The sequence below is a fragment of the Engystomops pustulosus genome, chromosome 9 (assembly GCF_040894005.1).
Source record: "Engystomops pustulosus chromosome 9, aEngPut4.maternal, whole genome shotgun sequence".
Taxonomy (NCBI): Eukaryota; Metazoa; Chordata; class Amphibia; order Anura; family Leptodactylidae; genus Engystomops; species Engystomops pustulosus.
In genome coordinates this window covers 78698067-78842245 of record NC_092419.1, presented here as the reverse complement: position 1 = coordinate 78842245, position 144179 = coordinate 78698067, and the positions used below count along the sequence as shown (strand labels likewise).

Below are 144179 nucleotides of genomic sequence, written 5' to 3'. Positions count from 1 at the left end.
CCCTGCAAATTCCTCACAATATGGTACTAGCTGCACTACTAGTGCCAGCAAGCCCAGCCACAAGCAAATAAAAAAAAAAAGTATAACGTTATTGTAGCCCTAAGAAGGGCTGTTGGGTTGTTGTAGAATCACTCCTGCCTAACAGTAAGCTAATAGAACACCCTAACGCTTTCCCTGACCAGCAGCAGCTTTCTCCCTAGCGGCATCCAGACAGAGAATGATCCGAGCAGCGCGGGCAGCGGCTAGTCTATCCCAGGGTCACCTGATCTGGCCAGCCAACCACTGCTATCGACGTGTAAGGGTACCACGTCATGCTGGGTGGAGTGCAGAGTCTCCTGGCTTGTGATTGGCTCTGTTTCTGGCCGCCAAAAAGCAAAACGGCGGGAGCTGCCATTTTCTCGAGCGGGCGAAATACTCGTCCGAGCAACGAGCAGTTACGAGTACGCTAATGCTCGATCGAGCATCAAGCTCGGACGAGTATGTTCGCTCATCTCTAATTATTATTATTACTGTGGTTGCTGACTGAGGTGTTCAGACTGCTGAGAATAAACTGTTCAAAGAGACTGTGGACCATGTGCTTATCTATCTGGGCCTAATATCCCCTAAACTACACACCCTCAGAATCCTAAAAGAACTCGCCCCTGCTAGCCCATCGTGGTCTGGCGTGTGTGGCTGTTACATTGGTGGCCCGTACGCGGATTTTGAGTGGATTTGGGATGCCCCAGAGTCTCTTAAAGAGACAGTACACCGCTAGTGAATCTCAGAACTGTGTATAAAGAGAAAGTGCCTTGCTGTACTAACAATAGCCATGGATATACAGCAACAGTTAGATGCCATTAGTGGGTCTCTCCTGCCATTAACCCATGCAGAACTGGTGTCAGTGGCCAAACAAGCCAAGGTGCCAGGACAGAATTAATCAAGCCCGCACCCGCAGACATCTTATCACAGCCATTAATAGGACCCTAGATGAAGCTGAGGAGAGTGAAGAATCAGAGACTGTGATTGTGTTCTTGCAAAGACTAGCCCAATTTATTGCAAGCCTGGGAACTAGTAACTCAAATGAGGGTTTGGTGTCTGAAGAGAACCTGTCATCCCCACAAAAGGTGCTGCAAGGATTAAAAGAACAGGTTCAAGCCTTACAACAGACTGTGTTAGAGTCAGCTACTACACTGGAAGGAGTATTTAGCACTGGTCCATCTCCAAGCAAGTCTAAGCCAGTAAAGAGAACCAGTCCTACTCCTGAGATCACCATCAGGAAAGAGTTTAAAATAAATGGCAAGATTGGGGAGAGAGAGGAAAGAGAAAGACTGTCCTATACTAATCTCATTCATCAGATAGATTTGGGAGTCCAGAAAGGATACCGTGATGAAGAAATTATTGAGGCAGTAGTGAAAGCCATCAGTCCAGGACTGCACCTCAGAAATATGTTGGAAATGAAAATTAATCTGACTTTACTCCAACTCAGAATTATCTTAAAGGGACATTACAAAGAAAAAAGCACATCTGACCTTTACCATAAACTGATCAATATCTCTCAAGAAATCAGAGAATCCCCTCAAAACTTCTTGTTCAGAGCTATTGTGCTTAAAGAGAGGCTTTTGTTTGCATCCAGAGAAGATGAAGCAGAAGAAAGATTTGATCCAGGTTTAATCCAGAAGAAGTTTCTCAGATCTGTTTGTACAGGTTTATTAAGTGAAAACATCAAGTTCCAGTTGAAGCGGTATCTGGAAGTGCCCCACATAACAGATGAGGAATTAATTGAGAAACTGAATGATGCTGTCAGCCTTGAATCAGAAAGAGAACAAAAGTTAAAGAAGCACTCTGCAAGCAAAATCACCAAGGTGACTCCTCCTAAAACAGAAATGGTGGGTGTGCCACAAGGAGAAGTCAGAGAAACTGATCTTGTGCCTAACCAAGCACCAATCACCCCCAAACCACTACTTAAAGCGACAGTAACACCAACTGATTGGGAAGCAGTAGTGAGTGATCTTCGAGCAGAAATGGCTGAAGTGAAAAGAGCCTTAAGAGCAGAACCAGAACAGAGATTCAGGAGAACACGTCGAGTCTTTCAACACAGACCACCCCCAGTGGACAGACCACCTCCAGCTTGTGAAGATTGCATAAACTCCAATCAAGCTAGAGCCTGTTGCCATTGCCTTAAATGTGGTGAAGAAGGACATTTTTCTAAAGACTTCAGAGTACCTCATTTCAAGCAGTTAAAAGGCAGAGGGTTGCTGGTGAAGGACAACCAGTAACCTCAACCCCAAAGAGGTCCCAAAATAATCACACAAACCATGCTATGTCTTTTGAAGCTACTCAGAATGGAGAGAGGTTGCGCCAATATTATCCCCAAGTGTGTGACCGTCTTCAACAACTCCAAGCAAGAAGAAACTACTCAGTCACCAGTATTGATAGTGACACTTCTTTAAGCTATGCACCATCAGAGGAAAGCATGTCAGGAGACCAGCCTAAACTAATTAACCTGGTTGGAGAAAAATGCATGATCAAGTGCACACTAGATGGATTTCCTTTTAAAGCTCTGTGGGACACAGGAGCTCAAGTCAGTAGCCTGAATGAAGAGTGGAGGCGACAATACCTACCTCACACCAGACTCCGGTCAGTACAAGAACTGGTAGGTTCTGGCCCATTCAGTGGAAGAGCTGCAAATCAGACTGTAATACCTTTCTTAGGATGGGTTGAAGTTACCTTTCAATTGTGTGCCAAGCAGAACAATTCTTGTGAACTGTCAGTACCTTTCCTGGTTACTAGTGACCAGCGAGTCGCAGAAGAACCTATTATTGGTTACAATGTGATTGCTGAAGTGGTTCACCAAACCAAGAGTCACACTCCACTAGTGGACTCAGTGTCTACATCCTTTGCATTACCTAACAGGGCAGCCGAGAGAGTGGTGCAAGCTCTCAAGAAGGCCGAAACAACTGTGTCAGTCCGAGAGGTAAGGATAGGCCTACGCTCAACTACCATTCCTGCTCATACAGCGGTTGGAGTGAAGTGTGGTGTCAGAGTGGGACCAAGACCAAAGCCACAGAAGATGCTGTTTGTTCCTCAAGATCCTGCTCAGCTGCCTGAAGGAGTCATCACAGGTGAGACTGTGGTAAGCGTTCCTTATAGTGGTTTTGCCAAAGTGACTGTGCTAGTTATGAATTCCACCAAGCATGAAGTGAAATTGGATCCTAGAACTTCATTGGGACATCTTGAAGATATCAAGACTGTTTACCCAGCTAATGTGAGACCAATCCATTCACCACCTGAGAGTGGATCATGGTCTCCTAGAGTGAACACCTGTCAACAAGAGAAACAGACACCTTCCTCGGGAGAACATTGGGATCCACCGGTTTCCCTAGAGCATTTGGGAGCAGAAGAACAACAGATGGTAAGACGGATGTTGAGAGAAGAATGTCATGCCTTTGCTAAAGATGACTTTGATGTTGGATGTATTCCTTCACTGAAAATGAGGATCAACCTTAAAGATAATACACCAGTGACTAAGGGGTATACAGGAGTACCAAAACCGCTACACAAAGAAGTCAAAGAATACCTACAAGACCTCATCAACAGAGGATGGGTCCAGAAGTCAAAATCATCTTATTCCTCTCCCATTGTGTGTGTGTTAGGAAGAAGGATGGAACTCTTAGACTTTGCTGTGACTACAGAGAGTTGAATTCAAAGACTATACCAGATCGTCATCCTCTACCCAGAATACAAGATATGCTAAACAGCTTGTCCGGAAGCACTTGGTTTTCTGTCCTAGACCAAGGCAAGGCCTATCATCAAGGTTTTATTGAAGAAGCCAGTAGACCATTGACTGCCTTCATTACTCCTTGGGGTCTCTATGAGTGGATTCGCATTCCCTTTGGACTCAGCAATGCACCCGCCGAGTTTCAAAGAAGCATGGAAGCCTGTATGGAAGGATTGAGAGATGATATCTGCCAGCCATACCTGGATGATAATCTCATCCACAGCAAGACCTTCGCTGATCATGTGGAACACATAAGAACTGTTCTACAACGTTATCAACAACATGGAGTGAAGCTGACCCCCAAAAAATGTGAGCTCTTCAAGAGAAAGGTCAGATATCTTGGAAAGATTGTATCCAGAGAAGGTTATACAATGGATCCAAAAGAAATTGCTCCAGTGAAAGCATTGAAAGACAAACCTCCATCTACAGTAGGAGAACTAAGAAAAGTTCTAGGTTTCCTTTCCTACTACCGAACTTACATTCAGAACTTTTCCAAGATTGCATCTCCTTTATATGCTCTCTTGTCAGGAAACTCCACCTCTAGTGCTGTGACACCAGAGGACAAAAAGAAGAAACAAAGCAGACCTAAAACCAAAGGAAGAGTATCAGCTTCTGCCCAACAACCTATCAACTGGACTTCTCATCACCAAGAAGTGCTAGAGGAACTAGTTGACTGTTTGATCCAACCACCAGTTATGGGATACCCTGACTTTAACACTTCATTCATCCTACATTATGATGCTTCTCAAGTAGGACTTGGAGCCGTCCTGTACCAAAGACAAGATGGAAAACTAAGAGTTATTGGTTATGGGTCAAGATTTTTAACACCAGCTGAGAAAAACTACCATTTACATTCTGGGAAGTTAGAATTCCTAGCTATGAAGTGGGCCATCTGTGAAAGATTCAGAGACTACTTATACTACAGTCCAGAATTTGTGGTCTACACAGACAACAATCCTTTGACTTATGTCCTAACCACAGCAAAACTAAATGCAACTGGTCAAAGATGGGTCGCGGAACTAGCAGACTTTCATTTCAGTATTAAATATCGTCCAGGCAAGTCTAACACAGATGCAGACGTCTTGTCAAGAATGCCACTTGAACCAGATGACTACATGAAACAATGTTCAGAAGAAGTGGGAATGGAAGACATTGTGAGTACTGTCCAAGCCATTCAAATACAACAAGAGGAATACATGCCCACCTGGTGTCCTCTTGCCGTGGAAATAACTGTAAAGGATCAGGAATTGGACTCTACTGTTTCTATTCGCCAGTTGTCCAAAGAGACAATCAGAAAGGCTCAGAAAGAAGACAGAGTTATTGGAAGAGTACTTCATTATCTAAGTCAAGATAGACTTCCAAGCAAAAGAGAGAGAGAAGCTGAGTCACCTGCTATCAATACTTTACTGAAGGAGTGGCCTAAGCTCTATTTGACTTCAGATGGGATTCTACATCGAAAGAGAGGACCCAATTCACAACTTGTGTTACCAAGAGTCTACCACCATACAGTGTTTAGAGAACTCCATGAAGACATGGGTCATTTAGGAGTTGAAAGAACAACTAACCTAATTCGAGAAAGATTCTTTTGGCCTTATATGCAGAAAGACATTGAAAGATATGTGACCAAGGAATGTGGTTGTTTAAAAGACAAACGCCCTCATAAACCTATCAGAGCACCCATGGGAAACATCACAACAACTTACCCGTTTGAGATGGTGTCCATTGACTTCTTACATCTAGAACAATGTAAAGGAGGTTATGAATATATCCTTGTTGTCATGGATCATTTCACTAAGTTTGCACAGGCTTATGCAGCTACTAATAAGTCTGGGAGAACAGCTGCTGAGAAAATCTTCAATGATTTTGCCCTCAAGTTTGGCTTTCCAACCAAGCTCCACCATGATCAAGGTAGAGAGTTTGAAAACCAGCTCTTTCATCACCTTGAAAGATACTGTAGAATTCAGAAATCACATACCACCCCATATCATCCAGAAGGAAATGGCCAAGTGGAAAGATTCAACAGAACTCTACTATCCATGTTGAGAACTCTTACCTCAGAAGAGAAAAGAGATTGGAAAAATTCACTGTCTAAGATGGTGCATGCCTACAATTGTACCAAAAGTGAAGCCACAGGATATTCACCCTTTTATCTTCTATTTGGCAGATCACCACGTCTTCCGATAGACATTATGTTTGATACACCAGTTTCAGACACTTACAAAACTTACCCTGACTATGTTCGTGCTTGGAAACAACGCATGACTGAAGCCTATAAAATAGCTTCTAAAGTTGCCACTGAAGGACAACACAAAAACAAAGACCACTATGACAGGAAATGTCATGGAGCTGAATTGTTACCTGGAAACAGAGTGTTGGTGAGAAATCTACTTGAAAAAGGTGGACCTGGTAAACTTCGTTCTTACTGGGAAGACAAAATCTACGTTGTTGTCAGAAGAAGGAGTAAAGATAGTCCTGTATATGAAGTGAAGCAAGAAACAACAATAAAACAAGAATCCTACACCGAAACTTGTTATTGCCTTGTGACTACCTACCACCAGATAAATTCAATCTTGAATTAAGGAATCAACCTAAACCTTCTAAACCTTCAAGAAGACCTCAACTTGAAGAACCACTTGAAGAACCTGAAGAAAATTACTTAGACAGCTCAGATGAAGAAGATAATACTTACATCTTGAGAATGCCTACTAGGAGCAGTAATCCTCAAAACAGAAATACATTAAACCCTGAAGCCTCAGAGTTTACACCACAAACATCTTGTGAAGAAACTCATGAAAGTACTGAAATCGTACCAGAGCCAACTACAGTTGAACCAGAAGCTGAAACAGATCAGGAGCCTGAATTTGAACCGATTCTAGAAGTTGATGCTGATGATCCAATACCTGAGACTGTAATCAGATCTTCTACAAGAGAAAGAAGAAGACCTCTTACATTAACCTATGACACATTGGGTGAGCCAAGTGCCGTGCCAAGAACTGTTCAATTGAAACAAGTTTCATTACCTGTTACCCAGGAATTACTACCTGAGTGGTACCTACCAAGAACTTGTTTTTCCGCACCTTTTTGAACACTGATTTTTGAATCCTTTCTCTCATATTTTTTTTGATGGACTAAGGACATACAAATGTTTTATCAGTTAGTTAGTGTTAGCTTAGGTTTCAAGCTTCAAGGAACAACAGATCAACCCAACAAGATATCAAGAAACTGTTATATATATTCATGCAATGTTTAATTCATCTTTAACATTCTTTTTCTCCTTTAAGCAGGAAATTCTTCGAGAATGTTAGTTAGAATTTATAGAACAGGATGTTATTGATTTTTGCTGTAATCTGTTTAAACCTACATCTGTTAATATGTCGGGTCATCACCTCCCTTGTCACCTCACAAAAAGGACAGGTCAAGCAATATACACCTATCACGGTGGAAACCTGGTTCACATGCCTTAAACCAGTTTACCAACTGGACCACTGGAAGTGTAGACGTCCACTACCCAGAGGGAACCTTACCAGGGGTAACAACCCTATACCAGGAACAAAACTGGGAGGACTAGTTCCAACCAACCCTGTCTTCACCAGTGTAACTCACTGATATCGAGGACGACATTAAATTCAGAGGGGAAGAGTGTAGCCCAGTGAAAACAGAGGTATCATCATCTCTAGATCCCTGCCTCACAAACACAGCTAAACTGTGCACATACACATGTGGATCACACTACTAACACAGCAACTATAGAGTTAAGTAAACAAAGCTGTAGTGACATCACACAATATTGTTACATTTTGCAGAGACCAGTGCAGACCAGGCCGAGTGTCTGAGTTGTTGTAGTGCAGAGCAGGTGCAGTGTCTGGGTTGTAGTGCAAGAACCTGCAGCAGAAACACCTCAGTAAAGCTGGGAAGAGATTGTACATTAGATGCACATTAGAAAGAGCTGGAAGCACAAGATATTTCTGTACAGGACGGAGAGAAAGAACATATGTAAGTGCAGAAGCTACAGAGGATCCAGAGACATGTGCAGAGGGAGGACACTGGAGCACAGAGACACCTCAGCCTCACACATCAGGTACTGAAGTCACTGCCCATAGAACTTGTCTTGGATTATTATTATTACTGTGGTTGCTGACTGAAGTGTTCAGACTGCTGAGAATAAACTGTTCAAAGAGACTGTGGGACATGTGCTTATCTATCTGGGCCTTATATCCCCTAAACTACACACCCTCAGAATCCTAGAAGAACTCGCCCCTGCTAGCCCATCGTGGTCTGGCGTGTGTGGCTGTTACAAAATGTTAATATATTTTGATAGACCGGGCATTTTCAGACGTGTCAATATCTAATGTGTTTATGATTTTTACTGTTTATTTATATTTATTTCAGTTCTAGGTAAAGGGGGGCGATTTGAATTTTTTGGTTTTTTTATTATAATTTTTTTTTACTTTTTTTTTTTTATTATTTTTCAGACTCCCTAGGGTACTTTAACCCTAGGTTGTCTGATCGATCCTATCATATACTGTAGTATGGCAGTATATGGGGATTTTCCTCCTCATTCATTACAATGTGCTATCAGCACATTGTAATGAAGGGTTAAAACGAAATAGCCTCGGGTCTTCGGAAGACTCGAGGCTACCATGGAGATGGATCGCCGCTCCCCGATGACCTCACAGGGAGCGACGATCCTAGGCAAGATGGCGGCGCCCATGCAATATGCAGCAAAGACTTACCGGCTATGGAGAGGGCTCAGCCCGTGAGCCCTCTCCATGCAGCGGGACCCGACCACCGCCGTGAATACACGGCGGGCGGTCGTGAACCAGTTAAAGTCAGTAGTCACATGGGAATTTTATACTGTATATTACAAACACCATTATCTTTATCAAATATCCAGCAAGTGAACATAGCCTAATATGGCGCTCATACTAAACACCACAATCTTTAACTATATTTACACCAAACTATTTTTCGGACTATAAGGCGCACAAAATATTCTTTGATTTTCTCATAAATCAAAGCTGCGCCTTATAGTCCAGTGCGCCTTATATATGAACCGTACTTACAGACAATAGCTGCCTTGAACTGTGCACATGTCTGCCACCTGCTGGTCATTCATCCTTATAATCAGGTGCGCCGTATACTCCGGTGCGCCTTATAGTCCGAAAAATATTGTAATGGCAATATGTGACAGCAAAATACAGGGTGAACTTGGCACAGAGAAGGTTCGTAAGCCAAACTACAGAGATTTGTAGTAAATGTTTAACTATACACAAAAGGAAAGGTTTATAAACCCGGTCTAAATGAAACAATAATCTTAGAGAATCCATTTGCCTCTCTTTGCACATCTCTTCTAGTGGATTTCATCAGACACATAACCCACATCCAGATTTTCACTTGCTTCCATAGTGAAAGCAGACATATAAGGCCTGTGTCAGGGGTTTCCATTGCACACTACATTTTTGTCACAGAAACTAACAACGGAAGTGAATTGAAAGTCTCCGTTCACCTTATGTTCCCTGTTGACTTCAATGTAGAGAGGTTGCTTTACATCATAGTAGCGGAAAAAAATAAACTTTCTGCTTTTTTTGGAAGTTTTATGCTATTTACTTTGGCAATTTTCTTAGAACGCCTTCACATATCTTGCAGAAGTTATGAAATCTACCACTAGATTGCATGCATTATCAACCAAACATACATTGAGAATGCTATAGCGACACTGATAACATATGTTATTTAATCCCTGAACTCAGTGGTTTTTCTTAAAAAACAATTATAAAATTATGATAATGGAGATCTGTTGCTCCTGTGGCTGCCCCGGCACTTCTCCTCTTCAAAACACAAACAAGGAGAGCCGCAAAGACCATCAATAAAAATTCATAATATACTTTATTGAAGTGATAATACATACAATTCAACGTTATATACCATATAATAAGAAAAGAAAAAAAGGGGAAAAAAGTGGCCCCTGATGTAAATTGGGGCAACCATGGAATACACAAGTGCCCTCAGAAAGCCCCGGAACCAAAAATGAATAAGTAACAATTCAGAATCAAAGGTCTGATCAATAATTAGTAATGCAGACAGGAGTTTAAAAGAGATTGCTATCCTCAGTCAATCCTATGTGGAGTGGAGAGTGGAGGTACCTTCCGGCTCCCACAATACACGTAAATGGTTAATGCTTCCCCGAAAGCATGATAGTAGGTTCAATGGGGAATCCTGAGGGGGCCAATAAACTACACCCCTCCTCTTACTCTAATTATGCACTACTTGAGAAAACGCTCTTTTCCCTGTGTTGTCCCTGTTCCCTGTGTTGTCCCTGACAGGCAGAAGTAATCAATCGCCGAGCTTTCCCCTAGCTGTTGTATATGAGTCATCAAGCTCAGATTGATTAGTCCTGTCTAGACAGTTCAGGAAGCTCCATGTAATGTGTTTATGAACGGCAGCCAGCATGAACCCAGCTTTCCCAAGGTCCTTAATTTTATAATTGTTTTCTGAGCAAAACCACTTGGATCAAATATTAAATAAGATATGTTTCTGCATCAGTGTTGCTACAGCATTCTCAAGGTATGTTTGGTTCACAATACATAGAAGAAATGGTAGATTTCCTTAACCCTTTCAGGACCTGGGCCTTTTTTGTTTTTTCATTTTCATTTTTTACTCCCCATGATCAAAAATCCATAACTTTTTTATTTTTCCATGTACAGAGCTGTGTGACGGCTTATTTTCTGCGTAACAAATTGCACTTCATAGAGATGGTATTGAATATTCCATGTCGTGTAATAGGAAGCGGGAAAAAAATTCCAAATGCAGTGAAATTGGTAAAAAACCGCATTTGTGCCGTCTTCTTGTGGGCTTGGATCTTACAGATTTCACTGTGCGCCCAAAATGACATGTCTAGTTTATTCTTTGGGTCTGTGCGATTACGGGGATACCAAATTTATATAGGTTTTATAATGTTTTCATACATTTAAAAAAATTAAAACCTCCTGTACAAAAATTTTTGGGGGGATTTTGCCATCTTCTGGCGCTAATAACTTTTTTATACTTTGGTGTACGGAGCTGTGGGTGGTGTCGTTTTTTGCAGATTTTGATGACGTTTACAATGTTATCAATTTTTGTAAGACCTTGTGATCACTTTTTATAGAATTTTTTTATTTTTTTAAATGACAAAAAAAGTGCCATTTTCGACTTTGGGCACGATTTTCCGTTACAGGATTAAACGCAGTAAAAAACCGTTATCATATTTGGATAGATTGGGCATTTTCGGACGCGGCGATACCTAATATGTTTATGATTTTCACTGTTTATTTATATTTATATCAGTTCTAGGGAAAGGGGGTGATTTGAGTTTTTAGGGTTTTTTATTATGCCCATGCGCCGCAATCCTTTTGAAGCCGCCGGCAGCTTTGCCGGCAGCGATCAGCGGGTGTTACCGGTAAGCCTTTGCTGCAATATGCAGCAAAGTCAAATCCAACAGATGGGGGAGCTAAGGATATGGGCACCAAATCCAAATGCCACTGCAAAATCCTGTGCCCCAAAATGTATCAAAAAATACAAATTGGTACTATGCTCACAAACAGTTGTAAATATTAAATAAATTTTATTAGTTATGCTAAAAATTATTAATAACAGCAAATTTACATAGCATGGTAGTTATACAATGGGAATACATGATTAAAAACAGCGCATAGCCACATATAGAACAAGCAAAGTGCCATAGGGAATGAATCCATATGGAGTAGGAGACCTAGTAACTAGAGGTAGAAAACAGCTATATACAAGCCTTAGCTTGCTAACATGAACGGCTCTAAAACAATACTAGAAAGTCATTACCATACCAGGATACCGGGTGTGCACTGTGTAGCCCCAACACGTGTTTCGCCCACTGGCTTTCTCAAGGGGAGTGTCAGATTCAGGTGAGTCATGGGTTATATATCACTCTGAACCAATAGGAAGATAGAGAGCAATTAGGATACAGGTGTCCTGCAGACATGACGACACACAAAGGGAAGTGAAGATAAAATAGCTGGCGACTGATTAGCCCCCAGAAATGTCTATCAGTCGCACTGGCATATAAAATATGCGCGCATGCGTCAAACGGTAAATGAGAACTGCCTAAAGATCGCGGGAGCTCGAAATAGAGCTTCACCGCGTATGCGCAGATCAAAGCCACAAAAAACTGGCGCACGCGCCTGATGCCCAAAAAGAAAGAGTCGCGGCTATCGCGTGTTAAGATTTGTGATGAATTCCTGCAGTTCGCTTTCTTGCCCCTGCCAGATCATAATGATGTCATCTATGTATCTGGCATAGAGGTGCACCTTCTCTACATATTTGTTGGGATTGGAGATAAAAATCTCTCTTTCCCACAGCCCCAGGAAAAGGTTCGCATATGAGGGAGCGAAAATCACTCTATAAACGACGTGGATTTGACACGTATTTCTTGCTCTCAACTTTAGCAGCAAAAAAGTATGGGAATTTGTGTTATATGGACACCCTGTAATTGGAGCGAAAATCACTCTATAAACTACGTGGATTTGACACAACTTTAGCAGCAAAAAAGTATGGGAATTTGTGTTATATAGATACCCCACAATGGACACCCTGTAATTGGAGTGAAAATCACTCTATAAACTACGTGGATTTGACACGTATTTCTTGCTCTCAACTTAAGCAACAAAAAAAATTGTAATTTGTGTTATACAGATGCCCCAAAACGCACATGCTGGGAGAAGAGCGGAAATCACTACAGCAGCTGTGTGGATATGACATAGATTTCCTCCTATTCCCTTCAGTAACAAAAAAGAACTGCTATTTGGAATATACAGATCCCTCTTAAACGCACACCCTGGAAGAGGTCCAGAAATCACTACAGCAGCTGTGTGTATATGAAACAGATTTCTTCCTAGTCGCTTCAGTAACAAAAAAGAATTGCTATTTGGGGGTATACAATCCCCTTGGGATTGGAGCAGAAATCGCAACAGCACAGTACAGTAGAAGCAGCTGGACGCTACAGACAGCACATGCAGTGTGAAATGCTGAGATTGCAAATGGCTGACAGTATTTATAGGGCTGTGTGACATCACATAAGCTTGCCGGTCGCTGATTGGCTTACAGGTTTGCAGATGTCATCGAGGGTGTTCCTTTCTCCTTCACAGAGTTCCCTGCCCCATGTAACTCGTTGTGCTGACGCCCATTTAGCTAAAAATGAGGGGAAAAAAAACTTTGTGATGGATCGAATTTTCATTGAAATTCATATCAAATTCCACTTAGTTCGAATCCATTCACCCATCTCCAGCTGTGAGCTGACAATGGGGGATATTTATCATACGCTTCTGCCTCTTCATGTATCGGGCCGCCAGTTGCGCAGCGTTTATCCTACGCCAGGCAGGGCCTGGCGTAGAAAAAGACGCAACGGGCGACTTTTCACGCATGAAAAGTCGCCGACAGCAGCGAGTGCGCAGGCGCGGGGACAGTAACGCCCCGCGCCGGCCGGCCGCGCCCCCCTTCACGCCCCTTCACGCCCCACTGGCGTGAAGGTGGCGGATTGGGGAAAATAATCGCAAAAGCTAGCAATAAGCTAGCATTTGCGATTATTTCAGGGCCTCTGCGCCACTGGCGGTGCGCAGAGGTCCTGATAAATATCCCCCAATGTGCTTAGATTATCAGCATCACGGTTTATATACACTTTCATTTACCTTCTGAACTTTGTACTAGTATTTGACATAATAGAAAGAGAGATCAGAGATAAGAGATCAATGAGATTCATATTACACATGACATTCTCAGCACTGCTATAACAGCCATAACAAACACTATCAGGTCTCCTATAGGCCTCCCTCCCTCATCCCTGAAAATGCTGTATTTTTGTTAATAATAGTGAATTAGAGAATGTGTTATTTTGTTATCCTGAATATGTTTAAGAATCTTGTCATTGTGGGAATACCCCTTTACAGAGGGTTAGGATTTGAGAATGGTAGAGGATGTACCAATATTTAGGAAATATGGAACTACTTTCTGGTAAGCTTTAAGGAAATCTACCATTTGCTTTTATGTATTGTGAGCCAAACATACCTTGAGAATGCTGTAGCAACACTGATGCAGAAACATATCTTATTTAATCTTTGATCCAAGTGGTTTTGCTCAGAAAACAATTATAAAATTAAGGACCTTGGGAAAGCTGGGTTCATGCTGGCTGCCATTCATAAACACATTACATGGAGCTTCCTGAACTGTCTAGACAGGACTAATCAATCTGAGCTTGATGACTCATATCCAACAGCTAGGGGAAGGCTCGGCGATTGATTACTTCTTCCTGTCAGGGATAACACAGGGAAAACAGCGTTTTCTGAAGTAGTGCATAATTAGAGTAAGAGGAGGGGTGTAGTTTATTGGCCCCCTCAGGATTCCCCATTGAACCTACCATCGTGCTTTCGGGTAAGCATTAACCATTTACGTGTATTGTGGGATCCGGAAGGTACCTCCGCTCTCCACTCCACATAGGATTGACTGAGGATAGCAATCTTTTTTATACTCCTGTCTGCTTTACTAATTATCGATCAGACCTGAGTCTAAATTGTTACTTATTCATTTTTGGTTCCTGGGCTTTCTGATGGGCGCTTGTGTATTCCATGGTTGCCCCAATTTACATCAGGGGACACTTGTTTTCCCCTTTTTTTTCTTATTATATGGTATATATCTTTGAATTGTATGTATTATCACTTCAATAAAGTATATAATGAATTTTTATTGATGGTCTTTGCGGCTCTCCTTGTTTGGGTTTTGAAGAGGAGAAGTGCCGGGGCAGCCACATGAGCAACAGATCCTCATTATCATAATTTTATAATTGTTTTTCCAGAAAAACCACTGAGTTCAGGGATTAAATAACATATGTTTCTGCATCCATGTCTCTACAGCATTTTCAAGGTATGTTTGGTTCATAATGCATGCAATCTAGTGGTTGATTTCATAACTCCTGCAAGATATGTAAAGGCATTCTAAGAAAATTGCCAAAGTAAATAGCATAAAACTTCCAAAAAAAGCAGAAAGTTTATTTTTTGCCGCTACTATGATGGAAAGCAACCTCTCTACATTGAAGTCAACAGGGAACATAAGGTGAACGGAGACTTTCAATTCACTTCCGTTGTTAGTTTCTGTGACAAAAATGTAGTGTGCAATGGAAACCCCTGACACAGGCCTTATATGTCTGCTTTCACTATGGAAGCAAGTGAAAATCTGGATGTGGGTTATGTGTCTGATGAAATCCACTAGAAGAGATTTGCAAAGAGAGGCAAATGGATTCTCCAAGATTGTTGTTTCATTTAGACCGGGTTTATAAACCTTTCTTTTTGTGTATGGTTAAACATTTACTACAAATTTCTGTAGTTTGGCTTACAAACCTTCTCTGTGCCAAGTTCACCCTGTAGTTTACTGTCACATATTGCCATTACAGTATGGACTATAAGGTGCACCGGAGTATAAGGCGCACCTGATTATAAGGATGGATGACCAGCAGGTGCAGACATGTGCACAGTTTAAGGCAGCTATTGTCTGTAAGTACGTTTCATATATAAGGCGCACTGGACTATAAGGCGCAGCTTTGATTTATGAGAAAATCAAAGAATATTTTGTGCGCCTTATAGTCCGAAAAATTGTTTGGTGTAAATACAGTGAAAGAATGTGGTGTTTAGTATGAGCGCCATATTAGGCTATGTTCACTTGCTGGATATTTGATCAAGATAATGGTGTTTGTAATATACAGTATAAAATTCTCACGTGCCAACTAACTTTAATCTATCCATAAAAATAAAAAAAAAACCTGAACTCCAGATCCAAACAGATATAAGTGAAGAGTGTCAAATCCACATTGTTTATAGAGTGATTTTTGCTCCAATTACAGGGTGTCCATTGTGGGGTATCTGTATAAAGCAAACTCCAATAGTAGTGCAGCTAGTACCATATTGTGAATAATTTGCAGGGAGACTTGCTACCGTTGTGTTTAGCTCTTAATGACACGCATATCCACCTTAAACACCGAAGTGGGACAATTTATTAGGGGTTTGATTTGAATTAGGCAGAGTCTGCTGATTTTTTTTTTTTTACGTTTATTTCTTTTTATAACTCAAAGTCATCAGGCACAGCACAAAATACAGTTGTGTGCTGTCAGTGTAGGTTAGAAACTAGCCATAGCAATAGGATAGCATCGTTTTGTTTAAAACAAAAAACTAAAAATTTAAAGTTTACACTTTAATTTGGAAAATGTTTAACCCGAGGGCTAGGGGTAGAGGACGAGGGCGTGGACGTCCAACTACTGCAGGGGTCAGAGGCCGTGGTCCTTGGCGGGGTGAGACACCACCTGCTGATGAGGGAGCAGGGGAACGCCGCAGAGCTACACTCCCTAGGTTCATCATGTCTCAAGTTACTGGGACTCGTGGTAGAGCACTGTTGAGGCCAGAACAGTGCGAAGAGGTGATGTCGTGGATTGTGGACAATGCTTCTAGCCATTTGTCCACCAGTCAGTCTTCCACGCAGTCCACCCATGTCACCGAAATCGGCACTCCTCCAGCTCCTCCACCTCAGCCTCCTTCCCCCCAGTCTGCCCCCTCCCACCAAAATTTGGCATTTGAACCGGCATACTCTGAGGAACTGTTTTCTGGACCCTTCCCACAGTCACAAACCACTTGTCCTGCTGCTGCTGAGCTATTTTCCGATGCCCAGGTTTTCCACCAGTCGCAGTCTGTGGGTGATGATGACATTATTCACGTAGTGGAAGAAGTGTGTAAAGAGGTGTCGGACGATGAGGAGACACAGTTGTCAGACAGTGGTGAAGTTGTTGTCAGGGCAGGAAGTCCGAGGGGGGAGCAGACTGAGGGATCGGAGGATGATAAGGTGACAGACCCAAGCTGGGTTGATAGGTCGGGTGAACACAGTGCTTCTGAGACGGAGGCGAGTTTTATAGCAGAACAGGTTGGAAGAGGCAGTGGTAGGGCCAGACGGAGAGGCAGGGCCAGAGCTGGTGCATCAGCGCCAAATGTTTCACGTAGTCAAGTTCCCGTGGCGAGGGCTAGATTTTCAGAAGTCTGGAGGTTCTTTAAAGAAACACCAGATGACCGACGGACTGTGGTGTGCAACCTGTGCCAAACCAGGATCAGCAGGGGTTCCACCACTACCAGCTTAACTACCACCAGTATGCGCAGGCATATGAATGCTAAACACCCCACTCAATGGCACCAAGCCACACCACTGCTCTTTCCCCTGTGTCATCTGCTAGTCAGCCCCCTGCCCAGGACCCCGGCCCAAACACCTCCCGTGCGAAAACCCCATCTTTGCTTCCACGATCCTTCACAGCATCCACCAGCGTTCAGCTCTCCATACCCCAGACGCTGGAGCGCAAAATGAAGTATAGTGCAACCCACCCACACGCCCAAGCCCTCAACGTCCACATCTCCAAACTGCTTAGCCTGGAGATACTGCCCTATAGGCTGGTAGAGACCGAGGCCTTTCGAAACCTCATGGCGGCGGCTGCCCCTCGGTATTCGGTCCCCAGCCACCACTACTTTTCCCGATGTGCAGTCCCAGCCCTGCACAAGCACATGTCAGACAACATCATCCGTGCCCTGACCAACGCCGTTTCTGACAAGGTCCACCTGACCACGGACACGTGGACGAGTGCTGCCGGGCAGGGCCACTATATGTCGCTGACGGCACATTGGGTTAACTTGGTGGAGGCTGGGACCGAGTCTGACCATGGGGCTGGTCATATACTGCCGACGCCGAGGATTGCGGGGACTACCTCGGTCCAGGTCTCAAAGGCCTACTATGCCTCCTCCTCCTCCCACCCCTCCTCCACCTCCTCCTCCGAATTACCATCCGTGGGCATGGCGCCATGAGTCGGTAGCTCTAAAGACAGCAGCAGTGCCATCGCTAAGCGACAGCAGGCACACCGCCCAAGAGCTATTACAGGGCATCACGGCGCTGACTGGCACCGCTGAACCTGAAGCCAGGCATGGTTGTGTGTGACAACGGCCTTAACCTGGTGGCGGCTCTGCAACTCGGCAGACTGACACATGTGCCATGCCTGGCCCATGTGTTAAATCTCATAGTTCAGCGTTTCCTCAAGACATACCCCAATCTGTCCGATTTGCTCACGAAGGTGCGCCTTCAACTGCCCGCTCACCGACTGTTGTGCGACGTGCCCACGAGGTGGAATTCAACATTAACCATGTTATCCAGAGTTTACCAGCAGCGCAGAGCAATTATAGACTGCCAGATGTCAACTTCCACCAGAACTGGTAGTCAGGTCAGTCAGCTTCTTCAAGTCTACAATGAGGAGTGGACGTGGATGTCTGATATCTGTCAGGTGCTGAGTAACTTTGAGGAGTCAACACAGATGGTCAGTGGCAATACCGCCATCATCAGCCTCACCATTCCGCTGCTTGGCCTGTTGAAAAACTCTCTGGTCAGCATGAAGTCGGAAGCTTTGCGCTCGTCACAAGAGACGGGGGAAGAAGATTCCCTTGTTGATAGCCAAAGCACCCTCAGGTCTGTTTCTCAGCGCATATCGGAGGAGGTGGAGGAGGATGAGGAGGAAGAGGAGGAGAATGTTGGCGAGACAGAAGAGGGGACCATTGTTCAGTGTGTATGGGCAGAAGAAGGGGAGTTGGAGTAGTTGGAGGAGGAGGAAATGGAGAGTCAGGCCAGTGAGGGGAGTGAATTCTTGCGCGTTGGTACTCTGGCGCATATGGCAGATTTCTTGCTAGGCTGCCTATCCCGTGACCCTTGCGTTCAAAGAATTTATTCCAGCACCGATTACTGGGTATTCACTCTCCTGGACCCACGGTACAAGCAAAATCTTTCCACTCTCATCCCTGGAGAGGAAAGGAGTGTGAGAATGCATGAATACCAGCAGGCCCTGGTGCACAAGCTGAAACAGTATTTCCCTTCTGACAGCGCTAGCGGCAGAGTGCGTAGTTCTGCGGGACAAGTAGCGAGGGAGAGTAGGCGAGCAGGCAGCTTGTCCAGCACTGGCAGGGGTACGCTTTACAAGGCCTTTGCCAGTTTTATGTCACCCCAGCAAGACACTGTCACCTGTCCCCAGTCTCGGCAGAGTAGGGCTGATCTTTACAGAAAGATGGTGACGGAGTTCGTAGCTGACCATACCATCGTCCTAAATGATAACACAGGTCCCTACAACTACTGGGTTTCAAAGCTGGACATGTGGCACGACCTGGCGCTGTACGCCTTGGAGGTTCTTGCCTGCCCTGCCGCTAGCGTGTTGTCCCAGCGGGTTTTCAGTGCAGCTGGTGGCATCATCACCGATAAGCGTACACGCTTATCAAGATGAATAAAGCCTGGATTTCTCCTAATTTCCAATCTCCACCAGGTGAAGGAAGCTCAACCTGAATAATTTATCCACTCCTTCTCCTCCTCTTTGTACAGTAAAGCAGAGGAAACTGGCTATTTTTTTACAGGGCCCACTGGCTCTAGCTATAGTACTTTATGCATTTAATTTTTATGGAGGGCCACCGACCCGGTCCGCTGTTTTAAACAATTTTTGGGAGTGCCACATACAGGCACTCAATCTATTCCATTTTTATGGAGGGCCACCTACCTGCTCCTCTGGTTTGAAAACTTTTTTGGACTGCCACATACAGGCACTATCCAAATTGAATTGTCTCCATAGCAGCCTCCACACGTTGTCTCCATTGCTACCTCCAAAAGTCGTCCATATAGCTGCCTCCATACATCGTCCCTTTATCAAACGAGGTGTGTCAGGCCGAAATTTGGGTTGTTTTCATGGATTCCACATCAAAGTTGTTAACTTTGTCGCCACCCTGCTGTGTTATCCACAAAATACACTGGCAAACTTTTACCATTTACGGATATTATTTCAGCGCTTCTTGCGCATCTGTTTACATTCCCCTCACCCGCCATATCCTAAACTTATAAGAACGCTACTACACTTGATCTTATACAAAAGGTTCTTAGAAGTGCTGTTTGGGGAGTAGCCTAGAGACAGGGGCTTGGATTGGCGAAAGCTCGCCTGGCAGCGGGGCGCCAGCTCCATGCCAAGAACCAACTAACATAGTTTTAACTGCAGCACCTTTAATCTACTACTAGTTCACTGCCTCCATACATGGCCGCCTTATCAAACGTGCTGTGTCAGGCAGAATTTTGGGTTGTTTTCATGGCTTCCACAACAAACTTGTTAACTTTGTCGCCACCCTGCTGTGTAATCCTCAAAATATACTGGCAAACTTTTACCATTTACGGATATTATTTCAGCGCTTCTTGCGCATCTGTTTACATTCCCCTCACCCGCCATATTCCAAACTTATAAGAACGCTACTACACTTAACTTGGTGCAGGCTGGGACCGAGTCTGACCCTGGGGCTGGTCATATACTGCCGACGCCGAGGATTGCGGGGCCTACCTCGGTCCAGGTCTCAAAGGCCTACTATGCCTCCTCCTCCTCCCACCCCTCCTCCACCTCCTCCTCTGAATTACCATCCGTGGGCATGGCGCCATCAGTCGGTAGCTCTAGGCACAGCAGCAGTGCCGTCGCCAAGCGACAGCAGGCGGTGCTCAAACTGCTGAGCCTAGGTGATAAAAGGCACACCGCCCAAGAGCTATTACAGGGCATTCCGCATCAAACTTGTTAACTTTGTCGCCACCGTGCTGTGTAAGCCACAAAATATACTGGAAAACTTTTTTCATTTACGGATATTTCAGCGCTTCTTGCGCAGATGTTTACATTCCCCTCACCCGCCATATCCCAAACTTATAAGAACGCTACTACACTTGATCTTATACAAAAGGTTCTTAGAAGTGCTGTTTGGGGAGTAGCCTAGAGACAGGGGCTTGGATTGGCAAAAGCTCGCCTGGCAGCGGAGCGCCAGCTCCATGCCAAGATCCAACTAACATAGTTTTAACTGCAGCACCTTTAATCTACTACTAGTTCACTGCCTCCATACATGGTCCCCTTATCAAACGAGCTGTGTCAGGCAGAATTTTGGATTGTTTTCATGGCTTCCATGTTAACTTTGTCGCCACCTTGCTGTGTAATCCACAAAATATACTGGCAAACTTTTATCATGTACCGATATTATTTGAGCGCTTCTTGCTCACCTCCTTTGGTTCCTCTCTGCCACCCATTGGTTTGAAGCCTGAGTCCATTTAGGGTATGTTGCCATGCCACTCTCTAGCCTGCCGCTGCTGCCGCTGCCTCTGCATGCCGTCCCCTATAGTGTCAGGGTCAATTATTGGATGTTTTAGATGCTATCTAGCCTCATTCGGTCACTCTGTCATGGCCATGCTGTTGCCCATAATTTTGGCATAATGGTGCGATTAAGCAGCCTCAGAGGCATCCATGCATGCTGCCCCTGCTGTTTCCTGTCCATTTCCGTGGTGTTTCCATCCTTTTCTGAGGTTCCCAGGTGTTTGGCCAAGCTTCCCTGTGCAGAGCCTTGGTCCCCTTGAAAAATGCTCGAGTCTCCCATTGACTACAATGGGGCTCGTTACTCGAAACGAGCACTCGAGCATCGGGAAAAGTTCGTCTCGAATAACGAGTACCCGAGCATTTTAGTGCTCGCTCATCTCTACTCCCTATGCATATTTAAGAATGGCAAAATGTTCTACAACACCCTACGGGCTCTCTGCAGCCAGGAAGTACCTGTTTTTTAACATGATTCGTCATGATTCGATTTGGGTGGAATCAAATTTTTTTTTTTTAAATTTGGCGAATGGGGTCGAATCGAATTTCAACAAATTTCAATAAATTCGCCCATCTCTACTCACATCATATTATAGGAATCATGAAGTGTCTGCTTAGAGAGTCCCCACCTACATCCTGGTATATTACACTGACCATCACTGAGTGATAGGAGCTAAAACAGCAAGAAAATTGGGTAAAATTGTATATCACTAGGGGATTGAAATTTGAGAATTATTATAAAACCTGCTTTCTATTAGCATAATATTAGAAAAGGATTTATGCTAGAATTGGGATCCTGTGTTGATTCCTGAGCCACATTTCCTTTTCCCATTCTTTTAAGTTGTTGTATGTGAGAAAGCAGAGTAGCACAGTGATGGAAACCAGTTACATAATATCCCCACTAACATGACATGATATAATAGTCTCTCTGCTATGACTGCAGAGGTTACCACATGCTACTAGTAGCTTCCAATGACGGAGGACTCAGACTTATTGATTTTATGATGAAATGGTAACAGATTTGTGATAAGATTGTCTGGATTACAGATGAATGTCTAACAACCCAAAGGTCAAGGTGGGAGGATTTTCTCTCCTATATTGATAATCAGATCTGAATTGACTTTATAAAACATCCTCCTACACACTATTAAGGCCCCTTGCTGACAGCTGTTTGCTCAGCTGGAACACACCTGAGTGTAGCATACGGCTGATTGCAGGAAGGAGGGGAAGTGAGCACTCCTCACCCCTTCCCCTCTCCATAGGAAACTGGGCAAACTGGCTCGCACACTGTGGTGAGCAATACGACCATTGAAGCGGCTGTGGCCATATTAAAACGGGTAGCAAAAGGCTGTACAAACACGGTCATGTGTAAGGGGCCTAACATTATAAATACATTAGGGTAGATTTATCAGAAGTGCAGAGCACATCTTTAATTTAATAACCATCTGTGGGAATAATAATAATAATTCTTTATATAGTGCCTACAGATTACGTAGCGCTGCACAGAACTTGCCAAATCAGTCCCTGTCGCAAAAGGGCTCACAAACTAATCAACCTTACCAGTATGTTTTGGACTGTGGAAGGAAACCGGAGGATCTGGAGGAAACCCATACAAACATGGAGAGAACATACAAACTCTTTGCAAATGTTGACCTGGATGGGACTTGAACCTAGGACCCAAGCGCTGCCAGCGCAGTAGTGCTAGCCACAAATTAAAGCTGAGCTCTGATGGGCAACTAGGACAGTTCTCATCTCAGACTATTTTGATAAATCTCCCCCTTTGTATTTTATGATTGACAGTGTTACTTAACCCCTTCCCGACATTTGACGTAATAGTACTGCATCGCGGGAGGTGCGTTCCCGCAAAATGCAGTACTATTACGTCAAGCTTCTGGCGCCGGCTCCTGAACGGAGCCGGCGCCAGAAGCTGCGGGTGTCGGCTATATATTATAGCTGACACCCGCCTCTAACACCCGCGATCAGAGATTTCTCCGATCGCGGGTGTTAACCCCTAACACGCCGCGGTCATGCTGACCGCGGCGTGTTAGAGGCATTTAAAAGCAATTAAAGCTGAATCAGACCCCCCCCCCCCCCGCGCCCCGCGGCGCTTACCGGGGGGGTCCGCTGCTCCGATCGCAGCCCCGGGACTGCCGGTGCCCGGGGCTGCGAGATCTTGATACGGAAGCCGGGTCCGTGCCTTCTGGCAGGACCCGGCTGTAAGACACTGGGCATGCGTAGCATGCTCAGTGTCTTACATTACACAGTGCAATACATCTGTATTGCACTGTGTAACCTGTAAAAAAGCTTGAACAAGTGATCAGAAGATCACTTGTTCAAGCTTAGATGTCAGTTACTGTAAAAAAAAGTAAAAATAAATAAATAAAGGTTTTTTACAATAAAAATAAATAATAAAAGAAAGTGAAAGTCCCCCCAAACACCACATTTCCCTTTACACAAGTAATAAAGTATAAAAAACACTAAATCACGAAAAAAAACCACTTATTTGGTATCGCTGCGTCCGTAACAATCTGTACAATAAATCCTAATCATAATTGGACCCGCTCGGTGAACGTGCAATTTTTTCTATTCTAGTTTTCCTTCAATAAAATTGGACAAATAAAAATAAAACTATATAAATGAGGTATCACCGTAATCGTAGTGATCCGTAGAATAAAGATAATATATTATTGTTATGCTACAGTGAACACCCCCCCCCCCAAAAAAAAAAAAAAATGCTAAAAATCCAAAACAAGAATTGATGATTTTATTTTCCTCCACACGTAAAAAGTTAATAAAATTGCTTCAATAAGCTAAAAACCCACTAAAATAAAGTTTCTTTTTACAGTGCATCTCGTCTCGCAAAAAATAAGCCCTTATTTGTCTAAATTGCTTAAAAAATAAATAAAGATTGTATAGCCTATTCCCAACGAGCGTTGTTATAGAACGGTGCGGCGGGTAGTGACTTTCCAACACCGGTCAGGGTAAGACGGCGGCTGTTCACTGATCGGGGTAAGACGGCGGCTATTCCTGACAGCCATCCATCCTGCCCCATGGACCAGAAGGGTTACGTTCCCCCCACACACCCCCAGTTTATTATCGCTGCTATTGGCTCATCAATTCAGACGAGCCAATAGCAGCGAATTTACTTATGACGTCAGTAATACCGGTCACCATGTCTGTAGACACGGTGATCGGGGCAGGGTGGCGGCTGTTCCTGACAGCCACCAATTTTGCCTTGCGGTCCAGAGGGGTTTTGTTGCCCCCCTCTGTCCATGTTCCGCTATTGGCTGGTCGATTTGGTCCAGCCAAAAGCAGCAATATTCGTCACCATGGGCATCGCTAGGGTGAATAATAGCAACACTTGGCAATAATTTCCCTACTAAAACGAAGAAAAGTGCTGGCCGTGCACATTGTTCAGATGATGCTGTACAACTCTTACGTGCTGTTCCAATGTGCAGGTCCTGCCGTATCATTTCTCCGTTTTCAATAGGAAGATATTAGGAAACTAATATTGGGACAAGAAGGACGGGGCCCCAGTACCTCTGGTTTAGATGTTCCTGTGTTTTGCCAGGGCAGCATTTTCCCGGTGAATTCTGCTGCTTCTAATGATAGGACTCAATAAAGAGTCTGTTCCAAAAGAGGAGTTAGGATGGACACTATATACTACTAAGAGACCTGCGACAACTCCAGAGTGACAAAAGTTTAGTTGGTCCCTTGATATATACTACCTCCTTATACACTAGACATTCACAATTCACGCCCAACCTATTGTGAATTAATTTCGGTAAAATGAATAATTGTAACAACTGTTATGTCCCGTTGCTCCCTATACCCCTCCATTATTTCATAAGGGGCGCCACATAACGGGCACTGAACTTTCCAAAAATAATTGAAATTTCCATCTTGGACTCCATTGCACATCATATTTGGAAACCACCTATATGTTCAAAATGCTCATTTCACCACGTGTATTACACTACACCACATATTACACCTTGCTAAATTCCCCAAGGGGTGTACATTCAACAATTAGGGTCACTTTTCGGGTTTTCCTCTGTTTTGGTACCACTACGGCTCTCCAAATGTATCCTGACACATATGAAGGATTTCTGTCAAATTTGGCCTCTAAAAGACAAACATCCCTCTTTTCCTCTACTGTGCGCCCATAAAGCATTTTATATGCACATGTGGGGTACTTCTACACTCGGGAGAAATAGTTTTACACCTTTTTTGGGCTTATTTAATATATTATCCTTTGTGGCTTACATAAATTAGGGGTAAAGTGACATTTATAGGAAAATTTTCACCTTTTTAATGATTAGGGCCTAATTGGATCATTCACCTGTAGGGGCAAATACATATATTACACATTGCAAAATTCTCTAAGGGGTGTGCATTCAAAGATTAGGGTCACTTTTCAGATTCTAATCTGTTTTATACCACTAGGGTTCTCCAAATGCATGTCAAACATTTCTGTCAAATTTGGCTTCTAAAAGGCAAACATTCCCCTTTCCTTTTACTGTGCGCCCATACAACATTTTATATACACATGTGGGGTACTTCTACACTTGAGAGAAATAGGTTTACACATTTTTGGGGGTTATTACATTTTTTATCCCTTGTGGCTATATAAAATTAGGAGTAAAATGAGCTTTATAAGAAAAATGTTCACCTTTTATCTATTTAAGTCCTAATTAAATCAAACACCTTTACGGACAAATACACATATTACACCTTGCTAAATTCTCTAAGGGGTGTGCTTTCCAAAATGGTGACACTTGTTGGGGTTGCCCTCTGTTTTGGTACCACTACGGCTCTCTAAATGCATGCTGACACATGTAAAGGATGTCTGTCAAATTTGGCTTCTAAAAGGCCAACGCCCCTCTTTCCCTTCCGAGCTTCACTGCGTACCCATACAACATTTTATTTGCATGTGTGGGGCAATTTTATACTCGGGAGAAATGCTAGTACAGATTTTTTGGGGTTGTTTCATCTTTAATGCCTTATGGCAGTGGTGGCGAACCTATGGCACGGGTGCCAGAGGTGGCACTCAGAGCCCTTTCTTTGGGCACCCAGGGCATCGCCCAGCGCACCAGACAGGACTCAAAGAATCTTCCTGCAGTTCCAAGCAGCTTAAAAGATGCTGCTTTCAGTCATATTTTGATACTTACTTCGCTACATGGGACTGTAGGAAGAGGGAGAATGTGTAGACAGGGCCGAATTATTTTTGGAGGACCTCCTGCTCGCCCCACGATTTTCTCTGTACAGAGGGACACAAGAAAGAAGCTAAAATGATGAAAATTTTCCATCTTTCTACAGTGTTGCTGTCCTCAGGAGGCCAATATGATTGAAAGTTGTTGAACAGGAAGCAATAAGTTACTGCTTTAATTTTTGGTTGGCACCTCGCGATAAATAAGCAGGGTTTTGGGTTGCAGTTTGGGCACTGACGCTAAAAGGTTCGTCATCACTGCCTTATGGGATACAAAAATTAGCCGTAAAAGTGACTTTTTTGGGAAAATGTTCACCTTTTTCCTTTTAGGGACCTAATTGAAGAAAACACCTGTAGGGGAAAATACACATATCACACCTTGCTGAATTCTCCAAAGGGTGCACTTTCCAAAATGGTGACACTTGTTGGGGTTCCCCTCTGTTTTGGTACCACTAGGGCTCTCCAAATGCATCCTGACACATGTAAAGGATGATTGTCAAATCTGGCTTCTAAAAGGCCAAAGCCCCTCTTTCCCTTCTGAGCCCTACTGTGTACCCATACAACACTTTATATGCAAAAGTGGTGCAGTTCTGTGCTTAGGAGAAATAGTTTTACACATTTATGGGGTTGTTTCATCTTTTATCCCTTGTGGCTTACAAAAATTTGGGGTAAAAGTGACTTTTTTGAGAAAATTTTCACATTTTTTCACTTTTGGGGCCTAATTGAATCAAACACCTGTTGGGGAAAATACACAAATTACACCTTGCTAAACTCTCCAAGGGGTGTACTTTCCAGAATGGTGTCTCATGTTGGGGCTTTTCTCTGTTTTGGTACCATTATGGCTCTCCAAATGCATCCTGACACATGAAAACTTTTTCAGCCATATTTGCCCTGCAAAAACGAAACAACGCTCTTTCCATTCCAAGTGCCCCCATGTGCCCGTACAGCAGGGTACAGTGACAAAATGGGTATTGGCATACTCAGAAGGAATTGCCCTCAACATTGTAAAATGCATTTTCCTTTTTAACCCATTGTGAAGGTGCAAATTTTAGTGTTCAATGAATCTATAGTGAGATAAAATTACATTTCTCTAATTTCACTTTCATTTATCTTTCACCCTCATGAAACGCTCAAAGGGTTAACAAAATTCCCAAAGGTTGTTTTGAATATTTTGAGGGGTGTAGTTTCTAAAATGGTGTAATTTGTGGGGGTTTTCTGTCATGTAGGCCTTATAAAGTCACTTCTAACTAAATTGACCCTCCAAAAGTAGGTTTTGATGATTTTCGTGAAAATCTGAAAAATTGCACCTAAAGTTATAAGCCTCCTAACATCCTAAATAAAGGAAACGATGTTTGAAAAATGATGCCAAGTTAAAGCAGACATATGGAAAATGTTAGTTATCAATTTATTTTAGTGATATGACCAACTTTCCAAAAAGTAGAAAATTTTGAATTTGGAAAACATTGTTTTTCTCAAAATTTTTGCCAAATTTCCATTTATTTCATAAATAAATACTAAATATATTGATTAAATTTCTCAACCAGCATGAAGTACAATGTGTCACGAAAAAACAATCTCAAAATCAACTGGATATGTTAAAGCGTTCCAGAGTTATAACCACTTAAATAGACACATGTCAGATTTTAAAAAATGGGCCGTGTCAGGAAGGTGAAAAGTGGCTTCAGCGTTAAGGGGTTAAAGTGAACCTGTCCCCAGGAAGATAGGTTGCAGAAGCCCATCACACCTGCAGTGCAAATATGCCTTTTTGCCTTCTCTAAGCATTTGCATTACAATATAATTGTGTGTTTCAACTTACCTGGCTTCCTGACAAAATCCTCCGTTTAGTCTCAGGAGTAGGCTTTGGTTTGCATGCATTTAAAAAAACAACACGTGCCCTGTCTGTGCTGCTCACTCTTCAGCTCTCAGCCCCCACCTTTGTGGTCCTGTACAGCTCTTTCCTCCCCCACTGATGTAATCTCACCTGGCTGTGAGCTCTGATCCTGAGAAGGAGCAAAAAGGTGGGGGCTGAGAGCTGAGGAGGGAGCAGCACAGACCAATCACATGTTGTTTTTTTGAAATGCATACAAACCAAAGTCAACCCCTAGGACTAATTAGAATATTTTGTTAGGAAGCCAGGGAAGTTAAAACACACAATGGTAGTGTAATAAAAATGCTTAGACAAAGCAGAAATGAATATTTGCAATACAGGTGTGATGGGTTTCTGCAACCTGTCTTTAGTGAAAATGAGGTCCCTGGTGACAGGTTCCCTATAATTGCAGTCAAGAGCTGCTTTCAGTATTCTGCAGGCTTTAGAGTTGAAATCCGCATTATTCCTTGTCTCAGTTTTTAGCACTGCATTTATCTAATATGAGAAAAAAACTGTACAAAAGAAGTGCAGATAAACTGTTATGTGCCTCACAACAAACTTGTTGCTTGTTGGGCCATAGTAGAGGTTGAAGATCAGTACAAAATCAGTGGTGGGATCTTGCCAATTCTCCCCGATTCTGGTGAGCTATTTGGTAAAATCATGGCCGGCTCACTGAGCCGAGGAGAAACCAGGTAGAGAGAGACGGCTCCTGGGGCCTTCTACCAGTCTCTTTCCCTAATAATCCTAATAAGAACTGGAGTCTAGAAACCCTTCCTCCATACAGATCATTTATTATGAATGAAAGACCTTAAGAATCAGCCAATCAAGTGACTGCAGAATGTCAAATGACCTTCTGAGGTCAGAATTAAGATCGTTGCTGCATAGTAGTGATGGGAAGTCGGATCTTCTTAGTGAGATCAATCATTAGGTCTACTTAGAGCCGGCTCTTCTGGCCCCTGAACGGCTCCCTATTAAATGTATAATAGGGAGCCTCAGTCCAGCCAGTCCAACCCGATTTTATCAGGTCAAAGGAGGCGTAGTGAGCTGATTAAGGGCAGGGTTAGGTGAGCTCACTGAGGAGAGCTGATCCCCATTGTTTACATGAAGGAGCTGGCTCTTAGAGCTGGTTTGTTCATGAACAACCCATCACTACTACATAGTTCATGGAATCTGCTTTTGCTCGGCATGTTAATAGTATTGATAGTGAGATATCAGGAGCAAGGCAGGGCAAGTGGGGGAAAAAAGCTGCCATATTTACTTTATATATCAAGCAAAGAAAAAGTCTGTACATTACCCAGCTTGGCCTCATGCAGCTATCCAATTAAAGAGTGCTCGCCCGCAGCTGACAGTTGCAAGACAAGACATTGCTGGGGCACATTCAAAGTTTATAACATTATGACTTTTATTCATTCCTGCAGACATGTGATAGGAACACGTTTCAAACTATTTGGTATAAAAAATTCTGACAAGCAAAAACATTATAAAAAACATAGCCTAACCAATCATGTTGCAGTATCCAGTCACATGAAATCTACCATCTGGAGCCAGTGAGGAGAGGGCCAGACTTTTATGACGTCCTGAGAGGGGAAGCGACATGGGGAGGCGATATGGGGGACATGGGAGGTTTCTTTTATTTGAAATCAATGCAAGATGGAGTGGTTTCCCGAGGAAGAGGGGGGGGGGGGGGGGGGGGAACGACTCCTCACTGGCCACTCCCAGGGGACTAGTCACGCAGCTCAGCGTAAATTAGGTAAACTTTGATCTAAATTATCTTTTTTTTTGGAAAAAGCCAATTTTACTAGAAAAACTCAATTTTTTCTATGGAGACATGGGGGAACCAGATAAAAGGACTCCTGATAACAGGTTCCGTTTAGGGGCTCTAACACAAGATGTTACAAGGGGAAGAAAGTATTACATAAGCGTTATATACATTCAACAGCAGCCAACTATAGTAGACTAATAATGATGCATGATATCCAAACTGTCTCCCATATGAGTAAGAGCTTTCTCCAGTCTCCTCCCTGTGCTGGTAAATTAACCCTTTCTATTCCCTTGATCTGAAACATACTCACGCTCCCTCCATGTTATTCTACAAAATGAGCTACTGCACCAAATACAAATACTTTGTAGGCGTTCAGCAATTCTTATCTTACTTTTCATCATTACATATTGCACTTTTATTCTCCAGTGCAATTGTTAAATTATAACAGTACAATGTCAAAATGTCAATGTGACCATTGGCCACTGTAGGGAGCGCTGTGACTTTGGCTACTGTGGGGGGCACCGTGACTATTGCCTACAGTTGGGTTGATATTACCCATGAGCTCACAAGCCGCGGCCGGGGATCGGAAGCATTAAGTATTAAGCGGTGAGTATTAAATTTAGTTTTTTTTTCTATTGACTCTTGTGTAAGCCGAGGTCAGGTTTTTCAGCACATTTTTTGTGCTGAAAAACTTGGCTTATACACAAATATATACGGTATATAGTAATCTTGGTTCTGAACCTGGTAGTCATTTTAGTTCTTGTCCTGTATATGTCTAGTAAGCTTGGTTTCAGTGCTGTTTCTATGTAGTTATCTGGTCCTGTATCTAGTTATCTGATCCTGTTTAGGGTAGGATTTAAGATATCCTCTTTTAGTGTGCATTGGCTGTGTTTCTAATCAATAAGCATGCAAAGAGTAACTCAGACAAATTGCTGATGCAAGATTTGCTAATGCTGTTGCCGAGGGCAAAAATCAGCACAGCGCAGGTTTATTTGTGGTATCACAAGAAGGGGAGGAGAGTTCCCAGCTTATGAAGTCTCTTAATTGGAGAACTTCCCTGCTGTCACACATTGACGTCAGCTCAGCATTGCTGAGCTTCAAAACTTTGAGGTGTGGTCTAAGATTTCGGCACCATCTTGAGTTCGTTGTTTCTATTACAGTACTTTTTAGGAAAATAAGACAAGTAGAAATTACAGGATTTGATCTATCAGCTAGGTTTACCTTAACAGTCCCCCTTAAATCCTGGAATTTCTCTCAGCTACTCTTTGTCTAGAAGGACCTACAAATCTGCCCATATGTGCATTGCTCTCCTCTTCACCAGTTGAATGACAGAATACCCTGTTGGATGTGCCCCCATTTAGTGGACTTTCACATCTGGGAATCAAATCTTTACTCTACATCTCCCTACTCCAAGGGGGCTGTTTAATATATACCATCATTATGCAAATTTAGGTAACCTGAGTGATACACATGATACTTGGTGGACTTGATGAGGGGAACCACACAACATGCAATAAGTGACAAGAGCAAAATCACAATCCCCAATATCACCCCCACTTAAAGGAAACCCTTCCAATCCCCCAACCACAAAGTGAAGGATATAGCGTCCACTTCTGAGTTTCTCTTGAGTTCCCTGAACAGTCCTCCAATATTTTCAAGGAATCCACAGGGGTGATATCATCTGGGATGTACATGCAACAAGCTGCTCCCACCATCTTACAGACTCCTCCCTTCTCAGCAAGGATCATGTCCAAAGCCATGCGGGTCTGGAAAGCATCTCGGATATAATTCACAAATCTCTGTTTATCTCTGCTCTGGGCAGGCACACCCTCTCTTCCAGCATCCAGGACCCATCGGCATCTGGGCTCCAGCTTTCCTCCACAATCCCTTCACTTCTGATGGCACTCGGGCCACCAGGGACTGGCACCTGTGGATCAAACTTTTAGCTCAGAACTCACCGCTGAGACTTCAGAACAGTCTCTGGGTTCCATCTGTGCAGCTGCCTTCGACACCCTGTCAGTCCTATCCTTGCCCGTGGCTTGTGGAGTTACCAAATTGTGTGTGCTTTTACTTTTACTCTTGTGGAAGTAAGAGAGCATCCATGAGCTCTTTAATCAGTGTGCCATGCTTAAAGGGGGTCCCTGCAGAGGTGAGGAAATCTCTAGCCTTCCATATGGGTTCATAGTCGTGTTTAGACCTCAAAACTATTCCTTGAGTACAGATGTTTGCCCTTTTACCTTCCACCAGCTGTAGCGCTTCCCTGAGTGCCGTCCCTTCACCTCCTGTGCTGACCCGTGTGGAGGGAGTGGTTCTGCTTGTACTACCTCATCTGCGCCACTAACCACTGCATATCCAGCATAGAACCCTCTGTCTTCTCCTGCAGACCTGGAGCCATCTACAAGAAAAAAACTCAACATCTGGGTTAAATACCCTCCCCCTCTCCTGTAAGACTGGTGACAGAACGGCAGGATTCAGGGCTGTGCACCTTTTCAGTGTGACGGGGCATCAGGAGTATACACTACAGTCTGAGCTGTCTGGCCTTTGCTCAGATGCTTGGGCTGTACTGTGCAAGTCATGTGGGGTTTACACAGTAACTGAGTGATCTAGGATCAACTCACTGGCCTTGCTGAGCAAATTGCTGGCTGCAGCTACTAACACATGAAATTTTTTCAATAAAGTATATTTTGTATGGGCCGTTTTTGTGCATCCCCTTTCTTTTGTTTTGCATACAGTGTCTAAATTGGATGCACTTGGCCTTAGTACATACTTTCATACTCTTTGTGCTGTGCCGTTCCTTCTTTGTGGGTATAACATGAGGCTCCCCTCATGACTGAGTCTAACTGGGCTTAATAGTGAGCCACCGGGGAGGCCACCAGGTTCCTGCGCTAGAACACCTGTGGCATGACCTAGATACTCAGTGCAAAATAAAATAAAAGGTCTGGTTCAGTGGATTGTGCCTAGGGCCGGGGCAGACAGGATTTGCCAGCTTAAGGCTGTGGAATGCATCAATTGCCTCCTGACTAAGGGCAAATGGGGAAAAGGCAATTCAGTCACTAAGGGGCAGCATCAGGCTGGAGGCAGCATACCTTATCTCAGGCCTGCAGTAGCTGGCCAGTCCTAGAAACGTGTGAAGAGGCTTAGGGCCTCAGGACAGGGGCATATTCTGGACTGCCAGCTTTCTTCCCTTTGTCAGATATCAGCCTGTGGCCTATGAAGACCACCTTCTCCTGGCAGTACTGGAGTTTGTCTCTGAGAAGCTTTACAACCCTTCTGGAACAGAAAACACATAAGGTCAATAAATGCATTCTGGCAAACCTGCAAAATGGAGCCACAAAAACAGCAGGTCATCCACATACTGTAAAAGGACATCTTCCAGTAAGGGGCTAGTCTGCCAGTCTACTCCCTGTAGGGCCGTGGAGTACTGGCTGGGGGAATTTTCCCCCTCCCCTCTTGAGGGAATCTGCATCAGGTATACTGGAATACTGAACTGGTAAGGGCAAATAGGTACTGACTTCATATAGGGGCACAGAGAGGAGAACACTTGCTAAATCAATAAAAAGTGAATAATATGGTCACTCCCGGAGACTGCTACCAGTTTGGGCTAGGGACCACTTCAGTACACTCATTGGCAGCTTGGAGGTCATGGACCATCCTACATTTATCCGGCTTTTCTTTCTGGGTCTTTTTCTTGACTGGGAATGAGTTAAAATCATCATCAGGCTAGCAGGGGAGGAGTCAAACTTCAGCAGGGGCGGACTGGGAATTTGAAATGGCCCTGGAAAAAAATATAAAAGTGGCCCCATTTTATGGGCGGAGTTAAAACAAGTGGGTGTGGTCAGATAATGTGGGTGGGGTTATAACTGACAAATTGTTGGTAGATGGCCTTAATGTAAAACAAGAACATCTTTTACTAGTAAGTGAATCTAATGTGCAAAGAATGTGACCTGTCGATCAGTAAATGATGCAAACACACGACCCGGTAAGCCTTAAATACCTTTGCCCTGTGCCATGCATGTACAATTCAAAGAAAGAATATATTGATACTGCCTCCTATGTACAGAAATAATGCTACAATAACACATTTAGAATAATACATTCAATCCTGCCTTCTATATACAAAATAAAACTACTACAATACCTTCTCCCATATACAAGCCAACTACTTTAATACTGCCCCCTATGTACAGGAATATAACTACTATAATACTGCCCCCTATGTACAAGAATATAACTACTATAATACTGCCCCCTATGTACAAGAATATAACTACTATAATACTGCCTCCTATGTACAGGAATATAACTACTATAATACTGCCCCCTACGTACAAGAATATAACTACTATAATACAGCCCCCTACGTACAAGAATATAACTACTATAATACAGCCCCCTACGTACAAGAATATAACTACTATAATACAGCCCCCAATGTACAGGAATATAACTACTATAGTACTGCCCCCTATGTACAAGAATATAACTACTATAATACTGCCCCCTATGTACAAGAATATAACTACTATAATACTGCCCCCTATGTACAGGAATATAACTACTATAATACAACATATATACACAAAAGCGAACATGAAAAAAAATCTGTATTTATCATATACAGCTACAGAAAACACATGAGATCCTCACCTGTTGCATCCAGTGACGTCTCCCCGGATTGTTCTCGTTCCTCTTCTCCATTAGTTCCACCATCACCTTGTCTCTTCCTCCAGGTACACAGCATTCCTGCAGAGTTTACCACACAGACGTCTTATGTTCTGCACTTTCCCATTGTCCCTTCTTCTGCTACCACCAATACTGTGCCCCAAATACTGTAATAGAGCCCCCTGAAATATTAGTACCACACAAATAGTGCCCCATAATGTAACACACTGTAATGGTAAGGATAATTTATTTCTTCTTTCTCTCCTTTAACCCCCTTAACCGCCCCACCAACCCACCCCAGTATTGATAGAGCTCCTACTATGACCCAGGCATAAAAATAATGGCCCCAGCCTACCCCAGACATATAATAAATGCCCCCTGCCTGCCCTAGACATAGAATAATGTGCCCAGCCCGCCCCAGACATATAATTAATGCCCCCTGCCTGCCCCATATATACAATAATGCCCCCCTCCCACCCCAGACATATAATTAATGCCCCCTGCCATTCCCAGATATAGAATAATGCCCCCCCAGACATATAATTTATGCCCACTGCCAGCCCCATATATACACTAATATACTATAATCCCCCACCCACCCCAGACATATAATTTATGCACACTGCCAGCCCCATATATACTAATATACTATAATCCCCCCCCACCCCAGACATATAATTTATGCACACTGCCATTCCCAGATATAGAATAATGCCCCCCCCCACCCCAGACATATAATTAATGCTCCCTGCCATTCCCAGATATAGAATAATGCCCCCCCCCAGACATATAATTAATGCTCCCTGCCATTCCCAGATATAGAATAATGCCCCCCACCCTACCCCAGACATATAATTAATGCCCCCTGCCATTCCCAGATATAGAATAATGCCCCCCCCCCACCCCAGACATATAATTAATGACCCCTGCCATTCCCAGATATATAATTAATGTCCCCTGTTCTGTAATTAAAAAAAACAAAAACATAATACTCACCTCTTTGGCGCAGGTGTCTTCCTGTCCTCGGTCTTCAGCAGCTTGGTGTAGAGGCGCGGGATAGTGACGTCACTGCTCCGCGCCTCCACACCAAACCGCGAAGATACAGGAGGCCGGACATCTGACAGCTGGTAGGTGCCAGCCTCCCCTACGCTACACAGGTCGCGCAATGACGTCAGTTGCGCGACCTGTGTAGCTGAGTGTATACACAGACGCAGAAGCAGCGGTGCTCCGCTGCGTCTGTGTAATAATCAATAGTACCTGCATCGTACGATGCAGGTACTATAGATTATGTTAAAAGTTTTAGGTAGTGCGAACCGGCCCCGCACCAGCTCCAGACCGGCCCAGGACCGACCGGCCCACCGGGAAAATTCCCGGTGGGTACAATGGCCAGTCCGCCCCTGAACTTCAGTTCTGCAATGAGAGGAGCTAACTCTGTCTGGTGGACTTGCTGACGTCCTCGTTAGTTACCACCCCCCTTGCCCAACCTGTTGGGGCCGTCTTAGTTTCCTAGAGTGTGGGCAGTCACTTCAGTAATGTCTCCTCCCCGCAAGTTGAAGAACGCCCACTTGATTAACACCTTTGGTAACAACTCATTAAAAAAACATCTGGTAAGTGCACTTGGAGTACAATACACTGTCAGGTCATACCCCATGTGTCCAAAAGCTGTAAACAGTTCCCTTGGAACTCCTCCATGACCGTTTACATCTCCGCTTTATCTCATCTAGACATATGGGGCTCTCTTAACTATCTATAAACTTCTGGCCAGACTGCAGTATCTCAAACAGAAGTCAGGTACACTTGTGTTGGTTTTTAATCAAAAATGAAAAAAAGTCAGTAATAAGCTCTGTCATACAGTTGGGGGGCTTGTTCTTGCTTAGTCTGTTCATGAAGTACACAGGAGGACATCACATCATACTGTATTCTTGTATCACAAGCAAATTCCTTCAAGTCTTTTTAGAATGTCAAAAAGAACTCTAAACGCAGTGATGTGCCCCCTCCCTATTGTAAACATTGGCAGTAGCAGCTCAATATGGAGAAATTCAGCTTTCTGTGAACGTCAAGGTCAGTTCTGAACAAAACAGATAACGCAGCTCAGGCAAAGCCTAGCTGCACAGCTGCCTCCACGATCTCCTTTGTTACAAACTCCAGAAAGCAGGCACCATAGACATTGCAACACTCTTTCTATTAATTTTTCTCTAATTGTCAAGATCAAGTAAGTTTTAACTGGGCCATAATAAACCAAAACAGCATCCCACTTCCAAGAATAATCCAAACAGAGATCTGAAATTAGATGAAATCATCTTCTGCCGGCATTTACTCCAGACATCTGTAAAGATGCTTCAAGGGTGCTCCGCTGCTAAACTTCTACAAATGTTTTCTATAACTATTATCCTCAACCAGCCTTAATGGCTGCCAACAGAGTATAGTCATAGGCAATTAACTTTCAGGGAGTTGAAGAGAATATAACTGTTCTAAGATGGCCGCGACTGAAGAATGATAGGTTGTGTCATCTTCTCTAACCAACCTCCCGAGGAAAATATAATAAAATCTCAGAGGCTCTAAGTGTCTGTTTGCAAATATGATCAAGTTTTCTCACTTGTACATTCATCAGATCACTTGACACATCCCAAAACCTTTAAACCTTCACTACTACTTTTCTTTTCACCACAATGCTACCAGCCCTCATGTTCCATAATATCAACTTCCCTGCACTGAACTAAGGCTAGCGCACCAGGACGTCCTTTCTATTCCGAAACCACAGCATAATTTGTCCAAGACCTTTACCAGTGCAGCTGCTCACTGGCCTAAGGGCTGACCATCAAACTCACCGATCACTGGTTACAGAGACCTAGCTCACCGCATATCAGCTACAAAGGTTTATCAGAAGGCCCCCCTTAACGATATCAATCCTTTCTGAATTTGTCAAAATCCCCAGATCCCTGATCCTTGTCAAAATCCCCAGACACCCATTCTTTACCCGTTCTCCTATTCTGGCGGCCTATGCCTGATGGCCCCTATGTCTGATCTTCACTGCGGTCTCTCTCGCTCCATTCCTTTCAGTATCTTATCTGGCCTTAGAACATCCTCCCCCTCCTTTTCTGTTCTGGCTCAGCAAAGCGCTTACACACTGCAGCCAAGGCACTTGTTTCAATTTCACATAGAGATGTCTAACAATTCAGACCCCGTGCTGGACACCAGGTGGCTATACATATTTACTATCCAATCCCAGCTGTCTACAGTCACAATATCACCATTCCCCGAGTCACAGGCAAGTAACAGATTAGCATATATAATCTGAAACTTACAATGATAATGGGACGATCTGTCCTGGTCGGGAAGCGGTGACCCTGAGGCTGCAAACGGTGCTGGAACTAGGGGGCGTCCTGGTCCTGCTGACGGGGATCTCAGCAGTGCCTCCAACTGTTAGGGTAGGATTTAGGATATCCTCTTTTAATGTGTGATGGCTGTGTTTCTAATCAATAAGCATGCAAAGAATGACTCATACAAATAGCTGATGCAAGATTTGCTAATGCTGTTGCCCAGGGCAAAAATCTGCACTGTGCAGGTTTATTTGGTATCACAAATCTATATAGAAAAATAGGAAAAAAAGCAGAAGGGGAGGAGAGTTCCCAAGTCTCTTGATTGGAGAACTTCACTGCTGTCGCACATTGATGTCAGCTCAGCATTCCTTAGCTGCAGAACTTTGAGGCATGGTCTAAGATGCCATCTTGAGTTCATTGTTTCTATTACAGTACTTTTTAGGAAAATAAGACAAGTAGAAATTACAGGATTTGATCTATCAGCTAGGTTTACCTTAATCCTGTATCTGGTCATGTAGTAAGCTTGGTTCTTTTGCTGTTTGTAGGCAGTAAGATTGGTTTTGCTACTGTCCCAATTTAATAGGTTTAGTTATACACAGTTACTGCACAAAAACTTTTGTTAAAATACTATTTCATGCAGAAGATTAAAAAAATTGGGGAATCTAATCTAATTGGGGAGACAACCTCTTTTTTAGCCCAGGGCCAGAGATAGTCTTGAGCTTAAACTACTTCACCACTTTACATAAGTTAAGAAACTAACGTGCATGGGGGGAGGGGGCACAAAATTTGGCAGTCAAACGCTCCGGAATTCCTAGTGGCTGCCCTGCGGGTTAATTCATAGTGAGTTTGTATTGTTTTTTGTCCTGAAAAATCTGATGTTATTTTGGATCAGATTTGGTTAGTATTGCATAATCCAGTTTTTGATTGTAAAATGGGGTAGGGGTTAAATAGGCCTCAAATTGTCTTCACCCTTGCTGAGGACTAACGACTGTGGAACTGATCTCCTCCTAGGGTCTGAGTATACCAAGGTAAGGATGTTCACTTTATATTCCCTATAATGTGAGGCTATGCAAGAATACACACATTCTGGAAATTCTGGATACATTTGACCATCTAATCTCCCATGGGGAAGGTTTCTTTTTTGTTGAGAAGACGGATGGTGGATTCAGACCATGTATTGTGTGGCATGAACTTAATAACATTATGGTAAAAAAAACAGTATCCTTTTGCTTTGATTACAGATTTGTCCAGTTAGTTAGTGGTTCTCTAAGATGAATCTCTGTGGGGCCTACAATCTGATCTGGGTCAGAGAAGGACACTTTGAATAACCAATGTTGCCCATACAGGTTGTGTAACGCACCTGAACTTTACCAGCAATTTGTTAATTACAATTACAGTGAGTAAGTAGTGGTTTATTTGGATGAAATACTTATATTTTCTCCAGATTTGGCCACTCATATTGAACATGTTAGAAATGTATTTTTAAGATTATGTCAAAATTTTATTATTGCTAAACTGTCTAAATGTTTGTTTGGACTTGATTGAACCATAACTGTTTATTTGGAGTTCATCACATAGATTATCCTGGGTTACATCACCAGCCCTGATTTAACGTTATATGAATTATCCATTAGTGAAGGTTGATGCTTCTGAATTATGAATGGGAGCTATTTGCTATTTTGTGTAAGGGTCCAGAGTTTCATATATGCTTGTTTGAGTAATATAGGCACTTCCTTAAGCGAGCTAAACACAGAGTCACAATGATCACTGATCGTAAGAACTTATTGTATTTAGATGCAAAGTGACTTTCCCCTGACAAGTTTTCATGTTCTTTACTTGTTTAAATTTAATTGTTGCATTCTAGTCCAGTTACTAGAAATCTCAAGCAAGATGCCCTCTCTCTTACAGTTTTTGTGCCAGCAATACTGTAGAGGCAGCTATTGACATCTTGTCCCTCTATCTCTTGCAGTTAATTGCAGTTATTGATTGCCATCTTCTATTACCATCTTCTCAAGATTCAGTTTTTAGAAACACACAAATTGCTTCTGAGTGACAGAATCTCTCTCCCCTCCCATTCTGATGTCAGAGTACTGATCCAATCAGGACCATATTATGGGAAGGGTCCCAGGGCTAGTGCCACAGAGCCCATACCACTTTGAGCCTAAAGGACCCCCCACCAACCAATGGTGGATCACAGTGTGGGCCATTCAAGAGATGACATGGCTGCCCAAATTGCTCAATATATGTGCAAAAATTGAATCCGGTCCAGCTCCCCGGCTCTTCTGAACTTTCTGTTAAAACAGCAGTTGGTTCAGAGCACAGGGCAGTAGCAGGAGGAGGACCCTGTCCCCCCATACATACTTGTGTATATGGCAGGCAGAGGGAGGAATAATATACATCCTGCTCTGCAATAGACCAAGAAGCACAGGGGACATCAATGTCTTGGAGTCAGGCGGCGCAGTAACATCACACATATGACGCCCGCACCAGATGTTTATCTGCTGGAAGAGGATGAGGCACGCACACTGGGGGACTAGGAGAAGGTGAGTAAAGTTATTTTTTTATTTTTGTTAAATTCATGAGCTGTATGTATATTAATTACTGAGGGGCTGTATATATTTATTTCTGAAGTGCTGTATATCTGTATTACTGGGGAGTTTTAAATCGATTTACAACAAAGAAATAGTGTGAATGGCCCACACCAGTTTGTGCACAGGGGCCTCCACCGCCCTTAATCTGGCCCTGGATCTAATTTCCTTCCACAACAGGGATATGGATTGTTATTTATTTATTTTGTGGATCAGTACAGTACTAAGCTAGCTGTGATAGGCCTCATGCACACAAACGTATGGAAACGGCTGTGTGTGTGTGTGTGTGTGTGTGTGTGTGTGTGTGTGTGTGTGTGTGTGTGTGTGTGTGTGTGTGTTTGTTTGTTTGTGTAGCATACAGCCCCATTCATTTTAACAGGTAATAAAGCCATCCATTTCATATGTTTTTTTTCTGGCCAAAATACAGCTGTATATACAGAACAGGAAAAAAAATTTCTCGCCTCATTCTGACACCGTATTCTGGTATCTTGATCCTTTGCCTGTATTCTTAGTCTCAGGGCACGCTGTCTCTGTCTGTGCCTCCAGTACCTTTCCTGACCTTGCATAACAATAACATTGAAATTCTTGCAATGAATGCTCCTGGGGCTTGCATGTCCCTCCCCAAGGACCATCCATTACTTCCCTGTAGCCTCCCTGAACCTCCCACAGCACCCAAACCACAACCCTTACCCCCATGCTATTTAGTTCACTGGAGAAGAGCTTATATCTTATCCAATAAGATTTCAACACTGCTTTCACCCTCCGTAAGGGTGCCAATGTCCGAATTGCCCTGGATTTATCTGGATCTCCGGTGTCCAATGGTGGCATTGGAGGGCGAACGCCTGGATGATATACCCCAGCTGAAGTGAGATTATTTATTTTTTCTCTACAGCCTCTGCATTCCCTCTCCAGAGAAAGCTGGGTATCACTCACGGGATCCTGACTTACCGAAGGGGTGAGAAATCTCTAATGGGAAAGTATGTGTAATGATGGCTCGGGGATACAGGGACAACAAACCAGACAGTGAGCCCTAAGTCTGAGCCCCCCCAATGCTGTCACCTGCCTACTTGCCTCCGGTATCCTATTGATACGGGACAACCACGAAGACGATCCCTTCCTAGGCCACAGTGCAGACAAAGAACACGACAAACAAACAATACACAAAAGGTAGCGAAGTCAGGTAAACCGGGTCACAACGGAGAGAGCAATATATAAGCAGAATCAGAAAGCGAGAGCCGAGGTAAGTAACGAAAGCCAAAGTCAGAATGCCAGAGAAGTCAATATAAGAACAAAACGCTGAAAGGACTGGGGAGCTGAAAATACGAGTATTACCAGCGCTGGAAAACCTGTGCTGGGAAGTAATATAGGTGACTGGGGAACCTCCCCTCAAGGTGACTGGAGGAGGGATCTGTCATTCACAGCAGGTTAACTGTTGCTAGACTGCAGGGAAGCGGGTGTGGTGCAACAATCAACCCTGCAGCAATCTCAGTCTCAGTTCACACACAGGAACACTGAACAACCTCAACGCCTTCTAAGCCGCATACCGCGGACAGAAGACGATACAGGCAAAGACGTAACAGTACCCCCCCTTTTATGAGGGGCCACTGGACCCTCACTATTCCCACCTGGTTTAGAAGGATTTTGGCGGTGGTATATGTTGAGGAGACGTGGAGCATGGAGATCTTTACCAGAGACCCAGGTACGATGTTCCGGGCCATAACCCTTCCAATGGACCAGATATTGGACGGAGTTTTGTACCCTGCGGGAATCCAAAATCTTTTCTACCTCAAACTCTAGTTCACCTTGGACCACCACAGGAGCTGGTGGTTTAGTCACGGGTAACACGGGAGGGATATATATTTTTTCAGAAGAGATTTGTGAAAAACATTATGAATGCGAAGAGAGCTAGGTAATTGTAACCTAAAAGAGACGGGATTAATAATTTCATTAATCGTGTATGGCCCAATGAATCGAGGAGCAGATGGCACTCTGAGACGCAAATTTCTTGTAGATAGCCACACTCGTTCCCCCACATTATATTCAGGACCGGGAGATCGTTTTTTATTAGCCTGACGCCGTTGGGTATCTTGGGCTTTCACCAGATTCGACAGAACCCGTGCCCAGACTGAGCTCAGCCTTTGGAACGTTGCTTCAGCGGAAGGGTTAACAGACTCAATGTCTTGGCAGGACGAAAACTTTGGGTTGAACCCGTAATTACAAAAGAACGGCGACATTTTAGATGAGGTACTAACCCTGTTGTTTAAGGCAAATTCGGCGAGCGGGAGGAAGGATCTCCATTTCTCCTGGTTATCGGAAATAAAGCATCTTAAAAACTGTTCAAGCGATTGGTTAAGTCTCTCTGTCTGCCCATTAGTCTCAGGATGGAAAGCGGAAGAAAACGAAAGAGAGATTCCCAATTGACCACAAAATTCTCTCCAGAATTTAGAGACAAACTGTACCCCCCGATCAGAGACAATATTTTCTGGTATACCATGAAGACGCAAAATATTGTTTATGAACAATGAGGCCAATAATTTAGCACTGGGTAATTTCCTCAGGGGTACTAAATGACACATTTTCGAGAATCGGTCACAAACCACCCAAATGACAGTTTTCCCTTGAGAGACAGGTAAGTCAGTTATGAAGTCCATGGAGATATGAGTCCAGGGTTTTTTAGGCAGAGGGAGAGGTTGGAGAAGTCCCTCTGGTACTCTTCTGGGCACCTTAGACCTGGCACATATATCACATGCTGCTACGAACTCCTGAACGTCACGTGACCACGAGGGCCACCAGTACAACCTTTCTAAGAGATACTTAGTGCCGGCAATACCAGGATGTCCGGCGAGCACAGAACAATGGATCTCTTCCAAGACCTGGAGCCGGAGATTATGTGGCACAAACAATTTACCCATAGGAAGATTACTAGGCGCAAGATCTTGAGAGTTCGAGATAGCGGTGGCGAGGTCATGGTCAATAGCAGGTAACACAATACCAGGCGATAGAATCTTATCTGGGACAACCTCTGGGGTATTGTCGTTACCAAAGCTACGTGATAGAGCATCAGCTTTGATATTCTTAGTGCCTGGACGGTAAGTAACAACAAAATTAAAACGAGTAAAGAAGAGTGCCCAGCGAGCTTGTCTGGGGGACAGTCGTTTAGCATTATCTAAGTATAACAGGTTTTTATGGTCAGTAATCACAGTTATGGGATGTTTAGCTCCTTCTAGGAAGTGTCTCCATTCCTCGAATGCCCATTTTATGGCCAAAAGCTCTCTGTTACCCACATCATAATTATGTTCGGCAGAGGAGAACTTCCTGGAGAAGAACGCTACAGGTTTTAGGTTAGTGAGAGACTTTGATCCCTGAGAGAACACTGCTCCCACCCCTACTTCGGATGCATCAACTTCAACTACAAAAGGGTGATTCAAATCAGGTTGAGTCAAAACTGGCGCGGTTACAAAACATCTTTTAAGCTGTGCAAATGCTTGCTCCGCCTCTGGAGTCCAATTGGTCAGATCAGCACCCTTTTTAGTGAGATCCGTCAATGGCTTAGCCACAACAGAAAAATTCTTAATAAATTTGCGGTAATAGTTGGCAAACCCTAAAAACCGCTGAAGGGCTTTAACTCCTTAACGCTCTGCGCCGTAGCTCTACGGCGCAGAGGTATAAGGGAAGTATGAAGAGGGCTCACGGGCTGAGTCCTCTTCATACAGAGGTGGGGGTTTTTGCATTTTGCACAAAACCCCCACCGCTAATAACCGCGGTCGGTGCTTGCACCGATCGCGGCTATTAACCCTCTAAACGCCGCCCGCAAAGTCGCGGGCGGCGTTTAAAAGACGGCGGCGCGCGGGCGCCGCCATCTTTTTTTCGATCGCCACGCCCCCGAACGTCATCGGGGGGCGGCGATCGGTTACCATGGTAGCCTCGGGTCTTCTCTTGACACGAGGCTACATGGTTTATGCAGGTTCGTTACAATGAGCCAGTGGCTCATTGTAATGTAAGACCTGCAAAAACGCCATATATTGCAATACTGTAGTATTGCAGTATATGGTAGGAGCGATCTGATCATCTAGGGTTATTGTACCCTAGATGGTCTAAAAAATAGTGAAAAAAAAAGAAAAAAAAAAGTTAAAAAAATAAAAAAAATTAATAAAATATTAAAAGTTCAAATCACCCCCCTTTCCCTAGAACGGATATAAAACATAACAAACAGTAAAAATCACAGACATATTAGGTATCGCCGCGTCCCAAAATGCCCGATCTATCAAAATATAAAAACGGTTACGGCCGGCGGTGACCTCCGAGGCGGGAAATGGCGCCCAAATGTCCGAAATGCGACTTTTACACCTTTTTACATAACATAAAAAATGAAATAAAAAATGATCAAAATGTCGCACAGACCTCAAAATGGTAGCAATGAAAACTTCGCCTCATTTCGCAAAAAATGACCCCTCACACATTTCCGTGCGCCAAAGTATGAAAAAGTTATTAGCGTCAGAAGATGGCAAAAATTTTTTTTTCTTTTTTGTACACATTCGTTTAATTTTTGAAAATGTATTAAAACACAATAAAACCTATATAAATTTGGTATCACCGCGATCGCACCGAACCAAAGAATAAAGTAGGCGTGTTATTTGGAGCGAAGAGTGAAAGTCGTAAAAACTGAGCCCACAAGAACGTGACGCACGTGCGGTTTTTTTTCAATTTTTCCACATTTGGAATTTTTTTTCAGCTTCGCAGTACACGGCATGTTAAAATAAATAACATTACGGGAAAGTAAAATTTGTTACGCACAAAATAAGCCCTCACACAGGTCTGTACACGGAAAAATGAAAAAGTTATGGATTTTTGAAGTTGGAGAGCGAGAAATGAGCCGGAAAACCCTCCGTCCTTAAGGGGTTAAGAGTGTTGGGATGTTCCCATTTCTCGATAGCCGTGACCTTGAGTGGATCCATACAAAAAGATTTAGGGGTGATGATATAACCCAAAAAAGTAATCTTTTGGACCCCAAACAGACACTTAGACAACTTAGCACATAAGGAATTCTTACGTAATCTAGAGAGAACATCCTTGACCTGTCGGATATGGGTTGACCAGTCAGGGGAAAAAAATCAGAATATCATCCAGATATCCTGGGTCAATATGTGGTAGTCTATCACGAAAAATATCATTCACAAATTCTTGAAATACTGCTGGTGCATTACACAACCCGAAGGGCATCACACAATATTCAAAGTGTCCTTCGGGGGTATTAAAAGCAGTTTTCCACTCGTCCCCCTTTTTGATGCGAATCAGGTTGTAGGCCCCACGGAGGTCAATTTTGGAGAACCAGCGGGCACCCACCACCTGGTTAAGCAAATCAGGGATAAGAGGAAGTGGGTATTGGTTTTTGACAGTGATGTTATTCAGTTCACGGTAATCAATACAGGGTCTAAGTCCACCATCTTTTTTCCCAACAAAGAAAAAACCAGCCCCCATAGGGGAATTCGAGGATCGTATATGACCCTTTTGAAGGCTCTCTTGTATATACTCTCGCATAGCCTCTCGTTCTGGGGAAGACAAATTAAAAATCCTTCCCTTGGGATATTTAGACCCGGGAATGAGATCGATCCCACAGTCATAAGGCCTATGTGGAGGCAGGAACTCGGCAGTCTTTTTATCAAAAACATCAGAGAAATCAGAGATAAATTCAGGCAGAGTTTCTTCCTCTGACTGACATTCAGAGAGGAACAGCGTATTACAATGGGAGGAACACAGCGGATCCCATTTAACCAGTTCTCCAGTGGTCCAATTAAATACAGGATTGTGTACAGATAACCATGGAAACCCCAAAATGACATCAGCGGACAAGTTTTTTAAAACAAAAAACACTACCCGTTCGGTGTGGATAGCACCAACCTGCATGGTTATCTGTGGAGTTCTGAAACAAACTCTACCCCCCCTTAAAGGGGTAGAATCTGCCCCCACAACCAGGACAGGAGGATTCTGGTTAACCAACTCCAGCCCTAGGGCTGAAACAAAAGCAGAGTCAATAAAATTAGCAACGGATCCAGAATCAACCATAGCTTGTCCAGATATAGACTTATCATTAGCAAACAGAGACACTGGCAACAAAATTTTAGATACAGAGTCGGAAGATACCTGTGCGCCTGAGTGACACTCCCGATTATCACTCAGGCGCTGAAGTTTTCCGCCTGTGGCCTGGGTCTGGTAGGGCAGCCTCTCAGGAAGTGTCCAGATTCACCGCAGTAAAAGCAAAGACGATTCTTCTGGCGATGCTCTTTCCGGGTTTTGGCTCTCGCCGTGCCCAACTGCATAGGTTCTTGTTCAGATATAGGAGAGACAGAGTTTTTAGGAGAAAGTAAAGGTGACCCGGAGGAGTGACTCGCATCTACTCTATCTTTTCGTCTGTACCGTAGGCGACGATCAATGCGGACTGCTAAGGCCATGGTTTGCTCCAGTGAGTTTGGATCAGGATGACCAATCCAGGCATCCTTTACAGGTTCTGACAGGCCTTTTCTGAAAAGGGCTTTCAAGGACGGTTCACACCAGTTCAAGGTTACGCAGTGTTTGCGGAATTCCATGCAGTATTCCTCCGCAGAGCGGGTACCCTGTGAAAGAGACAGCAAACTGGACTCCGCAAGCCCAACATGATCGGGTTCTGAGTATATGGCCCCCAAGGATTGAAAAAAGCGTTCCAAAGAGGACCACTCCTCTGCGGCTGGAGGTAGTTTCAGGGCCCATGCCTGGGGATCCCCCTGGAGTAAGGAAATAACCACCCCCACCATTTGAGTTTGGGAGTATAACGGGTTAACCCGAAAATAAAGCAAACAGGATTCCCTGAAAGTCTCAAATTTCTCTCTATCACCTGAGAATCGATCCGGGAGTAACATTTTTACCTTGTTAATACTGGGGAGTGGAGGTTGCGGAGCAGCAGGAGACATGGCAGGGGTCTCTGCTCTAAACTGAGTTAGAACATGGACCTGGTTAGCCAGATCAGCCACAATGCCTGCTAGGCCTTCCATGCGATGCACAAGATCCGGGATGGAGCTCATCCTGGCGGATCCGGAAGACGTAGCAAACTAAGGATTTTTAATGGGCTGGTAATAATGTAATGATGGCTCGGGGATACAGGGACAACAAACCAGACAGTGAGCCCTAAGTCTGAGCCCCCCAATGCTGTCACCTGCCTACTTGCCTCCGGTATCCTATTGATACGGGACAACCACGAAGACGATCCCTTCCTAGGCCACAGTGCAGACAAAGAACACGACAAACAAACAATACACAAAGGTAGCGAAGTCAGGTAAACCGGGTCACAACGGAGAGAGCAATATATAAGCAGAATCAGAAAGCGAGAGCCGAGGTAAGTAACGAAAGCCAAAGTCAGAATGCCAGAGAAGTCAATATAAGAACAAAACGCTGAAAGGACTGGGGAGCTGAAAATACGAGTATTACCAGCGCTGGAAAACCTGTGCTGGGAAGTAATATAGGTGACTGGGGAACCTCCCCTCAAGGTGACTGGAGGAGGGATCTGTCATTCACAGCAGGTTAACTGTTGCTAGACTGCAGGGAAGCGGGTGTGGTGCAACAATCAACCCTGCAGCAATCTCAGTCTCAGTTCACACACAGGAACACTGAACAACCTCAACGCCTTCTAAGCCGCATACCGCGGACAGAAGACGATACAGGCAAAGACGTAACAGTATGTTCACTGTTTTCCCTGCTGATGGAGCCCTTAGTGGCTGGATTCACTTTATAACTAGGTGCTATTAACCCTAATTGATTGTATGTAAACAGCACTATTAACTATACAGTATGATGGAGCCCTTAGTGGCCTGACTCGCATGACTGCTAACTGCTATTAACCCAAATTGACTGTATGTAGGCTGTATCGTTAACCATACAGTATTTCCAGCAAGTACAGTATTCTATTAATTGCAAACTATTATTATCTGTTTAAGGCCACCATCTTACGGTTTGGAGATACTGGAAGTAATATCCGCCTAATCTTAAGTCCCTTCTTTGTACTAATATAACTGCAGGCCTTTTAAACAGTTAACCCATTAACTACTGGACTCATTTATGGTGGAAGCTGAAAGATATGTATAGGCCGTGTAAAGTTGCTGTATAGTTTTTGATCTGTGTACCTATATTTGAAGAGGTATAAGTTTAGATGCTGGCTAAAGTAAACACTTAACATCTAGACAACTATTTTGCTGTCGATTTCCAACCCAGTATATCGTGGTCATTCTCTAAAATGGGACATCCTACTGCACTTTCCCAGCCCGAAGTACAGAGCCCTACCCTGCACCTACCCGCAGAAAATGTGAACGAATGGACTCTACATGCCTGGCTCTCACCGTGAAGCATGGAGGAGGAGGTGTGATGCTGTGAGGGTGCTTTGCTGGTGACACTGTTGGCGATTTATTCAAATTTGAAGGCATACTGAACCAGCATGGTTACCACAGCATTTTGCAGCGACATGCTATTCCATCCGGCTTGCCTTTAGTTGGACCATCATTCATATTTCAACAGGATAATGACCCCAAACACACCTCCAGGCTGTGTAAGGGCTATTTGACCAAGAAGTCAAGAGTGAAGGGGTGCTATGCTACAGGAGGTGCTACGCTAGATAACTTGGCCAACCACAGTCACCATACCTGAACCCAATCGAGATGGTTTGGAGTGAGCTGGACCGCAGAGTGAAGGCAAAAGTGCTAAGCATCTCTGCGAACTCCTTCAAGACTGTTGGAAGACCATTTCAGGTGACTACTTTTTAAAGCTCATCAAGAGAATTCCAAGAGTGTGCAAAGCAGTAATCAAAGCAAAAGGTGGCTAGTTTGAAGAACCGAGAATATAAGACATATTTTCAGTTGTTTCACACTTTTTTTTTATATAATTCCACATCTGTTAATTCATAGTTTTGATGTCTTCAGTGTGAATCTACAACTGATAGTCATGAAAATGCAGAAAACTCTTTGAATGAGAATTTGTGTCCAAACTTTTGGTCTCTACTGTATATGTATATATGGTGTATATGTGTATTTGCTGTATGTATGTGTGTATGCTGAATGTATATGGAGTGTGTGTATATGCTGCATATACTGTTTGTATATGTGTATATGCTGTATGTTTGCACAGTATGTGTGAAGATGCTTTATGTATGGGATAATTCTCCCCAATCCCCACCTTCACGCCATTGGGGTGCAGCCTACGAGGAGTGGGCCAGCACGGGGCATTCCTGTCCCAGCACTTGCGTAATCCATGCAGCCGGTGAATTTTCACATGTGAAAATTTGCCAGCTGCATTTATTTCTATGGCAGGCCCTGCCCAGGCTGTCATATGCTGGCAAATGGGCACTAGCATATGATGAATGACCCTATATGTGTGTATATGGTGTGTTTATACTGCATGTAAGTGTATAAACAGTGAGTCTATACTGTATGTATTAGTATATGATGTATATAAACACTGTATGTACTGAATAAGTGTATGTACTACACAGTAGGTGTGCAAATTTTATGTGTATTTACGTTATGTGTGTATAACTTTATGGATATGTAAATACTCTATGTGTGTATATTCTGTATGAGTTTGTATATACTGTATGTATTTGGCTATAATGTATATATGAGTGCATAAATTTGTGCGTATAAGTGTATACAGGTATATAAAAATAAGTGTATGAGTTCAAAACTTTGTGTGTGTATATAATATAAAAGTGTGTATAAGTGTGTTATTGTATAAATGTGTCTGTACCAAAATATATACATTTGTTTTAATTGGGAAGGGGGGCCCCAAGCAGAAATCTGCTGTGGGGCCCAAGATTTCCTAGTTACGTCCCTTCTCAGATTGATTGTTTTTTGAGCAAATGAGTGGGTGGAAAGGGTACTGAAAATTTGAGGTCAGAGGGAGGACACAGCTATAAATTTGCTCCACAATGAGTCTTGGGTTGCAAAATCCAAGACAATGGACGGGGTGGGTTATGGTGGTTGACTTTTAGGAGGAAGGGTATAGACTGTTGTATTTTTATTCTTCTTTTGTATGATTTAATATGATCAAGGTATTATCTTGGAAAGTGCAGGGTATACAGTCATGGCCAAAAGTTTTGAGAATGACACAAATGTTATTATTTACAAAGTCTACTGCATCATGTTTTATAATGGCAATTTGCATTTACTCCAGAATGTTATAAATAGTGATCAGCTTAACAGTAATTAATTGCAAAGTCAATATTTGCCTAGAAAATGAACTTTCCCCCCCAAAACACATTTCAACTTCATTGCAGGCCTGCCTTAAAAGGAGCAGCTAACATCGTTTCAGTGATTGCTCCATTAACACAGGTGTGGGTGTTGATGAGGACAGGGCTGGAGATCAGTCTGGCATGATTAAGTAAGAATCACACCACTGAACACTTTAAAAGGAGGCTAGTGCTTGGCATCATTGTTTCTCTTCTGTTAACCATGGTTATCTCTAAAGAACCACGTGCAGTCATCATTGCACTACACAAAACTGGCCTAACAGGGAAGAGTATCGCAGCTAGAAAGATTGCACCTCTGTCAACAATCTATCGCATCATCAAGGAATTCAAGGAGAGGTTCCATTGTTGCCAAAAAGGCTCCAGGGCGCCTAAGAAGGACCTTGAAAGTTTTTCAGCTTTGGGATCAGGCTACCAGCAGTGCAGAGCTTGCTCGGGAATGGCAGCAGGCAGGTCTGAGTGCATCTGCATGCACTCTGTGGCGAAGACTCTTGGAGCAAGGCCTGGTGTCAAGGAGGAAAGCAATGAAGCCACTTTTTTCCAGAAAAAAAATCAGGGACAGACTGATATTCTGCAAAAGGTACAGGGAGTGGACTGATGAGGACCGGGGTAAATTCATTTTCTCTGATGAATCCCCTTTCCGATTGTTTGGTACATCTGGAACACAGATTGTTCGGAGAAGACAAGGTGAGCAATACCACCAGTCTTGTCTCATGCCAACTGTAAAGCATCCTGCAACCATTCATGTGTGGGGTTGCTTCTCAGCCAAGGGAATTGGCTCTCTCACAGTCTTGCCTAAAAACACATCCCTCAATAAAGAATGGTACCAGAATGTCCTCCAAGAGCAACTTCTCCCAACTGTCCAAGAGCAGTTTGGTGATCAACAATGCCTTTTCCTGCATGATGGAGCACCTTGCCGTAAAGCAAAGGTGATAGCTAAATGGCTCAGGGAACAAAACATAGAGATTTTGGGTCCATGGCCTGGAAACTCTCCAGATCTTAATCCCATTGAGAACTTGTGGTCAATCATCAAGAGACGGGAGGACAAACAAAAACCAACAAATTGTGACAAAATGCAAGCATTGATTGTGCAAGAAAGGACGGCTATCAGTCAGGATTTGGTCCAGAAGTTGATTGAGAGCATGCCAGGTAGAATTGCAGAGGTCCTGAAGAAGGGTCAACACTGCAAATACTGACTTGCTGCATTAACTCATTCTAACTGTCAATAAAAGCTTTTGTTACTCATAATATGATTGCACTTATATTTCTGTATGTGATAAAAACATCTGACAAACACACATAAAAACCAGAGGGCAACAGATCGTGTGTAAATATAATATTTGTGTCATTCTCAAATCTTTTGGCCATGACTGTAAATGATAAATTAAAGAGGAAGGCCGTTGTAGACTTATGTTGTTCATATCAACCACAGGTGATTTGTCTGCATGAGACTCACTTAACAACTTAAGGACGTGGCCCTTTTTTGTTTTTGCATTTTCATTTTTCACTCCCTATCTTCAAAAATCTGTAATTTTTTAAATTTTTCCATGTACAGAGCTCTGTTTGGGCTTGTTTTCGCTGTAACAAATTGCACTTCATAGTGATGGTATTTATCATTCCATGCCGTGTACTGGGAAGCAGGAAAAAAAATTCAGAATGCAGTGAAAATGATGAAAAAACGTATTTGCGCTGTTTTCTTGTGGGCTTGGATTTTACAGCTTTCATTGAGTGCCCCAATTCACATGTGTATTTTATTCTTTAGTTCGTTACGATCATGGGGATACCAAATTTGTACAGGTTTTATAATGTTTTCATACATTTAAAAGAATTAAAACCTTCTGTACAAAAAAAAATTCTTCATTTTGCCATGTTCTGGCACTAATAACTTTTTCATACTTCAGTGCACGGCGCTGTGAGTGGTGTCATTTTTTGTGCCTTTTGATGACGTTTTTAAAGCTATCAATTTTAGGACTGTAGGGACTTTTGATCACTTTTTATAGAATTTTTTATATTTTTCAAAATGGCAAAAAAGTTACGGGGTTAAACGCCAGGAAAACTTGCGAATATATTTTGATAGATCGGACATTTTGGGTCGCGATGATACCTAAAGTGTTTATGATTTTTACTGTTTATATTTATATCAGTTCTAGGGAAAGGGGGGTGATTTAAACTTTTACTTCTTTTTCTATTTTTTTCATATTTATTTTCTTTTTTTTTTTTTTAAAGTTTTTACCATTACCTTAGATACTCCAAGGTAATTTAACCCTGCAGGGTCTGATTGCTAATACTATATACTGCAATACTACTGTATTGCAGTATATAGCTATTTTACTATGATTTTTAATAGCCTGCCCTCTGCTGGCTTTTAGAAATCATTGCACATGGCAAGCCTACGAGTCTCAAGGAGACTCTAGGCTGCCATAGCAACTGATCGCCGCCCTCCGATGACGTTCCAGGGGGCGGCGATCGACCATCCAAGATGGCGACGCGCATCTAACAGTAGGTTAGGTGTCGCGGTCGGTATAGTCGGTTAACTGCAGCGATTGGTGCCAGCACAGACCGCAGCAGTGACAGGCAGGTGTTGACTGTTTTATACAGCCATTACCCGGTGTGTATGGAGAGAGCTCAGCTTGTGAGCTCTCTCCAAACACCCTTTGCTTCACAAGGACGACATAGCTCGTCCTCGGTCGGCAAGGTGTTAATGGGGGTTTCCTGTAGGAAATTGAAAAAGCAATTGTAGAGCCATTATTATCATGCTACTTTCTCCTCATATGCTCGTGGAGTGAGTATCATGATCTCATGCCTCTTTTAATGGACTCAACATGGTTTTGGTGGGCATTAACCTCCCATGCGCTGCACCAACGGAAGTACTAGTGAATATTGTAAATCAAGCAGATAGCTATGATGGGGCACCAATCTTCCTGATTTCAACCATGTAGTCAATGAAGGTCTTGATAGATGGAAAGGTAAGTGTCCCTTTATATTCACGATGAGAGAAACTAATACAGTATTTGGTACATTAGTCTTGGAATTGGGCTACAGGAACATATGGAGGGAGAGGAATCCTGAGAAGAGAGCATATACATGGTATTCTAGGACACATGAATCCTTTTCAAGGATTGATATGGTTTTGGTGAATAAGGCTGGGGGAGAATTGGTGGATAATGTGGCAATAGGGGCAAGGGGTCTTTCAGACCACTCGCCTGTCTGGTTTACAATTTTTTTAAGTCAAGCCTTTCTGGTTTAATTTAGTAAAGGATAATAGTGATTTAAAGGGAGAGATAATAAGAAAATATAGGGAAGCAGGAAATCATGGTGGTATGGGATGCGTTGAAGACGGGACTGATACAGGGAAAAGAGTGGCTTTTCAGCGGATAAAAAAGAAGGTTGTGGATCTGGAGGGCAGTTTTGTTTAAAGTTATACAGCGGAGAATGGTAGGAATGCCTAGGGAGATTTTGTATGGAGAAAGCTACTTTCGTATTAAAAGGCAAAAGCAGAGGGGGATTCTTGGGTAGTATAAGTCTATTAAAAAACTGTCAAGCCTGCTGAAAAGTCAGAATATGAGGAACTCTTTTGGGGCTATCAAAGGGAAAAGTGGTGCACTTGTGGTGTCCCAAGAGGGCAAGAATTCATGTCCTTTTTTGGCAAGCTTTACTCTTCAGAGCTAAGAGTGAGTGAAAAAGAAATGAATGACATCTTGTCTATGGTGCCTCTTCCCAATTTATCCTTGGAAGAGAGAGCTTTGTTAGATCACCCTTTGTGTATACAAGAGTTATCTGAGGCTTTAAAGGGGTTGTCCGAGTTTTGAAAAAAAAATATATGTGGCCGGGAGCGGGCTGCCTAAAACAATAAAGCTGTACTTACCTTCCGGTGCCCTCCCGTATCCAGCTCCGGTCCGGGCGCCATGTAAACAAACATGGCCGCCGGAGCAGCGCTGCATTCAGCTTCCGGCCGGACACGACAACCTTCCGGCCCCCATACACAATGCTGTGTATAGGGACGTATAGGCGTACCCGGCCACGGCCGGCCGGATTGTTTACATGGCGCCTGGACCGGAGCGACAGCAGCGCTGGATAGCGGAGGGCTCCGGAAGGTAAGTACAGCTTTATTGTTTTAGGCAGCCCGCTCCCGGCCACATATATATATATTTTTTTAAACTCGGACAACCCCTTTAAAGAACCTGCCCAGGGGTAAGGCTGTGGGCTCAGATGGGATACCTCCAGAAGTAATTCTCCAGTATGAGAAAATACTACTCCCTTTTCTGTTGAGGGTCTTTAATCACTCAGCATCTCAGGGATTGCTACCACAGTCGATGAGAGAGGCGATTGTTTTGATCCTAAAGGAAGGGAAACATCTGTTGGATCTTGACGCATACTGGCCGATCTCCTTGCTGAACTCTGACTATAAGATATTGGCTTAAATACTTGCAACTAGATTGCAAACGGTAGTATGATCAGTAGTCCATGGTGACCAGTCGGGCTTCATGCCGGGAAGATTGGTCATGGTCATGTGGTGGTGTATACAATCCTCTTGTGAATCTGGGGGAGCTCGGCAGTGGTCTCACTTGAAACAAGTCAAGGCTTTTAACCTCTTCAAGTGGAATTATGTATGACTTGTTCTGAAAAAGATGGGCTTTGGGCCACAGTTTGTTAATTTAGTGAAATTGTTGTACAGCGGTGCTTTAGCGAGGGTTAGTATAAATGGAAGAGCCTCTGTGGCCTGCAAGTTATACAGAGGAATGAGACAGGGCTGCCCCTTCTCCCCTTGTCAGGATTCTGGGGTAGTGAACCCCCTGGACTACAGCGGACGATGACACAAGCCGACACCAGGGGCCGGAATCTAAGTGGCACCCGATCTTCACCAGAGCCCGATGCAAAGCAGGATGGTCTTGCTGCAGTTTGGTGCCACCAGGTTATTCCACAGGTACCGGATCGCTAAGCAGTCTCGAGGTCAGGAACAGGCAGATAGTCGGAAAAGATGGCAATGGTGCAGAATCAGGAATGGAGCAGGAGGTTAGGGCTGGCAGCAAAGGGGTAAGGTCAGGTCCGGGGTCACAACAGGAGGTCAGAGCAGAAGCAACAAATACATAGGGAAGCTTTATCGATGGCATGTAGCTCAAAGATCCGGCGGGGCATGCTGGGATAATCCGGCTTTTAAAGAATTCCGGAAGTGGTCAGCGCAAAACAGTGGCGCGCATGCCCCAGGGAGCGGGAACGCGCATGCTGGCCAGCCGAGATGGGAGCAGCAGCGCGGAGAGGTAAGTGAGTCGGGACCAGGGTGCCGCCACGGAGAGGGGCATGGGTGTGTATGCAATCCCAGATATGGAACGCAGGGCCACCCGTAACAGCACCCCCCCTTCAGCCTCTCTCTCTTCTTGGTCTGAAGAAATCTTTGTAGGAGACTACGGTCCAGAATATTTTCTTCATGCTCCCAGGATCAAACCCCTTCCAGTCAACAAGGAAGAACCGCTTACCTCTCAAGTTCTTCATGTCCAGTACCTCTTTAACCTTGTAGATGTCAGTGGAGTCAGCCTCAGGAGGTGGAGGTTGCTGAGAGAAGCGGTTCAAGATGACAGGTTTCAGGAGGGAGACATGGAAGGAGTTTGGGATGCACATAGTGGGAGGAAGGCAGAGCTTACAGGATTACGCCACAGGATTTATGCACTTAATCACTTCAAAAGGACCAAGAATGCGGGGACCAAACATATAGATAGGTATCTTCAGCCAAACATATCTGGAAGATAAACACACCTTGTCAGCCGGAGTGAAGACAGGAGTAGTCCTACGTTTCTTATCAGCCTGGGTCTTGGTGCAGGCAGTAGCCCGGAGGAGAGACTGATGGTTCAGTTCCCAAATAGATTTGACCAGTTCCTCTACCTACCCCAGGGACATCAGAGGGAATGGACAGAGGAAGAGGAGGGTGAGGGATTCGTCCATAGACAACAAAGAAAGGAGCTGCCCCCTGTCTCATTCACCCTTTCTACTTGACCATTCCACTGTGGGTGGTAAGCAGAATGGAAGTCTATATTTACTTACAGCTGGTTACATAAGGAATGCCAGAACTTGAACACAAACTGGACCCCTCAGTCAGACACGATATGTTGAGGAAGTCCATGGAGCTGGAAGGTGTGCTGAAAGAACAAACTGGCAAGATGTGGAGCAGACAGAAGACTTGGAAGGGAGAAAAATGGGACATCTTGGAAAACCAGTCAGTCACCACCCAGATGATGGCATTGCCAGAAGAAGGTGGAAGATATGTGACAAAGTCCATAGCCACATGATACCACAGGCGACTGGGTATTGGCAACGGAAGCAACAGGCCAGCCGGTTTGACAAGAAGGCTTACTTCGGGCACAGGAAGTGCAGGACTTCATGAAATTCCGAGCATCTTTGACCAGGTCATGCAACCAGTAGAAGCGGGAGATAAGGGCCACGGAGCGTTGCACCCCAGGGTGCCCAGCCAGACGTGAAGAATGTCCCCAAGACAGAATTCTCTTCTGGAGTGCAGGTCGAACATACATCTTGCTGGGATTTGCAATCCACTGGAGTGACAACAACCAGTTGTTCAGGAGAGATAATATGCCAAGGCAATGGCTCTTCTCCAATGACATCAGAGGCACAGGAAAGGGCATCAGCCTTGGTATTCTTCTCTGCAGGATGGAAATGGATCAACAGGGTGAAGCGTGAAAATAAGAGCGACCAAGGGCTTGCCTGGGATTAAGGCGCTGGGCTGTCTGAAGATATAGGAGGTTCTTATGGTTTGTATATACAGGAACCAGATTGTGAGCTCCTTCCAGTAGATATCCCCATTCTTCCAGGGCAAGTTTGATGGCCAATAGTTCTCTATCTCCTATGGAGGTAGAGTCCTAGAGAAGAAGCCGCAAGTAAGTAAAAGGCGGACTTCAACCTTGAGAAGGCTTCTTCAGCCGCCGAGGGCGCCCTTCTTGGTGAGCGGCATGATGGGAGACACCAAAGTGGAAAAATGCAGAATGAACTGCCGATAATAGTTTGCAAAACCCAGGAACCTCTGTATGGCACGTAGACCTTCAGGGCATAGCCACTGTAGAACTGCAGGCAGTTTAGCAGGATCCATCTGGAGACCTCTGTCGGAGATGATATATATATTCCGTTGGTGAAACTGAGATATTTCGAGCTTGGATTAGAGATGATTAGCCGAAGGCGACCAAGAACTTGCCGTACGTGGGACTGGTGGGTCTCAAGGTCAGGGGAGAACACCAATATATCATCTAGGTAGACTACGACACACGCATACAGCAGATATCTGAAGATGTCATTGACAAATTCCTGGAAGACAGCTGGAGCATTACACAGTCCAAATGGCATCACTAGGTACTTGAAATGTCCATCACAAGTGTTAAAATCTGTCTTCCATTCATCGCCCTTGCAGATCCGGATGAGGTTGTAGGCCCCACGAAGGTCCAGCTTGGAGAAGACCTTGAACCCCATGCAGGCCGTCAAAGAGCTCCACAATCAAAGGCATGGGTAGCGGTTTTTTAACCGTGACCTTGTTAAGCCCGCGATAGTCAATGCCAGGACAGAGAGAGCCATCCTTCTTGGTCACGAAAAAGAAGCCTGCGCCAACCACAGAGGAGGATTTGCGTATAAAGCCTCTCTGCAGGTTCTCTTTAATATACTCCAACATAGAAGCAGTCTCTGGAACTGAGAGAGGATACACACGACCTCTGGGAAGAGAGACACCAGGCAGGAGGTCCACAGGGCAGTCATAGGGATGGTGTGTGGCAAAGTCTCTGCTTGTTTTTTGGAAAAAACATTAGTAAAGTCCTGGCAATACGTAGATAGACTCTCCAAGGACTTGGGAGTCACGGGAATAGACAGGCGTGGACAAGCTTTGCTCACACTCAGGGACGCTTCTCCACAAAACCCTAGGTGCTGGCTTTTCCCGGACATTTAGGGCGGACTAGACAAGCCCCAATAAAGTGCTTCAGATTGGCATAATACAGGCAAAGATTCTCCTGACATCATCTAGCACGTTCCTGGAGGGAGAGTCAGTCTCTGTCCACCTGCATAGACTCCTTTGCAGATGGTACGGCCGGAGGCTGGAGCGGCTTTTGGAAGGCAGGTGCCAAGCAATGTAGACGTCGAAGCCGGGCTTGCAGATGCTTGTGACGTGACTCCTGGGCGCGCTCCTTCAACCACACTTGTGTGCGGAGACCACTCAGAGTAGACGGCAGATCAAGAGCGGACAATGCATCCTTAACTTGAGGTTAAAGTCCTTTTTTAGAGGTTGCAGACAGGGCTGCATCATTCCAGGAGTTTTCAGAGGCCAGGGTATGGAACTAAACTGAAAATTCTCCCACAGGCAGGTCCCCTTGGCGCAGGTTCAGCAGTGCAGTCTCAGTTGAGGAGGCTCATTCAGGTTCTTCAAACATGTGAAGAACCGTTCAAACATGTGAGTAGCCATGACCGTATCGCCTCTGTCCCATCCCATAGAGGGGTATCCCAGGCCAGGGCTTTCCTGGAGAGGAGACTGACAATGAATGCCACTTTGGAGTGTTCAGTGACAAACTGAGATGGCATAAGTTCAATGTGCAAGGAGCACTGGGTAATAAAGCTCTTGCACAGCTTGGGGTCCCCTTCAAACTTGTTAGGCAAAGAGAGTCTTAGCCTTGATTAAGCGGCAGGTAAACAAACCGTAGTAGAAGGAGAAGTTGCAGCAATAGTCAAAGGAGTCTGACGCAGCTGCTGAGTGGTAAGCAACTGTTGCAGCATGGCGGTGATTTGTCAAAGCTGTTCTCCTTGCAAAGCAATCTGCTGGGACTGCTGGATCACAACACTGGTAACATCAGCTAGTTTCAGAAGCGCCACCTTAGCAGTGTTCGTGGCTGGATCTTATTGTCACGATTCTGTGGTAGTGAACCCCCTGGACCACTGCGGACGATGACACAAGACGACACCTGGGACCGGAATCTAAATGGCCCCCAGTCTTCACCAGAGCCCGCCGCAAAGCAGGATGGTCTTGCTGCGGTGTGGTTCCACAGGCGCGATTTGTCTGAAGTGGCAGCCAAGGTCAATGTGCAGGATCGCTAGGCAGTCTCGAGGTCGGGGACAGGCAGATAGTCAGGACAGGTGGCAATGGTGCAAAATCAGGAACAGAGCAGGAGGTCAGGGCTGGCAGTGAAGGAGCAAGGTCAGGGTCAGGTCCGAGTCACAACGGGAGGTAAGAGCAGAAGCAACAATCACAGAGGGAAGCTTTCTTGATGGCATACAGCTTGAAGTTCTGGCAGGGGATGCTAGGAGAAGCCGGCTTTTAAAGAATCCCGGAAGTGGCAAGTGGGAAACACCTGTGCGCTGGCTCTTTAAAACTGTGAGTTCAGCACTCTAGCTGGCACTCTGATGGGAGCAGGAACGCGGAGAGGTAAGTGAATCGGGCCCTATGAAGATCTTGTCTATCTGTGGTAGCCTTCTAAGGGATTTTTTATGTAATGGGAAAATGGCACTTATATGTTTCGTAAAGTTACACGTTCAATTAGATAAGGGAGGATTAGCTGCCCCTGATCTATTTAGTTATTTTTTGGTTAGGAAATGGTTAGTAACATTTTAGAAAACAATTTTTTTTTTTTGATTGGATATGACATACAGAATTTATTCAGGAGTCGGGGTTTTTTAAAAACTTGATCGTAAGTACCGACTTCCTACGCTTACACTAATACAATGGGTTTGGGATATGATTAAAGTGAAATGAGGTAGTAGAGGGCACTTAAACATAACACCATTATGGGGTTTTCAAAATGGACGTTAGCCCCTGTGGATTATTCGAGATTTTGGAGAGAGAAAGGGGTTTGGTTTGCACAGCAGGTGGCTGATCGGATGGGTTTAAAGTCTTTCATGTATTTGGCTTTGTAATATAACTTAAGAGATAGGGATAGGTTCTTTTATGTTCAGCTCAGATACACCTTCAATGCTCGCCTGAGAGGTAAGGATTTAAATGAAGAAGTACTCCCATTGGGTGAGCTGTTCCCCCCCCCCCCACCGCACAAGAAAAAAGGGATAATGTCTAGGGTGTATAAAATACTTACTAAAAATATCATGCATCCTCCTGTAAAGGAATTGTTTGAGAAATGGAAGAAGGATGAGATGGAAATGACAGTAGAAGAATGGGTTTATTCATTGTCTATGATTAAGAAAACAATAAGAATATGTCCCATATTGTAACTCATATTTTTAGTGGTCAGGGTGAATTTTATAAAATCTACAGGTTTGCATTATAGGTCCAAAACTAAGAATTATTGTCTCATATAGATGTATTCTATGTGTATTAAAAGGTCTGTTTCTGTCAAGGAAATTAATAATGTTCCATTGGAAAGATAGGGAGGTTACTAAGGTTCTGGACTGGGAGGAAAGAATGGACCTCTTGTTTCTTGCAGAGACATGAGGAAAAAGTGGAGAAAGGATTGATGAGGTGCAGTAGAGGTGGCTTAATAGAACAAGTTAATAAGAGTGGTAAACAGGAGTTCTTAAGTTGAATTTGTATGTAAGTCAGAACTGTATACTTTATAATTGTAACCCCAGACAATTTTTTTTGGCCTCAGTGACAATTGGATTATAAAAATGTTGGATTGTCATAAGAACCTGGATTATCAATAAAGCTTCATTGCAGACACATTTAATAACTGTTATAGCTGTTTATTGTAGCCTAGGGCTAAAGTACAGCAAATTACCAACATCTAGAGGTCCGTTTGTAACTAGGGGTCGTCTGTAAGTTGTGTGTTCTTGAGTAGGGGACCGCCCGGATTACTATTACTGGATGGTATAATTGTCCTTTATATACTGAAATATGGTCTATTATAAATTTTCATTGTTTAATATTAGGTCAACCAACTGGGGATGGATGGAGTATGGATTAAAAGAAAATTTGTAATTCTTTAGTCTTTTTTTATCTACTGTGAATTTCTGATGTTCAGAAATTGGCTATATGTTTATGATACTTGTGATTTTCTAAAATAAAGATTTAAAAAACAAACTTTAAATACTGTGAAAGAGTATAACTGATGAAGAGTAGGGATTACATTTTATGCTAAAATCTGTTACTGGGCTCCCTTTAAAGGTTCATACACCCTCAGGATTCAGCTTCTTTTCCCTTTGAATTAATGAAGCTCTAAACAAATGGCCACTGTATGTGTACCTTATTGTGGGGTCATAGGTCATGTGGGAGATTACAGATCAACCAATAGATTCCTGTGTAACACTTCCTACCCCATGTTGTTTTTAGCTTCACTTCAACAATCTGCTGGCTAGAAACCTAGAGCACACAAAGTGTATTATTTTGCCAGGTATTCTGTTAATCATAAGCGGTATCTGAGAGAACATAGAAATCTAATCTTCTGGGTGGAAAAAAAACACAAAAATATATTAAAGTGCTTCCTCAATGAATAGAGTATATACGCAAAAAGTTATTTTTTATTCAGTAATTCAGTTAAAAAAATGAAACTCATATATTATGTAGAGTCATTAAAATAGAGGGAACTTTTTCAAGTGTTTTTTTATCTTGATGATTATGGTTTACAGCCATTCAAAAATTTGGGGGAGATTCACTAGGAGTGGACTGCTGCTGTAATCAGTGCTTCCAGAGCCGCTACATCCAGGACATAACCTACAAGTGTCTCATTCCATATGTCAAGCCGATCCTGACCAATAGACAACCCCACAAGTGTGGGGCCGAGGAGGAAAAGAACTAGACTGTTGTTCAGTGCTGCAAGGTGTTGTTTTCAGATGAAAGTAGATGAAAAAGATGAAAAATCAAATTATGTATTTCATTCGGAAATCAAAGTCCCAGAGTCTGGAGGAAGAGTGGAGGGGCAAAATCCAAGCTGCTTTAGGTCTAGTATGAAGTTTACACAATCAAAGATGTTTTGGGTAGCCATGTCATCTGCTACAGTAGGTCCACTGTTTTTACCTCTTCCTGACAGAGCCAGCCACCAGAAATTCCAATATATAAAAATATTAACTTTCTCACAAGCATCCTATTCTTATACATCAAAAACGTAAACCCCAGGTCACATCTCTGTTAGATCATCATTTATTGCTTCAGCTATTGTGACCCAAAACCAGAAGTCAGGGTCGGCTCTAGGTTTCAGTAGGCCCTGGGCGGCAAAACCTCAGTTGGTCCCTTTGTAGAGAAATCATGTGGCGGCATAAAAAAATTCTGAAACTAAAACAGTCTCCTGTTCCCTAAAATACCAATCAGTCCCCTTATGGTTATTTTATATAATTCCTTATATACAGCCTTATGTGGGCCCTGAAACTTGCCCAGATATAGCTAGTGCTGGCACCGGCCCTGCCAGGAGTAGTCGTGTTTTTGGTAACTAGGAGGCATGACCAGACAGATAATAACCCATGTGACAGAAAATTCAATACTGTGGTGCAGGAAACTAAACCAACTAATAGGAGGTGCAAAGTCCACCGCACATTGGGGAATGTCATGGTAAGCTTGTACTTTGTGCACCATGATGTTCCCCAACGTCATGGAGATCACACAGGCATAGAGGCAGATAGTCGTGATCCTGAATTAATTGAGTCATCCAAGTCAACAATGGACCTTTTGTCTGTTTTTGCTTATTTAGTGTGACTTATTATACAAGTAGCTGTATTTTGGCCAGAAGCATCCATTAGATAAATTATCAGTGGGAGTTAACTTCTGGGACCCAAATTCTCTCTTAGGTTACTTTAACACAAACGTTTACTAAACTCGGGCCAAGACTCGGGTGTAACACACATGAGGCTGAAGAGGCGAGGGATGAGAGCTGCTCATCCCTATGCTCTTCATAGTGAGGCATTGCACCCACTCTATCTATTTCCTTTGGACAGCACGGTATGGCAACACATGTTGTGGTCACCGTACAACGGCCAGGCACCATAGACACAAGGTGGCCGGATATCCACATTTCCACATTAGTGAAGCTGATTTTATCACTGAAGCCAATTTGGCTTATGGACACATACAGATTGGTTTTCTCTTCCTGGTTTCAGTGATTTTTCACTGATGCCTTATTGAACCATTCTTTTCCATGGGCTTTTTCACACTTCAGTTTTTTCCACTAACCCAATGTTGTCAGTGAACAAATAAAGAACAGGTTCTATATTGATAACTGAGCAGTGGAAAAAAACTGAAATGTAAAAAATCCCATGGAAAAGAATGGGAGTCCGACAAATGGTAGCATTGAAAACGTCATCAAAAGTCACACAAAATAACACCGCCCACAGCTCCGTACAAGTATGAAAAAGGTATTAGTGCCAGAATATGGCAAAATCCCCAAAAGAATTTTTGTACAGAAGGTTAACATTTTTGTAAATGTATGAAAACATTATAAAACTCATACAAATTTGGTATCCCCGTGATTGTACCAACCCAAAGAATTAAGCAAATTAACGCGTTTTTTCACCATTTTCACTGCATTTGGAATTTTTTTCCCACTTCCCAGTACACGGCATGGAATATTCAATACCATTACTATGAAGTGCAATTTGCTAAGCAGAAAACTGGCAGGCGCAGAAAACTGACTGGCACATTCACGACTGTATTTTCACTGCACACAATCTGCTCATAGTCCTCTGTGTGCCATTATGCGATATGCGGCAGACAGGTTTCCGTCACTTGACTCTGGACTTGTCAGCTGACTCTGGATCTCTGTACTTCCCACTCTGTGGGTTGTGATGCAGCGCACAGCTGATCTCCAAAGCGATGGACTGTCAACTGACTCTGTACTGGCGCCACCCACTTTTGATGTGTGATTGGTTGCATTGGATCGTTGTGCCCAATAGTAAAGATCTTATTGGCTCCTGAGGAGGAGGTGTGTCATTGCACTCTACTATTTATATCTCCTTTTAGACGCCGCCCGCCATTAGAGCCCAAACCCCTGATGAGGCCGGTTGTACTAGTGAAACATGTTGGGGGGCTCTACGTATTGATCTTTTAATCCCTTGTGTTGGTGTATACTATGCAGCTAGTGAGCAATACAATATAGCCAGTCAGTGTTCTTGTCTGGTCTACTAGCTAGTCTGCTCATGAGACAGCTGGTTAGGTTCATTGACTTACTATTGAATGATACGACATAGCCAGACAGTGTTACGGTCTGATCTACTAGCTAGTTAGCTAGTCCACTCACGTAAGTCAGCGTTATGGATTTACTATTGAGCTAGTGCGCCTTTTTACGTGAGTTACTGAACCTATTTACTACTCTACTATACTCAAATGTCGTCAGTCAAACTTCTTATGGAATGCACTTTGAAAATGTAATCTAGACTTTTTTTTACAAGCGGATTTGATTATATTTCACCTAATTACTAGTAGAGTCCTAATTTGGGTGTTACAAAACACTGATCTGGACACTGCTAAAAACATCCAGATTTTATGACCAACTCACATTCTGCATAAGCAGTCCAATATACTGGCTAGCATTATGTGCAAACATCCTAAAACTGGTGCTCCTGACACTACAATTCACAGCATTCCCGAAATATATTGATGTGGCACTTACTGGTATCTACTATTACCATCATATAATTTAGCATTCTCAGATGGATATATTCATTTTTTATGAGTTACTACCAGTAATTAACAGTTTTATTGTGTAAGGAGATGGATAACCAATGACTGTTTTTATAGTATTTTGTTGACTACAGCTTATATGGGGCTCTTGAGTCAGGGGTGGGGGGCTGACAGGAGCTGCATGCAAGCAGCTGGAAAAGAATATAACCAAACTTCTTAAATAATCCAATCCAGCCCTGCTGTCCATTACCCACTTGCCTAACCTAAAAAAAACTGTCAAACAACTCATCTGCGTCTTGTTTTCCAATTATGACAGTTCTGGACTGGCCATGAGACTCTCTGCTATGCTGATTTCATTATTAGATCACATTCACCCAACCAGCCCCCCTCCCCCCATACATGCACACAGTAAAAAAAACCTCAGTCAATAGTATTTAGGTGTCAAAACAATATACTCTATACATTAGGTAATGATGTATATATGTTATTTAAGTGGCTTGATGAGAACTGTATTAATAACATAACTTTTTATAATAATAATTCCTTTATGTATATAGAACACAGATTACACAGCGCTGAACAGAGATTGCCAATTCTGTCCCTTTCCCCAATGGGGCTCACAATCTAATCAACCTAACAGTATGTTTTTGGATTGTGGGAGGAAACCAGAGGAAACTCATACAAACTCTTTGCAGTTGTTGACCCTTTGACTTGAACCCAGGTCCCCAGCGCTGCAAGGCTGTAATGCTATCCACTAAGCCACCTTGCTGCCCATAATATAATGTTACCCCCATCCACCCTCCCCCCCCCAAAAAAAAATGTATCAACATTGATAATTTTCATACAAACGATAATATTACCATGGACAATTACATCCAGGCCAGCAAAAAACTATTTAATCTAGGCGTACACTGACCAAAAAATCGAAAACTTCCAGAAACAAGGGGCACACAAATTAATATAAAAATGTCATTAGTATTATAAAAAGACGGATAAAAAAATGGCACTGTGATCATGCTGCTTTTAGGTATAACGTAAAACATTATTTATGTCACCTGGGGATAAGCATTTTTTTCTGTTCTGTGCTTTTTTTTTGGTGGTGGGGGTTAGTCCTTCCCATGATACCACCCTGCTTTTCACATACACGTTCGCTGTTTGTATTGGCACCATGCTGATTTGCATATTTTGCCAGCCATGCGCCAAAGATTAAAGAGAAGGAACATCATACAATGTTTTCACTCACTATTATTTTCTAGTAGAGTTCAGATTTATCTAAGTAAATTCTATATTTTTATCTAAGTAAATTCTATATTTTTGCACAGCGCAAATTTAGTAGATTTTGAGATTAACAGGAGGTCAGTTACCCCCTCTTACTGAGCATCCCCTGGGACATACACTGATAAGGGCTTCAGTTTGTTTTGGACAGTGTCCCATTAGCCCTGGACCAAGGACAGTAAAGTTTCATCACAATTTGGACTGTTCCACTGTACAGCGTAAAGGGTGGTGGGTTACAGGTGCTTATAATAACAAGCAGCTCGCAGACCCTGGATTTCATTATATCATATTATGTTGGTTTAAGTCTCTCTAAGTATCAAATGTGAATTCTCTGCTGTGAATTCTAGATCATTCTTACTGTGATTCTTAAACCAAAAACAGCATTGTCTCCCTCACCTGAATGATATTTCCCACCAGTAGACTAAAAATTTACTAAAAGTGACAACAAATAAAGGGCCTGAACATTCGGAATCATGAAAACTATTATAGCTGCATATTCCAGAGATCTGCAAGGTAAGAAAAACCACATGTATAATACATGTTATTTTTTTTTATAATTCTAGGTGTTTTTTTAAGATATGATACCGTATTAAGTATATTAGTTAAGTCTGTGATATAAGAGCCATATTTATATTCCGATTAATTGTTGGTTAATCATTTCCTATGAGGGATACTGAACATAAAGTTCATTTTGGAATCAATTTGGGATAAAGCGTATATGAAAATCCCCAGGTAATGGGGCAATGGGATCCAACCACAAGGACAACATAATTACAAGAATTGTTGCGATGCTCAATCCTGCATACCTTTATTAAATAGTGTTTGTGAATGAAGACATGCAAGATTCAGTGCCAATCTTATTTACCTTGTTGCCTTTCCACGGAACCCTCTTACGTCGGCCGCTCATAGAGTCTAGAGCAGGGGTAGGGAACCTATGGCTCAGGAGCCAGATATGGCTCTTTTGTTGGCTGCATCTGGCTCTCAGACAGATCTTTAATAAATAGCGATGGCTGCTGTGTGTGTCCTTTGTGCGACCCATCGCCGACATCGTCTAAGTTTGGGTCAAAGAGAAGAGCGTGGGAGCGATGAGGAGCTGGCTGCAGGGAGCGCAGGTAGGTGTATATTCCTTTTTATTTTATTTTTTTGCTGTGGCTACCTATCTACTGGGAGGCATGTGCATATTGTATGGCTCTTACGGAATAACATTTTCAAATATGTGGCGTTCATGGCTCTCTCAACCAAAAAGGTTCCCGACCCCTGGTCTAGAGGATGAGGATCCATGAAAAATGGATGCAAGACTAATGCAAATCATCCTTGAAAAAAGGAAGAAAATCTCCCTTTTTCATTAGCGATTATTAGCTTGTTCGCGTACAAGTAGTATCATACAGGCAAATAACTAAAACCCTAATAGTATGCTTATTATATGGGCAGAAATAGGCACTTTTCACCTGCCTGCAGCCCATACATTCCCCTTTTTTCTGTCTGCTGACTCTGTACTTGTTTACAATATCACTGACATGTTTCCTTATAAATAATAATTCTTTATTTATATAGCGCACACAGATTACGCAGCGCTGCACAGAGCTTGTCAAATTGGTCCCTGTCCCCATGGGGCTCAAAATCTGAACAACCTAACAGTATGTTTTAGAGTGTGGGAGGAAACCAGAGGATCCCCACACAAACATGGAGAGAATATGCAAACTCTTTGCAGATGTTGACCTGGGTGGGATTCAAACCCAGGACCCAAGTGCTGCAAGGCAGAAAATTGTGCTACTCACTCAGCCACCGTGCCGCCCTTATGACTTATTGATCCTGGGGAGAATTTAGTTTAGGCAGCAGGACTATACTTGAAACACTAACATCTGCTCACAGTGATCTATACTATTCCAGTGTGTGTCACTAAAGCCTTTATGTATTTTAGGAAGCAGAATTACACTGCGCTCTGCACTGCACTCTCTATCTGCTGCCACCACACCACCCCAAGCTCAGCTCCGATCATGTATTCAGCTATTCTCTATTATTCAGTGGATATTCTCCTTTTTACTGATGGGTAAGTTATTATTAAAATTCATTGTTTATGTCACCTGTGCATTATTATTTTATTAACAATGTGTGATTCAAAAGTTTTCATGAAACAAACTATAACAATAATGTAAAACAGTTATCTTATTGTTCTATGCAGAAAGACACCACCTCTGAAATAATACTGCCATATTGTAAAAGTGTCTCATTTGTGCTCCCACACAGTTATAATGCTTATGAACGTGACCGGTAACAAGTTATTATCCCTCTGTGTTGCTTAAAAAGTAATAATGACCTTAGATGTTTGCTAAATTATTAAGGTGACCCATAAAGCAATAATGCTGCTTAGCGCCTCTTCAACTGCAACTAATATTAGGTTATTAATACTAATAATATATGCGTGGAGCAGGAACGTGGCTGACATAGTAACTAAATTCTCTGCATGATTTTTAGACCAGTTTTGACTCTGAGCAAGCAGGGGACCACCCTGTCCGATTTACTAAGAGGCCAGAGCATCTTAGTTAATCCGCATATGGTACTCTGGAAAGAAGGGGGATAATGGAAGCTGGAATTCCAAACGCCAGTATTAGTAAATCCCCCCACCACCACCACCACCACCATGTATCTAGACTCTGAATCCCTGTCTGTGGTTATGGCCTCATGTAGTTCAGAGACACCAAAAATATTTTAGTCAATGGACATCTACCACCAGGATGAAATACTGTATGCAAATGAGCGGGAGGGGCTCAAGACTCCATTCACATCTACCGCCAGGATGGAGAATTGTAAACCAAGCACACTGACATAATGCTGTGTTCCCCTCTCTGACTGGATCCACTCTTCTTTAAGCTTCCTATGCTCTTGTTTTTAAGAAGAAAAGGCTTCAAGAATTATGCAAATGAGCCTGGGGGGAACCATTAACATGTAAGAAGCCTGGAGCCCCTTAGGCTCATTTGCATAATTTAAAAAGCCTTCTTTTTTTGTAAAAATCCAGGGCATAAGAAGCTAAAAGAAGAACAGATCCTGTCAGAGGAGGCACACACCAGTATATTGGTGTGCTTGGTTTACAATCCTTCATCCTGGTGGTAGGCTAAATGCCCTATAAAGGACATCTATCATAAATTGAATGAAAGGACAGCAGTAGTGACTAAAGTGACCATAGATTAATAATAAAGCCATGTTCTGTGTCATCTCCCACCAGGATTGCTGGCTCTTGTGGTATTTATTCTTCTGTTCTTCACTCATTTCTGGCCAATATCAGCAATGTACTTCAGCTGGGTTTTGCTTGATTGGGAAACACCAGAAACAGGTAAAATTATGATTTTGTTTTAACAAAGCTATCAATACAATATTTACTGGGGTGTTTAAGTTTTATGCCATATAATTTTGCTATGCTCAGTCCAAAGCTTGTGACTATAGATAATTATTGGCCTAAGTCAGTGATGGCAAACCTTTTAGACACCAAGTGCCCAAACTACAACCAAATCCCATGTATTTTTAGCAAAGTGCCAATGCGACAATTTAAGCAGTAACTTATTACCCCCTTCTCTGTCACAGATTTACATTGTATAGGCACCTGAGGACACCAATACAGTAGAAAGAAGGAGAAAAAGCTTAGGTTAGCATTGTAGTTTCCTTCCAGGGTCCTGGGCTGCCTGGGACTGCAAGAGGCCTTGAGTCCTGTCTGGCGAACTCTGCACTGGAGTGATGGCCCGGATGCCCATTGAGAGGGCTCTGAGTGCCACCTCCGGCACCCGTGCCATAGGTTCGCCACCACTGGCCTAAGTGATCAAATATTGGCAATTTCAGTGAGTAGCTGTAATGACTTACTTTGCAAAAGTTAGTTTATCATTTGTTGGCTCAACTACTAAACAAGAATTTGCCAATATGTCTCTAGTAATTCCCCCTGGGGTGATAAGACATTACTGTAATTAGAAGTGAAGTTTAGACCGTATTCACACAACATTTATGCATCCTGTACACTATGTGGGACACAATAAAATCATCATATGCTTTGAATCGGCTGAAAAAAATGCACATATTTTTGGTGCCTCCTATTTCACTATTCTCATTTCCTCTCCCATCTTCATAAACTAAAGTGACCGTGGTTTGACAGCATTGATTATTTTTTGCTAATCTATAGGGGGTCGACGTAGTGAATGGGTACGCAGTTGGTCTGTCTGGAACTATTTTCGGGACTATTTTCCTATACAGGTAAAACTTCAACGATAGTTATAAACTGACAAATAAAAAGATAGAATAGTTGAAAAAAAAATATTTCATCAAGATATCAGTAGAAACTCAGAATGGATATACATACATATACATAACATAGAGATAAACCACACACTACGTACAATAAATTACCGTAGAGGCAAGGCCACAGCAGGCATAATTGTATTGGATTGCTACAGTGGCCCACCACTAAGCCAAATCTTAGATTGGACAATGCCTTGTGCAGAATCTTCTTTAGGTACCCCCTACCTGTTACAAGGACAAGAGTATCCATTTCTGTGAGGGCTTATTCACACAGAAGTGTTATTGTTCTTTAACAGGGCCGGCGCCAGCACTTGGCAAGTGTAGGGGCCCAGAACTGCTGGGGGGCCCCCATAAGGCTGTACATAAGGAATCCTTGGGGTTTAGGCGGGCTATGTCTTATGAATCCATATGGTGTGAGGGGGGCTCTATATATAATACGCATAAGGGGGCTGTTTGGGATGATAAACTTTAGAATATTTTAGGGAACAGTAGAGTATTTTCTGCAAAGTAGAGAGTTTTCTGCAAAGGGGTCCACTGAGTCTCTATTGCCGAGAGGCCTACTGAAACATGGACCTGAAAAATGGATCAGTTTTATTTTCCACATGGCCTGCGCAGCATATATTTTGCGCAGCCTGTATACTGCTGGTGTAGAAAATATTACACTGCATGCAAACTTTCAATTGTTAAAGTACACTCACTGCTGTGCAGACACGGGACAGGAATGCTGGCCAAGCCCCCTTTTGCGTCTTTTCACACCACCTTCACGTGAAGGTGATGTAATGGGGAAAATAATCTCAGTTAATAGGAGTGTGTCTGTAATTGTAATTATTTCAAGGCTCGTACATAAGAAATCTGGTGTACAAGCCCTAATAAATCGCTCCCATATAGTTTTATTGTCATCTGTGATCCATAAATGCAAAGTAAATAGGACATGCTCAAAAAAATTTTCATACAGTGGGGAAACCAAGCATTTGGTCAGCCACCAATTGTGCAAGTTCTCCCACTTAAAAAGATGAGAGAGGCCTGTAATTTCCTTTGCAGGTAGACCTGAACTATGAGAGACAAAATGTGAAAACAAATCTAGAAAATCCCATTGTCTGATTTTTAAAGAATTTATTTGCAAATTATGGTGGAAAATCAGTATTTGGTCAATGACAAATGTTCTTCTGAATACTTTGTTATATATGACAGAGGTCAAACGTTTTCTGGAAGTCTTCACTGTCGCTGATATGTAGGACCTTAATGTGCTTCTTGCGATGCCACTCCTTCATTGCCCTGGCGGTGTGCTTGGGATCATTGTCATGCTGAAAGACCCAGCCATGTTTCATTTGGCCTTGCTGATGGAAGGAGGTTTGCACTCAAAATCTCACAATACATGCCCCTATTCATTCTTTCATGTACACTGGTTCAGTCTTCCTGGTCCCTTTGCAGAGAAACAGCCCCAAAATATGATGTTGCCACCCCCATGCTCCATGTGTTCTTTGGAAGTAACTCAGCATTCACTCTCCTCCAAACACAAAATGTTGTGTTTCTACCAAACAGTTCTACTTTGGTTAAACTGGCTTAAGCAGGGGGACATGTCTGGCCCTGCAGGATAGAGTCCCTGGCGGCTTAGTCTGTTACTTAGTGTGTTAACGGTAGCCCTTCTTTTGTTGGTCCCAGCTTTCTAGAGGTCATTCACTAGGTTCCCCCCGTGTGGTTCTGGGATTTTCACCATTCTTGTGATCATTTTGACCCCACTGTGTGAGATCTTGTGGTGCCCCTGATCGAGGGAGATTATCATTGGTCTTGTATGTCTGCATAGTTGATGCAGTTGATTTCTTCACACCAAGCTGCTTGCAGATTCAGTCTTCCCAGCCTGGTGCAGGTCTTCAATTTAGTTTCTGATACATCGACTGCTCTGGGGTGTTTGCTATAGTTTGGAGTGTGACTATTTGAGGTTGTGCTTGTAGGTAAGCAAGACAGGAAAGATCCACAGTGTGGCGCAACTTCACTTTGGTAAGAATCTTTATTGCAAATGAACTACGCGTTTCGGCGCTTGGACCAGCGCCTTCGTCAGGTTCGGCAAACAAGACGAAGGCGCTGGTCCAAGCGCCGAAACGAGTAGTTCATTTGCAATAAAGATTCTTACCAAAGTGAAGTTGCGCCACACTGTGGATCTTTCCTGTCTTGCTTACCTACAAGCATCTCCACACCGCGGGATTCTACCTCTGGACGTTCAATCCTCGTGGCTCCACGGTAGCACTCCACATACTTGACTACATGTTAGGCTAAAAGATAGCCGCAAGGCAAGCAGCTTTTATTAGCATTTTTTAATACCTTTTTTAATCAAACCTACACTTGAGTCGATGTGCCCTGGTCTTTTCCCTTCTACTCCTGATTCATAGAATTGGTCCAGACCCTCTCCCCTATTTGAGGTTGTGGACGGGTGTCTTAAATGCTGATACGTTCAAACAGGATCCATTACTACAGGTAATGAGTGGAGGACAGAGGATACTCTTAAAGAAGAAGTTGTAGTTCTGTAATAGCCAGAAATCTTACTTGTTTGTAGGTGACCAAATACTTTTTTCCACCATAATTTGAAAACATATTCTTTAAGAATCAGAAAATGTGATTTTCTGGATTTTTTTTCACATTTTGTCTCACATAGTTGAGGTCTAACAATGATGTCAATTACAGGCCTCTCTCGTCTTTTTAAGTTGGAGAACTTGCATAATTGGTGGGTGACTAAATACTCCTTCCCCCCCACTGTACCACATCTGTTGATATAATTGATACTAGGAAGTATAAGGTCAGACTGAAAGAAAATCATACCTGCGAATAAAATATAAATTTTAGCCTTTTTCTTCATTGTCAATTTACAATGGTTATTTCTTGTTATGGTTGCAGTATGAGGGCTTGTTTTGTGTGGGCAATTTTTCTCAAAAGGCACCAATGTTAGGGTTAAAAAAATGTCACACTGTTTCCCCCCTGAATATGTACTGTACCCAAATCCATATATACACCATGATTTGTAAAGCGCTACTGAATTTGATGTTACTATATAAATAAAGATTATTATTATTTTTTATTAAACACCGTTTCATCCGCTGCATACTCTCTAAAATCTAGTGGATGCCAAGTCTAATAGATCTTAAATGTGTAAAACTATCTATTATTCTGTTGTTTTCAGCTTGTAAAGACACACAACCTTCCTCCAGGGCGAAATTACATTATTGGTTCTCATCCTCATGGGATTCTTTGTATTGGAGCGTTTTGTAATTTTGTAACAGAATCTACCGGATTTTCTCAGAAATTTCCTGGAATTCGGCCTCATTTGGCTACACTGGCTGGAAACTTCCGATTGCCCATACTAAGGGAATACTTGATGAGTGGAGGTAGGGAGACTGTTATACATCTCTATCTTTTATACTGCTAATATTACAATATGAGATGATAATGCTTTATGTGTTACAAAGAAACATGTTGAATGGACCATTAACTGTATGTATCAATGAATTTTTGTGATAATGGGTAGAATTTATGGTGTGCCTTATTCTTTATGTGGAAATTTCTGCATAAGTTATAGGAATACATTTATGAATTGCACAATGATTGATGTACAACATTAATACACAATTAGTTGTTAGCCTAGTATCCTAGTATATGTACTAACAGTCTTAATATCTTGTAGTCAACATAAGCTATAACTTACTGATCCCTGTTAATCCTTTCAGGACTGTGCCCTGTGAATCAAAAATCAATAGAATATACCCTATCACAAAAGGGCCGTGGCAATGCAGTTGTTATAGTAGTAGGTGGCGCTGCTGAGTCATTGTCCTGTGAACCTGGAGTCACAACACTGATCCTAAGCAGAAGACGGGGATTTGTGCGACTGGCACTGGAGCATGGGTCAGTACTGGACTATACCACAGTAACAATTTACACTTGTAAACGAGAGGTGGAATTAGGTAGAGTAATTAAAACATTTTATTAAATTACCTATGAAACTGCCTACTTATGCTTGTATTCCCCATGAAAAAGTAATTTCCCATGATTCAGCATTATACAATTCATCCATTTCTCCTTTAGAATATTGATGACAACAGCATGTTACCATACCCATTATCAAAGGAGGTGACCCATTCTTGCACTGGTACTGATTGTAGTGCAAGATTATATAGAGACATTTCCCCAACTGGTGTCTATTAATTCACACTCGTGTATTCTAGGAGGATTAACAGAGGAGTTATAAAATACAGTTACAGTTTTAAGAGAAGATGCTCCAATATAATCTTACATGACTATTTGTACATTGCTATATTTAAGCATTAAGCCTAAACATAGCATTTTAGATGTTTTGCTACTTGATCTCTTGGTATCTTGATATAGGGCAGACCTGGTTCCATCCTTTTCTTTTGGAGAGACCGATCTGTACCACCAAGTCAACTTCTCAGAGGGAAGTTTTCTCCGGGCAGCTCAATGCAAGTTCCAGAAAATGTTTGGGTTTGCGCCATGTTTCTTCTATGGTCGTGGCTTAACACCCAACTCTAAAGGTTTCCTCCCTTACCCCAGGCCAATAACAACTGTCAGTAAGTACATGATATTTATTAATGCAGTAAATGTTTCACAATATTATTATTTTTATTATTATTATTTATAGAGCACCATTAATTCCATGGTGCGGTACATTAAATAAAAGATTCACATACATCACATAAAGACATGAACAAATGTACATAGAAAATACAAAAAAAAAACATGGATCTGAAACAAGTGGAAGGAGGACCGTGCCCGAGAGAGCTCACAAACTACATGGGAGGGTGGCTGGAAGCTAAAGGTGAGGGAGCAGAGCAGTGCAGTTATTTTGTCTTGTAGATCCTAAACAGAGGGGTTTTCAGGTTGTGTTTTAAGGTTGGGAAGGTGAGGGACAGTCTGATACATTTACCAGTGGAAGGAAGAAGCAGAGATAGCGATAGCAGTTGAGAGAGGGAAAGAGATTGTGGTGGTTTCACATTTATGTAACTGAAGTTTAACACAGCAGAGGCCATGACATGAGGGCAGAAGAGATGATAATGAGTACCCAATCATCTCTAGTACATATTTCAAATGCAGGGTACCAACTATAAAACTTAACTTTGTCCACATTAAAATTCTATTCTTTACCACATGCTGAAACAGTCAATGATAAACCATATCTTTACTCAAAAGGTAGTTTAAAAAGGAGCAGTTTTAATATGTCAGATGTGGAGCCTCAGCATCTATAGCCACAGTCGGGAACCAAAGGGGGCCCTATAATCATTATAAATTTACCCTTGTCCCTATGATCCCATCAAGCATCAAGGACAGTACCCATGTTGTCCCTATACATGTGCACTGAATTGCCCTGTTCACATAAACCATATGTGCTCCCCATCCCTTCCCTCTGTGTTATTTCACCCCTTGTGGTGATTTATTAGGGGGCTGACTGGGACTGCAGAAAGAGGATTTCAACCACGATATTATGGCATCGCAATAGCAGTATTAAAGAAAAGACGCTATAGGCGAAAACCTATGGAACCCTGGATTTGATTACATGCAGGCCTTCTGTCAGGGTCTCCCATTCAGTAAATGGAACTCCTGGTTGAGTTACACGATGGGCTAGTGAGCCTTTTTTTTTAAAAAGATCTGGGTAAGATAGTGCCACCTCTTTTTCAAGTGGCCCAACCAGGACTAAATGCCATACAGTGGGCCATTATTCTTTATCTTATATAAATGGGCAGCATGGTGGCTGAGTGGTTAGAATTACAGCCTTGCAGCACTGGGATCCTGGGTACAAGTCCCAGGGTCAACATCTGCAAAGAGTTTGTATGTTCTCTCCGTGTTTGCGTGGGTTTCCTCCAGTTCTCCGGTTTCCTCACACACTCCAAAACATACTGGTAGGTTGAATAGATTCTGCGCCCCATTTGGGAGAGGAACCAATTTAGCAAGTTCTGTGCATTGTTGCGTAATCTGTGAGTGCTGGAATTATTGTTATTAATATGAAACTGTATATTACAGATGTGGCCCAGGACTATTAGAGTAAATTGGCTGGTACTCTCTAAAACAAAGATTTTATAGAAAATACTTAAAATTAATTTAAGTATTTAGTCCTTTAGGACTGATTGTATCCAGTTCAAAAATCCACTGGGTTTCTCTTTGTAGAGTGGTCTGTTCCCAGTTTCCACCCCAAATGTCTCTGAATTACATGTTTAGCCTACCTCGTATCTTTGTCTTTGTCGATGTCTTATAGATGTTCTCCTATTCTCCTTCGCAGCTCTCTGATTTGTCTTCCCCACCTAATCAATCCCGCAAATGCGGGTCATTTTGTAGATTACCCCACAGGTTTTACAATTAATAAAGTGTTTGATGCTATAGCTGTGTCCAGTGTTGGTAGGCGAAAAAGTCTTACCTGCTTTCATAAACTGCCTCGCTATACACCCACTACATTTAAAGTTCCCTGAGGATATATTATTATTGATCCATGTGGCCCTGTTAGGGGCTATGCAGTGGATCCGGACCAGTTGGTCCTTGCAGGGCCGGATCATAGGCGGGGCTCCCGGGGCGCGAGCTCCGGGGCCCCCACCACTTAGCCCTTTAAAGGGGCCGCCACCAAATGTGGGCGATTCGGGCGGTCACACGGCCGCCCGAATCGCCAACAGTATAGTAGGCTTCGGGCTCCCCGGCCGATTCGCGCGATGTTCCTCACTTTCGTCTATGGCAGAGCGAGGGAACAATAAGTTCCCTGCTCTGCCATAGACGATCGCATATAAACAAAGATGGCGGCCCCCTGCCGCTAGCGGCGCAGTGCGTGACGTCTCAGCGTGTGACGTCACGGCACAGCGACGCCGCCGCGCTGCCTGTAACGGGGCGCCGCCATCTTTGTTTACATCCCACACCAAGAAGGAAGATGATGACGGCGCGCATCGGGGGAACGCTGGAAGGTGAGAACAATTTTATAGTATATAGTTAATTATAGGGGGATTCCCTGTATATATTTATTATATGGGGAGGGTGTTGTATATAGTTGTTATGGGGGATTGTATGTAGTTCGTTATTATAGGGGGTCTGTATTTAGTTATAGGGGTTGTATATAGTTTAAGGGGGCTATATAGTTATTATAGGAGGACTGTATACAGTTATAGGAGTGTATAGTTATTATAGGGAGACTGTATATTGTTATAGGGGGGCAGTATATAGTTATAGGGGTATGTAGTTACTATAGGGGGCTGTATATAGTTATAGGGGTCTATAGTTATTATAGGGGACTGTATATAGTTATAGGGGGACAGTATATAGTTATTATAGGGGTGTATAGTTATTTTAGGGGGACTGTATATAGTGATCATAGGGGGACAGTATATAGGGGGAGCTGTATATAGTGGTTGCTTGGGGAGCTGTATACAGTGATTGCTGGGGGAGCTGTATACAGTGGTTGCTTGGGGAGCTGTATACAGTGATTGCTGGGGGAGCTGTATACAGTGGTTGCTGGGGGAGCTGTATATAGTGATTGCTGGGGAAGCTGTATACAGTGGTTGCTGGGGGAGCTGTATATAGTGATTGCTGGGGGAGCTGTATATAGTGATTGCTGGGGGAGCTGTATATAGTGATTGCTGGGGGAGCTGTATATAGTGATTGCTGGGGGAGCTGTATACAGTGATTACTGGGGGAGCTGTATATAGTGATTATTGGGGAGCTGTATATAGTGATTGCTGGGGGAGCTGTATATAGTAATTGCTGGGGGGGGGAGCTGTATATAGTGATTGCTGGGGGAGCTGTATATAGTGATTGCTGGGGGAGCTGTATATAGTGATCGCTGGGAGAGCTGTATACAGTGATTACTGGGGGAGCTGTATATAGTGATTGCTGGGGGAGCTGTATATAGTGATTGCTAGGGGAGCTGTATATAGTGATTGCTGGGGGAGCAGTATATAGTGATTGCTGGGGGAGCTGTATACAGTGATTGTTGGGGGAGCTGTATTCAGTGATTACTGGGGGAGCTGTATACAGTGATTGCTGGGGGAGCTGTACACAGTGATTGCTTGGGGAGCTGTATATAGTGATTGCTGGGGGAGCTGTATACAGCGATTGCTGGGGTAGCTGTATACAGCGGTTGCTGGGGGAGCTGTATACAGTGATTGCTGGGGGAGCTGTATACAGCGATTGCTGGGGGAGCTGTATACAGCGGTTGCTGGGGGAGCTGTATACAGCGGTTGCTGGGGGAGCTGTATACAGCGGTTGCTGGGGGAGCTGTATACAGCGGTTGCTGGGGGAGCTGTATACAGCGGTTGCTGGGGGAGCTGTATACAGCGGTTGCTGGGGGAGCTGTATACAGCGGTTGCTGGGGGAGCTGTATATAGTGATTGCTGGCGGAGCTGTATATAGTGATTGCTGGGGGAGCTGTATATAGTGATTACTGGGGGAGCTGTATATAGTGATTGCTGGGGGAGCTGTATATAGTGATTGCTGGGGGAGCTGTATATAGTGATTGCTGGGGGAGCTGTATATAGTGATTATTGGGGGAGCTGTATATAGTGATTGCTGGAGGAGCTGTATATAGTGATTACTGGGGGAACTGTATATAGTGATTGCTGGGGAGCTGTATATAGTGATTGCTGGGGGAGCTGTATATAGTGATTGCTGGGGGAGCTGTATATAGTGATTGCTGGGGGAGCTGTATATAGTGATTGCTGGGGGAGCTGTATATAGTTATTGCAGGGGGAGCTGTATATAGTGATTGCTGGGGGAGCTGTATACAGTGGTTGCTGGGGAAGCTGTATATAGTGATTGCTAGGGGAGCTGTATATAGTGATTGCTGGGGGAGCTGTATATAGTGATTGCTGGGGGAGCTGTATACAGTGATTACTGGGGGAGCTGTATATAGTGATTATTGGGGAGCTGTATATAGTGATTTCTGGGGGAGCTGTATATAGTGATTGCTAGGGGAGCTGTATATAGTGATCGCTGGGAGAGCTGTATATAGTGATTGCTAGGGGAGCTGTATATAGTGATCGCTGGGAGAGCTGTATATAGTGATTACTGGGGGAGCTGTATACAGTGATTACTGGGGGAGCTGTATATAGTGATTGCTGGGGGAGCTGTATACAGTGATTGCTGGGGGAGCTGTATACAGTGATTGCTGGGGGAGCTGTATATAGTGATTGCTGGGGGAGCTGTATATAGTGATTATTGGGGAGCTGTATATAGTGATTGCTGGGAGAGCTGTATACAGTGATTACTGGGGGAGCTGTATATAGTGATTGCTGGGGGAGCTGTATATAGTGATTGCTGGGGGAGCTGTATATAGTGATCGCTGGAAGAGCTGTATACAGTGATTACTGGGGGAGCTGTATATAGTGATTGCTGGGGGAGCTGTATACAGTGATTACTGGGGGAGCTGTATATAGTGATTGCTGGGGGAGATGTATATAGTGATTATTGGGGGAGCTGTATATAGTGATTGCTGGAGGAGCTGTATATAGTGATTACTGGGGGAACTGTATATAGTGATTGCTGGGGGAGCTGTATATAGTGATTGCTGGGGGAGCTGTATATAGTGATTGCTGGGGGAGCTGTATATAGTGATTGCTGGGGGGAGCTGTATATAGTGATTGCTGGGGGAGCTGTATATAGTGATTGCTGGGGGAGCTGTATATAGTGATCGCTGGGAGAGCTGTATACAGTGATTAATGGGGGAGCTGTATATAGTGATTGCTGGGGGAGCTGTATATAGTGATTTCTGGGGGAGCTGTATATAGTGATTGCTGGGGGAGCTGTATATAGTGATTGCTGGGGGAGCTGTATATAGTGATTGCTGGGGGAGCTGTATACAGTAATTGCTGGGGGAGCTGTATACAGTGATTGCTGGGGGAGCTGTATACAGTGATTGCTGGGGGAGCTGTATACAGTGATTGCTTGGGGAGCTGTATATAGTGATTGCTGGGGGAGCTGTATACAGTGATTGCTGGGGTAGCTGTATACAGCGGTTGCTGGGGGAGCTGTATACAGCGATTGCTGGGGGAGCTGTATACAGCGATTGCTGGGGGAGCTGTATACAGCGATTGCTGGGGGAGCTGTATACAGCGGTTGCTGGGGGAGCTGTATACAGCGGTTGCTGGGGGAACTGTATACAGCGGTTGCTGGGGGAGCTGTATACAGCGGTTGCTGGGGGAGCTGTATACAGCGGTTGCTGGGGGAGCTGTATACAGCGGTTGCTGGGGGAGCTGTATATAGTGATTGCTGGGGGAGCTGTATATAGTGATTGCTGGGGGAGCTGTATATAGTGATTACTGGGGGAGCTGTATATAGTGATTGCTGGGGGAGCTGTATATAGTGATTGCTGGGGGAGCTGTATATAGTGATTACTGGGGGAGCTGTATATAGTGATTGCTGGGGGAGCTGTATATAGTGATTGCTGGGGGAGCTGTATATAGTGATTGCTGGGGGAGCTGTATATAGTGATTGCTGGGGGAGCTGTATATAGTGATTGCTGGGGGAGCTGTATACAGTGATTGCTGGGGGAGCTGTATACAGTGATTGCTGGGGGAGCTGTATACAGTGATTGCTGGGTGAGCTGTATACAGTGATTGCTGGGGGAGCTGTATACAGTGATTGCTGGGGGAGCTGTATATAGTGGTTGCTGGGGGAGCTGTATACAGTAATTGCTGGGGGAGCTGTATACAGTGATTGCTGGGGTAGCTGTATACAGCGGTTGCTGGGGGAGCTGTATACAGTGATTGCTGGGGGAGCTGTATACAGTGATTGCTGGGGGAGCTGTATACAGCGGTTGCTGAGGGAGCTGTATACAGCGGTTGCTGGGGGAGCTGTATACAGTGGTTGCTGGGGGAGCTGTATACAGCGGTTGCTGGGGGAGCTGTATATAGTGATTGCTGGGGGAGCTGTATATAGTGATTGCTGGGGGAGCTGTATATAGTGATTACTGGGGGAGCTGTATATAGTGATTGCTGGGGGAGCTGTATATAGTGATTGCTGGGGGAGCTGTATATAGTGATTGCTGGGGAGCTGTATATAGTGATTGCTGGGGGAGCTGTATATAGTGATTGCTGGGGGAGCTGTATATAGTGATTGCTGGGTTAGCTGTATATAGTGATTGCTGGGGGAGCTGTATATAGTGATTACTGGGGGAGCTGTATATAGTGATTACTGGCGGAGCTGTATATAGTGATTGCTGGGGAGCTGTATATAGTGATTGCTGGGAGAGCTGTATATAGTGATTGCTGGGGGAGCTGTATATAGTGATTACTGGGGGAACTGTAGTGATTGCTGGGGGAGCTGTATATAGTGATTGCTGGGGGAGCTGTATATAGTGATTGCTGGGGGAGCTGTATATAGTGATTGCTGGGGGGAGCTGTATACAGTGATTGCTGGGGGAGCTGTTTATAGTGATTGCTGGGGGAGCTGTATATAGTGATTACTGGGGGAGCTGTATATAGTGATTGCTGGGGGAGCTGTATACAGTGATTGCTGGGGGAGCTGTATATAGTGATTGCTGGAGGAGCTGTATATAGTGATTGCTGGGGGAGCTGTATATAGTGATTGCTGGGGGAGCTGAATATAGTGATTGCTGGAGGAGCTGTATATAGTGATTGCTTGGGGAGCTGTATATAGTGATTGCTGTGGGAGCTGTATATAGTGATTACTGGGGGAGCTGTATATAGTGATTGCTGGGGGAGCTGTATACAGTGATTGCTGGGGGAGCTGTATATAGTGATTGCTGGGGGAGCTGTATATAGTGATTGCTGGTGGAGCTGTATATAGTGATTGCTGGGGGAGCTGTATATAGTGATTACTGGGGGAGCTGTATATAGTGATTGCTGGGGAGCTGTATACAGCGGTTGCTGGGGGAGCTGTATATAGTGATTACTGGGGAGCTGTATATAGTAAATACTGGGGGAGCTGTATATAGTGATTGCTGGGGGAGCTGTATACAGTGATTGCTGGGCGAGCTGTATATAGTGATTGCTGGGGGAGCTGTATATAGTGATTACTGGGGGAGCTGTATATAGTGATTGCTGGGGGAGCTGTATATAGTGATTACTGGGGGAGCTGTATATAGTGATTGCTGGGGAGCTGTATACAGCGGTTGCTGGGGGAGCTGTATATAGTGATTACTGGGGGAACTGTATACAGTGATTGCTGGGGGAGCTGTATATAGTGATTGCTGGGGGAGCTCTATATAGTGGTTGCTGGGGGAGCTGTATTCAGTGATTGCTGGGGAGCTGTATACAGCGGTTGCTGGGGGAGCTGTATACAGCAGTTGTTGGGGGAGCTGTATATAGTGAATGCTGGAGGAGCTGCATACAGCGGTTGCTGGGGGAGCTGTTTATAGTGATTGCTGGGGGAGCTGTATACAGCGGTTGCTGGGGGAGCTGTATACAGTGATTGCTGGGGGAGATGTATACAGCGGTTGCTGGGGGAGCTGTATATAGTGATTGCTGGGGGGAGCTGTATATAGTGATTGCTGGGGGAGCTGTATATAGTGATTACTGGGGGAGCTGTATATAGTGATTGCTGGGGGAGCTGTATACAGTGATTGCTGGGGGAGCTGTATATAGTGATTGCTGGGGGAGCTGTATAAAGTGATTGCTGGGGTAGCTGTATACAGTGATTGCTGGGGGGAGCTGTATATAGTGATTGCTGGGAGAGCTGTATATAGTGATTGCTGGGGGAGCTGTATATAGTGATTGCTGGGGGAGCTGTATATAGTGATTGCTGGGGGAGCTGTATATAGTGATTGCTGGGGGAGCTGTATATAGTGATTGCTGGGGGAGCTGTATACAGTGATTGCTGGTGGAGCTGTATATAGTGATTGCTGGGGGAGCTGTATATAGTGATTACTGGGGGAGCTGTATACAGTGATTGCTGGGGGAGCTGTATATAGTGATTGCTGGGGGAGCTGTATATAGTGATTGCTGGGGGAGCTGTATATAGTGATTATTGGGGGAGCTGTATATAGTGATTGCTGGAGGAGCTGTATATAGTGATTACTGGGGGAACTGTATATAGTGATTGCTGGGGAGCTGTATATAGTGATTGCTGGGGGAGCTGTATATAGTGATTGCTGGGGGAGCTGTATATAGTGATTGCTGGGGGAGCTGTATATAGTTATTGCAGGGGGAGCTGTATATAGTGATTGCTGGGGGAGCTGTATACAGTGGTTGCTGGGGAAGCTGTATATAGTGATTGCTAGGGGAGCTGTATATAGTGATTGCTGGGGGAGCTGTATATAGTGATTGCTGGGGGAGCTGTATACAGTGATTACTGGGGGAGCTGTATATAGTGATTATTGGGGAGCTGTATATAGTGATTTCTGGGGGAGCTGTATATAGTGATTGCTAGGGGAGCTGTATATAGTGATTGCTAGGGGAGCTGTATATAGTGATCGCTGGGAGAGCTGTATATAGTGATTACTGGGGGAGCTGTATACAGTGATTACTGGGGGAGCTGTATATAGTGATTGCTGGGGGAGCTGTATACAGTGATTGCTGGGGGAGCTGTATACAGTGATTGCTGGGGGAGCTGTATATAGTGATTGCTGGGGGAGCTGTATATAGTGATTATTGGGGAGCTGTATATAGTGATTGCTGGGAGAGCTGTATACAGTGATTACTGGGGGAGCTGTATATAGTGATTGCTGGGGGAGCTGTATATAGTGATTGCTGGGGGAGCTGTATATAGTGATCGCTGGAAGAGCTGTATACAGTGATTACTGGGGGAGCTGTATATAGTGATTGCTGGGGGAGCTGTATACAGTGATTACTGGGGGAGCTGTATATAGTGATTGCTGGGGGAGATGTATATAGTGATTATTGGGGGAGCTGTATATAGTGATTGCTGGAGGAGCTGTATATAGTGATTACTGGGGGAACTGTATATAGTGATTGCTGGGGGAGCTGTATATAGTGATTGCTGGGGGAGCTGTATATAGTGATTGCTGGGGGAGCTGTATATAGTGATTGCTGGGGGGAGCTGTATATAGTGATTGCTGGGGGAGCTGTATATAGTGATTGCTGGGGGAGCTGTATATAGTGATCGCTGGGAGAGCTGTATACAGTGATTAATGGGGGAGCTGTATATAGTGATTGCTGGGGGAGCTGTATATAGTGATTTCTGGGGGAGCTGTATATAGTGATTGCTGGGGGAGCTGTATATAGTGATTGCTGGGGGAGCTGTATATAGTGATTGCTGGGGGAGCTGTATACAGTAATTGCTGGGGGAGCTGTATACAGTGATTGCTGGGGGAGCTGTATACAGTGATTGCTGGGGGAGCTGTATACAGTGATTGCTTGGGGAGCTGTATATAGTGATTGCTGGGGGAGCTGTATACAGTGATTGCTGGGGTAGCTGTATACAGCGGTTGCTGGGGGAGCTGTATACAGCGATTGCTGGGGGAGCTGTATACAGCGATTGCTGGGGGAGCTGTATACAGCGATTGCTGGGGGAGCTGTATACAGCGGTTGCTGGGGGAGCTGTATACAGCGGTTGCTGGGGGAACTGTATACAGCGGTTGCTGGGGGAGCTGTATACAGCGGTTGCTGGGGGAGCTGTATACAGCGGTTGCTGGGGGAGCTGTATACAGCGGTTGCTGGGGGAGCTGTATATAGTGATTGCTGGGGGAGCTGTATATAGTGATTGCTGGGGGAGCTGTATATAGTGATTACTGGGGGAGCTGTATATAGTGATTGCTGGGGGAGCTGTATATAGTGATTGCTGGGGGAGCTGTATATAGTGATTACTGGGGGAGCTGTATATAGTGATTGCTGGGGGAGCTGTATATAGTGATTGCTGGGGGAGCTGTATATAGTGATTGCTGGGGGAGCTGTATATAGTGATTGCTGGGGGAGCTGTATACAGTGATTGCTGGGGGAGCTGTATACAGTGATTGCTGGGGGAGCTGTATACAGTGATTGCTGGGTGAGCTGTATACAGTGATTGCTGGGGGAGCTGTATACAGTGATTGCTGGGGGAGCTGTATATAGTGGTTGCTGGGGGAGCTGTATACAGTAATTGCTGGGGGAGCTGTATACAGTGATTGCTGGGGTAGCTGTATACAGCGGTTGCTGGGGGAGCTGTATACAGTGATTGCTGGGGGAGCTGTATACAGTGATTGCTGGGGGAGCTGTATACAGCGGTTGCTGAGGGAGCTGTATACAGCGGTTGCTGGGGGAGCTGTATACAGTGGTTGCTGTGGGAGCTGTATACAGCGGTTGCTGGGGGAGCTGTATATAGTGATTGCTGGGGGAGCTGTATATAGTGATTGCTGGGGGAGCTGTATATAGTGATTACTGGGGGAGCTGTATATAGTGATTGCTGGGGGAGCTGTATATAGTGATTGCTGGGGGAGCTGTATATAGTGATTGCTGGGGAGCTGTATATAGTGATTGCTGGGGGAGCTGTATATAGTGATTGCTGGGAGAGCTGTATATAGTGATTGCTGGGGGAGCTGTATATAGTGATTACTGGCGGAGCTGTATATAGTGATTGCTGGGGAGCTGTATATAGTGATTGCTGGGAGAGCTGTATATAGTGATTGCTGGGGGAGCTGTATATAGTGATTACTGGGGGAACTGTAGTGATTGCTGGGGGAGCTGTATATAGTGATTGCTGGGGGAGCTGTATATAGTGATTGCTGGGGGAGCTGTATATAGTGATTGCTGGGGGGAGCTGTATACAGTGATTGCTGGGGGAGCTGTTTATAGTGATTGCTGGGGGAGCTGTATATAGTGATTACTGGGGGAGCTGTATATAGTGATTGCTGGGGGAGCTGTATACAGTGATTGCTGGGGGAGCTGTATATAGTGATTGCTGGAGGAGCTGTATATAGTGATTGCTGGAGGAGCTGTATATAGTGATTGCTGGGGGAGCTGTATATAGTGATTGCTGGGGGAGCTGAATATAGTGATTGCTGGAGGAGCTGTATATAGTGATTGCTTGGGGAGCTGTATATAGTGATTGCTGTGGGAGCTGTATATAGTGATTACTGGGGGAGCTGTATATAGTGATTGCTGGGGGAGCTGTATACAGTGATTGCTGGGGGAGCTGTATATAGTGATTGCTGGGGGAGCTGTATATAGTGATTGCTGGTGGAGCTGTATATAGTGATTGCTGGGGGAGCTGTATATAGTGATTACTGGGGGAGCTGTATATAGTGATTGCTGGGGAGCTGTATACAGCGGTTGCTGGGGGAGCTGTATATAGTGATTACTGGGGAGCTGTATATAGTAAATACTGGGGGAGCTGTATATAGTGATTGCTGGGGGAGCTGTATACAGTGATTGCTGGGCGAGCTGTATATAGTGATTGCTGGGGGAGCTGTATATAGTGATTACTGGGGGAGCTGTATATAGTGATTGCTGGGGGAGCTGTATATAGTGATTACTGGGGGAGCTGTATATAGTGATTGCTGGGGAGCTGTATACAGCGGTTGCTGGGGGAGCTGTATATAGTGATTACTGGGGGAACTGTATACAGTGATTGCTGGGGGAGCTGTATATAGTGATTGCTGGGGGAGCTCTATATAGTGGTTGCTGGGGGAGCTGTATTCAGTGATTGCTCGGGAGCTGTATACAGCGGTTGCTGGGGGAGCTGTATACAGCAGTTGTTGGGGGAGCTGTATATAGTGAATGCTGGAGGAGCTGCATACAGCGGTTGCTGGGGGAGCTGTTTATAGTGATTGCTGGGGGAGCTGTATACAGCGGTTGCTGGGGGAGCTGTATACAGTGATTGCTGGGGGAGATGTATACAGCGGTTGCTGGGGGAGCTGTATATAGTGATTGCTAAGGGGAGCTGTATATAGTGATTGCTGGGGGAGCTGTATATAGTGATTACTGGGGGAGCTGTATATAGTGATTGCTGGGGGAGCTGTATACAGTGATTGCTGGGGGAGCTGTATATAGTGATTGCTGGGGGAGCTGTATATAGTGATTGCTGGGGTAGCTGTATACAGTGATTGCTGGGGGGAGCTGTATATAGTGATTGCTGGGAGAGCTGTATATAGTGATTGCTGGGGGAGCTGTATATAGTGATTGCTGGGGGAGCTGTATATAGTGATTGCTGGGGGAGCTGTATATAGTGATTGCTGGGGGAGCTGTATATAGTGATTGCTGGGGGAGCTGTATACAGTGATTGCTGGGGGAGCTGTATATAGTGATTGCTGGGGGAGCTGTATATAGTGATTACTGGGGGAGCTGTATACAGTGATTGCTGGGGAGCTGTATACAGCGGTTGCTGGGGGAGCTGTATATAGTGATTGCTGGGGGAGCTGTATATAGTGATTGCTGGGGGAGCTGTATATAGTGATTACTGGGGGAACTGTATACAGTGATTGCTGGGGGAGCTGTATATAGTGATTGCTGAGGGAGCTGTATATAGTGATTACTGGGGGAGCTGTATATAGTGATTGCTGGGGGAGGTGTATATAGTGATTACTGGGGGAGCTGTATATAGTGATTGCTGGGGGAGCTGTATATAGTGATTACTGGGGGAGCTGTATATAGTGATTGCTGGGGGAGCTGTATACAGCGATTGCTGGGGGAGCTTTATATAGTGATTGCTGGGAGAGCTGTATATAGTGATTGCTGGGGGAGCTGTATATAGTGATTGCTGGAGGAGCTGTTTACAGTGGTTGCTGGGGGAGCTGTATATAGTGATTGCTGGGGGAGCTGTATATAGTGATTGCTGGGAGAGCTGTATATAGTGATTGCTGGAGGAGCTGTATACAGTGATTGCTGGGGGAGCTGTATATAGTGATTGCTGGGTTAGCTGTATACAGTGATTGCTGGGGGAGCTGTATATAGTGATTGCTGGGGGAGCTGTATATAGTGATTGCTGAGGGAGCTGTATATAGTGATTGCTGGGGGAGCTGTGTACAGTGATTACTGGGGGAGCTGTATATAGTGATTACTGGGGAGCTGTATACAGTGATTACTGGGGAGCTGTATATAGTGATTGCTGGGGGAGCTGTATATAGTGATTGCTGGGGGAGCTGTATATAGTGATTGCTGGGGGAGCTGTATACAGCGGTTGCTGGGGGAGCTTTATATCGTGATTGCTGGGGGAGCTGTATATAGTGATTGCTGGGGCAGCTGTATATAGTGATTGCTGCGGGAGCTGTATACAGTGATTGCTGGGGGAGCTGTATATAGTAATTGCTGGGTTATCTGTATACAGTGATTGCTGGGGAAGCTGTATATAGTGATTGCTGGGGAAGCTGTATATAGTGGTTGCTGGGGGAGCTGTATACAGTGATTGCTGGGGGAGCTGTATATAGTGATTGCTGGGGGAGCTGTATATAGTGATTGCTGGGGGAGCTGTATATAGTGATTGCTGGGGGGAGCTGTATATAGTGATTGCAGGGGGAGCTGTATATAGTGATTGCTGGGGGAGCTGTATATAGTGATTACTGGGGGAGCTGTATATAGTGATTGCTGGGGGAGCTGTATACAGTGATTGCTGGGGGAGCTGTATATAGTGATTGCTGGAGGAGCTGTATATAGTGATTGCTGGGGGAGCTGTATATAGTGATTGTCGGGGGAGCTGTATATAGTGATTACTGGGGGAGCTGTATATAGTGATTGCTGGGGGAGCTGTATACAGTGATTGCTGGTGGAGCTGTATGTAGTGATTGCTGGGGGATCTGTATACAGTGATTGCTTGGGGAGCTGTATATAGTGATTGCTGGGGGAGCTGTATATAGTGATTACTGGGGGAGCTGTATATAGTGATTGCTGGGGGGGCTGTATATAGTGATTACTGGGGGAGCTGTATATAGTGATTGCTGGGGGAGCTGTATACAGTGATTGCTGGGGGAGCTGTATATAGTGATTGCTGGAGGAGCTGTATATAGTGATTGCTGGGGGAGCTGTATATAGTGATTGCCGGGGGAGCTGTATATAGTGGAGCTGGGGGAGCTGTATATAGTGATTGCTGGGGGAGCTGTATATAGTGATTTCTGGGGGAGATGTATACAGTGATTGCTGGGGGAGCTGTATACAGTGATTGCTTGGGGAGCTGTATATAGTGATTGCTGGGGGAGCTGTATATAGTGATTACTGGGGGAGCTATATATAGTGATTGCTGGGGAAGCTGTATACAGTGATTGCTGGGGGAGCTGTATATAGTGATTGCTGGGGGAGCTGTATATAGTGATTGCTGGGGGAGCTGTATATAGTGATTGCTGGGGGGAGCTGTATATAGTGATTGCAGGGGGAGCTGTATATAGTGATTGCTGGGGGAGCTGTATATAGTGATTACTGGGGGAGCTGTATATAGTGATTGCTGGGGGAGCTGTATACAGTGATTGCTGGGGGAGCTGTATATAGTGATTGCTGGAGGAGCTGTATATAGTGATTGCTGGGGGAGCTGTATATAGTGATTGTCGGGGGAGCTGTATATAGTGATTACTGGGGGAGCTGTATATAGTGATTGCTGGGGGAGCTGTATACAGTGATTGCTGGTGGAGCTGTATGTAGTGATTGCTGGGGGATCTGTATACAGTGATTGCTTGGGGAGCTGTATATAGTGATTGCTGGGGGAGCTGTATATAGTGATTACTGGGGGAGCTGTATATAGTGATTGCTGGGGGGGCTGTATATAGTGATTACTGGGGGAGCTGTATATAGTGATTGCTGGGGGAGCTGTATACAGTGATTGCTGGGGGAGCTGTATATAGTGATTGCTGGAGGAGCTGTATATAGTGATTGCTGGGGGAGCTGTATATAGTGATTGCCGGGGGAGCTGTATATAGTGGAGCTGGGGGAGCTGTATATAGTGATTGCTGGGGGAGCTGTATATAGTGATTTCTGGGGGAGCTGTATACAGTGATTGCTGGGGGAGCTGTATACAGTGATTGCTTGGGGAGCTGTATATAGTGACTGCTGGGGGAGCTGTATATAGTGATTACTGGGGGAGCTATATATAGTGATTGCTGGGGAAGCTGTATATAGTGATTACTGGGGGAGCTGTATATAGTGATTGCTGGGGGAGCTGTATACAGCGGTTGCTGGGGGAGCTGTATATAGTGGTTGCTGGGGGAGCTGTATACAGTGATTGCTGGGGGAGCTGTATATAGTGATTACTGGGAGAGCTGTATATAGTGATTGCTGGGGGAGCTCTATATAGTGGTTGCTGGGGGAGCTGTATACAGTGATTGCTGGGGAGCTGTATACAACGGTTGCTGGGGGAGCTGTATACAGCAGTTGTTGGGGGAGCTGTATATAGTGATTGCTGGAGGAGCTGTATATAGTGATTGCTGGGGGAGCTCTATATAGTGATTACTGGGGGAGCTGTATATAGTGATTGCTGGGGGAGCTGTATACAGTGATTGCTGGGGGAGCTGTATATAGTGATTGCTGGGGGAGCTGTATATAGTGATTGCTGGGGGAGCTGTATATAGTGATTGCTGGGGGAGCTGTATACAGTGATTGCTGGGGGAGCTGTATATAGTGATTGCTGGGGGAGCTGTATATAGTGATTACTGGGGGAGCTGTATATAGTGATTGCTGGGGGAGCTGTTTATAGTGATTACTGGGGGAGCTGTATATAGTGATTGCTGGGGGAGCTCTATATAGTGATTACTGGGGGAGCTCTATATAGTAGTTACTGGGGGAGCTGTATACAGTGATTGCTGGGTAGCTGTATACAGCAGTTGTTGGGGGAGCTGTATATAGTGATTGCTGGAGGAGCTGTATATAGTGATTGCTGGGGGAGCTGTATATAGTGATTGCTGGGGGAGCTGTATATAGTGATTGCTGGGGGAGCTCTATATAGTGGTTGCTTGGGGAGCTGTATACAGCGATTGCAGGGGGAGCTGTATATAGTGATTACTGGGGGAACTGTATACAGTGATTGCTGGGGGAGCTGTATATAGTGATTGCTGGGGGAGCTGTATATAGTGATTGCTGGGGGAGCTGTATATAGTGATTACTGGGGGAACTGTATACAGTGATTGCTGGGGGAGCTGTATATAGTGATTGCTGAGGGAGCTGTATATAGTGATTGCTGGGGGAGCTGTATACAGTGATTGCTGGGGGAGCTGTATATAGTGATTGCTGGGGAAGCTGTATATAGTGGTTGCTGGGGGAGCTGTATACAGTGATTGCTGGGGGAGCTGTATATAGTGATTGCTGGGGGAGCTGTATACAGTGGTTGCTGGGGTGCTGTATATAGTGATTACTGGGGGAGCTGTATATAGTGATTGCTGGAGGAGCTGTATACAGTGGTTGCTGGGGGAGCTGTATATAGTGATTGCTGGGGGAGCTGTATATAGTGATTGCTGCGAGAGCTGTATATAGTGATTGCTGGAGGAGCTGTATACAGTGATTGCTGGGGGAGCTGTATATAGTGATTGCTGGGTTAGCTGTATACAGTGATTGCTGGGGGAGCTGTATATAGTGATTGCTGGGGGAGCTGTATATAGTGATTGCTGAGGGAGCTGTATATAGTGATTGCTGGAGGAGCTGTGTACAGTAATTACTGGGGGAGCTGTATATAGTGATTGCTGGGGGAGCTGTATACAGCGATTGCTGGGGGAGCTTTATATAGTGATTGCTGGGGGAGCTGTATATAGTGATTGCTGGGGGAGCTGTATATAGTGATTGCTGGGGGAGCTGTATACAGTGATTGCTGGGGGAGCTGTATATAGTAATTGCTGGGTTATCTGTATACAGTGATTGCTGGGGAAGCTGTATATAGTGATTGCTGGGGAAGCTGTATATAGTGGTTGCTGGGGGAGCTGTATACAGTGATTGCTGGGGGAGCTGTATATAGTGATTGCTGGGGGAGCTGTATATATTGATTGCTGGGGGGAGCGTTATATAGTGGTTGCTGGGGGAGCTGTATACAGTGATTGCTGGGGAGCTGTATACAGCGGTTGCTGGGGGAGCTGTATACAGCAGTTGTTGGGGGAGCTGTATATAGTGATTGCTGGAGGAGCTGTATATAGTGATTGCTGGGGAGCTGTATATAGTGATTGCTGGGGGAGCTGTATATAGTGATTGCTGGGGGAGCTGTATACAGTGATTGCTGAAGGAGCTGTATATAGTGATTGCTGGGGGAGCTGTATATAGTGATTGCTGGGTTAGCTGTATATAGTGATTGCTGGGGGAGCTGTATATAGTGATTACTGGGGGAGCTGTATATAGTGATTACTGGGGGAGCTGTATATAGTGATTGCTGGGGAGCTGTATATAGTGATTGCTGGGGGAGCTGTATATAGTGATTACTGGGGGAACTGTGTATAGTGATTGCTGGGGGGAGCTGTATACAGTGATTGCTGGGGGAGCTGTATATAGTGATTGCTGGGGGAGCTGTATATAGTGATTACTGGGGGAGCTGTATATAGTGATTGCTGGGGGAGCTGTATACAGTGATTGCTGGGGGAGCTGTATATAGTGATTGCTGGAGGAGCTGTATATAGTGATTGCTGGGGGAGCTGTATATAGTGATTGCTGGGGGAGTTGAATAAAGTGATTGCTGGAGGAGCTGTATATAGTGATTGCTTGGGGAGCTGTATATAGTGATTGCTGTGGGAGCTGTATATAGTGATTACTGGGGGAGCTGTATATAGTGATTGCTGGGGGAGCTGTATACAGTGATTGCTGGGGGAGCTGTATATAGTGATTGCTGGGGGAGCTGTATATAGTGATTGCTGGTGGAGCTGTATATAGTGATTGCTGGGGGAGCTGTATATAGTGATTACTGGGGGAGCTGTATATAGTGATTGCTGGGGAGCTGTATACAGCGGTTGCTGGGGGAGCTGTATATAGTGATTACTGGGGAGCTGTATATAGTAAATACTGGGGGAGCTGTATATAGTGATTGCTGGGGGAGCTGTATACAGTGATTGCTGGGGGAGCTGTATATAGTGATTGCTGGGGGAGCTGTATATAGTGATTACTGGGGGAGCTGTATATAGTGATTGCTGGGGGAGCTGTATATAGTGATTACTGGGGGAGCTGTATATAGTGATTGCTGGGGAGCTGTATACAGCGGTTGCTGGGGGAGCTGTATATAGTGATTACTGGGGGAACTGTATACAGTGATTGCTGGGGGAGCTGTATATAGTGATTGCTGGGGGAGCTCTATATAGTGGTTGCTGGGGGAGCTGTATTTAGTGATTGCTGGGGAGCTGTATACAGCGGTTGCTGGGGGAGCTGTATACAGCAGTTGTTGGGGGAGCTGTATATAGTGAATGCTGGAGGAGCTGCATACAGCGGTTGCTGGGGGAGCTGTTTATAGTGATTGCTGGGGGAGCTGTATACAGCGGTTGCTGGGGGAGCTGTATACAGTGATTGCTGGGGGAGATGTATACAGCGGTTGCTGGGGGAGCTGTATATAGTGATTGCTGGGGGAGCTGTATATAGTGATTGCTGGGGGAGCTGTATATAGTGATTACTGGGGGAGCTGTATATAGTGATTGCTGGGGGAGCTGTATACAGTGATTGCTGGGGGAGCTGTATATAGTGATTGCTGGGGGAGCTGTATAAAGTGATTGCTGGGGTAGCTGTATACAGTGATTGCTGGGGGGAGCTGTATATAGTGATTGCTGGGAGAGCTGTATATAGTGATTGCTGGGGGAGCTGTATATAGTGATTGCTGGGGGAGCTGTATATAGTGATTGCTGGGGGAGCTGTATACAGTGATTGCTGGGGGAGCTGTATATAGTGATTGCTGGGGGAGCTGTATATAGTGATTACTGGGGGAGCTGTATACAGTGATTGGTGGGGAGCTGTATACAGCGGTTGCTGGGGGAGCTGTATATAGTGATTGCTGGGGGAGCTGTATATAGTGATTGCTGGGGGAGCTGTATATAGTGATTACTGGGGGAACTGTATACAGTGATTGCTGGGGGAGCTGTATATAGTGATTGCTGAGGGAGCTGTATATAGTGATTACTGGGGGAGCTGTATATAGTGATTGCTGGGGGAGGTGTATATAGTGATTACTGGGGGAGCTGTATATAGTGATTGCTGGGGGAGCTGTATATAGTGATTACTGGGGGAGCTGTATATAGTGATTGCTGGGGGAGCTGTATACAGCGATTGCTGGGGGAGCTTTATATAGTGATTGCTGGGAGAGCTGTATATAGTGATTGCTGGGGGAGCTGTATATAGTGATTGCTGGAGGAGCTGTATACAGTGGTTGCTGGGGGAGCTGTATATAGTGATTGCTGGGGGAGCTGTATATAGTGATTGCTGGGAGAGCTGTATATAGTGATTGCTGGAGGAGCTGTATACAGTGATTGCTGGGGGAGCTGTATATAGTGATTGCTGGGGGAGCTGTATACAGTGATTGCTGGGGGAGCTGTATATAGTGATTGCTGGAGGAGCTGTATATAGTGATTGCTGGGGGAGCTGTATATAGTGATTGCTGGGGGAGTTGAATATAGTGATTGCTGGAGGAGCTGTATATAGTGATTGCTTGGGGAGCTGTATATAGTGATTGCTGTGGGAGCTGTATATAGTGATTACTGGGGGAGCTGTATATAGTGATTGCTGGGGGAGCTGTATACAGTGATTGCTGGGGGAGCTGTATATAGTGATTGCTGGGGGAGCTGTATATAGTGATTGCTGGTGGAGCTGTATATAGTGATTGCTGGGGGAGCTGTATATAGTGATTACTGGGGGAGCTGTATATAGTGATTGCTGGGGAGCTGTATACAGCGGTTGCTGGGGGAGCTGTATATAGTGATTACTGGGGAGCTGTATATAGTAAATACTGGGGGAGCTGTATATAGTGATTGCTGGGGGAGCTGTATACAGTGATTGCTGGGGGAGCTGTATATAGTGATTGCTGGGGGAGCTGTATATAGTGATTACTGGGGGAGCTGTATATAGTGATTGCTGGGGGAGCTGTATATAGTGATTACTGGGGGAGCTGTATATAGTGATTGCTGGGGAGCTGTATACAGCGGTTGCTGGGGGAGCTGTATATAGTGATTACTGGGGGAACTGTATACAGTGATTGCTGGGGGAGCTGTATATAGTGATTGCTGGGGGAGCTCTATATAGTGGTTGCTGGGGGAGCTGTATTCAGTGATTGCTGGGGAGCTGTATACAGCGGTTGCTGGGGGAGCTGTATACAGCAGTTGTTGGGGGAGCTGTATATAGTGAATGCTGGAGGAGCTGCATACAGCGGTTGCTGGGGGAGCTGTTTATAGTGATTGCTGGGGGAGCTGTATACAGCGGTTGCTGGGGGAGCTGTATACAGTGATTGCTGGGGGAGATGTATACAGCGGTTGCTGGGGGAGCTGTATATAGTGATTGCTGGGGGAGCTGTATATAGTGATTGCTGGGGGAGCTGTATATAGTGATTACTGGGGGAGCTGTATATAGTGATTGCTGGGGGAGCTGTATACAGTGATTGCTGGGGGAGCTGTATATAGTGATTGCTGGGGGAGCTGTATAAAGTGATTGCTGGGGTAGCTGTATACAGTGATTGCTGGGGGGAGCTGTATATAGTGATTGCTGGGAGAGCTGTATATAGTGATTGCTGGGGGAGCTGTATATAGTGATTGCTGGGGGAGCTGTATATAGTGATTGCTGGGGGAGCTGTATATAGTGATTGCTGGAGGAGCTGTATACAGTGGTTGCTGGGGGAGCTGTATATAGTGATTGCTGGGGGAGCTGTATATAGTGATTGCTGGGAGAGCTGTATATAGTGATTGCTGGAGGAGCTGTATACAGTGATTGCTGGGGGAGCTGTATATAGTGATTGCTGGGTTAGCTGTATACAGTGATTGCTGGGGGAGCTGTATATAGTGATTGCTGGGGGAGCTGTATATAGTGATTGCTGGGGGAGCTGTGTACAGTGATTACTGGGGGAGCTGTATATAGTGATTACTGGGGAGCTGTATACAGTGATTACTGGGGAGCTGTATATAGTGATTGCTGGGGGAGCTGTATATAGTGATTGCTGGGGGAGCTGTATACAGTGATTGCTGGCGGAGCTGTATACAGCGGTTGCTGGGGGAGCTTTATATCGTGATTGCTGGGGGAGCTGTATATAGTGATTGCTGGGGCAGCTGTATATAGTGATTGCTGCGGGAGCTGTATACAGTGATTGCTGGGGGAGCTGTATATAGTAATTGCTGGGTTATCTGTATACAGTGATTGCTGGGGAAGCTGTATATAGTGATTGCTGGGGAAGCTGTATATAGTGGTTGCTGGGGGAGCTGTATACAGTGATTGCTGGGGGAGCTGTATATAGTGATTGCTGGGGGAGCTGTATATAGTGATTGCTGGGGGAGCTGTATATAGTGATTGCTGGGGGGAGCTGTATATAGTGATTGCAGGGGGAGCTGTATATAGTGATTGCTGGGGGAGCTGTATATAGTGATTACTGGGGGAGCTGTATATAGTGATTGCTGGGGGAGCTGTATACAGTGATTGCTGGGGGAGCTGTATATAGTGATTGCTGGAGGAGCTGTATATAGTGATTGCTGGGGGAGCTGTATATAGTGATTGTCGGGGGAGCTGTATATAGTGATTACTGGGGGAGCTGTATATAGTGATTGCAGGGGGAGCTGTATACAGTGATTGCTGGTGGAGCTGTATGTAGTGATTGCTGGGGGATCTGTATACAGTGATTGCTTGGGGACCTGTATATAGTGATTGCTGGGGGAGCTGTATATAGTGATTACTGGGGGAGCTGTATATAGTGATTGCTGGGGGGGGCTGTATATAGTGATTACTGGGGGAGCTGTATATAGTGATTGCTGGGGGAGCTGTATACAGTGATTGCTGGGGGAGCTGTATATAGTGATTGCTGGAGGAGCTGTATATAGTGATTACTGGGGGAGCTGTATATAGTGATTGCTGGGGGAGCTGTATACAGCGGTTGCTGGGGGAGCTGTATATAGTGGTTGCTGGGGGAGCTGTATACAGTGATTGCTGGGGGAGCTGTATATAGTGATAACTGGGAGAGCTGTATATAGTGATTGCTGGGGGAGCTCTATATAGTGGTTGCTGGGGGAGCTGTATACAGTGATTGCTGGGGAGCTGTATACAACGGTTGCTGGGGGAGCTGTATACAGCAGTTGTTGGGGGAGCTGTATATAGTGATTGCTGGAGGAGCTGTATATAGTGATTGCTGGGGGAGCTCTATATAGTGATTACTGGGGGAGCTGTATATAGTGATTGCTGGGGGAGCTGTATACAGTGATTGCTGGGGGAGCTGTATATAGTGATTGCTGGGGGAGCTGTATATAGTGATTGCTGGGGGAGCTGTATATAGTGATTGCTGGGGGAGCTGTATACAGTGATTGCTGGGGGAGCTGTATATAGTGATTGCTGGGGGAGCTGTATATAGTGATTACTGGGGGAGCTGTATATAGTGATTGCTGGGGGAGCTGTTTATAGTGATTACTGGGGGAGCTGTATATAGTGATTGCTGGGGGAGCTCTATATAGTGATTACTGGGGGAGCTCTATATAGTAGTTACTGGGGGAGCTGTATACAGTGATTGCTGGGTAGCTGTATACAGCAGTTGTTGGGGGAGCTGTATATAGTGATTGCTGGAGGAGCTGTATATAGTGATTGCTGGGGGAGCTGTATATAGTGATTGCTGGGGGAGCTGTATATAGTGATTGCTGGGGGAGCTCTATATAGTGGTTGCTGGGGGAGCTGTATACAGCGATTGCAGGGGGAGCTGTATATAGTGATTACTGGGGGAACTGTATACAGTGATTGCTGGGGGAGCTGTATATAGTGATTGCTGGGGGAGCTGTATATAGTGATTGCTGGGGGAGCTGTATATAGTGATTACTGGGGGAACTGTATACAGTGATTGCTGGGGGAGCTGTATATAGTGATTGCTGAGGGAGCTGTATATAGTGATTGCTGGGGGAGCTGTATACAGTGATTGCTGGGGGAGCTGTATATAGTGATTGCTGGGGAAGCTGTATATAGTGGTTGCTGGGGGAGCTGTATACAGTGATTGCTGGGGGAGCTGTATATAGTGATTGCTGGGGGAGCTGTATACAGTGGTTGCTGGGGTGCTGTATATAGTGATTACTGGGGGAGCTGTATATAGTGATTGCTGGAGGAGCTGTATACAGTGGTTGCTGGTGGAGCTGTATATAGTGATTGCTGGGGGAGCTGTATATAGTGATTGCTGCGAGAGCTGTATATAGTGATTGCTGGAGGAGCTGTATACAGTGATTGCTGGGGGAGCTGTATATAGTGATTGCTGGGTTAGCTGTATACAGTGATTGCTGGGGGAGCTGTATATAGTGATTGCTGGGGGAGCTGTATATAGTGATTGCTGAGGGAGCTGTATATAGTGATTGCTGGAGGAGCTGTGTACAGTGATTACTGGGGGAGCTGTATATAGTGATTGCTGGGGGAGCTGTATACAGCGATTGCTGGGGGAGCTTTATATAGTGATTGCTGGGGGAGCTGTATATAGTGATTGCTGGGGGAGCTGTATATAGTGATTGCTGGGGGAGCTGTATACAGTGATTGCTGGGGGAGCTGTATATAGTAATTGCTGGGTTATCTGTATACAGTGATTGCTGGGGAAGCTGTATATAGTGATTGCTGGGGAAGCTGTATATAGTGGTTGCTGGGGGAGCTGTATACAGTGATTGCTGGGGGAGCTGTATATAGTGATTGCTGGGGGAGCTGTATATATTGATTGCTGGGGGGAGCGTTATATAGTGGTTGCTGGGGGAGCTGTATACAGTGATTGCTGGGGAGCTGTATACAGCGGTTGCTGGGGGAGCTGTATACAGCAGTTGTTGGGGGAGCTGTATATAGTGATTGCTGGAGGAGCTGTATATAGTGATTGCTGGGGAGCTGTATATAGTGATTGCTGGGGGAGCTGTATATAGTGATTGCTGGGGGAGCTGTATACAGTGATTGCTGGGGGAGCTGTATATAGTGATTCCTGGGGGAGCTGTATATAGTGATTGCTGGGTTAGCTGTATATAGTGATTGCTGGGGGAGCTGTATATAGTGATTACTGGGGGAGCTGTATATAGTGATTACTGGGGGAGCTGTATATAGTGATTGCTGGGGAGCTGTATATAGTGATTGCTGGGGGAGCTGTATATAGTGATTACTGGGGGAACTGTGTATAGTGATTGCTGGGGGAGCTGTATATAGTGATTGCTGGGGGAGCTGTATATAGTGATTGATGGGGGAGCTGTATATAGTGATTGCTGGGGGGAGCTGTATACAGTGATTGCTGGGGGAGCTGTATATAGTGATTGCTGGGGGAGTTGTATATAGTGATTACTGGGGGAGCTGTATATAGTGATTGCTGGGGGAGCTGTATACAGTGATTGCTGGGGGAGCTGTATATAGTGATTGCTGGAGGAGCTGTATGTAGTGATTGCTGGGGGAGCTGTATATAGTGATTGATGGGGGAGCTGTATATAGTGATTGCTGGAGGAGCTGTATATAGTGATTGCTTGGGGAGCTGTATATAGTGATTGCTGTGGGAGCTGTATATAGTGATTACTGGGGGAGCTGTATATAGTGATTGCTGGGGGAGCTGTATACAGTGATTGCTGGGGGAGCTGTATATAGTGATTGCTGGGGGAGCTGTATATAGTGATTGCTGGTGGAGCTGTATATAGTGATTGCTGGGGGAGCTGTATATAGTGATTACTGGACGAGCTGTATATAGTGATTGCTGGGGAGCTGTATACAGCGGTTGCTGGGGGAGCTGTATATAGTGATTACTGGGGGAGCTGTATATAGTGATTACTGGGGGAGCTGTATATAGTGATTGCTGGGGGAGCTGTATACAGTGATTGCTGGGGGAGCTGTATATAGTGATTGCTGGGGGAGCTGTATATAGTGATTACTGGGGGAGCTGTATATAGTGATTGCTGGGGGAGCTGTATATAGTGATTACTGGGGGAGCTGTATATAGTGATTGCTGGGGAGCTGTATACAGCGGTTGCTAGGGGAGCTGTATATAGTGATTACTGGGGGAACTGTATACAGTGATTGCTGGGGGAGCTGTATATAGTGATTGCTGGGGGAGCTCTATATAGTGGTTGCTGGGGAGCTGTATACAGTGATTGCTGGGGGAGCTGTATACAGCGGTTGCTGGGGGAGCTGTATACAGCAGTTGTTGGGGGAGCTGTATATACTGATTGCTGGAGGAGCTGCATACAGCGGTTGCTGGGGGAGCTGTATATAGTGATTGCTGGGGGAGCTGTATACAGCCGTTGCTGGGGGAGCTGTATATAGTGATTGCTGGGGGAGCTGTATACAGCGGTTGCTGGGGGAGCTGTATATAGTGATTGCTGGGGGAGCTGTATATAGTGATTGCTGGGGGAGCTGTATATAGTGATTGCTGGGGGAGCTGTATACAGTGATTGCTGGGGGAGCTGTATATAGTGATTGCTAGGAGAGCTGTATAAAGTGATTGCTGGGGTAGCTTTATACAGTGATTGCTGGGGGGAGCTGTATATAGTGATTGCTGGGGGAGCTGTATATAGTGATTGCTGGGGGAGCTGTATATAGTGATTGCTGGGGGAGCTGTATATAATGATTGCTGGGGGAGCTGTATACAGTGACTGCTGGAGGAGCTGTATATAGTGATTGCTGGGGGAGCTGTATATAGTGATTACTGGGGGAGCTGTATACAGTGATTGCTGGGGGAGCTGTATATAGTGATTGCTGAGGGAGCTGTATATAGTGATTACTGGGGGAGCTGTATATAGTGATTGCTGGGGGAGCTGTATATAGTGATTACTGGGGGAGCTGTATATAGTGATTGCTGGGGGAGCTGTATATAGTGATTACTGGGGGAGCTGTATATAGTGATTGCAGGAGGAGCTGTATACAGTGGTTGCTGGGGGAGCTGTATATAGTGATTGCTGGGGGAGCTGTATATAGTGATTGCTGGGAGAGCTGTATATAGTGATTGCTGGAGGAGCTGTATACAGTGATTGCTGGGGGAGCTGTATATAGTGATTGCTGGGTTAGCTGTATACAGTGATTGCTGGGGGAGCTGTATATAGTGATTGCTGGGGGAGCTGTATATAGTGATTGCTGAGGGAGCTGTATATAGTGATTGCTGGGGGAGCTGTGTACAGTGATTACTGGGGGAGCTGTATATATTGATTACTGGGGGAGCTGTATACAGTGATTGCTGGGGAGCTGTATATAGTGATTGCTGGGGGAGCTGTATATAGTGATTGCTGAGGGAGCTGTATATAGTGATTGCTGGGGGAGCTGTATACAGCGATTGCTGGGGGAGCTTTATATAGTGATTGCTGGGGGAGCTGTATATAGTGATTGCTGGGGGAGCTGTATATAGTGATTGCTGGGGGAGCTGTATACAGTGATTGCTGGGGGAGCTGTATATAGTAATTGCTGGGTTATCTGCATACAGTGATTGCTGGGGAAGCTGTATATAGTGATTGCTGGGGAAGCTGTATATAGTGGTTGCTGGGGGAGCTGTATACAGTGATTGCTGGGGGAGCTGTATATAGTGATTGCTGGGGGAGCTGTATATAGTGATTGCAGGGGGAGCTGTATATAGTGATTGCTGGGGGAGCTGTATATAGTGATTACTGGGGGAGCTGTATATAGTGATTGCTGGGGGAGCTGTATACAGTGATTGCTGGGGGAGCTGTATATAGTGATTGCTGGAGGAGCTGTATATAGTGATTGCTGGGGGAGCTGTATATAGTGATTGCCGGGGGAGCTGTATATAGTGATTACTGGGGGAGCTGTATATAGTGATTGCTGGGGGAGCTGTATACAGTGATTGCTGGTGGAGCTGTATGTAGTGATTTCTGGGGGATCTGTATACAGTGATTGCTTGGGGAGCTGTATATAGTGATTGCTGGGGGAGCTGTATATAGTGATTACTGGGGGAGCTGTATATAGTGATTGCTGGGGGGGCTGTATATAGTGATTACTGGGGGAGCTGTATATAGTGATTGCTGGGGGAGCTGTATACAGTGATTGCTGGGGGAGCTGTATATAGTGATTGCTGGAGGAGCTGTATATAGTGATTGCTGGGGGAGCTGTATATAGTGATTGCCGGGGGAGCTGTATGTAGTGATTACTGGGGGAGCTGTATATAGTGATTGCTGGGGGAGCTGTATACAGTGATTGCTGGGGGAGCTGTATATAGTGATTGCTGGGGGAGCTGTATATAGTGATTGCTGGGGGAGCTGTATACAGTGATTGCTTGGGGAGCTGTATATAGTGATTGCTGGGGGAGCTGTATATAGTGATTACTGGGGGAGCTGTATATAGTGATTGCTGGGGGAGCTCTATATAGTGGTTGCTGGGGAGCTGTATACAGTGATTGCTGGGGGAGCTGTATACAGCGGTTGCTGGGAGAGCTGTATACAGCAGTTGTTGGGGGAGCTGTATATACTGATTGCTGGAGGAGCTGCATACAGCGGTTGCTGGGGGAGCTGTATATAGTGATTGCTGGGGGAGCTGTATACAGCCGTTGCTGGGGGAGCTGTATATAGTGATTGCTGGGGGAGCTGTATACAGCGGTTGCTGGGGGAGCTGTATATAGTGATTGCTGGGGGAGCTGTATATAGTGATTGCTGGGGGAGCTGTATATAGTGATTGCTGGGGGAGCTATATACAGTGATTGCTGGGGGAGCTGTATATAGTGATTGCTGGGAGAGCTGTATAAAGTGATTGCTGGGGTAGCTTTATACAGTGATTGCTGGGGGGAGCTGTATATAGTGATTGCTGGGGGAGCTGTATATAGTGATTGCTGGGGGAGCTGTATATAGTGATTGCTGGGGGAGCTGTATATAGTGATTGCTGGGGGAGCTGTATATAATGATTGCTGGGGGAGCTGTATACAGTGACTGCTGGGGGAGCTGTATATAGTGATTGCTGGGGGAGCTGTATATAGTGATTAATGGGGGAGCTGTATACAGTGATTGCTGGGGAGCTGTATACAGCGGTTGCTGGGGGAGCTGTATATAGTGATTGCTGGGGGAGCTGTATATAGTGATTGCTGGGGGAGCTGTATATAGTGATTACTGGGGGAACTGTATACAGTGATTGCTGGGGGAGCTGTATATAGTGATTGCTGAGGGAGCTGTATATAGTGATTACTGGGGGAGCTGTATATAGTGATTGCTGGGGGAGCTGTATATAGTGATTACTGGGGGAGCTGTATATAGTGATTGCTGGGGGAGCTGTATATAGTGATTACTGGGGGAGCTGTATATAGTGATTGCTGGGGGAGCTGTATACAGCGATTGCTGGGGGAGCTTTATATAGTGATTGCTGGGAGAGCTGTATATAGTGATTGCTGGATGAGCTGTATATAGTGATTGCAGGAGGAGCTGTATACAGTGGTTGCTAGCGGAGCTGTATATAGTGATTGCTGGGGGAGCTGTATATAGTGATTGCTGGGAGAGCTGTATATAGTGATTGCTGGAGGAGCTGTATACAGTGATTGCTGGGGGAGCTGTATATAGTGATTGCTGGGTTAGCTGTATACAGTGATTGCTGGGGGAGCTGTATATAGTGATTGCTGGGGGAGCTGTATATAGTGATTGCTGAGGGAGCTGTATATAGTGATTGCTGGGGGAGCTGTGTACAGTGATTACTGGGGGAGCTGTATATAGTGATTACTGGGGGAGCTGTATACAGTGATTGCTGGGGAGCTGTATATAGTGATTGCTGGGGGAGCTGTATATAGTGATTGCTGAGGGAGCTGTATATAGTGATTGCTGGGGGAGCTGTATACAGCGATTGCTGGGGGAGCTTTATATAGTGATTGCTGGGGGAGCTGTATATAGTGATTGCTGGGGGAGCTGTATATAGTGATTGCTGGGGGAGCTGTATACAGTGATTGCTGGGGGAGCTGTATATAGTAATTGCTGGGTTATCTGTATACAGTGATTGCTGGGGAAGCTGTATATAGTGATTGCTGGGGAAGCTGTATATAGTGGTTGCTGGGGGAGCTGTATACAGTGATTGCTGGGGGAGCTGTATATATTGATTGCTGGGGGAGCTGTATATAGTGATTGCTGGGGGAGCTGTATATAGTGATTGCAGGGGGAGCTGTATATAGTGATTGCTGGGGGAGCTGTATATAGTGATTACTGGGGGAGCTGTATATAGTGATTGCTGGGGGAGCTGTATACAGTGATTGCTGGGGGAGCTGTATATAGTGATTGCTGGAGGAGCTGTATATAGTGATTGCTGGGGGAGCTGTATATAGTGATTGCCGGGGGAGCTGTATATAGTGATTACTGGGGGAGCTGTATATAGTGATTGCTGGGGGAGCTGTATACAGTGATTGCTGGTGGAGCTGTATGTAGTGATTTCTGGGGGATCTGTATACAGTGATTGCTTGGGGAGCTGTATATAGTGATTGCTGGGGGAGCTGTATATAGTGATTACTGGGGGAGCTGTATATAGTGATTGCTGGGGGGGCTGTATATAGTGATTACTGGGGGAGCTGTATATAGTGATTGCTGGGGGAGCTGTATACAGTGATTGCTGGGGGAGCTGTATATAGTGATTGCTGGAGGAGCTGTATATAGTGATTGCAAGGGGAGCTGTATATAGTGATTGCCGGGGGAGCTGTATGTAGTGATTACTGGGGGAGCTGTATATAGTGATTGCTGGGGGAGCTGTATACAGTGATTGCTGGGGGAGCTGTATATAGTGATTGCTGGGGGAGCTGTATATAGTGATTGCTGGGGGAGCTGTATACAGTGATTGCTGGGGGAGCTGTATACAGTGATTGCTTGGGGAGCTGTATATAGTGATTGCTGGGGGAGCTGTATATAGTGATTACTGGGGGAGCTGTATATAGTGATTGCTGGGGGAGCTGTATATAGTGATTACTGGGGGAGCTGTATATAGTGATTGCTGGGGGAGCTGTATACAGCGGTTGCTGGGGGAGCTGTATATAGTGGTTGCTGGGGGAGCTGTATACAGTGATTGCAGGGGGAGCTGTATATAGTGATTACTGGGAGAGCTGTATATAGTGATTGCTGGGGGAGCTCTATATAGTGGTTGCTGGGGGAGCTGTATACAGTGATTGCTGGGGAGCTGTATACAACGGTTGCTGGGGGAGCTGTATGCAGCAGTTGTTGGGGGAGCTGTATATAGTGATTGCTGGAGGAGCTGTATATAGTGAGTGCTGGGGGAGCTGTATATAGTGATTACTGGGGGAGCTGTATAGAGTGATTGCTGGGGGAGCTATATATAGTGATTGCTGGGGGAGCTGTATATAGTGTTTGCTGGGGGAGCTGTATACAGTGATTGCTGGAAGAGCTGTATATAGTGGTTGCTGGGGGAGCTGTATACAGTGATTGCTGGGGGAGCTGTATATAGTGATTGCAGGGGGAGCTGTATATAGTGATTGCTGGGGGAGCTGTATATAGTGATTGCTGGGAGAGCTGTATATAGTGATTGCTGGGGGAGCTGTATATAGTGATTGCTGGAGGAGCTGTATACAGTGGTTGCTGGGGGAGCTGTATATAGTGATTGCTGGGGGAGCTGTATATAGTGATTGCTGGGAGAGCTGTATATAGTGATTGCTGGAGGAGCTGTATACAGTGATTGCTGGGGGAGCTGTATATAGTGATTGCTGGGTTAGCTGTATATAGTGATTGCTGGGGGAGCTGTATATAGTGATTGCTGGGGGAGCTGTATATAGTGATTGCTGAGGGAGCTGTATATAGTGATTGCTGGAGGAGCTGTGTACAGTGATTACTGGGGGAGCTGTATATAGTGATTACTGGGGGAGCTGTATACAGTGATTGCTGGGGAGCTGTATATAGTGATTGCTGGGGGAGCTGTATATAGTGATTGCTGGGGGAGCTGTATATAGTGATTGCTGGAGGAGCTGTATACAGCGATTGCTGGGGGAGCTTTATATAGTGATTGCTGGGGGAGCTGTATATAGTGATTGCTGGGGGAGCTGTATACAGTGATTGCTGGGGGAGCTGTATATAGTAATTCCTGGGTTATCTGTATACAGTGATTGCTGGGGAAGCTGTATATAGTGATTGCTGGGGGAGCTGTATACAGTGATTGCTGGGGGAGCTGTATATAGTGATTGCTGGGGGAGCTGTATATATTGATTGCTGGGGGGAGCTGTATATAGTGATTGCAGGGGGAGCTGTATATAGTGATTGCTGGGGGAGCTCTATATAGTGGTTGCTGGGGGAGCTGTATACAGTGATTGCTGGGGAGCTGTATACAGCGGTTGCTGGGGGAGCTGTATACAGCAGTTGTTGGGGGAGCTGTATATAGTGATTGCTGGAGGAGCTGTATATAGTGATTGCTGGGGAGCTGTATATAGTGATTGCTGGGGGAGCTGTATATAGTGATTACTGGGGGAGCTGTATATAGTGATTGCTGGGGGAGCTGTATATAGTGATTGCTGGGGGAGCTGTATATAGTGATTGCTGGGGGAGCTGTATATAGTGATCGCTGGGAGAGCTGTATACAGTGATTACTGGGGGAGCTGTATATAGTGATTGCTGGGGGAGCTGTATATAGTGATTGCTGGGGGAGCTGTATATAGTGATTGCTGGGGGAGCTGTATATAGTGATTGCTGGGGGAGCTGTATACAGTGATTGCTGGGGGAGCTGTATACAGTGATTGCTGGGGGAGCTGTATACAGTGATTGCTGGGGGAGCTGTATACAGTGATTGCTGGGGTAGCTGTATACAGCGGTTGCTGGGGGAGCTGTATACAGCGATTGCTGGGGGAGCTGTATACAGTGATTGCTGGGGGAGCTGTATACAGCGATTGCTGGGGGAGCTGTATACAGCGGTTGCTGGGGGAGCTGTACACAGCGGTTGCTGGGGGAGCTGTATACAGCGGTTGCTGGGGGAGCTGTATACAGCGGTTGCTGGGGGAGCTGTATACAGCGGTTGCTGGGGGAGCTGTATACAGCGGTTGCTGGGGGAGCTGTATATAGTGATTGCTGGGGGAGCTGTATATAGTGATTGCTGGGGGAGCTGTATATAGTGATTACTGGGGGAGCTGTATATAGTGATTGCTGGGGGAGCTGTATATAGAGGTTGCTGGGGGAGCTGTATACAGTGATTGCTGGGGGAGCTGTATATAGTGATTGCTGGGGGAGCTGTATACAGTGGTTGCTGGGGTGCTGTATATAGTGATTACTGGGGGAGCTGTGTATAGAGATTGCTGGGGGAGCTGTATATAGTGGTTGCTGGGGGAGCTGTATATAGTGATTGCTGGGGGAGCTGTATATAGTGATTATTGGGGGAGCTGTATATAGTGATTGCTGGAGGAGCTGTATATAGTGATTACTGGGGGAACTGTATATAGTGATTGCTGGGGGAGCTGTATATAGTGATTGCTGGGGGGAGCTGTATATAGTGATTGCTGGGGGAGCTGTATATAGTGATTGCTGGGGGAGCTGTATACAGTGGTTGCTGGGGAAGCTGTATATAGTGATTGCTGGGGGAGCTGTATATAGTGATTGCTGGGGGAGCTGTATATAGTGATTGCTGGGGGAGCTGTATATAGTGATTATTGGGGAGCTGTATATAGTGATTGCTGGGGGAGCTGTATGTAGTGATTGCTAGGGGAGCTGTATATAGTGATCGCTGGGAGAGCTGTATATAGTGATTACTGGGGGAGCTGTATACAGTGATTACTGGGGGAGCTATATATAATGATTGTTGGGGGAGCTGTATACAGTGATTGCTGGGGGAGCTGTACACAGTGATTGCTGGGGGAGCTGTATATAGTGATTGCTGGGGGAGCTGTATATAGTGATTATTGGGGAGCTGTATATAGTGATTGCTGGGAGAGCTGTATACAGTGATTACTGGGGGAGCTGTATATAGTGATTGCTGGGGGAGCTGTATATAGTGATTGCTGGCCGAGCTGTATATAGTGATCGCTGGAAGAGCTGTATACAGTGATTACTGGGGGAGCTGTATATAGTGATTGCTGGGGGAGCTGTATATAGTGATTGCTGGGGGAGCTGTATATAGTGATTGCTGGGGGAGCTGTATATAGTGATTGCTGGGGGAGCTGTATATAGTGATTGCTGGGGGAGCTGTATACAGTGATTGCTGGGGGAGCTGTATACAGTGATTGCTGGGGGAGCTGTATACAGCGGTTGCTGGGGGAGCTGTATACAGCGGTTGCTGGGGGAGCTGTATACAGCGGTTGCTGGGGGAGCTGTATACAGCGGTTGCTGGGGGAGCTGTATACAGTGGTTGCTGGGGGAGCTGTATACAGCGGTTGCTGGGGGAGCTGTATATAGTGATTGCTGTTGGGGAGCTGTATATAGTGATTGCTGGGGGAGCTGTATATAGTGATTACTGGGGGAGCTGTATATAGTGATTGCTGGGGGAGCTGTATATAGTGATTGCTGGGGGAGCTGTATATAGTGATTGCTGGGTTAGCTGTATATAGTGATTGCTGGGGGAGCTGTATATAGTGATTACTAGGGGAGCTGTATATAGTGATAGCTAGAGAGCTGTATATAGTGATAGCTGGGGGAGCTGTATATAGTGATTACTGGGGGAGCTGTATATAGTGATTGCTGGGGGAGCTGTATATAGTGTTTGCTGGGGGAGCTGTATATAGTGATTGCTGGGTTAGCTGTATATAGTGATTGCTGGGGGAGCTGTATAAAGTGATTGCTGGGGGAGCTGTATATAGTGATTGCTGGGGGAGCTGTATATAGTGATTACTGGGGGAGCTGTATATAGTGATTGCTGTGGGAGCTGTATATAGTGATTACTGGGGGAGCTGTATATAGTGATTGCTGGGGGAGCTGTATACAGTGATTGCTGGGGGAGCTGTATATAGTGATTACTGGGGGAGCTGTATATAGTGATTGCTGGTGGAGCTGTATATAGTGATTGCTGGGGGAGCTGTATATAGTGATTACTGGGGGAGCTGTATATAGTGATTGCTGGGGAGCTGTATACAGCGGTTGCTGGGGGAGCTGTATATAGTGATTACTGGGGGAGCTGTATATAGTGATTACTGGGGGAGCTGTATATAGTGATTGCTGGGGGAGCTGTATACAGTGATTGCTGGGGGAGCTGTATATAGTGAATACTGGGGGAGCTGTATATAGTGATTGCTGGGGGAGCTGTATACAGTGATTGCTGGGGGAGCTGTATATAGTGATTGCCGGGGGAGCTGTATATAGTGATTACTGGGGGAGCTGTATATAGTGATTGCTGGGGGAGCTGTATACAGTGATTGCTGGGGGAGCTGTATATAGTGATTGCTGGGGGAGCTGTATATAGTGATTGCTGGGGGGGCTGTATACAGTGATTGCTGGGGGAGCTGTATACAGTGATTGCTTGGGGAGCTGTATATAGTGATTGCTGGGGGAGCTGTATATAGTGATTGCTGGGGGAGCTGTATATAGTGATTACTGGGGGAGCTGTATATAGTGATTGCTGGGGGAGCTGTATATAGTGATTGCTGGGGGAGCTGTATACAGCGGTTGCTGGGGGAGCTGTATATAGTGATTACTGGGGGAGCTGTATATAGTGATTGCTGGGGGAGCTGTATATAGTGATTGCTGGGGGAGCTGTATATAGTGATTGCTGGGGGAGCTCTATATAGTGGTTGCTGGGGGAGCTGTATACAGTGATTGCTGGGGAGCTGTATACAACGGTTGCTGGGGGAGCTGTATACAGCAGTTGTTGGGGGAGCTGTATATAGTGATTGCTGGAGGAGCTGTATATAGTGATTGCTGGGGGAGCTGTATATATATTGATTACTGGGGGAGCTGTATATAGTGATTGCTGGAGGAGCTGTATACAGTGATTGCTGGGGGAGCTGTATATAGTGATTGCTGGGGGAGCTGTATATAGTGATTGCTGGGGGAGCTGTATATAGTGATTGCTGGGGGAGCTGTATACAGTGATTGCTGGGGGAGCTGTATATAGTGATTGCTGGGGGAGCTGTATATAGTGATTACTGGGGGAGCTGTATATAGTGATTGCTGGGGGAGCTGTATATAGTGATTACTGGGGAAGCGGTATATAGTGATTGCTGGGGGAGCTCTATATAGTGATTACTGGGGGAGCTCTATATAGTCGTTACTGGGGGAGCTGTATACAGTGATTGCTGGGGAGCTGTATACAGCAGTTGTTGGGGGAGCTGTATATAGTGATTGCTGGAGGAGCTGTATATAGTGATTGCTGGGGGAACTGTATATAGTGATTGCTGGGGAAGCTGTATATAGTGATTGCTGGGGGAGCTCTATATAGTGGTTGCTGGGGGAGCTGTATACAGCGGTTGCTGGGGGAGCTGTATATAGTGATTGCTGGGTTAGCTGTATACAGTGATTGCTGGGGGAGCTGTATATAGTGATTGCTGGGGGAGCTGTATACAGTGATTGCTGGGGGAGCTGTATATAGTGAATACTGGGGGAGCTGTATATAGTGATTGCTGGGGGAGCTGTATACAGTGATTGCTGGGGGAGCTGTATATAGTGATTGCCGGGGGAGCTGTATATAGTGATTACTGGGGGAGCTGTATATAGTGATTGCTGGGGGAGCTGTATACAGTGATTGCTGGGGGAGCTGTATATAGTGATTGCTGGGGGAGCTGTATATAGTGATTGCTGGGGGGGCTGTATACAGTGATTGCTGGGGGAGCTGTATACAGTGATTGCTTGGGGAGCTGTATATAGTGATTGCTGGGGGAGCTGTATATAGTGATTGCTGGGGGAGCTGTATATAGTGATTACTGGGGGAGCTGTATATAGTGATTGCTGGGGGAGCTGTATATAGTGATTGCTGGGGGAGCTGTATACAGCGGTTGCTGGGGGAGCTGTATATAGTGATTACTGGGGGAGCTGTATATAGTGATTGCTGGGGGAGCTGTATATAGTGATTGCTGGGGGAGCTGTATATAGTGATTGCTGGGGGAGCTCTATATAGTGGTTGCTGGGGGAGCTGTATACAGTGATTGCTGGGGAGCTGTATACAACGGTTGCTGGGGGAGCTGTATACAGCAGTTGTTGGGGGAGCTGTATATAGTGATTGCTGGAGGAGCTGTATATAGTGATTGCTGGGGGAGCTGTATATATATTGATTACTGGGGGAGCTGTATATAGTGATTGCTGGAGGAGCTGTATACAGTGATTGCTGGGGGAGCTGTATATAGTGATTGCTGGGGGAGCTGTATATAGTGATTGCTGGGGGAGCTGTATATAGTGATTGCTGGGGGAGCTGTATACAGTGATTGCTGGGGGAGCTGTATATAGTGATTGCTGGGGGAGCTGTATATAGTGATTACTGGGGGAGCTGTATATAGTGATTGCTGGGGGAGCTGTATATAGTGATTACTGGGGAAGCGGTATATAGTGATTGCTGGGGGAGCTCTATATAGTGATTACTGGGGGAGCTCTATATAGTCGTTACTGGGGGAGCTGTATACAGTGATTGCTGGGGAGCTGTATACAGCAGTTGTTGGGGGAGCTGTATATAGTGATTGCTGGAGGAGCTGTATATAGTGATTGCTGGGGGAACTGTATATAGTGATTGCTGGGGGAGCTGTATATAGTGATTACTGGGGGAGCTGTATATAGTGATTGCTGGGGGAGCTGTATATAGTGATTGCTGGGGGAGCTGTATACAGCGGTTGCTGGGGGAGCTGTATATAGTGATTACTGGGGGAGCTGTATATAGTGATTGCTGGGGGAGCTGTATATAGTGATTGCTGGGGGAGCTGTATATAGTGATTGCTGGGGGAGCTCTATATAGTGGTTGCTGGGGGAGCTGTATACAGTGATTGCTGGGGAGCTGTATACAACGGTTGCTGGGGGAGCTGTATACAGCAGTTGTTGGGGGAGCTGTATATAGTGATTGCTGGAGGAGCTGTATATAGTGATTGCTGGGGGAGCTGTATATATATTGATTACTGGGGGAGCTGTATATAGTGATTGCTGGAGGAGCTGTATACAGTGATTGCTGGGGGAGCTGTATATAGTGATTGCTGGGGGAGCTGTATATAGTGATTGCTGGGGGAGCTGTATATAGTGATTGCTGGGGGAGCTGTATACAGTGATTGCTGGGGGAGCTGTATATAGTGATTGCTGGGGGAGCTGTATATAGTGATTACTGGGGGAGCTGTATATAGTGATTGCTGGGGGAGCTGTATATAGTGATTACTGGGGAAGCGGTATATAGTGATTGCTGGGGGAGCTCTATATAGTGATTACTGGGGGAGCTCTATATAGTCGTTACTGGGGGAGCTGTATACAGTGATTGCTGGGGAGCTGTATACAGCAGTTGTTGGGGGAGCTGTATATAGTGATTGCTGGAGGAGCTGTATATAGTGATTGCTGGGGGAACTGTATATAGTGATTGCTGGGGAAGCTGTATATAGTGATTGCTGGGGGAGCTCTATATAGTGGTTGCTGGGGGAGCTGTATACAGCGGTTGCTGGGGGAGCTGTATATAGTGATTGCTGGGTTAGCTGTATACAGTGATTGCTGGGGGAGCTGTATATAGTGATTGCTGGGGGAGCTGTATACAGTGATTGCTGGGGGAGCTGTATATAGTGATTGCTGGGGGAGCTGTATATAGTGATTGCTGAGGAAGCTGTATATAGTGATTGCTGGAGGAGCTGTGTACAGTGATTACTGGGGGAGCTGTATATAGTGATTACTGGGGGAGCTGTATACAGTGATTGCTGGGGAGCTGTATATAGTGATTGCTGGGGGAGCTGTATATAGTGATTGCTGGGGGAGCTGTATATAGTGATTGCTGGGGGAGCTGTATACAGCGATTGCTGGGGGAGCTTTATATAGTGATTGCTGGGGGAGCTGTATATAGTGATTGCTGGGGGAGCTGTATATAGTGATTGCTGGGGGAGCTGTATACAGTGATTGCTGGGGGAGCTGTATATAGTAATTGTTGGGTTATCTGTATACAGTGATTGCTGGGGAAGCTGTATATAGTGATTGCTGGGGAAGCTGTATATAGTGGTTGCTGGGGGAGCTGTATACAGTGATTGCTGGGGGAGCTGTATATAGTGATTGCTGGGGGAGCTGTTTATATTGATTGCTGGGGGGAGCTGTATATAGTGATTGCAGGGGGAGCTGTATATAGTGATTGCTGGGGGAGCTCTATATAGTGGTTGCTGGGGGAGCTGTATACAGTGATTGCTGGGGAGCTGTATACAGCGGTTGCTGGGGGAGCTGTATACAGCAGTTGTTGGGGGAGCTGTATATAGTGATTGCTGGAGGAGCTGTATATAGTGATTGCTGGGGGAGCTGTATATAGTGATTACTAGGGGAGCTGTATATAGTGATTGCTGGGGGAGCTGTATACAGTGATTGCTGGTGGAGCTGTATGTAGTGATTGCTGGGGGATCTGTATACAGTGATTGCTAGGGGAGCTGTATATAGTGATTGCTGGGGGAGCTGTATATAGTGATTACTGGGGGAGCTGTATATAGTGATTGCTGGGGGGGCTGTATATAGTGATTGCTGGAGGAGCTGTATATAGTGATTACTGGGGTAGCTCTATATAGTAGTTACTGGGGGAGCTGTATACAGTGATTGCTGGGGAGCTGTATACAGCAGTTGTTGGGGGAGCTGTATACAGTGATTGCTGGGGGAGCTGTATATAGTAATTGCTGGGTTATCTGTATACAGTGATTGCTGGGGGAGCTGTATACAGTGATTGCTGGGGGAGCTGTATATAGTAATTGCTGGGTTATCTGTATACAGTGATTGCTGGGGAAGCTGTATATAGTGATTGCTGGGGGAGCTGTATATAGTGATTGCTGGGGAGCTGTATATAGTGATTACTGGGGGAACTGTATATAGTGATTGCTGGGGGAGCTGTATATAGTGATTGCTGGAGGAGCTGTATATAGTGATTGCTGGGGGAGCTGTATATAGTGATTGCCGGGAGAGCTGTATATAGTGATTACTGGGGGAGCTGTATATAGTGATTGCTGGGGGAGCTGTATACAGTGATTGCTGGGGGAGCTGTATATAGTGATTGCTGGGGGAGCTGTATATAGTGATTGCTGGGGGAGCTGTATACAGTGATTGCTGGGGGAGCTGTATACAGTGATTGCTTGGGGAGCTGTATATAGTGATTGCTGGGGGAGCTGTATATAGTGATTGCTGGGGGAGCTGTATATAGTGATTGCTGGGGGAGCTGTATATAGTGATTACTGGGGAAGCTGTATATAGTGATTGCTGGGGGAGCTGTATACAGCGGTTGCTGGGGGAGCTGTATATAGTGGTTGCTGGGGGAGCTGTATACAGTGATTGCTGGGGGAGCTGTATATAGTGATTACTGGGAGAGCTGTATATAGTGATTGCTGGGGGAGCTCTATATAGTGGTTGCTGGGGGAGCTTTATACAGTGATTGCTGGGGAGCTGTATACAGCGGTTGCTGGGGGAGCTGTATACAGCAGTTGTTGGGGGAGCTGTATATAGTGATTGCTGGAGGAGCTGTATATAGTGATTGCTGGGGGAGCTGTATATAGTGATTACTGGGGGAGCTGTATATAGTGATTGCTGGGGGAGCTGTATACAGTGATTGCTGGGGGAGCTGTATATAATGATTGCTGGGGGAGCTGTATATAGTGATTGCTGGGGGAGCTGTATATAGTGATTGCTGGGGGAGCTGTATACAGTGATTGCTGGGGGAGCTGTATATAGTGATTGCTGGGGGAGCTGTATATAGTGATTACTGGGGGAGCTGTATATAGTGATTGCTGGGGGAGCTGTATATAGTGATTGCTGGGGGAGCTCTATATAGTGATTACTGGGGTAGCTCTATATAGTAGTTACTGGGGGAGCTGTATACAGTGATTGCTGGGGAGCTGTATACAGCAGTTGTTGGGGGAGCTGTATATAGTGATTGCTGGGGGAGCTGTATATAGTGATTGCTGGGGGAGCTCTATATAGTGGTTGCTGGGGGAGCTGTATACAGCGGTTGCTGGGGGAGCTGTATATAGTGATTACTGGGGGAACTGTATATAGTGATTGCTGGGGGAGCTGTATATAGTGATTGCTGAGGGAGCTGTATATAGTGATTGCTGGGGGAGCTGTATATAGTGATTACTGGGGGAACTGTATACAGTGATTGCTGGGGGAGCTGTATATAGTGATTGCTGAGGGAGCTGTATATAGTGATTGCTGGGGGAGCTGTATACAGTGATTGCTGGGGAAGCTGTATATAGAGGTTGCTGGGGGAGCTGTATACAGTGATTGCTGGGGGAGCTGTATATAGTGATTGCTGGGGGAGCTGTATACAGTGGTTGCTGGGGTGCTGTATATAGTGATTACTGGGGGAGCTGTATATAGTGATTGCTGGGGGAGCTGTATATAGTGGTTGCTGGGGGAGCTGTATATAGTGATTGCTGGGGGAGCTGTATATAGTGATTACTGGGGGAGCTGTATACAGTGATTGCTGGGGGAGCTGTATATAGTGATTGCAGGGGGAGCTGTATATAGTGATTGCTGGGGGAGCTGTATATAGTGATTGCTGGGAGAGCTGTATATAGTGATTGCTGGGGGAGCTGTATATAGTGATTGCTGGAGGAGCTGTATACAGTGGTTGCTGGGGGAGCTGTATATAGTGATTGCTGGGGGAGCTGTATATAGTGATTGCGGGGAGAGCTGTATATAGTGATTGCTGGAGGAGCTGTATACAGTGATTGCTGGGGGAGCTGTATATATTGATTGCTGGGGGAGCTGTATATAGTGGTTGCTGGGGGAGCTGTATACAGCGATTGCTGGGGGAGCTTTATATAGTGATTGCTGGGGGAGCTGTATATAGTGATTGCTGGGGGAGCTGTATATAGTGATTGCTGGGGGAGCTGTATACAGTGATTGCTGGGGGAGCTGTATATAGTGATTGCTGGGGGAGCTGTATATATTGATTGCTGGGGGGAGCTGTATATAGTGATTGCAGGGGGAGCTGTATATAGTGATTACTGGGGGAGCTGTATATAGTGATTGCTGGGGGAGCTCTATATAGTGGTTGCTGGGGGAGCTGTATACAGCGGTTGCTGGGGGAGCTGTATATAGTGATTACTGAGGGAACTGTATATAGTGATTGCTGGGGGAGCTGTATATAGTGATTGCTGAGGGAGCTGTATATAGTGATTGCTGGGGGAGCTGTATATAGTGATTACTGGGGGAACTGTATACAGTGATTGCTGGGGGAGCTGTATATAGTGATTGCTAAGGGAGCTGTATATAGTGATTGCTGGGGGAGCTGTATACAGTGATTGCTGGGGAAGCTGTATATAGTGATTGCTGGGGAAGCTGTATATAGAGGTTGCTGGGGGAGCTGTATACAGTGATTGCTGGGGGAGCTGTATATAGTGATTGCTGGGGGAGCTGTATACAGTGGTTGCTGGGGTCCTGTATATAGTGATTACTGGGGGAGCTGTGTATAGTGATTGCTGGGGGAGCTGTATATAGTGGTTGCTGGGGGAGCTGTATATAGTGATTGCTGGGGGAGCTGTATATAGTGATTACTGGGGGAGCTGTATACAGTGATTGCTGGGGGAGCTGTATATAGTGATTACTGGGGGAGCTGTATATAGTGATTGCTGGGGGAGCTGTATACAGCGGTTGCTGGGGGAGCTGTATATAGTGATTGCAGGGGGAGCTGTATATAGTGATTGCTGGGGGAGCTGTATATAGTGATTGCTGGGAGAGCTGTATATAGTGATTGCTGGGGGAGCTGTATATAGTGATTGCTGGAGGAGCTGTATACAGTGGTTGCTGGGGGAGCTGTATATAGTGATTGCTGGGGGAGCTGTATATAGTGATTGCGGGGAGAGCTGTATATAGTGATTGCTGGAGGAGCTGTATACAGTGATTGCTGGGGGAGCTGTATATAGTGATTGCTGGGTTAGCTGTATACAGTGATTGCTGGGGGAGCTGTATATAGTGATTGCTGGGGGAGCTGTATATAGTGATTGTTGAGGGACCTGTATATAGTGATTGCTGGGGGAGCTGTGTACAGTGATTACTGGGGGAGCTGTATATAGTGATTACTGGGGGAGCTGTATACAGTGATTGCTGGGGAGCTGTATATAGTGATTGCTGGGGGAGCTGTATATAGTGATTGCTGGGGGAGCTGTATATAGTGATTGCTGGGGGAGCTGTATACAGCGATTGCTGGGGGAGCTTTATATAGTGATTGCTGGGGGAGCTGTATATAGTGATTGCTGGGGGAGCTGTATATAGTGATTGCTGGGGGAGCTGTATACCGTGATTGCTGGGGGAGCTGTATATAGTAATTGCTGGGTTATCTGTATACAGTGATTGCTGGGGAAGCTGTATATAGTGATTGCTGGGGAAGCTGTATATAGTGGTTGCTGGGGATGCTGTATACAGTGATTGCTGGGGGAGCTGTATATAGTGATTGCTGGGGGAGCTGTATATATTGATTGCTGGGGGGAGCTGTATATAGTGATTGCAGGGGGAGCTGTATATAGTGATTGCTGGGGGAGCTGTATATAGTGATTACTGGGGGAGCTGTATATAGTGATTGCTGGGGGAGCTGTATATAGTGATTGCTGGAGGAGCTGTATATAGTGATTGCTGGGGGAGCTGTATATAGTGATTGCTGGGGGAGCTCTATATAGTGATTACTGGGGTAGCTCTATATAGTAGTTACTAGGGGAGCTGTATACAGTGATTGCTGGGGAGCTGTATACAGCAGTTGTTGGGGGAGCTGTATAAAGTGATTGCTGGGGGAGCTGTATATAGTGATTACTGGGGGAGCTGTATATAGTGATTGCTGGGGGGGCTGTATATAGTGATTACTGGGGGAGCTGTATATAGTGATTACTGGGGGAGCTGTATATAGTGATTGCTGGGGGAGCTGTATACAGTGATTGCTGGGGGAGCTGTATATAGTGATTGCTGGAGGAGCTGTATATAGTGATTGCTGGGGGAGCTGTATATAGTGATTGCCGGGGGAGCTGTATATAGTGATTACTGGGGGAGCTGTATATAGTGATTGCTGGGGGAGCTGTATACAGTGATTGCTGGGGGAGCTGTATATAGTGATTGCTGGGGGAGCTGTATATAGTGATTACTGGGGGAGCTGTATATAGTGATTGCTGGGGGAGCTGTATACAGTGATTGCTGGGGGAGCTGTATATAGTGATTGCTGGGGGAGCTGTATATAGTGATTGCTGGGGGAGCTGTATACAGTGATTGCTGGGGAAGCTGTATACAGTGATTGCTTGGGGAGCTGTATATAGTGATTGCTGGGGGAGCTGTATATAGTGATTACTGGGGGAGCTGTATATAGTGATTGCTGGGGGAGCTGTATATAGTGATTGCTGGGGGAGCTGTATATAGTGATTGCTGGGGGAGCTGTATACAGCGGTTGCTGGGGGAGCTGTATATAGTGGTTGCTGGGGGAGCTGTATACAGTGATTGCTGGGGGAGCTATATATAGTGATTACTGGGAGAGCTGTATATAGTGATTGCTGGGGGAGCTCTATATAGTGGTTGCTGGGGGAGCTGTATACAGTGATTGCTGGGGAGCTGTATACAGCGGTTGCTGGGGGAGCTGTATACAGCAGTTGTTGGGGGAGCTGTATATAGTGATTGCTGGAGGAGCTGTATATAGTGATTGCTGGGGGAGCTGTATATAGTGATTGCTGGGGGAGCTGTATACAGTGATTGCTGGGGGAGCTGTATATAGTGATTGCTGGGGGAGCTGTATATAGTGATTGCTGGGGGAGCTATATATAGTGATTGCTGGGGGAGCTGTATATAGTGATTACTGGGGGAGCTGTATATAGTGATTGCTGGGGGAGCTGTATATAGTGATTACTGGGGGAGCTGTATATAGTGATTGCTGGGGGAGCTCTATATAGTGATTACTGGGGGAGCTCTATATAGTAGTTACTGGGGGAGCTGTATACAGTGATTGCTGGGGAGCTGTATACAGCAGTTGTTGGGGGAGCTGTATACAGTGATTGCTGGAGGAGCTGTATATAGTGATTGCTGGGGGAGCTGTATATAGTGATTGCTGGGGGAGCTGTATATAGTGATTGCTGGGGGAGCTGTATATAGTGATTGCTGAGGGAGCTGTATATAGTGATTGCTCGGGGAGCTGTATACAGTGATTGCTGGGGAGCTGTATACAGCAGTTGTTGGGGGAGCTGTATATAGTGATTGCTGGAGGAGCTGTATATAGTGATTGCTGGAGGAGCTGTATATAGTGATTGCTGGGGGAGCTGTATACAGTGATTGCTGGGGGAGCTGTATACAGCGGTTGCTGGGGGAGCTGTATATAGTGATTACTGGGGGAACTGTATACAGTGATTGCTGGGGGAGCTGTATATAGTGATTGCTGAGGGAGCTGTATATAGTGATTGCTGGGGGAGCTGTATATAGTGATTACTGGGGGAACTGTATACAGTGATTGCTGGGGGAGCTGTATATAATGATTGCTGAGGGAGCTGTATATAGTGATTGCTGGGGGAGCTGTATACAGTGATTGCTGGGAAGCTGTATATAGTGATTGCTGGGGAAGCTGTATATAGTGGTTGCTGGGGGAGCTGTATACAGTGATTGCTGGGGGAGCTTTATATAGTGATTGCTGGGGGAGCTGTATACAGTGGTTGCTGGGGAGCTGTATATAGTGATTACTGGGGGAGCTGTATATAGTGATTGCTGGGGGAGCTGTATATAGTGGTTGCTGGGGGAGCTGTATATAGTGATTGCTGGGGGAGCTGTATATAGTGATTACTGGGGGAGCTGTATACAGTGATTGCTGGGGGAGCTGTATATAGTGATTGCAGGGGGAGCTGTATATAGTGATTGCTGGGGGAGCTGTATATAGTGATTGCTGGGGGAGCTGTATATAGTGATTGCTGGGGGAGCTGTATATAGTGATTGCTGGGGGAGCTGTATATAGTGATTACTGGGGGAGCTGTATACAGTGATTGCTGGGGGAGCTGTATATAGTGATTGCTGGGGGAGCTGTATATAGTGATTGCTGGGGGAGCTGTATATAGTGATTACTGGGGGAGCTGTATATAGTGATTGCTGGGGGAGCTGTATATTGTGATTGCTGGGGGCTGTATAAAGTAGTTGCTGGGGGAGCTGTATACAGCGGTTGCTGGGGGAGCTGTATACAGTGATTGCTGGTGGAGCTGTATATAGTGACTGCTGGGGGCTGTATATAGTGATTGCTGGGGGAGCTGTATATAGTGATTGCTGGGGGAGCTGTATACAGCGGTTGCTGGGGGAGCTGTATATAGTGGTTGCTGGGGGAGCTGTATACAGTGATTGCTGGGGGAGCTGTATATAGTGATTACTGGGAGAGCTGTATATAGTGATTGCTGGGGGAGCTCTATATAGTGGTTGCTGGGGGAGCTGTATACAGTGATTGCTGGGGAGCTGTATACAGCGGTTGCTGGGGGAGCTGTATACAGCAGTTGTTGGGGGAGCTGTATATAGTGATTGCTGGAGGAGCTGTATATAGTGATTGCTGGGGGAGCTGTATATAGTGATTACTGGGGGAGCTGTATATAGTGATTGCTGGGGGAGCTGTATACAGTGATTGCTGGGGGAGCTGTATATAGTGATTGCTGGGGGAGCTGTATATAGTGATTGCTGGGGGAGCTATATATAGTGATTGCTGGGGGAGCTGTATACAGTGATTGCTGGGGGAGCTGTATATAGTGATTGCTGGGGGAGCTGTATATAGTGATTACTGGGGGAGCTGTATATAGGTATTGCTGGGGGAGCTGTATATAGTGATTACTGGGGGAGCTGTATATAGTGATTGCTGGGGGAGCTCTATATAGTGATTACTGGGGGAGCTCTATATAGTAGTTACTGGGGGAGCTGTATACAGTGATTGCTGGGGAGCTGTATACAGCAGTTGTTGGGGGAGCTGTATATAGTGATTGCTGGAGGAGCTGTATATAGTGATTGCTGGGGGAGCTGTATATAGTGATTGCTGGGGGAGCTGTATATAGTGATTGCTGGGGGAGCTGTATATAGTGATTGCTGAGGGAGCTGTATATAGTGATTGCTGGGGGAGCTGTATACAGTGATTGCTGGGGAGCTGTATACAGCAGTTGTTGGGGGAGCTGTATATAGTGATTGCTGGAGGAGCTGTATATAGTGATTGCTGGAGGAGCTGTATATAGTGATTGCTGGGGGAGCTGTATACAGTGATTGCTGGGGGAGCTGTATACAGCGGTTGCTGGGGGAGCTGTATATAGTGATTACTGGGGGAGCTGTATACAGTGATTGCTGGGGGAGCTGTATATAGTGATTGCTGAGGGAGCTGTATATAGTGATTGCTGGGGGAGCTGTATATAGTGATTACTGGGGGAACTGTATACAGTGATTGCTGGGGGAGATGTATATAATGATTGCTGGGGGACTGTATATAGTGATTGCTGGGGGAGCTGTATACAGTGATTGCTGGGAAGCTGTATATAGTGATTGCTGGGGAAGCTGTATATAGTGGTTGCTGGGGGAGCTGTATATAGTGACTGCTTGGGGAGCTGTATACAGCGGTTGCTGGGGGAGCTGTATATAGTGGTTGCTGGGGGAGCTGTATACAGTGATTGCTGGGGGAGCTGTATATAGTGATTACTGGGAGAGCTGTATATAGTGATTGCTGGGGGAGCTCTATATAGTGGTTGCTGGGGGAGCTGTATATAGTGATTACTGGGGGAGCTGTATATAGTGATTGCTGGGGGAGCTGTATACAGCGGTTGCTGGGGGAGCTGTATATAGTGGTTGCTGGGGGAGCTGTATACAGTGATTGCTGGGGGAGCTGTATATAGTGATTACTGGGAGAGCTGTATATAGTGATTGCTGGGGGAGCTCTATATAGTGGTTGCTGGGGGAGCTGTATACAGTGATTGCTGGGGAGCTGAATACAGCGGTTGCTGGGGGAGCTGTATACAGCAGTTGTTGGGGGAGCTGTATATAGTGATTGCTGGAGGAGCTGTATATAGTGATTGCTGGGGGAGCTGTATATAGTGATTACTGGGGGAGCTGTATATAGTGATTGCTGGGGGAGCTGTATACAGTGATTGCTGGGGGAGCTGTATATAATGATTGCTGGGGGAGCTGTATATAGTGATTGCTGGGGGAGCTGTATATAGTGATTGCTGGGGGAGCTGTATACAGTGATTGCTGGGGGAGCTGTATATAGTGATTGCTGGGGGAGCTGTATATAGTGATTACTGGGGGAGCTGTATATAGTGATTGCTGGGGGAGCTGTATATAGTGATTGCTGGGGGAGCTCTATATAGTGATTACTGGGGTAGCTCTATATAGTAGTTACTGGGGGAGCTGTATACAGTGATTGCTGGGGAGCTGTATACAGCAGTTGTTGGGGGAGCTGTATATAGTGATTGCTGGGGGAGCTGTATATAGTGATTGCTGGGGGAGCTCTATATAGTGGTTGCTGGGGGAGCTGTATACAGCGGTTGCTGGGGGAGCTGTATATAGTGATTACTGGGGGAACTGTATATAGTGATTGCTGGGGGAGCTGTATATAGTGATTGCTGAGGGAGCTGTATATAGTGATTGCTGGGGGAGCTGTATATAGTGATTACTGGGGGAACTGTAAACAGTGATTGCTGGGGAAGCTTTATATAGTGATTGCTGGGGGAGCTGTATACAGTGGTTGCTGGGGAGCTGTATATAGTGATTACTGGGGGAGCTGTATATAGTGATTGCTGGGGGAGCTGTATATAGTGGTTGCTGGGGGAGCTGTATATAGTGATTGCTGGGGGAGCTGTATATAGTGATTACTGGGGGAGCTGTATACAGTGATTGCTGGGGGAGCTGTATATAGTGATTGCAGGGGGAGCTGTATATAGTGATTGCTGGGGGAGCTGTATATAGTGATTGCTGGGGGAGCTGTATATAGTGATTGCTGGGGGAGCTGTATATAGTGATTGCTGGGGGAGCTGTATATAGTGATTACTGGGGGAGCTGTATACAGTGATTGCTGGGGGAGCTGTATATAGTGATTGCTGGGGGAGCTGTATATAGTGATTGCTGGGGGAGCTGTATATAGTGATTACTGGGGGAGCTGTATATAGTGATTGCTGGGGGAGCTGTATATTGTGATTGCTGGGGGCTGTATAAAGTAGTTGCTGGGGGAGCTGTATACAGCGGTTGCTGGGGGAGCTGTATACAGTGATTGCTGGTGGAGCTGTATATAGTGACTGCTGGGGGCTGTATATAGTGATTGCTGGGGGAGCTGTATATAGTGATTGCTGGGGGAGCTGTATACAGCGGTTGCTGGGGGAGCTGTATATAGTGGTTGCTGGGGGAGCTGTATACAGTGATTGCTGGGGGAGCTGTATATAGTGATTACTGGGAGAGCTGTATATAGTGATTGCTGGGGGAGCTCTATATAGTGGTTGCTGGGGGAGCTGTATACAGTGATTGCTGGGGAGCTGTATACAGCGGTTGCTGGGGGAGCTGTATACAGCAGTTGTTGGGGGAGCTGTATATAGTGATTGCTGGAGGAGCTGTATATAGTGATTGCTGGGGGAGCTGTATATAGTGATTACTGGGGGAGCTGTATATAGTGATTGCTGGGGGAGCTGTATACAGTGATTGCTGGGGGAGCTGTATATAGTGATTGCTGGGGGAGCTGTATATAGTGATTGCTGGGGGAGCTATATATAGTGATTGCTGGGGGAGCTGTATACAGTGATTGCTGGGGGAGCTGTATATAGTGATTGCTGGGGGAGCTGTATATAGTGATTACTGGGGGAGCTGTATATAGGTATTGCTGGGGGAGCTGTATATAGTGATTACTGGGGGAGCTGTATATAGTGATTGCTGGGGGAGCTCTATATAGTGATTACTGGGGGAGCTCTATATAGTAGTTACTGGGGGAGCTGTATACAGTGATTGCTGGGGAGCTGTATACAGCAGTTGTTGGGGGAGCTGTATATAGTGATTGCTGGAGGAGCTGTATATAGTGATTGCTGGGGGAGCTGTATATAGTGATTGCTGGGGGAGCTGTATATAGTGATTGCTGGGGGAGCTGTATATAGTGATTGCTGAGGGAGCTGTATATAGTGATTGCTGGGGGAGCTGTATACAGTGATTGCTGGGGAGCTGTATACAGCAGTTGTTGGGGGAGCTGTATATAGTGATTGCTGGAGGAGCTGTATATAGTGATTGCTGGAGGAGCTGTATATAGTGATTGCTGGGGGAGCTGTATACAGTGATTGCTGGGGGAGCTGTATACAGCGGTTGCTGGGGGAGCTGTATATAGTGATTACTGGGGGAGCTGTATACAGTGATTGCTGGGGGAGCTGTATATAGTGATTGCTGAGGGAGCTGTATATAGTGATTGCTGGGGGAGCTGTATATAGTGATTACTGGGGGAACTGTATACAGTGATTGCTGGGGGAGATGTATATAATGATTGCTGGGGGACTGTATATAGTGATTGCTGGGGGAGCTGTATATAGTGATTGCTGGGGAAGCTGTATATAGTGGTTGCTGGGGGAGCTGTATATAGTGACTGCTTGGGGAGCTGTATACAGCGGTTGCTGGGGGAGCTGTATATAGTGGTTGCTGGGGGAGCTGTATACAGTGATTGCTGGGGGAGCTGTATATAGTGATTACTGGGAGAGCTGTATATAGTGATTGCTGGGGGAGCTCTATATAGTGGTTGCTGGGGGAGCTGTATATAGTGATTACTGGGGGAGCTGTATATAGTGATTGCTGGGGGAGCTGTATACAGCGGTTGCTGGGGGAGCTGTATATAGTGGTTGCTGGGGGAGCTGTATACAGTGATTGCTGGGGGAGCTGTATATAGTGATTACTGGGAGAGCTGTATATAGTGATTGCTGGGGGAGCTCTATATAGTGGTTGCTGGGGGAGCTGTATACAGTGATTGCTGGGGAGCTGAATACAGCGGTTGCTGGGGGAGCTGTATACAGCAGTTGTTGGGGGAGCTGTATATAGTGATTGCTGGAGGAGCTGTATATAGTGATTGCTGGGGGAGCTGTATATAGTGATTACTGGGGGAGCTGTATATAGTGATTGCTGGGGGAGCTGTATACAGTGATTGCTGGGGGAGCTGTATATAATGATTGCTGGGGGAGCTGTATATAGTGATTGCTGGGGGAGCTGTATATAGTGATTGCTGGGGGAGCTGTATACAGTGATTGCTGGGGGACCTGTATATAGTGATTGCTGGGGGAGCTGTATATAGTGATTACTGGGGGAGCTGTATATAGTGATTGCTGGGGGAGCTGTATATAGTGATTGCTGGGGGAGCTTTATATAGTGATTACTGGGGTAGCTCTATATAGTAGTTACTGGGGGAGCTGTATACAGTGATTGCTGGGGAGCTGTATACAGCAGTTGTTGGGGGAGCTGTATATAGTGATTGCTGGGGGAGCTGTATATAGTGATTGCTGGGGGAGCTCTATATAGTGGTTGCTGGGGGAGCTGTATACAGCGGTTGCTGGGGGAGCTGTATATAGTGATTACTGGGGGAACTGTATATAGTGATTGCTGGGGGAGCTGTATATAGTGATTGCTGAGGGAGCTGTATATAGTGATTGCTGGGGGAGCTGTATATAGTGATTACTGGGGGAACTGTAAACAGTGATTGCTGGGGGAGCTGTATATAGTGATTGCTGAGGGAGCTGTATATAGTGATTGCTGGGTTAGCTGTATACAGTGAATGCTGGGGGAGCTGTATATAGTGATTGCTGGGGGAGCTGTATATAGTGATTGCTGAGGGAGCTGTATATAGTGATTGCTGGGGGAGCTGTGTACAGTGATTACTGGGGGAGCTGTATATAGTGATTACTGGGGGAGCTGTATACAGTGATTGCTGGGGAGCTGTATATAGTGATTGCTGGGGGAGCTGTATATAGTGATTGCTGGGGGAGCTGTATATAGTGATTGCTGGGGGAGCTGTATACAGCGATTGCTGGGGGAGCTTTATATAGTGATTGCTGGGGGAGCTGTATATAGTGATTGCTGGGGGAGCTGTATATAGTGATTGCTGGGGGAGCTGTATACAGTGATTGCTGGGGGAGCTGTATATAGTAATTGCTGGGTTATCTGTATACAGTGATTGCTGGGGAAGCTGTATATAGTGATTGCTGGGGAAGCTGTATATAGTGGTTGCTGGGGGAGCTGTATACAGTGATTGCTGTGGGAGCTGTATATAGTGATTGCTGGGGGAGCTGTATATATTGATTGCTGGGGGGAGCTGTATATAGTGATTGCAGGGGGAGCTGTATATAGTGATTACTGGGGGAGCTGTATATAGTGATTGCTGGGGGAGCTCTATATAGTGGTTGCTGGGGGAGCTGTATACAGCGGTTGCTGGGGGAGCTGTATATAGTGATTACTGAGGGAACTGTATATAGTGATTGCTGGGGGAGCTGTATATAGTGATTGCTGAGGGAGCTGTATATAGTGATTGCTGGGGGAGCTGTATATAGTGATTACTGGGGGAACTGTATACAGTGATTGCTGGGGGAGCTGTATATAGTGATTGCTGGGGGAGCTGTATACAGTGATTGCTGGGGAAGCTGTATATAGTGATTGCTGGGGAAGCTGTATATAGAGGTTGCTGGGGGAGCTGTATACAGTGATTGCTGGGGGAGCTGTATATAGTGATTGCTGGGGGAGCTGTATACAGTGGTTGCTGGGGTGCTGTATATAGTGATTACTGGGGGAGCTGTGTATAGTGATTGCTGGGGGAGCTGTATATAGTGTTTGCTGGGGGAGCTGTATATAGTGATTGCTGGGGGAGCTGTATATAGTGATTACTGGGGGAGCTGTATACAGTGATTGCTGGGGGAGCTGTATATAGTGATTACTGGGGGAGCTGTATATAGTGATTGCTGGGGGAGCTGTATACAGCGGTTGCTGGGGGAGCTGTATATAGTGATTGCAGGGGGAGCTGTATATAGTGATTGCTGGGGGAGCTGTATATAGTGATTGCTGGGAGAGCTGTATATAGTGATTGCTGGGGGAGCTCTATATAGTGATTGCTGGAGGAGCTGTATACAGTGGTTGCTGGGGGAGCTGTATATAGTGATTGCTGGGGGAGCTGTATATAGTGATTGCGGGGAGAGCTGTATATAGTGATTGCTGGAGGAGCTGTATACAGTGATTGCTGGGGGAGCGGTATATAGTGATTGCTGGGTTAGCTGTATACAGTGATTGCTGGGGGAGCTGTATATAGTGATTGCTGGGGAAGCTGTATATAGTGATTGCTGAGGGACCTGTATATAGTGATTGCTGGGGGAGCTGTGTACAGTGATTACTGGGGGAGCTGTATATAGTGATTACAGGGGGAGCTGTATACAGTGATTGCTGGGGAGCTGTATATAGTGATTGCTGGGGGAGCTGTATATAGTGATTGCTGGGGGAGCTGTATATAGTGATTGCTGGGGGAGCTGTACACAGCGATTGCTGGGGGAGCTTTATATAGTGATTGCTGGGGGAGCTGTATATAGTGATTGCTGGGGGAGCTGTATATAGTGATTGCTGGGGGAGCTGTATACCGTGATTGCTGGGGGAGCTGTATATAGTAATTGCTGGGTTATCTGTATACAGTGATTGCTGGGGAAGCTGTATATAGTGATTGCTGGGGAAGCTGTATATAGTGGTTGCTGGGGGAGCTGTATACAGTGATTGCTGGGGGAGCTGTATATAGTGATTGCTGGGGGAGCTGTATATATTGATTGCTGGGGGGAGCTGTATATAGTGATTGCTGGGGGAGCTGTATATAGTGATTGCTGGGGGAGCTGTATATAGTGATTACTGGGGGAGCTGTATATAGTGATTGCTGGGGGAGCTGTATATAGTGATTGCTGGAGGAGCTGTATATAGTGATTGCTGGGGGAGCTGTATATAGTGATTGCCGAGGGAGCTGTATATAGTGATTGCTGGGGGAGCTGTATACAGCGATTGCTGGTAGAGCTGTATGTAGTGATTGCTGGGGGATCTGTATATAGTGATTACTGGGGGAGCTGTATATAGTGATTGCTGGGGGGGCTGTATATAGTGATTACTGGGGGAGCTGTATATAGTGATTGCTGGGGGAGCTGTATACAGTGATTGCTGGGGGAGCTGTATATAGTGATTGCTGGAGGAGCTGTATATAGTGATTGCTGGGGGAGCTGTATATAGTGATTGCCGGGGGAGCTGTATATAGTGATTGCCGGGGGAGCTGTATATAGTGATTACTGGGGGAGCTGTATATAGTGATTGCTGGGGGAGCTGTATACAGTGATTGCTGGGGGAGCTGTATATAGTGATTGCTGGGGGAGCTGTATATAGTGATTACTGGGGGAGCTGTATATAGTGATTGCTGGGGGAGCTGTATACAGTGATTGCTGGGGGAGCTGTATATAGTGATTGCTGGGGGAGCTGTATATAGTGATTGCTGGGGGAGCTGTATACAGCGATTGCTGGGGGAGCTTTATATAGTGATTGCTGGGGGAGCTGTATATAGTGATTGCTGGGGGAGCTGTATATAGTGATTGCTGGGGGAGCTGTATACAGTGATTGCTGGGGGAGCTGTATATAGTGATTGCTGGGGGAGCTGTATATAGTGATTACTGGGGGAGCTGTATATAGTGATTGCTGGGGGAGCTGTATACAGTGATTGCTGGGGGAGCTGTATATAGTGATTGCTGGGGGAGCTGTATATAGTGATTGCTGTGGGAGCTGTATACAGTGATTGCTGGGGAAGCTGTATACAGTGATTGCTTGGGGAGCTGTATATAGTGATTGCTGGGGGAGCTGTATATAGTGATTACTGGGGGAGCTGTATATAGTGATTGCTGGGGGAGCTGTATATAGTGATTGCTGGGGGAGCTGTATATAGTGATTGCTGGGGGAGCTGTATACAGCGGTTGCTGGGGGAGCTGTATATAGTGGTTGCTGGGGGAGCTGTATACAGTGATTGCTGGGGGAGCTGTATATAGTGATTACTGGGAGAGCTGTATATAGTGATTGCTGGGGGAGCTCTATATAGTGGTTGCTGGGGGAGCTGTATACAGTGATTGCTGGGGAGCTGTATAAAGCGGTTGCTGGGGGAGCTGTATACAGCAGTTGTTGGGGGAGCTGTATATAGTGATTGCTGGAGGAGCTGTATATAGTGATTGCTGGGGGAGCTGTATATAGTGATTACTGGGGGAGCTGTATATAGTGATTGCTGGGGGAGCTGTATACAGTGATTGCTGGGGGAGCTGTATATAGTGATTGCTGGGGGAGCTGTATATAGTGATTGCTGGGGGAGCTATATATAGTGATTGCTGGGGGAGCTGTATATAGTGATTACTGGGGGAGCTGTATATAGTGATTGCTGGGGGAGCTGTATATAGTGATTACTGGGGGAGCTGTATATAGTGATTGCTGGGGGAGCTCTATATAGTGATTACTGGGGGAGCTCTATATAGTAGTTACTGGGGGAGCTGTATACAGTGATTGCTGGGGAGCTGTATACAGCAGTTGTTGGGGGAGCTGTATATAGTGATTGCTGGAGGAGCTGTATATAGTGATTGCTGGGGGAGCTGTATATAGTGATTGCTGGGGGAGCTGTATATAGTGATTGCTTGGGGAGCTGTATATAGTGATTGCTGAGGGAGCTGTATATAGTGATTGCTGGGGGAGCTGTATACAGTGATTGCTGGGGAGCTGTATACAGCAGTTGTTGGGGGAGCTGTATATAGTGATTGCTGGAGGAGCTGTATATAGTGATTGCTGGAGGAGCTGTATATAGTGATTGCTGGGGGAGCTGTATACAGTGATTGCTGGGGGAGCTGTATACAGCGGTTGCTGGGGGAGCTGTATATAGTGATTACTGGGGGAACTGTATACAGTGATTGCTGGGGGAGCTGTATATAGTGATTGCTGAGGGAGCTGTATATAGTGATTGCTGGGGTAGCTGTATATAGTGATTACTGGGGGAACTGTATACAGTGATTGCTGGGGGAGCTGTATATAATGATTGCTGAGGGAGCTGTATATAGTGATTGCTGGGGGAGCTGTATACAGTGATTGCTGGGAAGCTGTATATAGTGATTGCTGGGGAAGCTGTATATAGTGGTTGCTGGGGGAGCTGTATACAGTGATTGCTGGGGGAGCTTTATATAGTGATTGCTGGGGGAGCTGTATACAGTGGTTGCTGGGGAGCTGTATATAGTGATTACTGGGGGAGCTGTATATAGTGATTGCTGGGGGAGCTGTATATAGTGGTTGCTGGGGGAGCTGTATATAGTGATTGCTGGGGGAGCTGTATATAGTGATTACTGGGGGAGCTGTATACAGTGATTGCTGGGGGAGCTGTATATAGTGATTGCAGGGGGAGCTGTATATAGTGATTGCTGGGGGAGCTGTATATAGTGATTGCTGGGGGAGCTGTATATAGTGATTGCTGGGGGAGCTATATATATTGATTGCTGGGTGAGCTGTATATAGTGATTGCTGGGGGAGCTGTATAGAGTGATTGCTGGGGGAGCTGTATATAGTGATTGCTGGGGGAGCTGTATATAGTGATTGCTGGGGGAGCTGTATATAGTGATTACTGGGGGAGCTGTATATAGTGATTGCTGGGGGAGCTGTATATTGTGATTGCTGGGGGCTGTATAAAGTAGTTGCTGGGGGAGCTGTATACAGCGGTTGCTGGGGGAGCTGTATACAGTGATTGCTGGGGGAGCTGTATATAGTGATTGCTGGTGGAGCTGTATATAGTGACTGCTGGGGGCTGTATATAGTGATTGCTGGGGGAGCTGTATATAGTGATTGCTGGGGGAGCTGTATACAGCGGTTGCTTGGGGAGCTGTATATAGTGGTTGCTGGGGGAGCTGTATACAGTGATTGCTGGGGGAGCTGTATATAGTGATTGCTGGGGGAGCTGTATATAGTGATTGCTGGGGGAGCTATATATAGTGATTGCTGGGGGAGCTGTATACAGTGATTGCTGGGGGAGCTGTATATAGTGATTACTGGGGGAGCTGTATATAGTGATTGCTGGGGGAGCTGTATATAGTGATTACTGGGGGAGCTGTATATAGTGATTGCTGGGGGAGCTCTATATAGTGATTACTGGGGGAGCTCTATATAGTAGTTACTCGGGGAGCTGTATATAGTGATTGCTGGGGAGCTGTATACAGCAGTTGTTGGGGGAGCTGTATATAGTGAATGCTGGAGGAGCTGTATATTGTGATTGCTGGGGGAGCTGTATATAGTGATTGCTGGGGGAGCTGTATATAGTGATTGCTGGGGGAGCTGTATATAGTGATTGCTGAGGGAGCTGTATATAGTGATTGCTGGGGGAGCTGTATACAGTGATTGCTGGGGAGCTGTATACAGCAGTTGTTGGGGGAGCTGTATATAGTGATTGCTGGAGGAGCTGTATATAGTGATTGCTGGAGGAGCTGTATATAGTGATTGCTGGGGGAGCTGTATACAGTGATTGCTGGGGGAGCTGTATACAGCGGTTGCTGGGGGAGCTGTATATAGTGATTACTGGGGGAACTGTATACAGTGATTGCTGGGGGAGCTGTATATAGTGATTGCTGAGGGAGCTGTATATAGTGATTGCTGGGGGAGCTGTATATAGTGATTACTGGGGGAACTGTATACAGTGATTGCTGGGGGAGCTGTATATAATGATTGCTGAGGGAGCTGTATATAGTGATTGCTGGGGGAGCTGTATACAGTGATTGCTGGGAAGCTGTATATAGTGATTGCTGGGGAAGCTGTATATAGTGGTTGCTGGGGGAGCTGTATACAGTGATTGCTGGGGGAGCTTTATATAGTGATTGCTGGGGGAGCTGTATACAGTGGTTGCTGGGGAGCTGTATATAGTGATTACTGGGGGAGCTGTATATAGTGATTGCTGGGGGAGCTGTATATAGTGGTTGCTGGGGGAGCTGTATATAGTGATTGCTGGGGGAGCTGTATATAGTGATTACTGGGGGAGCTGTATACAGTGATTGCTGGGGGAGCTGTATATAGTGATTGCAGGGGGAGCTGTATATAGTGATTGCTGGGGGAGCTGTATATAGTGATTGCTGGGGGAGCTGTATATAGTGATTGCTGGGGGAGCTGTATATAGTGATTGCTGGGGGAGCTGTATATAGTGATTGCTGGGTGAGCTGTATATAGTGATTGCTGGGGGAGCTGTATAGAGTGATTGCTGGGGGAGCTGTATATAGTGATTGCTGGGGGAGCTGTATATAGTGATTGCTGGGGGAGCTGTATATAGTGATTACTGGGGGAGCTGTATATAGTGATTGCTGGGGGAGCTGTATATTGTGATTGCTGGGGGCTGTATAAAGTAGTTGCTGGGGGAGCTGTATACAGCGGTTGCTGGGGGAGCTGTATACAGTGATTGCTGGGGGAGCTGTATATAGTGATTGCTGGTGGAGCTGTATATAGTGACTGCTGGGGGCTGTATATAGTGATTGCTGGGGGAGCTGTATACAGTGATTGCTGGTGGAGCTGTATACAGTGATTGCTGGGGAGATGTATATAGTTATTGTTGGGGAGCTGTATATAGTGATTACTGGGGGAGCTGTATACAGTGATTGCTGGGGGAGCTGTATATAGTGGTTGCTGGGGGAGCTGTATATAGTGATTGCTGGGGAGCTGTATATAGTGATTGCTGGGGGATCTGTATACAGCGGTTGCTGGGGGAGCTGGATACAACGGTTGCTGGGGAGTGGTATGTAGCGATTGCTGTTCCTTGTCTGGACTACATCCGATGGGGGCCCCCACCATATTTTGCACCCAGGGGCCCCCACCAACCTTGATCCGGCCCTGGGTCCTTGAGTGATCTGCCATTTTTAAGAGTAATCTGTGGGAAATCTCCCAGAACATCCTGAATCTCTGGGTCCATCAGGAGTACCTCCAACACACTTTCCATTTCTTGATCCAGCGACAGGACAAAAATTCACCAGGCTTGCCAAGAACAACGATTCATGCTTTATTGAGGGACTGTTATTCCAACAAATTCTTTACAGTGACAGCTTTAAAATATTTTAAAGCAACCTGTTTCAAACGCACAATGTGTCTTTTATCATGGACTACACCTGCATGCATCAAACCAGCGAGCTCACTACTTATTACAACTATTCCATCAGGAGCACCCCAATGTATCTGTATAATCTTATGGGCCACTTTTGCCCCATTATCAAAGGTAGTTATTAGTCTTACCACCTGGTCTTCTACTTGATCAGAGTCTCTTCTTTCAATAACTCAAGTTGATCCTTCTCTACTGCTGATTTGTATGCCCTTCTAGGGATGTGATCCAGATATAACCTCTCCCTGAATTTTTCCAATTTCATATGTAAAACCCAGGCCTCATTCACGTTGAGATGTTTCACAAAATCAATTAAGGATTGTTCCTCCCCCTCCAAATAACCAAAATGTCATCAATATATGGGAGCCAACCTTTCTACAAATGGTGCTTGATGGTCAGCAAACACTATAGTTTCTTCCAACCAGCCCAGGAGCAGATATGCGTATGTTGGTGCACATGGGTTGCCCATGGCTATGCCCCTGAGCTGGTGGTAGTGTTTGTGGTCAAAGAGGAAGAAATTGTGGGTCGTTCCAATAGGTGCAAGCATGTAACTCAACCAGGAGTGCTATTTAACGAATGGGAGACATTGACGAAAGGCCTCTGTGTTATCAATTCCAGGGTTCCATAGGTCCCCCATAGGTTTTCTTCTATAGTGGCTTTTCTTTTATACTGCCATTGTGGTGCCACAATATGGTGGTTGAAATCCCATTCCTGCAGTCCCAATCAGCCCCTGAGGAATCATTGCAATGGGTGAAGTAACGCATAGGGAAGCACATACGGTTTCTGAGAATAGAACAATTCTGTGCTCATGTATAAGGACAACATGGGTACTGTCCTTGAAAGGATGGGAGCTTGAAGACCAGGGTACATTTATAATGATTATAGGACACTTTTTGGTTCCCAACCATGACTATAGATCCTGAGTCTCCACATCTGACATGTAAGACTGCTCCTTTTTAAACTCAGTTTTGAGTAAAGATATGGTTTATCATGTTTCAGCATATGGTAAAGAATAGAATTTTAATGTAGACCGTAAAAAGGTAATTTTTTATAATTGGTAACTTACTTTTAAGATAATTTGGATAAGCTTTTATGATCTCTACTGTGAGACCAAGGTCCCGTCAGACCACTAGTCTTCCATTTTAATATTAATCATTTTCTCTAAAATGATTATAAGAACACATTAAATCGACTAAATGTGCCAGAATTGTAGCTGAATAAGCAGCACAAGTTGGGTTACATTTGAAATGCACCAGCTTTGTAATATAGTCTAGACACTTGGCTCAGCTGGAAAGGTGTAACTACAGTGTTAGCAGCATAGCAGCGGCTATGGGGCCTACAGTAATAGGGGCCCCATCATCTGACCTGACACTAAAGATTGGAGGATGTGCACCATTATATACATATTATGCTGCAAATTGTATGTATATAACATATATGTGATGTATATATTCTGCATTTGTGATGTGCTACATGTGGTGTGTGATGTGTGTATATAAGCTGTACACTTGTACATAGCACTGTATGTATGTGTATATGCTCTATATTTGTGTGCATGAATGTATAAATGTATGATTGCAACTCACATTTATGAGTATACAAAATATGTATAATTAAGTGAGAAGGGGGCCCCCATTCAGAAGCCTGCTATGGGGCCTTGCCTCTCTTAGTTACGCTCCTGGGGTGTAACTTGCTAAAATTGCTGCAAAATTTTGGTGCAACATATCAGCATAAAAGTAAACCAACTACTAGGTGGTATTAAATCTAAACTAGACAGTCCATAGATGCATCTGAGTCACCCACCATTAACCACCAGAATATAGAGTTTTCCAGGCTGAAAGGTGCCCTGTGTTTTGCAGCTCATTTCTTTGCGTCCAAGTAGGTGGAAGGTGATTTTGGCATTGCTCACCTTTTTCCGGGCAGTGATAATGCAATGTTCTCATTAGAAGTTTTTTCCAAGAATTATTGTCTATGTTCAGCTCTATCTGCTGTCGCTTAAGGTTATGAAATACTTTGCTGACATGACGTAGTCACTTTGATCTCCTCCCCATAGTCAATAACTCACGGTAACCAGTTTAATTAAAAAATTAGGAGCTTTACAAGTTTGTTATTATTGTTTGCCTTATAATGTGAGAAGAACAAACTTTGTAACATAGTATAGGAAGTTTTAATACAACAAAAAAAATTTGAATGTCTTTTTTCCCATTACCCATAGTTGGAGAGCCGGTCACTGTGCCCCAGATAAAGGAACCAAGCGCTGAGACTGTGGATCTATATCACAACATGTACAAATGTTCATTGCTAAAACTTTTCCACGAGCACAAGACCAGGTACGGGCTGGGAGAGAATGCCGAGCTGCGCATCCTATGAGAAGACCAGAACAGTGCAAGTCTTCTACTATAAATTACTATGGTCTCATGCTTTACATACAATTTCAGTATTTTGTACCAGTCCAACCACATGGAAAAGAATGGACACAAATGAGAAAAATATAAATAGCATGATCCAATGTAATTATATACAAGATCTATGGATTCACTCTGCCATGCTCAGAGATAAGACATTATTGCAGATGTTTATTAGATATGCCTATTCTGTATATTACAGACACATATACAATGTATACATAGAATGGAATGTAAAGGAATTCTCTACACACTGGATACATTGCATATGTATATGAAGGAGTCCAAGTTACTATATTGTATTTTTATATTTAATAAAAAAGTAGATGTTGAAAAAGATAATGAGTGAAGTGAATTAAGACAAATGTTACAGCATGTTTCTAAGTAATTACTGAGTTAGGCTCACGTGGACAGAAAAAGCACAATGTGAAAAACCGATCTTACCCTCATATTTTAAAACAGGCTGAACAATCCTAAGTAGAGATGAGCGAGCACTAAAATGCTCGGGTACTCGTTATTCGAGACGAACTTTTCCCGATGCTCGAGTGCTCGTCTCGAATAACGAGCCCCATTGAAGTCAATGGGAGACTCGAGCATTTTTCAAGGGGACCAAGGCTCTGCACAGGGAAGCTTGGCCAAACACCTGGGAACCTCAGAAAAGGATGGAAACACCACGGAAATGGACAGGAAACAGCAGGGGCAGCATGCATGGATGCCTCTGAGGCTGCTTAATCGCACCATTATGCCAAAATTATGGGCAACAGCATGGCCATGACAGAGTGACCGAATGAGGCTAGATAGCATCTAAAACATCCAATAATTGACCCTGACACTATAGAGGACGGCATGCAGAGGCAGCGGCAGCAGTGGCAGGCTAGAGAGTCTCATGGCGACATACCCGAAATGGACTCAGGTTTTACCAAAGGAGGTGAAATGATTTCCTATATGAACAAAAGGTTGACGGTATATTTAGTCGATAACACAGCATGGTGGCGACATAGTGACCAAGTTCCATAACGTATCTGGTGAAACACCCGAAAAATGAGCCTGACACAGCTCTTTTGATAAGGGGACAACATGTGGAGGCAGCCATGGAGACGACTTCCATGAATAAGAGCGACAGTATGGGGCATTCATATTGCGCTGCTATGATTGCAACTTCAGGTCTCCAGTTCCACTATGTATCTGGTGAAACACCTGAAAATTCTGCCTGACACAGCTCGTTTGATAAGGGGATGATGTGCTGCATATCCTCTCGTGCTCCAGCGTCTGGGGTATAGAGAGTTGAAATGAGACATTGGTGGACGCTGTGGAGGATCGTGGAGGCAAAATGGACAGGAAACAGCAGGGGCAGCATGCATGGATGCCTCTGAGGCTGCCTAATCTTGGGATGGAGCTGGCGGTCCAGTGCCAGGCGAGCTTTCGCCTGTCCAAGCCCCTGTCTCTCGGCTCCTCCCCACCCAAAATGGGCCTGGGGGCCAGAAGCGTTTACTTTGAAAAAATTATAATTTTCAAAGCAGGCCGGGTCGTTTGAATATTTCACCTAGGAATAATGGAATAGCATAGTGGTTCTATTTTTAATTGTTTTTACGGACATGGTTCCATGATTAAGAGCGACAGTATGGGGCATCCATATTGCGCTGCTATAATTGCAACTTCAGGTCTCCAGCATGGCGGCGACAGATGGGCCGCGTTCCACTATGTATCTGGTGAAACACCTGAAAATTCTGCCTGACACAGCTCGTTTGATAAGGGGATGATGTATGGAGGCAGTGAACTAGTAGTAGATTAAAGGTGCTGCAGTTAAAACTATGTTAGTTGGATCTTGAGATGGAGCTGGCGCTCCGCAGCCAGGCGAGCTTTCGCCAATCCAAGCCCCTGTCTCTAGGCTACTCCCCAAACAGCACTTCTAAGAACCTTTTGTATAAGATCAAGTGTAGTAGCGTTCTTATAAGTTTAGGATATGGCGGGTGAGGGGAATGTAAACAGATGCGCAAGAAGCGCTGAAATAATATTGGTAAATGATAAAAGTTTGCCAGTATATTTTGTGGATTACACAGCAGGGTGGCGACAAAGTTAACAAGTTTGATGTGGAATCCATGAAAACAACCCAAAATTCTGCCTGACACAGTTCGTTTGATAAGGGGACCATGTATGGAGGCAGCTATATGGACGACTTTTGGAGGCAGTTATGGCGATGACGTGTGGAGGTAGCAATGGAGACAACGTGTGGAGCAAGCTAAAAAAACGACATGTTGAGGCTGCTATGGAGACAATTTAATTTGGATAGTGCCTGTATGTGGCAGTCCAAAAAAGTTTTCAAACCAGAGGAGCAGGTAGGTGGTCCTCCAGAAAAATTAAATAGATTTAGTGCCTGTATGTGGCACTCCCAAAAATTGCTTAAAACAGAGGACCGGGTAGGTGGCCCTCCAGAAAAATTAAATACATAGAGTACTATAGCTAGAGCCAGTTGGCCCTGGCAAAAAATAGCCAGTTTCCTATGCTTTAGTGTACAAAGAGGAGGAGAAGGAGGACAAAGAGGAGGAGGAGTGCATACATTATTCAGGTTGAGCTTCTTTCACCTGTTGGAGAATGAAAATCCGGAGAAATCCAGGCTTTATTAATCTTGATAAGCGTCAGCCTGTCAGCGCTGTCAGTCGACAGGCGTGTACGCTTATCGGTGATGATGCCACCAGCTGCACTGAAAACCCACTCGGACAACACGCTAGCGGCAGGGCAGGCAAGAACCTCCAAGGCGTACAGCGCCAGTTCGTGCCACATGTCAAGCTTTAAAACCCAGTAGTTGTAGGGAGCTGTGTGATCATTTAGGACGATGGTATGGTCAGCTACGTACTCCCTCACCATCTTTCTGCAAAGATCAGCCCTACTCTGCCGAGACTGGGGACAGGTGACAGTGTCTTGCTGGGATGACATAAAACTGGCAAAGGCCTTGTAAAGCGTACCCCTGCCAGTGCTGGACAAGCTGCCTGCTCGCCTACTCTCCCTCGCTACTTGTCCCGCAGAAGTACGCCCTCTGCCGCTAGCGCTGTCAGAAGGGAAATACTGTTTCAGCTTGTGCACCAGGGCCTGCTGGTATTCATGCATTCTCACACTCCTTTCCTCACCAGGGATGAGAGTGGAAAGATTTTGCTTGTACCGTGGGTCCAGGAGAGTGAATATCCAGTAATCAGTGCTGGAATAAATTCTTTGAACGCGAGGGTCACGGGATAGGCAGCCTAGCATGAAATCTGCCATATGCGCCAGAGTCCCAACGCGCAAAAATTCACTCCCCTCACTGGCCTGACTGCCCATTTCCTCCTCCTCCAACTCCTCCAACTCCTCTTCTTCTGCCCATACACGCTGAACAGTGAAGGACTGAACAATGGTCCCCTCTTCTGTCTCGCCAACATTCTCCTCCTCATCCTCCTCCACCTCCTCCGATATGCGCTGAGAAACAGACCTAAGGGTCTGACCAGAGAGTTTTTCAACAGGCCAAGCAGCGGGATGGTGAGGCTGATGATGGCGGCATCGCCACTGACCATCTGTGTTGACTCCTCAAAGTTACTCAGCACCTGACAGATATCAGACATCCACGTCCACTCCTCATTGTAGACTTGAGGAAGCTGACTGACCTGACTACCAGTTCTGGTGGAAGTTGACATCTGGCAGTCTACAATCGCTCTGCGCTGCTGGTAAACTCTGGATAACATGGTTAATGTTGAATTCCACCTCGTGAGCACGTCGCACAACAGTCGGTAAACGGGCAGTTGGAGGCGGCGCTGCACTGCCCTGAGAGTGGCAACATCTGTGCTGGACTTCCTGAAATGCGCACAGATGCGGCGCACCTTTGTGAGCAAATCAGACAGATTGGGGTATGTCTTGAGGAAACGCTGAACTATGAGATTTAACACATGGGCCAGGCATGGCCCCTGCAGTAGTTGGACGCCCATGTCCACGCCCTCGTCCTCTACCCATAGCCCTCGGGTTAAACATTTTCCAAATTAAAGTGTAAACTTTAAATTTTTAGTTTTTTGTTTTAAACAAAACGATGCTATCCTATTGCTATGGCTAACCTACTAACTAACCTAGTTTCTAACCTACACTGACAGCACACAACTGTATTTTGTGCTGTGCCTGATGACTTTGAGTTATAAAAAGAAATAAACGTAAAAAAAAAAAAAAAATCAGCAGACTCTGCCTAATTTAAATCAAACCCCTAATAAATTGTCCCACTTTGGTGTTTAAGGTGGATATGTGTGTCAACAAAACGATGGATGTCCTATTGCTATGGCTAGTTTCTAACCTACACTGACAGCACACAACTGGATTTTGTGCTGTGCCTGATGAGTTTGAGCTATAAAATGAAATAAAGGTAAAAAAATAAAATAAATCAGCAGACTCTGCCTAATTCTAATCAAACCCCTAATAAATTGTCCCACTACGGTGTTTGAGGTGGATATGCGTGTCACTAAGAGCTAAACACAACGGTCGCAGGTCTCCCAGCAAATTCCTCACAATATGGTACTAGCTGCACTACTAATGCCAGCAAGCCCAGCCACAAGCAAAAACAAAAAAAAGGAAAATATAACGCTATTGTAGGCCTAAGTAAGCCGTTGGGGTTCTCCTATGGCTATTTTGTAGCCGACACTGAAAGCACACTGCTTTGCAAGAGGAGTTTGAGCTATAAAATGAAATAAAGGTAAAAAAAAAAAAATAAAATCAGCAGACTCTGCCTAATTCTAATCAAACCCCTAATAAATTGTCCCACTACGGTGTTTGAGGTGGATATGCGTGTCACTAAGAGCTAAACACAACGGGGGCGTGGCTTGGATGCCGAGCAGAAAGGGCGCATAGAGAACCTGCTCCGCCATCAGCCCTAATCTAGCGACGAACCACAGCGCAGACCCGACAACAAACGGCACCCGGTGGTAATATATACATCGGAGAGATGACAAAGAGGAGAAAGAATGTGCCCGGTCCCTGCAAGTTGACGGATTTCTACATCCGCGGCTGAGATGCAACAAGATGGCACTGGCTGTTCGCATACACGAGCGACAGAAGCACAGTCACCAGCTCGAGCGGAGGGAAGCGAGGCGGGAACCTCATACAGCCGCAGATCTCGGTCAGCTCCGTCCTCCCCGAGCACCAACAGGGAGGCAGAGAATAGAGGTGAGCGGACAGAGGGAAGGGGAGCCAGAGGGGCTGAGACGAAGCATCTCCACAACATGGCCGCCGCCAACAGATTCACAGGCTCAAAGCCCAGTGAAACAAAGGCCGAGACGAGATACAGAGGAGAGAGAGGATAGGGGAGAGGATCCGGAGACTGAGTTATGCAGCCCTGTGGGAGACGATCCATTTGATTTACTACCTGCCTCTGACAAAGGGCTCACAGAGGCTACAATGAAACATATGCTAACGGTCTATAGACAGGCCTTTCATGGGGACTTCTCTAATATCCTAAAATCAGTCAAGAAAGACATTAACTCCCTAGGGGACCGAGTGCACCACGTAGAGAATAAAATGGGAGAAATAGTGGCCTCACACAATGAATTAGTTGATGCTCACTATGAGGTGGAGGAAGAGGTCAGACAAATTCAAGCTAAGCTTGCGGACTTGGAAGACCGCTCTAGACGTAACAACGTCAAATTTCGTGGAATAGCAGAAAGTATACCACAATCAGAGGTGACCAAATATATCCAACGTATGATCAAAGTTCTCCTACCAGACTGCTCAGATCAGGACATTACTATTGACAGAGCACACCGCTTACCAAGGCCAAAGCACCTGGAGGAATCTGTACCACGGGATGTCCTTGCAAGAGTGCACTTTTATACAGTGAAGGAGAGACTGATGGAAGCAGCCAGAAAAAGAAGAACTCTCCCTTCCCCATTTGAGGATGTCTCCCTATATACAGACTTATCTGCGACTACACTACGGCTCAGAAGGCAACTGATTCCGATTACTATGGTCCTAAGGGAAAAGCAAATCCCATACAAATGGGGATTCCCCGTCAAACTGATCGTCATACGAAATTGCAGTACTACACTGATCAGAAATCCGGAGGAAGGATTTCAAATCCTGAAGATGTGGAATCTACTGACGTCAGACAAGCCGCAACCACCGAACACACAACCATCGAGAGTAACAACAGACTGGCAAATGATCGGGTCCAAACGCAGACAGAAAAAATAGGAGCTGAGGCGATCTGCAGGACAAAGAAGGACTTATCTCTTTTCCAACACAGATCTGGTATCCTTTTTATCTGAACTGTTTTTATACCCCCTAAGTGCAGTTTACCTTTGCATAACTGCAATATTTGAGTACAGTTGGACTGTACATGTGCTTTCCTTTTGTGTTCAACAAGTTAATAAGTTATTGTTTGATGTCACTAAGGCAGAAAGATTTATTATCTAGGGCTCTCATAAAGAGATATAGAACAGTGAGGAAACAAAATATGGCATACCTTAATAATTAAGATGGGTATTAAAGTTATGTCCATAAATGCGAAAGGTTTAAACAGCCCGTACAAAAGAAACCAAGTATGGCAAGAAGCTCGTAGTCTCTCCTGTGATGTCTTGTACATCCAGGAGACACATTTGAAATTGGAAGATGCGAATCGCATGCGAAACAAAAATTTTCCCTACATTTACCAACCGCATTATAAGACTAAGAGCAGAGGGGTTTTAATTGCAATTAAGGGGTCGTGTAACTTCCAAGAAACAAAGACCCAATGGGAAGGTATATCATAATAATTTGTACCATTAATGAAGAGACGTATACATTGGTAACAGTATACGCCCCCAATCAGAGACAAACTCATTTTGTGAGGAAAATTTTGCGAATAGTAAATAAACTCGACCAGTAATTCTAGACACCAAAGGGGGATAAAAGAAGATCTATGGCGCAATGATGTATATGATATATGGAGGGCGCAGCATAACACAGAAAGGGATTACACCTTTCATTCCTTAGTACATAACACATACTCCAGAATTGACTTCTTCTTAATAAATAGGCATTTATTAGGTAGAATAGCATCTTCTACAGTAGAAACAATAACATGGTCGGACCATGCGGCCATAACAATAGAGGTTAATGACACAAACGAACAATCTCCAACCTTTTTATGGAGATGCAATGAATACATTCTACAACAACCTAAATATAAAGAGATCATTTCAAGAGATGCAAAGGAATACTTCCATTTTAACACATGTTCCCTACCAGACCCAACCTTGATATGGAATGCACATAAGGTATTCATAAGAGGCATCTTTATCAAGTTAGGTACTAGAGATAAAACACAGCGACAAGCAAAAATAACTAAAATAATGGAAAGGATTCATAAACTAGAAGCAACTAATAAAAATACACCTTCCTCCTCAACAGCTAAGTCCCTCCAGGATTTAAGGGAAGAGCTTAGAATGTTATTAATACATACATATGAAAAGAGACTGATAAAAAGTGGGGCTAGGTTCTACTCCCAAGGAAATAAAGCGGGCAAACTACTAGCAAACCAATTTAAAGCTAGGCAATTTAAAACGAAAATCCCCTTTATATATACTCCTGACAAACGGGGGAAACTAATTACCCCAAGAGATATTTCTAACAGACTCAAGGGTTACTATGCATCCCTATATAATCTAAAACAAGACCCCTTCACGTATGACCCATCAGGAAATGATATTAATAATTTCCTAGATAGCTTAGAGCTTAAAAAAACTATCAGAGCCACAAGTAAGGATACTTAACCAGCCAATAACACAAGAAGAATTAGCTCAAGCCATTAAAAAACTCCCTGCACATAAAGCACCAGGGCCGGACGGGCTTATAGGAGAATATTTTAAAACGCACACAAGTATAATAACCCCACATCTCCTTACCATGTTTAATAGCATAATGGAAAAAGGAGAGTTGCCCGCAGAAAATCAGGAAGCCCTCATAGTTACATTACCCAAACCAGGAAAACCTCCAGATGTACCACAAAATTTTAGGCCAATCTCATTGTTAAATGTAGATGCTAAGTT

At 45.1% G+C, this 144179-nt stretch overlaps 1 protein-coding gene across 1 annotated transcript; it reads left to right on the top strand.

Moving 5' to 3' along the window:
* Window positions 1-66647: 66647 nt before the first annotated feature.
* On the top strand, window positions 66648-136494 carry LOC140077016 (diacylglycerol O-acyltransferase 2-like). Its single transcript, XM_072123856.1, has 8 exons — window positions 66648-66950; window positions 68359-68487; window positions 69661-69768; window positions 70603-70673; window positions 73891-74095; window positions 74435-74609; window positions 75090-75289; window positions 135963-136494. The coding sequence occupies exons 1-8, from the start codon at window positions 66911-66913 to the stop codon at window positions 136115-136117; spliced, it is 1083 nt and encodes a 360-aa protein (XP_071979957.1). The 5' UTR covers window positions 66648-66910; the 3' UTR covers window positions 136118-136494.
* The last annotated feature ends 7685 nt before the right edge of the window (window positions 136495-144179 follow it).

What these genes read in the sequence shown, in the direction of transcription:
- LOC140077016 (XM_072123856.1), top strand. Translation starts at nt 66,911, where the DNA reads ATGAAAACTATTATAGCTGCATATTCCAGAGATCTGCAAG. An exon ending in ATATTCCAGAGATCTGCAAG is followed by an intron (nt 66,951 to 68,358) that starts GTAAGAAAAACC and finishes TATGTATTTTAG; the next exon opens with GAAGCAGAATTACACTGCGC. An exon ending in CAGGCCAATAACAACTGTCA is followed by an intron (nt 75,290 to 135,962) that starts GTAAGTACATGA and finishes CATTACCCATAG; the next exon opens with TTGGAGAGCCGGTCACTGTG.